The sequence below is a fragment of the Populus trichocarpa genome, chromosome 2 (genome assembly GCF_000002775.5).
Source record: "Populus trichocarpa isolate Nisqually-1 chromosome 2, P.trichocarpa_v4.1, whole genome shotgun sequence".
Classification (NCBI taxonomy): domain Eukaryota; kingdom Viridiplantae; phylum Streptophyta; class Magnoliopsida; order Malpighiales; family Salicaceae; genus Populus; species Populus trichocarpa.
The window spans coordinates 8,042,384-8,158,893 of NC_037286.2; the positions used below are offsets into that span (position 1 = coordinate 8,042,384).

A 116,510-nucleotide genomic window follows, 5' to 3' on the forward strand; every position below is an offset into this window, starting at 1 on the left:
TTTTTTTTTCAAAGTATTTTCACATCATCTTATATGTCATTTAAGATTACATTCCTTTCTCCATAAATCTTAAAAATGCATGTATATAAGCTTAGTACATCATAGAAATAGTTTTCTTAAATCGTAGTCCTATGATCTTATAAAAACAAAAAGCAGAAAAAAAATTGAAGGATAAAATTAAGATAAATCAATTTTAAAAAGGGATAAAAAAATCAACCCGCATTCACCTTTAAAACCAATATTTCTGGTCATGAACTCAGGGCTAACTTTATAGAAGGCAAACCATAAAAAATAATAATAAAAAAAGATAAAATATAAAAAAAAACATCGGCTTAAAAAAGAGAAACAAATCAAACAAACCCGGACAAACCTCATGAACCTGGTCTAATCTCTAAAACTCGCAACCCATAAAATCTTGGATTCGGGTTCAACCAGGAATTTTAATTCCCAACTAATTTATTTTGAAGGATGAAATTGTAAAAAAAATATTAATAAAAAAACTTGAAAAAGCAAAAAAGATAGTAACAAAAAGAGCAGGGATAAAATTTGATAGAAAAAAAATCCAAGGAGGATGAAATTGTAAAATAAACAAATTAAAAACTGATCCCAAACAAAATAAATAGCAATCAAAAGAATGGTGATCAAATTTGAAAGATTAAATAATCATATGAGATGCATTTGTAATTGATACATTATTTATAGATTAAAAAATGACAACGGGTTAAATTAAAAAATAATTCTAATTTTATAGATTATTTAAAATTAAAAAATAGTAATAAAAAAAACATGGACCGAATATGAAGGAGAAATAAATTGCAGAGGCCGGTCTAAATTCTTGAAGGGGTTGGCACTAAATTCGAGATGAAAATAAAAACAGCATCGACACCAAACCCGAGGTGCTTTAGGAGCTTGCGTCACCCAATTTCATCGAGGGCACCAAGACCTTCCAAATATCATCTCAGAAGACGGCGTTTGATAATCGGATGGCACCGTACGCACCTCCCGAATGGCACGAGAGTTGTCCATATGTTGGTGTGCAGGTTGTTTTTTTAATAATATTTAATATATATCAATTACAATAATATTGTTAAGTAATTTTCAGATTTACAAGCAAAACCAATGTGAAATGATTAAAAAAAAAATATTTGTTAGAGAGTTATGTTGGTTGTCTTTAAGTGCATCCAAGTAATCATTGTATTTTGAAAAAAAAATAAAATGATCAAAATACTCTTAAGTAATAGGCATTATATTATTTTATGACAGGGTTATATTAGTAATTTTATTGTACAATAAAAGATGAAATGACTAATATAATTATATATAATTTATAAAAAATAATTGTATCATGAAAATTATCTTGTTTATAGTTTCTAATTCAAAGCTTTTATGGCTTAGTTACTGTAATTTTATCATTACATATTACAATGATTAATATTGAGAGTTTGGTGTACAATAATGATTTTCTTAGGGAAGTTAGTTTTTTTTTAATATAAAAAAAGAAATTTATTTGACCATCAATCAACCCCTTGTTTTTTGTTTTCCCTGAATTTTGTCAACAATTGGCATGCCATGTTCATTGGGAAATGTTCTTGAAATCATGGTAAGGTAGATTTTGGTTTTATGTTTTTGCGTTTTTAAATGGAAAAGATTTTTTAAACTCACAAGCATTTAAACCCTATAAAGACACATAAATTTGAGAATTTCTGGTTTTTAGATTCAAATTTCTGAATAATTTCTCAAGAACCAAACATTGAGAAGCCCCTCCCGGTGTTAAAATTGAGAATTTTCAATATGAAAGTCTCGGTTTCAAGATTTTTGGGTATAGTCACAAGAGAGAGCTCAAGCTATGTAGGAGGATAGGATAGAGGCATCATCCTATGGGAGGGAGGGAGGGCATTAACACCCTGAGGCCTTTTCCCCGTTTTATTACAACTGTCAAGATGGTAGCTGGGATCCTAATCATTTGGATCTGAGATGGCCCAGCCAGATTCTAGTAATTACGACCCTACCAGCATGTCCTGCTATGATTGGAGCTGGGATCTAGGATGGTGATTCATTCCCTTGAGCTCTGATGCGTTCACTCTATGGCCCTATATCATACTGCCTAAGAAAATTCGTGAGCCTTTAACTCTGGCTGATGGGTTTTTTTTTTTTTTTTTTGTGAGGTTTAATTTAATTTATTAAAATGTGATATTGGAAGGTTTGTGAAAGAACACGTTCATTTCTCATTAAATAGGAATGGAGCAAGTTGCAGTAGTGATTGTGTGGTAGTTTCGATATTAATGTAATTATCCAAAGCCCCCACCACAGCTGAACACGAGTAAAATCACCCACCACAAATCCCTTTGACAAGACATAGCTATGTTACTTGTTTGGAAGCAAAGTTTAAACAGTATTTTTAAAAAATTTAAATTTTATTTTATTTAAAATTATATATATATATGTTTACATCGTTTTATTATATTAATATAAAAAATATATTATTTTAATATATTTTAAAACAAAAAATATTTTAAAAAATAATTATTATCATCTAAAAAACAACCGTTATCAATTTAATTCATATCCATCCATATTTTGTCGGGGTCATTGAATTTAAACAATGGATCAGAACTAATTAAATGGTACCACACTAGGACATCCTAGAATGGAGAGGCTACTTAGGCCTACATTTTGCCCCTTTTCAGACCAGGGAAATCAATAAAACTCCCTCCTCCCTATAATGTGTTGTCATAATCTTCTCGGAGTTAAGGAAAAAAACCGGGGCCAAAGTCCATAGCCTATCATCATCAATTGGGTTCGGTTTCATGGGGTCATTGAGAAGCAATTCTCTCCTTCGCTAACTAGGTGGCTATAGGCAATTATGAATAGCACATAAAGCATGCAAATAGGTATAATACTATAAACTATCGTACCTCCATTGATACTTTGACAGTGATTTGATTCACTAATAGCTTCACTTTGTTGTTATCCAATGTTCTCTCTCTCTCTCTCTTTATTGACATATCTCCTAAGGGTACTTTTTTTGGGTTGCGTCTCCATTCTACAAATGGCTCAACAAAATCAGAAATTGGTGGTCAATTATTTTTGCTACATGGAGCACAGCGTTCTATTTTTTTTTTCTTTTTTTTTTTCTTCTGGGGGTGGAACTCTCTACCTTGTTGAAGATGCCCTAGATACAAAGAACAAGCCATGTGGATATGTTCGGTTGACTAAAGCTTAATTTTAATGCTAAACCTGCTCTCGTGTATCTCAGCTAAACGACTCGTTGATCCTTCAAGCCAAGGGGAGACGGGATGATTTGCATGTGTTGTGTCCTTGTATACCTTTGCATTAAGAATTTATGCATCGAATCCATAGCTAAGATCGAGGGCTTGAAGCTCAGCCAAGTTCAATGTCATTTAAACAGAAGCGGAACATGCCCTTAACAGCAACTGCTTGCATGATTGATTGCGTATCGATTATCTTAGTCATTTGTTGAAAATGATCATTCATTAGGGTCAAGGCACCCATTATGGAAGTGGATGGTGGGAATTAAAAAATCATGATTAGACCAAGAATTTCTCTAACCAATCTCTTTATCAGAACTTTAATTGCAACCAACATTGCTAACCACTCCACTCCCTAGCTACACGCTGAATACTTTATGCCATGTAGAATAATATATTATACATCTGCCTAACTACTAATACATGCCACTCAGTGAAGAGAAGTTGTCTTCGTTTCTGGATAACTTTGCCATCCTTCTGCTTCTAAATTTGCAAACATAATTGCAGAAGGATGGTGTGTTTTAACTCTTTCAGATAAGTAATTCAAGTAATGGGCTCTGCATTTGGAGCCAGGCGATGGGTTTTGAACAGATAAATGTCGTCGTCATTGATACGGGCAAATCTGCACCTCATGAATGATAGGATTTTTATTTTAGTGTCTCGGTGTCACTTCGCTAATGGAACTGTTCTTCAAAGTAAATGTTTCTAAGAGAAAATTTTGATCCGATGAATGCATATCCGTGTTTGAGATATTTGCAGGTCATGGGTTTCGATCAGAAAATGCCCATACTGATCTGATGTCATGAAGTCTCGAAAATCCAGGTAGTTTAGAAATATAGCTTTCAAGTTGGATAGTTGAATAATTAGTTAATTAATCCTAACAATCTCATTAATTCTTCCTACCTTTAATAATGATTAATAGCTTATATTTGATGTTCAATAAGTCAAGATAGTTTATGGTTAACACTTATAAAAGATCCTCTCTGACAAAGATAGAAAATACTCGATATATCTTTATTAGGGTATGTTTGTATTCTAAAAAATTTATACCCGTAAAATTTTATTTATCCAATAATTTTTTTGGTAAAGATAATTCATCAATATAAAAGGATACACACCAGTTAAACATATAATATTTCCTTCCAAGTAAGAGTTTGGTGATATGCCATAAGATGCATGCACAATGTTAAATGAAGAGAAGTTAAGAGATCACTAGACACTGCTCAAATCACCAGCATGTTGCCCTAAGATTCATCTGTCGATTTTAAGAAAAATCAAAACGTTTCTGATATTATCATCAATGTCACCAAGTGGTTCACACGTGACATACCCAGTTGAAAAGAGAGCACTTGTCACCATATTATGACCCTAAGATCAAATTATAGATGATTAGAGATTTGATCCAACTAGTTTAATCAGTATCGAGTCTAATGGTGACTTATGACTTGTACTAACTGCAGAGTGATTGAGAAGGCTACTACTTTATCAGAAGACAAAAGCGAAGTCTGTGCGAGGTGAATAAATGTCAAAAGACTCGTATTATAATAGAATATTATCCACATTATCTTCTAAATGCAAACAATAAGGGTAGGGTCCTACCTTAAAGGATGTTGAAATTAACATTGTTTATGATAGACTAGCATTCAGTGAACCAGATACACTTTCAGGTTTCATGTTATGATCTTGGATGACCAGGTACTTCTTGAGATTGAAAAGGAAAGGTGGTGCTGTTGCTCTTCTGGTGCTAATAATGCATCCCACTCTAGATAAAAATAAAATGTTGACAATGTTACTCAAGCAATGAAAAGAAGTGGAGCACAAAGATTCCCAGCTATAATTAGTCGTGTTACTTGATTATAGTAGATTTTTAACCTGATTAGTTCCCCTGTAGAGAGGATAAAGTAACAGATTCTTCGAAGAGTTGAGTTGCTTTCTAAGCTTTTAATGTTTTCGTCTCTGCACTTTAGGAAAATGGATTTTATGTCTCATCTCAACTTTCTTCCAAGGAAGAGGGCATCACTGGGAACAAAAGTTGCAGCAGAGGTCTGACTGCCATTTAAATTTCCAGGCATTGCAGTCAGACTGTAGAAAGCTTCATGCACGAGTAGACCTAGCACTTGCCTAAAGGAGAATTGAACTATGAGCGATTTCAGTTTTGCATGTCAAGTAGAAATAGGCAGACTAGCACCTACTACCAGAGTTTGAAGCCCGAATCGGAATTCATGTTTCTGCGACTGGTCAAGGCTTTCCACAAGACAAGGTTGTCGGGTTAATTACCCAGTTTGTTCAAAGCTGTTAAGGAAGATTTTTTAGAGTCGAAGATGGTGAGATATATATGTAAAACATCTCCCTGATAATTTGGCACTGATGTTAGAATATCTTAGACTCCCTTACGATCATCCTTTACAATTTCTATGGAGTGAATTATTGTCTCAATTAGCAACTGACACGCGTTACTTGCCCAATTCCCCATCAAACAGCCTAAATGTAATTCTGTTCAAGCAGCCATTTCACTTGATTTGAGAGGAGAGCGTGCCTCTGGGAAAAGGCTACTTTTTCCATGAATTTAGACGGACAAGGCTACTAATTCTGTTCAACTATTATTGGATCTTGTCGAATTCTGTTTCATCCCATCACTTCCAATCCTCGGTACAACTTCTCTCCATGAACATGAAGACTATGAAATTATTTTGGGAATCTTTTTGTACTGCCGTTGTAGCTGAATTCACTACACAGATATTAGATTTGGCTTTATCTGGATCTTCATTTTCAGCGTCACCTTCATAGGCTTGTTCATCTATCATGAGGGTAGACAAGGAAACCATGCAAGCAACTAGTTTTCTCAGTAGGTTAAGGTCAGTAACTTCCATGCACCAACACTCTTCCTATTCTACGAGCTAGTTTTGTACATGCCCAGTAAAATGTGGCACCAGCCCCTTTACTCAGGTCAATGACTTGCATCTCGTGCTCCCTACCATCCAATGCCTCTTCGCTATTCTTGCTGTCACACATGCATTATTCTGATCAAAAACATCAATAATGCAGCCCTGTCAACTGACAATCACATGCCTACAACGAGTAGTCTCCGACAAACGTATCTACAGGACAGACAATATCTCATTTGTTTATCCACACTACTAATGAAACCCACCACTTAAATTATATTTGACATCATCACAAGGGTGTGATTTCCTCCCCCATCATCTCCAACAATTAGAGAACCTTGTGAAAAGATAATCATTCCTCTAGCACACTAAATTCTTGCTTTCCAGTGCGTTGATAAGAATGACAGAGAATATCACTCAGGCAGCTATTAACGAATATAAAAGCAAACTCGGTGGACAGATTACTTGGATAAGGTCTTTTACCATACTCCATTCAACACAAACAGACAGTAGAGATTGACAAATCCAGTTCAAATAAAATTAAAAAAAAAAGATCAACAAACAATGCACTTTACAAACTAAAGTCCTGTACGAAACAGGAAACGATCCAGATTCTTGACGCATAGAATTGCAGTTGCACTCCCAAATGCAAGTCTTTGGAGATTTATAATTTTAACAGACTAAACAGATATTATAATTTTCTTGAAACAGAAACATAAACGTACTAAGATAAAAACCGCAGGTACTCGTGATCTTTCTACCCTTTCCAGCACCTTATCATCCCTTGCACCCCCACCTGAAACCTGACTCGTGCTCCCCTTACTAATTTCCCAAATTCAACACTCAAAGGCTGCTGGATGGATAGCAACAATCATGCGAACAGCTGGCTAATTCCTGTTTTTGCATTTCTCCATGGCCCTTGGGGCTGCAATAAAAATAAACACTTGTATGCAATTAGCTTGAGAAAAGAAATTTTATACGACATAATTGGTAGGGATTAACACTCAAGTCCTTAACAAGAATCACAGCAAATTACAAGCAAGCATAAAATTAGGCTCAGCCGGCACAAAAGCTAGGATCCACTTAAAAAACTTTGGTTCACAAAAACATTTTAGGGCATCTAAAAAATGAATCGGGTGGGTTTGTATAGCACAATTTCAGAATATTTAAAAAGTAAAATTCGTACATGTAAAGCACAAAATCTGTTTCTGACATTTTACATATAAACCAGCATAGTATAAAGCAAAAAATGATCTTCAAAGGTTGATAAAAGGTGCATAAGCAATCACAATTTTAAAAGTTATTAATAATATTGATTTCAGAAATATGGATAACATTGTGAGCTGAGACCAACAGCTAGTATTTGTGCTACCAATGTAATAAAATTCCTTGTGGTCAACAGTTCCCCTTTTTAACGGGGCTCCAAGTCTTAATTTTCTAGCATTAATTTCAACATACTTTCAGCATAACATTTAATGCAGAAATTACAAGGTCAAAATCGATGTTAATAATGAGTCATGTCTGACCCCTTGCACTCACCCCACCAAAACAGCAAGTACATACAGATACATGTTCATCCAAAATAACAAAGGAAGATCAGACAACCTAAACCTTTTCATCTCATGTCCTAGATATACCAAGATTCTAGATGCAAAACACAAAGACCAGACTGTATTGTTGAATTACATCCACAACAAAACATAAGGATCTATAGAATCATAAGACGAGCCCAGTATTACAACTTTTCCACCAATATCTGTGTTTTGTCCTCTTTTGTTTCATGTTGGGCGACTTTCTACTAGGTGAGATTTGAAAAAACAAAATTCATCAGAGAAGTATTTTTTGAAGCACACTTGATTTGTCTAGGACAAGTTCTACTGTCACAAATCATGAATGGCTAATATAATTCTCAAGACATACATTTCAATGGTTCTCATACACTCTATTAGTCAGAACAGTAGTAAAATTGGCTTGAGATACATAACAAACGCACCTAGGCCAATGGCATCAGAGCTCTTCATGATCCTCAGCCTCTTGCATGTTTCAATAAACATCCTGAACAGGTAGATAGACAGAATTAGAATGCAGGTTTATCACGCAACTTACATTAAGAATATTTCTTGCTATTACATGATCATGAATTGTGTTTGTTAATATTGCTTGGCAGATGAACACTGAAAGAAGTTATATTCTAATTTCATCCTTTAATATATGATCCAGTCAAATTTTTGCAAATATAAAGAGAAGTTCAAATGAAACCACAGTTTATGACCATGAATGTAGATCAAGGAAGATCGGTTCATGTCAATTCGCAATCTTTACTCACTCAAGTTCCCAGTTGTTCCCTGATTTAATTTCAAAATTGAAGTACAACAGGGACATGGCAAAGGTATAAACAGTTTTGACCAAGGTCAATATCACAACTAGGCAAAAAAATTGCATTAACCCTCATGCAAGTGTCATCATGGTGGGGGCAGGGGCGGGGTAGTTTGGGTGGCTATACAGAATAGAGTTTCTGTTTCCTTGCACTAAATCCCAGCTACTTCCTAGAGCTATTAAATATGAAAGATCAGTTCATTCTTGTTCATATAAAAATAATATGGTTAGCAATGGCTAAAGATTTCAGATATTATTGAAGTCAACAACTAGAACCAATTTCGATTTAGGCAAACAAGCAAAACCGGTCAGCACTTACTCCCAGGGAACATCGCCAACAAGCATCCAGTCTCCGTCTTTATCCTCATAAGTGAGAACATATTCTGAGCCATGCAGCAGATCCTTCAGCTTGCTCTCGCTCAGCATCTCCCTTCCTGGAGCTCCATGGGATCCATATTGGCCTGACATCATAACAAAGTAGCAGTAACTCGATCCATAAACAAACATAACACGTGTCCACTGTAAAATACTAGTTCAACACTTAATATAATAACAATGTCCACCAACCACATTCCACATATCAAATCAAAAATTTTATTTTGGCTCACCTATGGTGAAACAGCTGAACATCTTCTCGAGGGCAGAAGACAATTCCTGATATGCAGAGTAGTTTCTCAAATCCACTTTTCTAAGATAAGGAGCACCATCCATGCTGACTTTGATAAATAAAGCACCTGGCCCTGCTTTACCATCAACTTCTTCTGTGTTCTTTGAGGTGGTGGCAAGGGAATTCTTCCTAAATGATTTGATGGGTGGCCAACCCACAACTTGTGCCCTGCCAAAAGAAGGGATACCAGAGATCATTCTCAATGTCTTGCAGTTAATCTTAAGACTTGACACAAAAACACTTCATACTTTGGAGCAGGTGCACTGCTGTTGTTTGCGGAGCTGTTACGAAGTGGTCTGGTCTCGTTTGCCGCATGAGGTCTCTCTTGTCCTGCCTTTGGGGCTACTATCTCTTTCACTTTAGCTTGTTGAACTCCAAGGTTCTCCAACATGCCAGGTTTCAATCCCATGTTCGGTGAGGGCCTGGGTGAGAGCATTGCATTTACCTCCGAATTTGACAGAAACTTGCTCTGCACCACAGATGAATACTTTTCAAGTTAGAAGCATGAGTAAATATCATTCTATTCCCTTCAGTAAATAAAAAGGCAGTTTTTTTCACCTCTGAAAACTCATCCATGGCATCAGAGAACACTCTCTTGTTACCCGAAACAACATTTTTCTGTGTTGAGGAGTAGTGACCATCATTTGAGGGATGCAAAGGGAAGAAGGGCTTCTCATCAAGTAATGCCGAGCTCAACAGGGAAAGCTCATGATTTCTTTCTGGAGACTGGGACCCAGGAAGCCCAAGCCGCAATTCAGTAGCCTTCAGATTTAAACTAGTCTTTCTTTCATCAGATGCTGCAGAGACTGCCGAGCTGTCCACGGAAGAACAATCGGACAAACCCATGTAGTTACGCTCTTTCAATTCCAAACCATTCAGGCATGCACTTTCTGCTGAGGCCGGAGAAGCCAGTAGAGTGACATTACTATGACCCTCCTCCTCCACAACACCAAGTAGTGGTGGAGACATCAGAATTGAGAATAAAAACACTCGGAATTCTTTTTGTTACCTGCTCAGTTTCACAGCACAAAAACTTCATTAACAAACACCAATGTTTGGATATTCATCAAACAAAATCATATCGGCGAAAACAAAACCTCAAATCTCTTTAAATAGAGAAGTAAATAGCAAAAAATTCATCAACCGCTGGCTGCCTGCCCTCAGGAAGCAAACAATATAACAAGCACATGGTGGTTGATTAATACTGAAATTTCCCTAATTCAATCAAGCATCCGTTGGAAGATAAATTATTCTTGGGCAAAGGGCCATACTAAAAGCAATGAGCACAAATAAAATCACACAATTTGCAAAGATAAAATAAAACCAGGCGTGATGCTTATGGTCAAAGAAATTTTAGCTACTTTCTAAAACGCATCAAGATCTAAACACAAAGATTTTAAAAAATAAAAATTGCGAAAGCAAGTATCCAATAACACTAGAAATCTTAATAAATGTAAAAAAATATATTAAAAACTAAACTTGAATTAATTAATTAGCAGCAGAAGTAAAAACACCTTCCTGAGTTTAAAACGAGCTAAAATAAAATAAAAGTAAAAACACCTTCCTGAGTCAAAACGAGCTAAAATAAAATAAAAATAAACTTACAGCATGTTATGAACGGGATAAAAAAAAGAGGCTGCATAACCATTTACAACTGCAGAGATCTAATCTGAACGTTAATGAATAGGCCATTTTCCGACTGAATAATTTACTGAAGGAAAAAGATGAGGAATAAAACACATTTTGAACTTGAAATAACTGCAGTCAAGTAAAAGTAGATGCATGCTTAATAAACCACGCCTCGAATAACTCGCTGTTTTTTTTTTAAGAGAACAAAAAGGAAAGATATATCTTGTTTGGATGCCGAGAAAGTATGAAAAAAAATAGAAACAAAAATTTTAAGCTGCCGAGCGAGACAGTCTCCATGCAACTATTGAGCTGAAAAACCTACTCTTGACATGGGTTTTCCCAGTACGGAAACTAAAAACAGCAAAGAGATTGCAGCATTTGTTTCAGTAACAAACAAACAGTGTCCAGCAAAAGCCAGAAGGCAGAAAGATGAAAGCGCAAAAATAAGAGAAAAAAAGAAAAAAGGTGTGCAAATTAAAAAAATAATAATCAGAAACAGATCAAGAAAGGGCACTGAGTAACTTGTTTACCTGTGACTTAGATTTGTGGATTTGTAGCTGGAGAAGAGAAGTGAAGATTTCAATTGTGAGGGTTTTGTTTCTGTTTTAGAAGCAGAGAGAGAGAGGGAGTTTGGAAAGAGAAGTAGAGGAGAGAGAGATAGCCAGAGAGAGAGAGCTAAGGATCCTCCATTTTGGCACAAAGTAACAAAAGCTTATTTGCTGTCTGGTGTGAAACTCTATGCATTAAAATAAGAACCTTTTTGTTTCTTTATTTTTATTTTTATTAAAAGCAAAAACCTTTTTTTAGAAAACAAAAAAAACACCCTTCCTTTTGTTACTCTTTTTATATTTTTTTCGCCTTTCTTTCTTTCTTTTTTTTTATTGGATGATAACAATGTTTGTCTATTTATTTATTTATCTGTTCATAAATGTAATAATCGGCCGAATAATAATGAATGAGAGAGAATCGTGTATTTTAATTTTAGTGGCTGGTGATTGGAGATGGTTGAATGGAAGCCGTTGATCCGCTCGAGGGTGGATTTGGTATTTCACTGTGAGTGGATGGAAGCTTTTTTAGAGTGTTTGGGAGTGTGGTTGTGGTTGCTTTTCAAAATACTTTTCGTTCAGAAAAGTGTGCCAATAATATTTTTTTATTTTTTAAAAATTATTTTTGAGATTTGCACATCAAAATGATTTGAAAATATCAAAAACATATTATTTTAAAGCAAAAAAAAAAATTAAAATTTTTTCAGAAGCATTTTTGAAAAGCACTTCCAAACATGTCCAAATTTGTGCCCACTTTGATTGAAGTAAGATTAAACTTGTTTTTTTGTAAAAAATTTTCAAAAAATTATTTTAAAATAATTTTTTTTATAATTTTGATGTGTTGAAATTAAAAATAAATTTTAAAAATAAAAAAATATTATTTTAATATATTAAAAAAAATTAAAAAACAAAATGTTATGCTTACAGATAGCCCTGGAATGATGGATTAAGCAAGTGTTCCGCCTTTGGCAACCATTTTCCATTTGGCTGATGGGAGAAAGGTGAAAATTGCAATTCATCAATACAATTCAGGCTATGTTTGTTTTTCAGAAATTATTTTTTAAAAAATTATTTTTAAAATTTTCTTGTGTTTGTTTGTCATTAAAAAAGTTGGACAACAAAAAACACTTTCCAGTCAAAAAAATTTAGTTTGGTTTTCAGGAAAGTGTTTTCCTGAAAAATTTGGGCGGAAAACACTTTTCGAAAATTGTGAAAATTTTAGAAATGTCATATTATTTGCTGATTATATCAAATTTGATCCTCAAACTTTTGATTGCTATATATGTATTTTGTTTTGAATATTTATTTTTCAATTTCATATCTTAAAATTTAATTTTTATATTAACTTTGGTCCTTATTTTTATAATTGTTATTTGCTTTTCCCTTATCATTTTTTTATTGAAATTTTTTATCTATCAAATTTGGTCCTCATTCTTTTGATTGTTACTTGTTTTATTTGAAATAATTTATGAAATGTTGATTATTATTATTTTAATTTCTTCATCTTTTATTTTTTTATTTTTTAGATTTGATCTCTATTATTTTGATTATTATTTATTTTATTTGAGATAATTTATAAAATTATATTTTTTTAATTTCATTCTCATTCAACCTTTTAATTTGTAAGATTTATTCCTCATTATTTTAATAAACTTGAGAAAAATAAAACATTGATAAGTTATTTTACAGCTCATTTTCCACAACATAACCAAACACTAAAAAATATTTTCCAACTTATTTTCCATTACACTACCAAACATTATAAAATAATTTATTTTCCCCGAATTCACTTTCCAAAAGCAAACTACTTTCCAGCAAACAAACGAGGTTAGTTGTCATCTTTTTACCTTCTGGTGCCAAATGACTCGTACTATTGTGTTTTGACGCATCGATTGAAATTTAAGAAGGATATATTTAACAAATAAGGCAAATGGGCGCTATAAAATAGGTTTTTTTTTTTTTACAATTGATACACAGCGGGCAGTTTTATTTTTACATTAAAAAATTGAAAAAAATGTTAGAAAGTAAAAAAAGTCGATGCACGATGGCGAAATGTTTTTAAAATATTTAAAATAAAAATATTAAGATATCGAGATATTAAAGTAATGCGGGTCAATTATGGTTAATATATTAAACCCACAATATAGAATATAAGATGGTGATAAAACCATAGAGCTCGTACAAAAAAAAAAAATTAAAGTCAAATCACAACGAACCAAATATTAAAGTTCGAAATCAAATAAAAACATAGAATAAAAAAAACGATTAAAAATAAGTGACTCTAGTAAACTTACATCAATGATAGGCACAACAACGCGGGCTGAGGCAAATATTTTTGGATGCATGAAGAAAATGTTAAGGAGATGCTAGGATAATATTCCAAAATAACATGAAATAAACAAAAGATAAGTTCAGTTATTTTAATAGTATAAAAAAACAACCCTAATTTAATAGCATAAATAACAAAATAAAAAACTCAAGTAAACTTTTAAATTTGAGTTAATATTCCAAGATCACAGTCTGTAAAATATTGTACCCGTGCTTAATCAAGAAGGTCATTTCTCAATCAATTTAATGTTGAAGGATAAAATTATAAAATAAATAATATTACAACGTATGAAATATTATATATGGGTTTAACATGTTTTTTTGTTTCAATTATCATTTGATTGAATAAAAAATATTTTTAATAAACAAAATTTAGTTAACATAACCGGTTAAATGACCTATATTGTGAGATTAAATACATTGATATATACTTGTTTTTTTTATTTTTCTAGTTTTATTTTTAGTTGTTATTAATAATGTTATTTATTAGCCTACATAATTCTTGATTTATTTGATTATATGTATGTATAAAATTTTCAATTTTATAAACTTAAAAAAAAATTTAACTACAAAAAAATATATCAAAAAAATTTACATGTATTTTTTTTAATAAAAAATAAAAATATCTTAATAGAGCTCGTATAACGTAAACTACACCACAATCTTTTTTTTTTTTCAAAATAAAATTTGTTTTGTTTATAGGTTTTACGCGCCCTCTCTGTTATTTTTTTTTTATGAGGGAGAGAGTTTTTATGTCCTCTATGCCCAGGTCTTACCATATGTTGATTTTTCTGATATGAAACTATTCATCGCATCACCTTAAATAATTTTTTTTTCCGACTCCATTTGTATCAAATATTTTTTTTCTTTTTTTCTTTCAATTTTTATCATGCCATTTCTATCAAAATCAGGTTCGTTTGAGATTTACTATTTTTGCTGGAATTCTCGCTGTTTTTGTTTTTGTTTTTTTTTATAAAAAAATTAATTGCTTGTTGGTTGTTACAGTATCATATCGTATACAAATAATAAAGCACGCGCATATAATGCCACTAAAATCTTGCATATTTACAATAAAACCTAGAATCACAGGATCGATTATATGCTGTTGGTGAGAATGGACAAATGGATTTGATTCTGATATGCTTTTTAAATTTGAAAATACAAATTAATTTGTTTTTCATTAATGGAATTTACTTGAATGGGCTACTTTCCCGTGTGCTGTTGTGGCAGTGTAGTTAAATCTGGCTTGCCTCGGACTGTTACACCTGGAAACTCATGATTTAGGTTGAGTTTTAAATTAAATTACGAGGAACTTGATTCATCATGACCTGGGTGAGTCTCCCAGTAATCTCGTTAAATTTGGTTTATTTTTCTTTTTATTCAAAACAGCATTATGAACATTTCTTTTTAATACTAAAATAATATTTATTTTAGATAAACTCAGGTTAATAATGATTTACTCACCTAGCAACGATCTTAGCCATGTGCTTGGACAAAATTTAAAACTTCTATTTTTTAATTTTTTAATTTAATTATTTGATAATAAAAAAAACATTTATATCAAAGATAACAAATAAAAAAGTTAAAAAAAAACAGTGTAGTGATTTTTCTTAAAATGATAAAATAATTATTTTACTAATTTAATCCACAAGATTTTGTCTTCCTGTGGGTGTAATATTGTGATGGAGGGTGCTGTTTAAAAATGATTTTTTCTTAAAAATATATTAAAATAATTTATTTTTTAATCTGTCTTCTATATAAATATATTAAAATCATAAAAAAATATTAAAAAATATCAATTCAATGTATTTTCAAGCCAACTGCACTTTTAAAATACACCTAATGCCTGTTTGGTAATATGTTTTTAATTGCTCTTGAGTACATTTTAAAAGTATATTTACCTTGAAAAATCATGAAATTAATGGTTTTAGTGCTTTTAATAATTTTAATGTACTAATATAAAAAATAATAATAAAACACTTTAATTTACTTACAAGTAAAATATAATTTTAAAAATTATTATACATCAAAATACTAAATACATAATAAAACGCAGTTCCATTCATAAAAATAAACGTTATCTCAGAATGCCGTGAAAAACTGGTATCTTTTATGTTTCTGGCAATATCACCACCCTCTCATAATTGCTCACTATTTATTTATTTATTTATTTATTTTTGGGTACAATTGCAAACTCCCGGTAATTATTTGCAAGACATTGAAAGGTTGTTCACAGATTTGATTTACGGTGAAAAATCATAAAGACAACGGGGCATTGCCAATCATGTCACCTACAGCAGGTACCAAATTTGATGTCTCTCAAGATCGTCCTTCCCGGTGGCAAATTTGTCTTTTGACAGTAATCTTATCGATCACAACTAACCAGGACGTGTCCAAATCACAGCCCCTCAGTGTCGTTTTCCCAACTTTTTAGCTTAAAGATAATCCGATAAGACTCACAAATGTCTTAAACTTTTTGGGCAATTGATTCCTCTATTCTCATGTGAAATGTGGATACCCGCATAAAGACCACCTTACCCCCAATCATATCTTGGTTTGACTTTATCCAGGTGCAAATGGGCAAATACTATTACACAATCATGATACTGTGTATCATGATTATTTTTATGTTTTAATTTTTTTTTAAATAAGTTTTTTTTTTAATTCAATTAATATTTTTTATTATTTTCATATTATTTTGATTTACTAATATCAAAAATATTTTTTTAAAAATAAAAAAAAATATTATTTTAATACATTTTTGAATAAGAAACATTTTAAAAAATAATTACTACCGCAACTGTAAAAATTCTACAAATAACTATAAAAAACATGGAAAAACACCTCACCTTCAACTACATTTGTTAATATATATATATATATATATATATATATGTTTATTTAATTATTTATTTATTACGGTGGGCTGGTTTATATTTTGCCTCCACCTTGTATTTAGAAATATTTGAGTATTTTACATATATTTTTTCTAAAAATAATTTTTTAAAAATTTTAGTTAAAAAAATAATTTTTTTCTTTAAAATTGCAACAACAAAAATTATCATAATATAAAATACACATTAACTCATCTTAACAACACCGAAATGTTAAGTACAAATTGATACATAAATTTACAAATAACCTCTCCACTTCATCTACACAAGTGATAACAATTGGATCCTACCAGCACGATATATAATATCGTTATATATCATAAAAAATAAATTACTACTTGATTATGTTAATTACTATTTGATTAAAAATATTAATATATAATTAATTAAAATATTTTATTTTTGTTAAAAAACCGTTTTTGACACCCTTCGGAGGGGTAAAGATGGGAATAAAAAGGGAGGGAGTAGAGTGTATGCTACGTAGAAAGAGGACGCATTTAGTGGAGGAGTGAGGCTGAGAGGGGACAGGGAAAAACAGGGTGAAGCGAAATGATGTGTTGGGGGACAAGAAAGCGGCTTTTAATTTTGGCTTGCCGGCTACTGAAGGCGACATATAACCTCCTCCACCATTTTCTCTTCACCAGTCGGACCTAGCTTCGCGTGATTTTCACGTTCCAATTGCTGATTCAATTTCTGCCCCTCGTGTTCTGTGTTCGCCATTGTTTATTAAGTACCGCAGTTCAATCCCTAAAATTAAAGTATTTTAATGACAATTTCTTGGAAAGACAAAAAAAAAAAAAAACCACACCCCCTTTTATCTTCTTCCTTTTTTTCCAAGACGTCCCTGGATTTTTTTTTTAATATTGAGATTAAGTTTGCTTCCATTTAAAATCATCATAAAAATTAAAACAATTGTACGAACGGTTGCTTTAAAATCATCACTGGTTTAAATTATTATTGTTTAGGAAAAATCATTTTATTAAGACAGATAAGATACGGTAGTGTTCAGTATTATAATAATAATAATTTTTTTAAAATGTTTTTTTATATTAAAATAATAATTTTTTATTTTATAAATTTATTTTTGATATTAATCATCAAAACAACCTAAAAAAATTAAAATAAAAAAATTATTTTTAAAAATAAACAATATTACAAACACCATTTAAGTTGTTTTTTTAATTAATATGTTTAAAACAGTTAAAATTGATTGATTATGTCAGCACTGTCACGAAGTCTTTTCTAGGTGGACTTAATAAGATAAACGATAAGGAGAGGATTAAATCCACTGATAATCCTAACTGGTGACACTTCATGGCTCATGCCATGTATACAGTAGCAGATAGTATCCTAATTAGTGAATAAATGTTTTTTTATTATTATTTTAAATTAATATATTTTTGATATTTTTATTTTATTTTAATATATTAATATAAAAAATATTATTTTAATATATTTCTAAATAAAAAAACATTACCAATTATTATTGCATCTATGCACTCCATATGAAAGACCATTTCTGATATCGAGGGTGTTTAATAGTGTGTTTGTGGTTGTTTTTTAAAGTGCTTTTTACTCGGAAATATATCAAAATAATATATTTTTTATTTTTTAAAAATTATTTTTAATATCAATACATTAAAATAATTAAAAAACACTAAAATTATATTAATTTTATATAAAAAAATTAAGATAACACGGTGTGCACCCGTTCCCGGACGGTGCCGTCATGGCGATGCTGGATAAGAGCGGTGCAAAATAGACAAACCACTATACCATAAGCCATCCAGGTCAATCAACAGGTGACAAAACAAACGTGATTCGTAATGTGAGATTTAATCAGTTGACATTATACAGAACCTCTTCTTATCTACAACGACTACAATACCACGATTTTATATACTGGGCGGGCCCATCACTATCTTTTTACAGGTACTCGTTTTTATTGAAAACAAAGTGATTGACTTGAAACTTGAAAGGTTACTAGAACAGAGTTTCTTCAAGGTCTAAACCAGAATAAAAAAATAAACAAAACACGACCCGCTGTTACTGTTGGTTCTGTCTGTAAATATTGCGCAATGCATTATTCATCCTCCAATGCTTTTTTTTTTAACTGGAACTTTATTTCTTTGCTGTTTCATACTTTCACTTGATGTTTGCAACAATTTATGTGTAATAATTATCTTTGATTTGTGTTTTATCATATTTTTGAGGTCTTTGAGAGTGTTTCCTCTGTTAATTAACCATCCATTTCATGAGAAAGAGTTTTGATTTGTTGCCGCCGAAAAATCTAAAGAACTAGAATTGAGATTAAGAAAAAAAAACATTTCAATTTTACTTTTCAATCAGTTTGATTCATGCAATTTCAATTTCTTTATATTTCTTCATATTCATATTGTTCGAGGATTTCATGTTTAAGTTTTAAAATTTATTTTGTTTGCATTTTAATCCCCGTGAGTCGTGTAAGGAAAGAAAAAATTGATAAAAAAAAAACTAAGAAAACAATTATCCATTCTTATATTATCGTTTAATTGTTTTTTTAAATAAAATTTATTATGAATAAAATAATTAAAATATTATCCAATTTTATCATATTTTTAGATAAGATTATATTTTTATAATGTTATTAACAATTAATTTTTGAATTATAAAAAATGCTCATAAACCTTAATTAAAAATAAATTATCTATTTTATTTTTTTATTGTAATCTTTTACATATTTTTTCATATTAATTATTTTTTTTATTTTTTTTATTTTATCATGTACAAATTATAGGATCGTGATTTTTTTTTCTATTGAATCTTGTTTTTTGTTTTAATCATGATGAGTTTTTGTATTAAAAAACAATAATTATCATTAAATAATTGTTTTTTCAAAATAAAAGGAAATAGATAAACAAGAAAAGAAAATTTTGATTAAAGAGATTCATTTTCCCCTCATTAATCCAAATGATTGAGATTTTTATGAATATTTATTTTAAATAGTCTTTGATTTTTTATTTTAAAAAAATGCTATCAGTAAAAAGTATATTTTAAAATAAAAATTAACAATTTATATAATAAAATATATTTTTTATTAGCCTACAACACTAAAGGAATTAGGGTTTTTTAATGGTATTTTTACTATTCACATTAACAATAAAAAATCTTAATATACTTTTTAAAATCATTTTATGACAAAACCAAGTCGCAACTTAGTTTGTCAATACGTGAGAGAAACATGATGTCACAAGTTTGAGAGTTAGGGAGCACTCTTATTTTCTAGAACGTGACCTGTCATTTTTTTAAAGAAAATAAGTGGTGACCGAAAAATAAAACAGGGCCAAGCGCGCGGGGCTTGCCCTTTGCCGACCTTTTCTTTTATGTTTTTTTTTTAACACTCCAAAAGATTTTTCTGTATTCACTTACTATTTAGTTTTAATATATTTTTTTGAATACCATTATAAATTTTTATTTGAATTTTAATATATATATATAATTATTATGCATTTATTATGAAAATAATAATACTAATAATAAATTATTTTTAAAAATTTTATTGAAATTTATTTTTATTAAAATATTAAAATAAATTTAAAATATGATTTCATCACATATATTTATTATGTTTTTAGCTTCCAATCACACAAAATATAAATATACTATTTTATTTTTTAAAAACTTGCTTTAATGATTATATTTTTTTAATAAGATATGACTAAGATAAATAAAAGATATACCAGTATTTGATAAAAATATTATTTTTATAAAAGAAATTCATAAAAGCTTAAAACCAAGTTAAAAAACAATGCTAATTTTTTTTTCAAGAAGTCGAAATTAACATAGACACAAACAATTAGTTTAGAACTAAAATGATTACATTTCTTATAAATATTTATTTTTATTATAACAGAACTAAATAAAAATCGATTTTAAAAACTGATCAAGATCTGGAGGACGTAATAATTATGTCTGAATGCGAATGGAAAATAGTAGAACACGCGCGTTGATTTTCATTATGAAAGGAGAAGTTCACCCGCAGTGCTGATATATATATATATATATATATATATATCTATCTTTTGAAGGAGGGAGATTTTAAGAAACCCATCATTAACTGCAGCCACCTTTGCACGCTTTGCCCTTAAACCATGTATACATGCATTATTCAAAGAGCAGCACTTTGTTCATGTTTGATTTGGCATCATCATCATCATCATCATCTTCTTCCTCCTCCGTTTTTCACTCTCCTCTGCCCACGTCACTCAAACGCCATTATCATATGCAAGCATGTATATGGGCCACCCATTGAAACCTTCTGGGCCTCCATTTCCATTATAATGAACCATTCACTCATTCGTCCAGATTTGATCTGAGATCATAATTAAAAAGGGCTCAAGAATGTGCTATAAACTATTAAGAACTTGAGCTGAACAAACAATGGCGCTGGAAAAAAAAATGAGAAAAGAAAATTCAGCTTTGAAAAGCAACCGTGATACTCCTAAATACAATCTAAGTACACCAATATAGATTGAATCAATGACCTGAAAATTACTAGAAATTACCACCGTTGCCATTGTTAGCGTTACTCTATAAATCATGGTAAAATGTACTCCATGAAAACAGATAGTGCGGGATGCTGTCACCGCTTCGGGCTCCATTACGTAAGTCCTCTTGGCTTTTAAGGTAAAAACTCTATCTGTAGCATCAAGTACTCGTCAAGTGAACTTGCATTTCAGCAGGTTACAATTTTCAAGTCAAAAGTGGGCCATGGTGACCTTTAAAACTTGAGAGAGACCACCACGATGTTGGGCCTTTTTTCAAGTCTTGCGGGCCTCAATTTTCAAGACCATATACATAGTCAATGGTCAAATACTGGAACTTCACGTGCGGTCTCGCCATGATTGCCAAGGAGGGCAAGATTGCCATCACATTAAATGCTTCTTTCTTGATAAATTCTTCTTTAATTTAGCTTGGTTTTTTCAATGAAAACCTGACACTCTAACAACAAAGCATGTGAAGGATAGACCAAAATAATGTAGAGTCGAATGTGACATGCCTGGCTAGAAACGATAAAGCGAGCGATGAGTTATGTAGAGGTCTCTGTCATCCGAGCATGCACACGAGTGAATTATGAGATCCTGAAAACTACGTTGTAAATTATTAGTATTGTTGTGTAGTTCTACCACAACTTTGACGGACTTTATAGCAGGAGACGTTTTCTTTTTGCGAGTTTCAACGCATGGTGGTTGCAATTTGAACATTGAAATTGAATATTTTGAAAGGCAGTTCATCATCCATCACGAGCTTTCTCTCTTTTGCTCGAACTTCCCGTATATGTACAGCAGGAATTCGTGGTCGAACCAGCTTTGGATGCTTGTTTCTGTACGGCTGAGATAGATGCCAAAATTCCCAGTCAATCCCTTTGATGCCACTGTCAAACCCTAATATGACACTGTCGCATTTTGCACGACACGCTTGGTAAGAAAGGTCTGTCCACCGAACGATGAAGGGTTCGGTCTTGGTGAAACAAAGCCGCTCCAAGATAAAAATAGGAAAAGAAAACATGATGTGAATATGTCTTGAACTGAAACACATTTTCAAGACTTATTTATAGTCCATTTCCTGCCCGAAACCCAAAGTTACACAATTACAAGGCAAGCCAAGTGCAAATGCTAAACTCTGTTTGGTTTATAGTTCGAACTGAATTTGCGTCTTTTGGGCAGGAAATGGACTTTGAGCTCTAGCTCAACCCCGCTCCGATCTGAGTTTGGGCGTGTTCAGTTAATTAGAACGTAACTGGCCTCGGTGAGTGTACTTAGTTGCGTGGTTGAATTGTTTTTTAACATAAAAATTGATGTTTAGCTATCATAAATGTGTAAAAAAAAAAGGGCTTAATTTAAGTCATAGACCTGATTAGATTTAGTAAACTGGTTTTATTATTAGATGAAAAAAATACCACAGTGGATAGATCATATTAAAAAAAAAAGTAATTAGAATAACTTGATAAAAAAATATATTTAAAAAAAACAAACAAAATATCTCAATTTATAATCTATTAGGTATGGAAAAACTTTGAAATTCAATTCTCAATTAATCACATATTGAAAGACGACATTGAAAAAAAAATTATAAAAAAAATATTTAAAAAATAACAATTAAAAGAATGAGGATAAAAATTAAAAAAATAAAATAAATTTTATATTTAATATTTGAAGAGTGCAATTGAAAAAATTAATTTAGTAAAAGAACAAAAAAATACAAAATAATGAAGATCAAACTTCTACAAGATGTTTAGAAATCAAAAGAATAACGATTGAAGTTGAAATACCACCAACAAAGAGGGTTAAACTGTAGTTTCTTGAGGAGCAGAGAGAAAAGACGGGAAAAAAAGAGAGAGAAAGAAAGGCCTTTCAGCAATAAACTAGATAACTATCAGAAACACGCTCTGCACCGACAAGTAAAAGGCATAAAAACACTTTTAATGACACAATGCAATGGCATTCTAGTCATATCATTGTGCTTTATATATGTTTATTATTTTATACGCATGTTGAAATGACAAGGTGTCCTTCATCTAACATGATAATTGCGTGAAATCATTGTAAAAATACAAAAATATCCCTTGACTTTAGTTTAACTTTTTTATTCCAATGGTACTTTAGTCGTTTCATTATGCAATTGAAATGGAAAAAGACTTGTTTTCCCTCCAATTAATTTGATAATAACTAATGGACCTTGTAAACAGACTAAAATACCCTTTATTAACAGTGTTAAGTTTTTTTAGTGAATCGATAAAACCATTAAATCACTGTTTCAGTGAATATTGATTTTACTCATAAGTTAAAGTAAAAATGCCCTCCTAATAAGCTTTTGTTAATTTGCAAAAATTTAACTAGAACTTTAAATTGGTTAAATATCAATGTAAATTATTAATTTTTTTTTTGTTTTAGTCTTTTTGAGTCATGTTGTCATGATTTTATGTGTTATGTTTTATTTTTGCATTGTATGATCTTACATATGTATTGTGACAAAAATAACTCTCACATTACATTAAATATTCACATTACCATATGCAATTATAGGGTGAAATAAAAAAAAATAAGAACATGGACTAATATTAAAAAAAAAACCCTTTTCTTTCATTCATATTTCAATCATAAAATCTGATGTATTTTGCATTTCAATTCCTAGTTGTCGAGGAAAGAGAGAAAAAGTCATTAAAAAAAAGATGATAGAGAAAACTTTCAAGTGATCAAATTTTAACAGCATTAACTATGATTTTAATGTTTATAAATTCATTTGTAATACAATTACTCAATAAAGGCAATTTCTACCTTCACCGATGCAAAAAAATAAAATAAAATATACCAGTGTTCCAAATATTTGTTTGATTTAATTTTAAGTGTCTATAAAAATTAATTGTGTTTCGTTATTTGAAATGAGTTTTGAAGGTTCATAATTTTTTTTTTCATGTTTTGATTGGAAAAAGGTTAAAATTATAATTTTTGGGATAAAAAAACTGAGATTTTGATTTTTTTCATCCATCTCCAATGATCAAAAAGTGTTGCATTAGTAGACAGGTCATTGGCCTAAACAGACCATGCATCGTTGACTATCTTTAAAATAAGATTTTTTAGGCTTGGGCTCTAAAATTGACTTGCACCTGGGCCATCTTAACAGCACACATGGGCAATAATTACAACAATTTGTAAAAATTATTTTATCATGCCATGTTTTTAAAGAAAAGTTTAGTTCTTTACAGTAATATTTTCCTTTTATTATTATTATTATATATATGAAACTAATAATTCACAAGTTTTTTTTTTAAAAATTACACGAATATTCAATGAGAACACACACACTATTAATAACTTTTTGTATTCGTTTTTTATTTTTTATACAATCATATAAAAATAATTAAAATATTTTTTATCGGTTTAAAATCTTTTTACAACTCATGATAATTTTTATTTATTTATAAAACCGCACTTCTGATAAAAAAAAACATATTTCCACTAAAACTTAATTAAAATAAACGAATAACAAAAGAGAGGTTTTGGTTAAAAAATATATTTTTTTTTTCAAAAATTTAAAAACATACCTGCGGCATCACTCACTTTAACTCTAAAAATATTATAATAAATAGAAAGATATCCCAATAAATGACATGTTGTCTACTCAAGTGGAGTGGACAACATCTCATCCTTTCTATTTATGAAAGAAGGACATATCTTTCACTCTTTCTTTTTGAAAAAAATATAAGAAAATCAGGCGTCCAATCCTAACTTTCTAGGCCCAATCACCTGGATTTCCTCTTTTATAAGGCTGGTTGGCCTAGCCAACTCGACATGACAACACCGAGCCTTTTTTTTTTTAAAGAATTTTTTTTTCATTAATATCCTCTCTCCCTCTCTATTTATCTTTTTTCTTTTTTTCTTTTTGTGGTGGAGACAGTTACTTTGTGCACTCGCTGAGCGAGCGTTCATGAATGCTGCAGAGCAGATCCCAAAAGACTGGCTAAAGAACTGCCTCCTGGTACTGGATTCAATGTGATTATTCAGCCCACAGCCATGCATTCTGAGAAGGGAACTGCGGCTCATGTGTTCATAGTTCTGGAGATGCTTTGCCTACTTTCCCATGTAACCTGGAATGTACTCCGAGTTGAAATTCTTTTGTGGATGAAGTATTCCTCGTTTACCCAATTAAAGCCTTCAAAGTTTGAGGAGACAACTTAAGAGCAGCTAGACTTGTTAGAAAGGTAGCGATCTATAGATTTTTTTTTTCACGATTTTATCTCAACCATAAAACAAGCCTGCAGAGAATTTGAAGTTTTAGTAGGCGATTGTTTTGTTGATCATGCTAAGTATTAATTTTTTTTTGGGTAAAATTATCATCCAAAAACTAAAAATAAAAATGGAATTCACTATAGTAATTTTAACATTGTTTTATTTTTCTATCACATTAATAATTAACTTAAGATATATATTTTTATTAATACATATAATTTTTGTTTTATTTTATTACATGTAAATATCAACTTTTTAATTTATAGTTATATTTTTGTATTTGATGTTACTATACCTACATATTTATTTTTTTGAATTAAAAAATATTATCCAACTCATTACATAACATGACAAGTCGAATAAAGGTATTAACACCTTTTATTTTTATATTTATTGGTTGACAAATGGTTGTCGATTAATTAATTAAATACATGCTGTCCTTTAGACATTCCATTACCTAGAGCGCACGATGGAAGGGATTAGATATGCGTGGGCCTTCTATCTCCTCTGGATTCCCATTGCTCGTTAAAGCCAGGCCCGTACACAAGTTTAAGAGAAACCAGAGTGCATTCATTGCAAACTGGAGAATCTATCAGCACAAAGAACGTGGAGGAAAGCATGGATTTTGCTCAAAATATGAATGGTGCTACTTCTAGTTGGTAAAATAAAGGTGCCAAGATACCATTCTCGCTCTTGCTTGGTTCGACTTTACTCTTCCTTAAAAAACTGAGAGCTTTATCATCTCCCAAAAGCATCACTGAAAAGAGAACTTGGGGCTTAAAAAAAAAGTCCAGAAATTCTGTTCATTCTTTATCGTTGATTCAACTAACAATTTGCTAATCATAATTGAAAATGATCTTAATATAATTACAAACCAACACCTAATTTATGCTAATTCATCATTGGGCAACCTGCACGTCTCATATTTTTTGAGTTCTTTTGTTCTAGTTCAAAATCTTTGTAACCTTTGTAGCATTGATTTGCCAATTTACTCTTTTCAATCCAAAAGTAAAAACCATCTCGAAAACATGTCAGCACTTGTTAGTGCATGATTTCAAGTAAGAGGAATAGCCAAAAAATAAGAAATTTGAACTAATTAATTGATACATCCTAGTCTGTCTATTATACACACACACACAAAATGATCGCGCAGTACTGTGAAGTCATTAATCAGTAAAAAGGTACTGGAAAAGAAGGTGGCTTCTGAATTTGCACTGTTATCTTCTCAGTTCGCGGAGGCTCACATGGACATGCCATTGCTATAAACTTTGGAACTTGATCCCCTGGCATCAAAACTGGAAGGCTCTGGCCTTGATTTCTCTTCAACTTCTGTTTGAATGTTCAAATACATACATGAGCACTTCAGTACTTCAAAATTAAGCAACGATATGATCATGTTATCATCAAAAGAAACCTGAGATTTCCTTTTCTCCTTGTCAAAAAATAATATTCTCATCAATTAATCAACACCCCAAAAAAAAAGATGATGTTATTAGATCCCCTGAGATGCTTTACATATATGGGAAGATAAGATCATGTACAAGAATTCCCCTTGTTTAGTTTTTAATCTTGTCTCTTCTTTTTCTTTTCTATCTCTTTCCTTCCACAGAAATTAAATATAAAAAATTAATTCAAGAAAAAAACATCGACATGCGAGAGAGAAAGAGAGATATACCACATGAGGGGGTGAAGATTTCTGGGGCAAATGTTCTACATCTTCTTCGATGTGGGAATGATTGTCCTCGCTTGAAACTCCAAGTAGGGAAAGTACCTTTTCCCAGTGGAGGCAGCAACTGAACAGGCCACTCATGATAAACAACATAAACAATAGAAGAACTAAACCTACCGGGAACCCTAGTGATGGTCGATTTGTATCTCCCTCCTCCATTGATGATTTTTGCTAAATCTCTATTTTTTATCTTCTCATGCAAGAGAACTAGAAGGGCATAACAATAGGGGCACTGAGGTTGGTGGTGCCAATTTATGGAGATCTGAGTTGTTCATCTAGTGGGTTTGGGTACATTTTTGGTACACCCTTCAGTACGGAAGTGGAGGGTCCTACATTGCTTGGCTATTCCAAGTTGTTGTCTCTATTTATTGCTTCTTTACACAGAAATTTCAAGAAAGAAAGAGAGGCGCGGGGCCGCTTGCTAAGTGCAGAGTGTTAATCTATATAATTAGCAGAAGCAGAGCAGCAGCAGCAGCGGAAGAGAGGGATGAGGATTGAAATGTTGTCACTATCTATCTGTAGATATCTCGTTTACAAAAAAAATAGCTTTATATGAGAAATCAAGAGAACTATGTATATATCTCATTTTTAAAATATTTAGCTTAATATTTTTAAATTGTTTTGATAAGTTATTATTAAAAATAAATTTTAAAAAATAAAATATATTATTTAATTATATTAAAAAAAAAAAACAACCTTTATTATATTTAAGCGCTGTTAAAACGAAAAAGACAACCTTGAAAAAAACCTTCAATCGACGATTTTCAGACAATGGATCAATAATCTTACAGAGCTGGGTTGCTTAATTGATTGAAAAGGGCCAGGCAAAGTTACGTATCATAAGGAATTCAGACCCAGATGCCATGTGCTCGGTGGTGTCCTTCGCTTTCAGATTTGAAATTTGCGTTAAGTTTTAGTAGGCTGCGTGAATGGAAAACATTAGAAAAATAAGAAACAGTGCCGCTCGTTTCACATCACCAGAAGGGGCGGTAGAAATGTACGGGTTCATGACCACAAATGGATCTGGGTGGAACACACCCAATCAATCAATTTTCCTCTGCCATCCTTCTGCTTACGTGTAAAACAGTTTGTGACCTAACCGCACTGTACTTTTACATGCCCTACCACCAGCTACCAGCTACATGGTTAGGTGTTGCAAAATTCTTCAAGTACTCCTGATATGCTGTGACTTCTGTGAACCTGGGGTGGGGTTACTGTCTCTTTTCTGCTCTTATCTTGTCATGAAATTATAATATTAAAAAATAATATAGATAATATTTTAAAATTTTATTCTATAATTTTAAATTTTAAATTGAATTAATTATTTAATATAATATTAAAATCTTGATGATAAATAGTCACGAGTTTGAATTTTATTATTCTTATTTATTTAATAAAAATTAAATATAAAATAATATAAGTCTGTTTAAATTTTAAGTTTAAAGAGCTTTCACTTGAAGAGATTTGTTAAAAAATAATATATATTATATCATAATATCTTCCTTAATAATTTAAATTTTTAAATTAAATTATTTCGTTAATATATAAATATGACTATAAAGCTCTTTCAAGGGACTGAATCTTACAGCCACCTCTCGAATCATGTATTATTATTACAAGGTGGTGACCCAGTGGTAAGAGTTTGGGACCAAGAGGTTTGCTCTCTCTGTGGTCTCAGGTTCGAGCCCTGTGGTTGCTCATATGATGGCCACTAGAGGCTTACATGGTCATTAACTTCAGGGTCATTGGGATTAGTCGAGGTGCGCGCAAACTGGCCCGAACACCCACATTAAAAAAAAAAAAAAAGAGAGTGGTAAGATTACCTTGTACATAAGCATGATCTTCCCCGAGGAATTGCAAGGCCCAGACAGTTATGTTTGAGTTCTCGTGGTTAAATTATAACTTTTAGGATTGATATAACTGTGTAAGTTAGAAAATAATATAAATTATATTTTGAAATTTTATTTAATAGATTAAGTTATTGGATTAAGATGATTGTTTGATATAATATCAGAGTCTTGATGACCAAACAATCACGAATTTAAATTTCACCATCCCTATTTATGTGATAAAAATTAATTATAAATTAGCGTGAACCTATACAAGTTTCAACTTCATTTAAGAAATATATTACAAAATAATATAAATTATATCTTAGAATCTCACTTAATAGTTATTTACCTTATGAATCCACATAATCATATACGTGGAGTTAATCTCGCCAACATGATTTTTTAGTCTTGGATCATCTTTAGGAGCATTAATGGTCTGCCACTGGTTGATTTCGGATAGGAGATGGTGCAGTTTGCTTCGTGCTTTTTATCTCAAAAGATTCACGATGATCATAATTCCTAATCTTATTTAATAACTGATCCTTTGAATATCAATAGTCTTTTGCAAATATTAGGTCTTAGTCAATTCCAGCATCGTATATCCATCAACAAGCGGCTGCTGATTCCACTTTCAACTCAAAGTGGGAAGTGCTATGATTAATAACCTAACACAGATTTAAAATATTGCCGGTGGAAAGATCCAATGGATGTCAGTTGGTTTGGATCTTCTACAGGTACTATAACGCCATGTACTCCGAATTCTTTTTGACACAGATATTGCTCTCTGACAAAATAAAGACAAACCCACAGTTTATAGCACGATTGTTCTCATTTGCATTTTTTAAATGCACGTATGTAAACTCTCCAATGGTTTCCAATTTAACAATGAGTACATCAAAAAAAAAAATATATATAAGATTAATAGTTGTGATGAAAAGACTTTCGTTTCATTTTAAATTTTTTATTTAATATTATATTGAATTTAATAATAGAAAAATTCGTTCTCTTTTTTCTTTTCTAACAAATAATAGATATATAAAAAAAAAGATTCAAAATATCTTTCATGTTTTGACATGTGAAAAGGCTTATTCTCGAGTTTTATCTTCATCTGAAGATAATTCTTTGTATAGATGTAGGGGCGAGCGGATACTAAGGTGGAATAGACCCGCTAATATACCCAATATTCCTGTTGCAATATGATGAGAGGCTATTCCTTCCGGAACAAAAGGATCAAAACCTTCCACACCCCAGGCTTGATTTATAGATTATAAGAGTTTTTAAAATTTTTGAGCCACGAGTGAGAAACTTTAAGGCTTTTTGGTAATAATTAATGATATCTTATTAATTATATATTGGATCTATTTTTTTAAAAAAAATACATACAAATATGATAAAAAAATTATGTGCCATGGATTTTATTTTCTCTTTTTTTATGTATATCTTTTTTAAATTAATTAAAAAAATATCTAATATAATGTTACTGATTATTTTTTTGAATACTATAAACATTTTTATCACTCCCATATGATTGGGTTTGACTAGAAACCCAACTGTTTGGTTATGATTAAAAAAGAACTGTTACATCGTATAGACATCCGATTTTTCCCTTGCTTTTACTGTTTTGGCACACAAAACAGTACACAATTTTAAACCATTCATAAAATATTCCTATGCTATTACAGGCAAGAAGAGCAGACCTAGGATCTGCAAGCATGAATGTTTTGTGCCCATCAAAGGCATGTCGTGAGAGACTTTCCACTAGGTGATGGTCTAAATGCTGCAATTAATTCAGAGAGTGATGAGGAGGAAAAGGAGGATCCAGTCGAGCCATCCACTTGGAGTGACCTAACCGGTTTCTAACTTTCTAGGCTGTGTTTCATCTTCTGGTGCAACCATTTCATACATCTATTTCATGCGCTTTATTGACATTTGAACTTATGGATTTAATGCTTGATTATGTAATATGGTGTATTTATAGCCTCCCTTTTTAATATGCTAAAGTAAGAGAAAAATATGATTGTGATGTGTCCTAACCTAATTTTTAAATCTAAAAAAAAATTAACAAAAAAATAAATGAATAAAAATTAATTTAAGAATTGGTTTAAGAGAACACAAATTAAAAATTTAAAGGTTAATAAGGATTGAATTATAAACGTGAGAGTCAATTGATAAAAACTTAAAAGTATTAATAAGTTTGAGAACTTAATTAAACTTTAGTTTAGTTCAATTAATGAATCAGGAGCTTAATTGAAACATTGATAAATTTAAGGATTTCTAGGGAGCTGGGGCTTGAAGGCCCAGGGCTCTAGGCCTGTAATTAATTTAATTAATGAAATCAGGAGTTTAATTTAAAAAATATCAAAGTTTGGAGCTGATGTGGATCAAATTTGCAAGAAGTTAAAGTACAAGGACCAAAGTGAATAGCCGGTGATACTATAGGTAGTTTAATTGACTTTTCCAGGGGTAATTTTAAAAAAATTAAAAGTTGAAGAGTTAGCTAAGGATTAAATTGAATAAATCAGAAACCAATGACTTTTTTTTTGTAAATAACGCTAAAATACAGGATTCTAATTGCAATTGATGCAGGGGCAAACTTAAAAAAAGTAGGTTTTCCATGAATAAGGGTCCAATTGCAAAACATCAGACATTCAGGGGGGCAATTGAAATTCGCCATATCAGTTAATGAACGAAACGGCACCGTTTCAAAGAACACTATTCATTTTCTTCGTCTCATCAGGCCAGGAAGAAAAGCGGACGCCTCGCCTGCCAGCTCGCCCCCACGATGCGTCGCCGGCCGGTACTCCTACAATAAAAGTCCTACAAGGTCGCCTCATTATCTAGAGGCGACCGCATGGCATCCTCTGGCTTTATAAAAGCCAGAGGAAGGGCCACGAACATCGAGAAGGGAAAAAAAAAAGAACCAGAAGAGAGAGACGAAAGAGAAGGAACAAACACGAGAACAGGAGACCAGAAACCAGAGGACAGAGAGAACGGAAAAGCAAAAAAAACTGAGGGACGAACGAGAGGAGAAAACACAGAGAAGATACAGAGAGGGGAGAGAACACGAAAAAAACCAGTAGAAAGAGAAGGGGACGAAGAGGAAAACACAGAAAATAAAAAGAACAGAAAAGAAATACGACAGGGCAGAAGAAGAGAGGTGGGAATTTCAGAATCCCAGCAAAAGCCCGCAGCGTCTTCGTCCAGAACGTCCCACAGGTAAGACTTCTTTCTTCCCCCGCTCTCAATTCAATTCACTTGGCACTGTTACCTTGAATTTTAATTAACCATCTCTTGTAGCAAGCGTGCGTGAACATTTCACGCACGCCTGCTGACCATGGCCAGCAGGGTCACTGGCTTGGGCCAGTGACCGGGCTGGGCCGCTGAGTCTAACCTAGCCCGAACGGGCTGAGCTGGACCCAGCCCAAAAAAAGAGAATAGGAAATATTGAGGCCGGGCGTCCCACGACTTCCATCAACAGTTTCTCAGTTCGTTGCCGTTTCCTTCGCCGCCATAACAAGCTATTGAGGCGTGGAGGAAACCACCAACAACAGTCCAGCAATGGCAGGACTGTTGGTGTCCCAATCCAACCAAAACACGGAGTCTCAAGTTCTATGTCCACATGAAGATCAGTGTCCGGGGGAAGATAAGGATCAGTTTTGCGCAAGAAAAGCCTATAAAAGGCAGAGGACGCAACGAATCCAGAGGAAGAAGAGAGAACAAAAAAAAACAGAGGAAGAAGAAAGCGAAATAGAAAAGAGACTGAGAGAGAAGTGACTAGAGGAGCAGGAACGGAGAGAACAAAAGGAAGCCAAAGACAGAGGCTTCACCCGCGACAAGCGCCTGCCGATTCTTCGTCCAAGACGTCCGCGAAAAAAACCAGGTAAGCACTCTTTCCCTCCTGGCAAATTTAATTCACTCTTTGGTGTAGCAAGCGTGCGTGAACTGCAGAGACAGAATCAACAGGTTACTGGTCTGAACCAGTAACCGGGACGGGCTGGCTGGATCTGGCCCAGCCTGTATGGCTGGGCTAGACCATGCTCAGTAAAAAAAGAGTGGGCTGGATCTGGGTCTCAGGCCAGCCAGCTCAAATTGCTGTTTGCTAAGGGTGTGTTCGGCAAAACATATCCTTATGTTTTTTCTATGTATTTTATTTTTTTTTTATTTTGATATTTGACTAAATGAGTCTCTTTTATATATTAGAAAATTCCAGAAATACTTGAAGATCTTCGTTGATTTATTTGTGGGCCCTTCGCGCTTCGTTTTATTTTTTTCTTTGTATTTTGTACTTTTCTACTAAATGCTCAACTTATGGATCATTACTGTTAAATGCAAATTCGTTGTGCAATTTTTTTTCATCTAAAAAGAACAAATAATAGAAAAAAGGGTAAACAAAAAAATTGGCACAGAAAAATTATTTCTTCTTCATTAAAAATTCTAATTTTTATGAACTTATTCACTGACGTCAGAGTTAGGAATATCGCATATTTTTTGAGTTTGTGCAATATTTACCAACATCAAAGTTAGAAATATTCGCAGGAACTGTTCACTAACGCCAAAGTCAGAAACATGATAGGAAGAATAATAAATAAAAAAAACAAATTCTTAGCTATTTTAGACAAAACGAACAATACAGTCTGCCTCAGGTAGGACGCTTAACGGGTGATAGCATCTTCGCTTTCGTGTAACTAATCCCGTACTATAAAATAAGATTTCTAGTGACCTAATACTAGATGACGACTCATTAAACTAGACATTTCCTCCAAAAAAATAAGATGTTAGATACTGTTCTTTTTCCAATCAATAAATTTTAATTGGTCGCCGCAATATCCGGATGTAACAATTCTTATTAACAAAACCTGATTATGCATTGAAAAACATTGTAGGCATAGACTCATTTGTAGTGTTCACTAGAACAGTGCAATAATGTCTTTTCCCTTCCTTAAAATATCAAATGCCCTAATGTTTGAGGTATTTATGTTTTTTCAGAGGACCCATGAGTCATTAAAAAATTAATCGAGAGTATATATATATTATTTAAGTATAGTAAAACAACCAAAATGTCATTGGACTTGTAATTTTTTTTTACCCTTGGTTGACTTTTTTGATTTGTAGTGAGATCAACATCTGCTTAAATGTTAGGCCTGTGCTTCATTTCACTTGACCTGGTTTTCTTATTAAATTTCCTCATTGTAGTGGTTTCAGAAAAATAGAGGTAAGACAAAGTCACAGGCAAAAGCTAAATTAGCATTTGGAGAATTGGCATACAAGATAGCCTCCCTTCATACAAATCATTAGATTTCACCAAATCTCCATGTTCTCTTTCAAGAAAAAATGGAACACTTAATTTCACTCACGGGATAGGCAATAATATTTTGCAATTTTATTCTTAAGAAAATAATTATCTTCGTTTCATTTTGCTTATTGTCAAGATTGATGGTTTTCGAAATCACGCCTTTATTTTTTTAGTCACACTATCTTCATTTTTTTTGGCACAATTACTTTTATTATTTTATTTTCTTAATTGTTAAGATTTTTTAGATGTTGATTATTTTCAAAAGAGTTCAACATACAGTCCAATAAAAACAGACATGATATTTTATCTAATAGTTGTATTAAACTAAAGTTTGACCAGATTGAGAAAGATTAAAGTTGTGAAGGGCTCAAGAGGCAGCGAAAATAACCCAATCATAGAAGCTAGATCATTAAGAGTAAGAAATGATAGCAATGTCAAATAGTTTGGAACATCTAATTTGGCTAGTGGGAGACACAAAAAGGGGATCACGAAGAGTAGAAGAACATGTTTAAAGAGTTACTTTAGAGCACGCCTAACCCCAAACCTATTTATAAAGATCCACCTAGACAACCATTTTCTATGTGGAGGGTGTTGGTAAAGACGAGGTTTATAGGGATCATGGGGGTTTGGCAGATCATGACAAATCACCACATCACAAGAGATAACAAATGAACAAATTCTAGATAAAAGTAAAAACCCATACCATCAATTGATATATGAACATAAGAAAGTTTCTTGATTGGATCATTGAATGTGATAGGGTTATAAAATATGTGAGTATTATAGAAAAGAAGATGACAAAAACTTGTCTTGTTTAAGCTAGAGAGAGGAAAGACAACCTATTATGTCATGGATATATATGTGAGGTAGATAATTCAGAAAAAGGTTCATTCCTTCTGATTACAAACAATATTTATTTAAACGGTATCAAGGTTGATCGTAAAGAAATAAATCCATCAACAAATAAAACACCAAGTTTCAAAGGCTAGCATAACATAATTGACTTCAGGAGATGAATATAGTAGGTAGTGAGATTTTTTAGGGGGATAAAGCTAGCAATCCGAGAAAGGATGTGAGTACATATGCTATTTACACTTACCGAGGCAAGTAATATAACATTAAAGGTCGAGATACTAATGAAAAAAAAAGGCTGCCAATAGTGAAAGATTCAATTCTTTTAGGATGTTGTAGAGCAAAGTGAGTAAATTTAGTGTTATTGACAAGGAAAAAGACAATTTAAACTTCGTAGCAACCTCTTACTAGATAAGATGTTGGTAAAGGTAACAAAACTCTAAAGGGACAACTTGAAGTCACTAAACATGTTGAAAAACCAAAACACATAAAGGATGAGATTTGAGGAACAAATTAAAGTTAGTGAATATATTGAGATTAAACCAGTAGATAAAAAGTCTTAACAATTTGTTAATTGCTCAAGAGATTGAAATTGATGTCAAAGAGGATTGAAGTGTGGATGTGTCATCCAAATCAAACATATTCTTAAGAGGTTGGATCAATCTCCTAAAATTACCAATACAAATACTAGTTAAGACATTGTTGTTAAGGATGCCCATACACATAAATTAAAGTTGCCATCATCTTAAAAGATGTTTAAATATAACCTTGACATTTTGATTTTTAAGAAGTTTTGCGTAGATTAATAAAAAATATATAAAAATATATTTGCTAAAATAGTATTTAAGATATTGGGAGTGAGCTATCTCGTGCATAAATTGATAACAACACTATATTAGAAGTATCTATTTTTTGGGATGAAAGAGTTAATTTTTTTACAGTTAAATCAAGGATGAATTTTTCACAAGGGGATGGGACATTGTCTTCATTATTCTTGGAAAAACTATTTTTATTATGTTACTTTCTTAATTGTCAAGATTTTCTAGGTTTTGAGAAGTTTCGAACAAGTTCAGTGCGTAGTTTAATATAAATAAGTATAATTTTTTATTTGATTGTTGGATCGAATTTAAATTTAAACAGATTATTCTAAAGACCTAACTATATAGGGGCAATTAGTTTACAACTATTTTTGTTTTCAGGTCTAAATTAGTCTCGTAAGCTATTGTTTCATAATTTTATTTATTTGTCTTCTTGTGCTTTTTAATTCTTTTTTTTATGTAGTTTTATAATTTAAATTTAATCGGGATTTTTTTTTTGTATTTAAACAAACTAGAAGAGAATTGATGGTACGAAGGCCTTTAAGAATACATCAAAGTTTTGTTTGTAATTTTCTTTACAATAAAGGGAATTAATCTTAATGCTTGAAAACTCTAGTTTTTTTCTCTAATGTAAAAAACTTTAGGAATCGATAAACTCTATCACCGCTAAATGTGGTGTCTGAGAGTCATGTAAAAACTGTACGTCACACTAGAAAACAATGTTTTTATTTTTATTTGTTTGCCCCCTAAAGATTCTTAAAGGTCCGAAATTACGTCGTTATCTCTTGCAACATGTAAAGTTTCAGCCTGGCTTTGGAAAAGGCACCACTGCAGCATCCAATAGGGGAGCAAAGTATGGTTGGAGATCTTGACCATTGGTTTCTTAGGACTAAAGAGACCCCTTTCTTATGTGTCCTCTAGCAAGGAAAGATCTCCATTAACAAAAGATAAGCTTTATATTGTTACTTCAATATAGCGACTAGTCACCAATGAAACTCACCTGGTTCTTTATGGAATGCACATGGTTCGACATGGTGTCCAGGACAAGCCTACAGTGTCTAGTTCATGAGATTTATGATATGCATGTCAGGTTGAATCATCTTTTTCAATCCTGAACATGATCTAATAAACCAAGAATACAGATATGTAAGAGGTACATGTATTTATTGCTCTTTGCATGGAAATATCCCAGCATCTTCCTTCTTCTGTTGGGAATTGTCTCAGTTTCTTCTTGCTGCGAGGGACTTTATGCAGCACAGAGATTCATCATTGGGGCTTCACTGAAAAAGTCGGGCCATTTCCCGGGTCATTTCAAAGAATCTTCAACAGTTAAAGTCGGCACAGCGAGTCCATGGCCATGTTTGGGGTCAATCAGATATATATCCCTCATGAGAGCATAAACCAGCTAAAAGTATGGGAGGACAAGACAAACTGATTTTACGAAATAGGAGAAAAGGCAAGTTTATTATATTGTCAGAATCTATTTTATATGGCAATGGCACATCAATAAGCTTTATGATGGCCTACTAATTGCATAATTTAGTTCCATTTGTAGATGGTCCTCTTTTTTGGTGCACTTTGGAGATAAAGTTTAAGCTTCCACAACACACATTTGAATTTAATCAAACTGTCTTTATAAATGAGTTTGATTGCAATGTGTCTTATCAGCTATTGGTGATGAAAATGTAGAATCTTAGAGTCGGTTGTCTTGGCCTATACTTCCTCCCCGAATTGGTTACAGGTACCCGAGAAATCTGCTCAGCAATACTAATCAAGATCCCTTTGGATTTTATTCTATTCTTGTTCTATCTCTGTAATCTACAAACTACCAAGTATAACATGCTGATAAAGTTGGGAACAGATTACTTCAGTGCACATGCTGTTCTCTAATTGTAACATCTGAATTCTGTTTTGAATGATAAATTCTGAAAATCCTGGAAATTATCCTAGCTTGCATACGAGTCTTCTGTTTTATCTAAGATGGAAAGTTGTTAGTTAATATTCTAGCACTAGATAAGTAATCAAGTAGGGTTACAGGCATGTTTGGAAAAAACAAGGCAAAAAGATTGCAATCATCTTATACTTTGTGTTGGAAAATCCCATTTCCAAGTGATTGCTTCATCCTAAATTCATTCACAGAAGATTCGGGGGGCGGCAACTGCATATTCCATACATTATTAGCAAACACTCACAGTGATACGTTATATCACTATAACTGCTGGGAAATTCCACATCCACAAAATAGAAATCGGCAAGAAGAAATCCTTACTTGCGTAAGCTTCCAATTACTGATAAGCTCTGAATCCCACACACACACACACACAACACACACACAAAAGAGAGAGAAAAGAAATAACAATCTCATGATATTAAAGCAATTGGATTAATAAAGATCTCACATTGAAGTAGATAATGCATAGCTCTGATGAGCAGACGCAACTTATTTTAAAAAGTGAAGTTAACAACTCCCTCACTTGAAATCCTCTTCGAAATAAAAGAGATTTGAAAATGTCTCTTAAAAGACTTCACTGCAATTTCCTCCTTTTTCTACTCCTTTACTGTCTACAGGCATCTCCCTCCATATCCTGCATTTTTAAACAAGGCCTGTTTTATGTGTTCAGAACTTATTAGTGTTCTCTGCTCCAATTCCTGTTATCATCACAAGAAAGAATACAAATTAGCTACTTCTTAATCTTACAAAAGAAGAATTAACCCATATAGCAACGAATTGAATTTGTACCTCTGAGCAAGAAGCTTGCATTGTAAAGTCATTGAAACAACTAATCACACACTGCTGAATCTCAAGGCCTAATGTTTCTAATGTTGTTACTGATGATAGCAATAACCCTGGCTTTGTTGCACAGCAAATATCAATCCTTGTATCCTCATTTCTTCTTTCCACTTCAAACTGCAAGGCAAATATTGAAAGAAATGTCTGTTCAGCGATGCTCAGCCTTTTATTGGGAGTCTTATACATGGATTAGTGCAGGCCGCAGAGTGCATACCTTCGGTGAATTTCTCACAACAATTTCATTAGGTTTTGTGTCCTTGAAAATGCTAATCATCTTCAACTCCTCTGAACCCACTTCAATCTCTTGTTGCAAGCTGTTGATTCTCTCCAATAGTTCCTTCATATAATCTATTGTGTCTCCAAGTATTGATGTTCTGTCCATCTATTGAAAAATTGCATTGAAACAACCAAATTAGCCTTTAAATGAACATGAATTTTTCACACAGTCACTAATTGAATCAATCTTTACCTTGCTGATTTTAGGAACAATTGATCTTAGCATTGAAAGCCGGTCATTTAACCTCTTTCTTCGCCTTCTCTCGGCCATTAGGTTCTTTGATGGTTGCCCCTCCATCTTCTTGCCTCTAATCTTTCTTTCTGGACAGATACCAGCATTGAAAGCCGACACCTCCGGCGACTGAATGGGCTCAACTTTGCAAGTACCCTGCATCTGCAAATTCTGTTGATCATTAGCAAGCAGACCCAGCTCCTCATCTTCCATCATGGACATTGGAGTATCGTCTTGAACAGGAAATGGTGGTGTGTCAAGCGTGTTATAGGAAGAATCGGTGAATTGTGGGGCTGAAGAGAACTCATCTGTGAACTGTGGTGCTGAGAACTCATCACCAAATGGGCAGAAGACTTCATTAAAGTAGTAGTTGTTGAAGTCTTGTTTAAGAGGAGATGAAATTAATCCTTCAGGACAGAAAGAAGTTTGTGGGAGTGTAGCTGGGATTTCTTCAAAGCAACCATGGTTAAAGCTACCAGAGAAAAGCTCATTCATTTCTGATGGATAATTTGGAGTGGGTTGCCAAGATTCCCTACTTAGAGCTATTAACTCCTCTAAGAAATCATGTCCATTAATTTCCATTGCTCTAACAACAATAATTCTCTCTCTCTCTCTCTCTCTGTCTATCTTGGGAAATGATAAATACCTTGATAATGTGAAGCTTGATCAAGTTGGAGTGTGTGTGTATATATACAAGTAAATGTTTTATACAAGATTAAAATATGGATTATGGCATGTACTATGTTGTATTTATTAGCACTAAGAGCCTAAGATTAAAATGGAATCTGCTTTTTCCTTCTCTCTCACTCTATAGGGGTGATTTTATGTCTTTTTCACCGAAATCTCAAATCAAACAAACTAAATATTAAATTTTTGTTGTCCTGAAAGCTTTGACCCGCCATGTCCGTCTGAACCGAAAAGGATGGAGTAAACGTCACAAACCAGCTGACAGGTTCTTTGTATGTTTGAGCTTATGTAATACTATTATTTGGCCATGAATACAACAGAAACCCTTGTCCCTCTCCCTCTCCCTCTCCCTCTCCCTGAAAAAATTGCTAAGCTGGGTCCCATCCCCTGTGCCTCAGGCTCTAGAATTTTGGGTTAGCTCACAATTTCAATGGGGGTAGGCTGGCAGGCCCCCTTTTCTTTAATTTTGCTTCTTCCCTTTTCCACTGTTCCTAGACTTGGAAGTTTTGCGTCTAATAAATTATTCAATTTATGAAATCTGAAGTAGTTTTATATTAGAAAGACGATGGCTTGTATACCGAAATCATTCTTATAACACCTATGAGCTGAATTTACTATGAGGCAGGCCATGAGGAGTATGGAAAACATATTCGTGTTACTTGATCAGAATTCATACCCTGAATAAAATAATGCAACTTAACATTACTTAAAAGGCCCCTTTTTGGCTGATGTATATGACCTTAGCGAATACAAGAATATGCAGACATTATTATTAGTAATAACATTTTCAAAGTTTGTTTTGGCATTATCGATCTGATCAACGAGCACTGGCATTCCCCGTTAGGGGCATTTGTGCATGCAGCTGGGTTCTTCACTCTTGTCCATAATCAATAGAGGTCTCGTGCCCCTATCCTAGCTACTTGATTTTCCAAGATGACAAAAATGCTTCTCATCATTGTTATTTACTATTATTCCTGTTGTTTGTATTCTCGTTTTTTCCGATGGTTAGTAATATAGAAAATGATCAATTAATTAGCTCTATGATTCGCTTCTGAAGGCAAATGGCCACTCATGTATGAGGCTAGAGCTAGAATTATCCAAAGTGAAGGTACAGGTTGACTTCTCGGTAATTATAATGATAAGGGATACTTCCATTTTCTTTGTTTGAAATGAAACAGATTATAGGTTTATTTGGAAGAAAATGAGTCTTTTTATGACTCTTTCTCATACAAGCACGAATTGATCATTACCTACAATGGACAGTGATGAAGCCTCTGTTTCGGGCTTCAAAAGATTAACAGGTCCTTTTCTGGCAGGTTGATAGGTTTGAAATCTACATAACAAAGTCTGACACTAGCCCGCTCGGGTCTTGAGTGAGTACGCATTAAAAAATACAAGTCTTTTACTGGTGCTGATGGATAAGCATAGCTAGCAATGATAATTGGAAATATCTGCAAAATAAGTTTTTTTTAAGTCTCATAATTCATATGTTAAGAATAAGATTAATCCGTTTGATAATTAATTAATTTTTTATTACAAGCAATCTAATCTATTATTTCTAGTTAAGGTGTTTGATGACTTGATATGAAAAGTCTATGTGGTTGGAAGTTGATAGCAAATAATGCATGGTAGGCCAATATGATTGGTACTTGCAAAAAGCTCATTTTGATGGATATAAGAACTCTTCGATGCATAAGCTAATAGCTTTATAAAGAGATAAAATATAATGATATTTTAGAGAGATAGACTTTAAAAATATATATGCTGAAAGTAATAAGAATGAAAAGATTGTGAACCTTAAGTTTGAAGGATTCATGGTGTATTTATAACCCATGAATTTTGTCATTTTGTGGAGAGAAGGGGCTGGAATATAATTTTATCTTTGTGATATTTTGAGTTGTATTCTACTCAAAATAATATGTATTGAATCAAATAAAATATTAAAGGACTCACCTGGGGTTGTGAAAAAAATTGTCAAGGGAGTATTAGGTTCAACCAAAGTGCTTAAAGTGAAAAACGGGTCTAAATGTGATGTCTGAACCCAATCATATTGGGCTCAGGCGTGGTAACCCAAGTTCACATGGGAGTTGGGGTGCACGCCTAACACCAGCTAGGTAACATGCCCAACAAGGCTAGGGGTGTCAAGTTCAGCATGTTGGGTGTATGCTCGACATGGGCTCAAACTACCATGCCTGAGTTTGGGTTTTTTTTTTTGGGTTTTGGGTTCGTTAAATTTAGATCCATCATTTGTGGAGTAGAACTCTTCAATACTTAAATTAATAATCATTTATAAGAGAAATACACGAGGGAACAATATGTAATCAATGTAGCCATCAGAAAAATCACCCTTCTTTAATACTCTTCTTTTGAGGTTTATGTACACATCTTCCTCCGCCTTCCTGCATTGGGATAAGGGTAAATAATGAAAAGATTTCATGCTCTATTCTAGGAATAATCATGTAAGATGATTTTCTTAATCTTGAAAGTTTACGATATTATGTATAAAAATGCGTGATTGGTGGATGAGGCTTGGGCAAAACGTGCCTTAAAGTCGTCAAATAGGCCCCACTTTGGTGAGGTCCTCGAGCATCTAACAAAAAATGGTAGCCATGCAAGGACTTAGAATTATGCAGGGGCTTAGAGTTCTTAGACAGGATGATCTATGAGCATAAAGATACTAAACTCAACTTTAAGGGACTTGTCTAAAATGAATCATTTAGAAGATTATATCGATAGGCTAAACGAACTTCTTAGAAAGGGATCTCGTGCAGGATCTAACTTGAGGTCGAGCGAGGAGTGTTCTTAGACTCATTCAGTAGAATCCTCAACCCCAAGTTTGTGTGCAAGGATATGGGGCTTATTTAAGCCCAACATCACACTCATGGGTTTAAAATTGTTAAGCTAAGGCATGTTAGTTGCCTCTCCAAATATTTATGATTGAAACGACTTGAAGACTTAAGTACTGATGTTTGGTTCCTGGTTTCTAGGTCTTGTTTCTTCATATTCCTATATGTGGATATGACATAACACATGAAAAAAAATCAAAGAGACATAACAAGAGCATGTGAATAAAAGGCTAAAGCCTAAGTCATTTTAAAATTTAAAATTATCTAAGAAGAAAATGCCACGTGTTTGGTTTATGATGTGTGGGTGAAAAGACATATAGCCCCTTATTAACGAGGGTTAAACCAATATAAGTCCTAAAACAATTTTCTTTCATCATTTTTATAAGTATAATTTATTTTTTCTTTTTGTCTAAGTTTCAAGATATGGATAATGCAATCACACTACTAAAAAAACACCATAAAAAATTATCTAGTTCTAATTGAAATTGAAACTTGGGACGTGTTTGATTAGCGAAGACTATATTTAAGGCATTAGTATTCATTTATCATGCTAGTAATACGTCCGAGCATTCGTGATAGGGTTAAAAAATTCTTGTCATTTCTTTGAGATCTTATGGTGTGTAAGAAATTATTGATCGTAGTAGACCAACATATGGGTTCGAGGCTTTCATAAGCAGAGGAACCTAGGAACATCTAGATCTAAGTTGAGGAGTTTAGGAACGTCTAGATCTAGGCTTATAATGGTTGAAACAAAGGTTAACAGGCTCTTTAAATGAGAGCTTAAAGAGATTGTGAAATAGATAAGGGGACCTCAAAAACTAGGAACTAAAACTTTGTTATGGTTAGGTAGTTAGAGAATCAACTAGAGGAGACTACAAGCCAATACTCGATAAGAGAAGGGGTATGTAACTTAAATCCTCTTATTACAGTGAGGATTTGTAGACAAAACTAAGAGTGCCTTGAAATGAGGGTAAGAGATAACAAGTTTTTTTACATGTGTTTAAGTTTTGGTATAAGTGTTTCCTTTATAGCCTCACAAGTAGATTATTCCTTAAGTATTACATCTGCATAAGCTAACTACATCTAAATAGATGAGTCACACTAACTGTATTTGAGAAACTTATAAGGCATAAAAGAGATAAGCTATCTTGGAATGTGTTAAGGTATTACTATTCCTTGTTGGGGTGTGTTAATGAGGCTCGAGGTCTTACTGCATTGTAGACAAAACACACACGCACACATATAAAATAAAATAGATGAGTGTTTTATCATACTTCCACCTTTTATTCATCATCTCATATTTACCTGTTCATGTCACTATTTATAGCTATTTTTTTTCTTTTTAAGTCCATGGAATTTTTATTGTTTTGCCCCTCGGTCATTCAAATTAATTTCTTTCTCATTTCATCCTTTTAAGTTATGCTGGCATGGTTTAATGTATTGGGATCTATTTTAATTTATTTTCTCCTGCTTATTCGATATATCATATAATATTTCAAAGTCAGCTAAAGATGTATTTTACAAAATAAAATTCAATTTTGTAGGTAAATTTTTTTTGAAAGAACAAAGGACAAAAAAATAACACCAATAATAAAAACATAACTATTTTTTGGTTTAACAATTCATATGTCTGAATATCATAGTAGTTTTAAATTATACATATTAGATTAGGTATTTTCATTTTGATCTAAAATTTCATTTTTATCACGTTTCAATTCCTATATGTGTAGGGATTAAAATGAGAGATGAAATATTTGAACGACCACTCATATTCCAATCACAAAAAAAGCTCATGTTGGTGTCAATGAGTTTGTCTTAGAGAGTGAGTTCAACTGAGGTGGTTCTAAAAAAAAAATAAACCGGGACCCATAAATTTATTTTGATTTGGTTTAATTTTGAGTTTTTAAACTGATTAGAAAGTGTTTAATGTTGAAAATGTCATTATTAGAGTTTCTAGGAAGTTTTACATGTATTTTTTTTGTGAAAGCATAAAAAAATAGGCTTTTAAGGTCCAAAAACACACATTCTAGTTATTTGGTCATCGAAGGTGATGAGAAACTATACTAAAAGATAACATGTTGTTTTTCCAGATGGATGATGTGTCGTACATTATATTAAAAAATTGAGTGAATGATATTCTCCCTTTTTTCTTGAAAATAAATGCAAATGAAAAGTCATTTGTCGTATAAAAAATAATATTGTTGTCAACGTAGCTTGAACATGTGACCTTTGGCTAATTAAAAACACGCGTTTGACAATTAAATTACAGGACAAAAATGTTATAAAATGATTAACAAAATATATTAACCTAGTTCATTGTTTATATGAATAGTTAAATTAACTCCACGACATATATATAGTATGATATTTCATAATAGATAATAGAACCAAAACATCAATTAAATTTCTTGGTTGTAAACATGTTTGAAAAATGTATTTGAGCTTGCTTTTCTATTGCTAGACAAGGCTTCATGTTCGTCAACTCGATGTCAAGTAAATCAAACACATGAGGTTCACTTTATTTATTAAAGATGTTTGAGATTGTGATGTAAAATATTTTTTAATATAGTTTTTCGTTTAAAAATAAATTAAAATATTTTTTTTTATGATTTGTTTTATTTTTAATATTAATATATCAAAACCATCTAAATATACTAAAAAATTATTTAAATATCTTTCCATTTGAAAAATATTTTTAAAAATTATCTAAAAAAAAAAGTAAAGAAAATAGAAGTTGTGCTAGGGATGGGGGGAGCTGGGGTAGAGGTAAAGACTAAAGCACCTTCGCATGATGAAAACAAGAAATTATGATCAAGGCTGGGATAATTAGGACTTGGGAGAATCTGAATATATTTCTTTATTAGCGGCCTAGTGGTCATTCGACGTACCAAATGATTAAACGTGGAAGATGACTATTGATAACTTCATTTATAAAGAAAAGTTACATTGAAAACTTAGCCATACTCATGAAAAGGCAATTTCCTCTCTTCCGAATAGATTCTGCTTTAGGAGCAGTTTTCAGACCGAGTCACTTGTTCGTGTGGAACTTCGACATGGTCAATGGCTCAAATCAGGAAGAAGAGAATCGATCAGCAAAGTTCAAACTTCGAGGACAACATTGCATTATTGGGCCTCGAGAATGTGAACGAGAGTTGTGCCTTTCACAAGTGGCTTATGCAAACCCTCCACGCGTCCTCTGTACGGAAATACCAGCTTTAGATGTCGGGTCGGTTTGTCAATCAAACCAAAACAAACGGCGTGCAATCGCAAAACCGGAAAATGAGAGCTAATAACCTCAGGCTCGGGATTAGATGGCTGATTGAGAGTTTCGACAGAGATTTTTCTCGGAGTATTTTTTTTTAAAATTTATTTTTAATATTATCATATTAAAATATAAAAAAAAACACAAAAAAAAAATTAAACTAAAAAATGTAACTTACGGGAGTGTTATACACCATCTAAATCTCAGATTCCTTTGAATCCTCCCAATGAAAAAAAATATTTCACAGGTCATCGGTCTGTATATTATAGCAAAATGAAAATTGCACAGCAATTGACACAAAGAATTCGTGTCCAATATATACTGCCTTCAATTAATTCGTCAGGCCTTGGAACTCTCAACATTCTGCATATTTCGACAGTTTTACCGAGGAGCAAATGTTCCCTTGTCTTTTGTTTCAATGAAAGGAAAGAAAACGAGAAATAACAGGGGTTGTTCTGTCTTTTACTCTTGCATGGCTTGCACGAATCAATACGGCACCGCAGACCTCACGTACCTCACTGGAAATGTACATGGATCATGGCGAAACAAACATGACCCTTGCCTTATTGTTACATACAGTAGTGTTTTTTTATATACTTTTTTCGTAAATGACGATTGAAGCTCTTCAGATTGCTTTTCAGAAATACCATTTAATGCTTGTCAAGTTTTGAAGCTCCCCCCCCTCAAAGAAACTCAATGGGTCAGAGGCTGCATAATAGAGGGTGGTGGTGGGTGCCCTCCCAATCCCAAATCCTCACCCATTACCCCTTTCGGAATTTGAACCTAAGTTCCATTTGAATAAAATACCAAATTTAAGCATGATATTAATTAAAATAGTGAATTTCAGCGGTAATCAAGTGTAAGTTTCCTAACTCGCGGTATGCATTCATTAGGTTTAAAAAACGAAAATGAAAATTAACAAAATCATGAAAGGATCTGAATAAATTATTATAATCATAATAATCACAAACACTATTTACTGAAATAGAGTTTTATGTTTTCTTTTTTTTTTCCTTTCAATTTCATACTTTAACAACAAAAACCTTTTTTTATTTTTTTTACAATTTTATCCTTCAATATTTAATTGTTTTAAAAATTAAACTTTTTTTTATTTGCTTTCTATAAGTTTGTACTGATCTGATGGTCTAAGTAGCGAGTTTAGCAGGTTGACTTTGTTTATATTTTTTTGTTCTTTTTTAATTGAATGTTTGTTTAATTGGGCTTCATATTTTTTTCAATTTGCTTTTTATAGGTTATCCTAATCTCATGACTCGGATTGCAGGTTTGACAGGTGTACCCAAGTTAACTCATTTTATTTTTTTGGATCTTTTTTAAATTGAATATTTCTTTTTTTAATTTTACCCTCCAACAACTCAATCTTTTTCCTTTTTATTTAATTCTTTTTTAATTTTATAATTCAATATTAGGTTGTTTAGAAATTGAGCTTCGTATTTTTTCTCAATTTACTTTCTTTTGAATTATTCTAATCTCATGACCCAAAACGTGGGTTTAACAAGTTAGCCTAGGTTGACTTAGATTCTTTTTTTTTTTTGTCTTTTTTTAATTATTTATTTTTTACTTCATCTTTCAACATTATCTTGGTTGAAAACTGGACTTTCTAATTTTTTTTTATTTTTTTTATAACGTTATCTTAATCTCATGACCCGGGTTGCGAGTTTGACAGGTTAACTCAGGTTGACTAAGATAATTTTTTTTTAATTTAATATTTTTTCAATTTTATCCTTTAATATTGGTTTGATTTTGAATTAAACTTTATAGCTTATTTTGATTTACTTTCTATAGGATTATTAATATCTTATGATCTTGGTTGCAGATTTGACAGGTTAACCCGGGTCGATCCAATATGTCATCGTCTTAATATTTTTAAAAGATATTATCCAATATGTCATTATCAATATTTAAAAAAGATATCATCCAATATGCATTATACTATGGGTTCATGATTAATTGTTTTTATTAGAAAACAAGTTAAAAACACTTAAATATTTATTTACATTAAAAAAATTGATCTGACCCACAACATATTGTGGGCTAATAATCTAATAAATTCCAAATTTCACAGATAAGGGAGTACCAAGGTTATAATAGATTCATGCCCAAACTGTATTTGAAAGACTGTGTTTTTATGGCAGTTTCTGCGTTTTGAATAGACCACACAAATCAAGTATTTGGTTACCATTTCAACCATAATTTTAGAGTGTGGAACCTTGTAAAATTAGAGGTCGAACCACAGGTTCACGTGAAGCAAAAGATTTTTGATTTTATTGATTTCCAACCACAATTATTCATCTCTCTCCACCGATAACTTTTGTAAAAAAAAAAAAAGGAACAATTGTTACAATGAATGACCAAAATACCCCAATCGTCCTCCCAAACAACCTCATCTTTTGTAACCTTGAGGGATATATGGTGATATTTGCTTTATTGCTTTGCTTCTCTGGTGTTATAAGATTGAAATCCTAAGGTCACACCTCTATTTATTCTTTCCAAAAGGAAATCATTACCAAAAAATAAGTGAGCAAACTTTTGAATGGTAGAAATTACCTTCATCTTCTTTCAATAACCATAATATCCTTTCATCATATGCTTGGTTTTTCCCTTTTTCTAATCTGTTTTCACAAACCACTATCATTTACATTAATAGATCTTGGTAAGCTAACCTTGATAATTTATTACGCTCATTTTCACTTTTTACATTTCAGATGTTATATCATTGTTTCTCATGCTAAAATCATCACCTTCATCTTTGTTATGTTTAAACTTTTGATTTTGTGTCATTGCATGAATGAAAGTTATTCCTTGTTAATTATTATGGTACAATAAAAAGAAGAATAACTTAGATAGTGAATATAAACAATAGACGAGGGATTGCTAGTTGGGTAATCCAATCTTTTTCTTATAAAACCCTCAATTAAAAACTATATTTTGAATGGAATCAATTATGTGATGTTGCTAATTGCATAGATCACATATGTTTTCAGCCTTTTTTTATCCTAGACTTCATTCTCTTACAATTATATTTTTAGATTTTCAGGTAATCTATGTTGTTTTTAAACCATCTTGAATTCAAAACTATATGTTCGATGAAATTTATTGGAACTTGCTAATTATTTTATCTTTGATCACCATTGTGATCAACCTTATGTTATTGCCTTCTTTCACGTTTGAGTGATAAGTTATAAGGTGATTGTGGTTCACAAAAAATAAGGTTGTTTCCTTTTTATATTTATCTTATTATACCAAAATATGTAAATAGAAAACAAACATTGCTAAGGTTTGTTTACCTTAGACTTTATTTTTTTACAATTATTTTCCTTATTGAGGCAATTGATACAAGTAGATGTAGGTATTGATTGTTTCAATCTTAAATGCTTGTTTATTTTTAATTTCAAAAAACATTTCCTTGATTTTTAGTGGCAGTTATACTTGTGTTTCACACAACATTTGTTTGCTTGTTAATAGACCTTTTGACAACTATTTTTAACAACATCCCTTAGCTTCTCATTGGAAGTTTTACTAGTTTTTCTTCTTATTATTTACGGTGCAATATGTATGTTGTTTTTAGTATGATGTTTTTTATGCAGCATTCTGTTTTGAGATACAGAAACAAGTAAGTAACACTTTAGTTTTTTGAGTTATAGTTGGCATCACATTCATTGCATTGCATAACTTTTTTTGTTCATTGCTGGTCAAAGTTATGTCTTAAAGTTATGTTGTGCAAGTCAATACTGTGTTTGGAATGATGCGACAATTTAATTGGTAAAGTTCAATGTTGCTTAGTGCTAATGTAATAATCTATGTATACCTAATCGTTTTCTTTACTAGAAGAATCATGCTCCTCTTCCTCTGTATTTTATGGTGGATTAAATGAGTTTGACATATGAGATGGTAAAGATCATTTGATCCGGAACATTACTATTTCTAAAAGGGTTAAAGCATCTATGTTAGTTGAATTATATAACGTTTTCTATTACCAAAATCTCCCCAGGAGTGGAATTAACAACATAATTCTAAAAGTTGAATGTTGGATCTTTAAACATCATATATTTACATTATCAAATGTTTTGGACATGGATACTAACAATGAATCAATTTTTGTACACTGAAGTATTATCAATGTGTTTTTATACTTTAGACATCATTAAACAGTTGATATGTTTAGGAATCAAATTTTGAGTTTCCTTTTTTGTTATTAGATATATGAGTGTGTGTGTGTGTGTGTGTTTGTTTGTTCCTTTAGTATATTTTACTTGCATCAAGTGTCCTTTATATAATGTGGTATTGTGGTAGGTGTAAATAAATTATTTTTACATCAAAGTTCATTTGATAAAAAAAATTATTTTTCATTGTAGATATAGACGCACGATGGTCTAATGATCTATTTGATTAGAATTATGATAATGTAATGAATCGTGTTATTGATTATGTTAAGTATGGTGGTGGTGGCGGTGACGATAATAATGATGGTGATTATGATGATGACAACACACATGATGATAATGACGACAACAAAAAAAATGATGTCGATGAAGAAGGTGATGGTGAGTTATTTTGGCTTTGAGAGTTTAATTGTCGTAAATTAGTATTATACACAGTTGGAGCTCTTGTTATATACTATAATAATTACATTTATAAATAACCTTGTATGGTTTCTTGCAACACATGAATGCGATGATTGAATGAAATTATACATAGGAATTGAAAATATTATGTTAATATATCTAGGATTAATGCAACAACATTTCAAAGTCTACCCAATAAAGGTTAAAAACATCAAGATGGATGAGTGTTATTGAGAAAGTTGGCATGTTTCTTTATACATTAGCATTAGGTACTTCAAATAGGGAAGTTTATGAGAGATTTTAACATTCCAAGAAATATTCAATCGTGTTCATTTTTCAATACATTGTGAAATAGAATGTATATTTGGAGTGTGGAAGAAAATGTGGAGAATTTTGCAGAATATGCCTACATTTCCTTACAAAACACAAGTTCAAATTGTAGTGGCATTCATGGCACTACATAAATATATTAGAAGGAAGTCGCAGGAAAATGTGGTATTTATAAAATTTAATCTTCATCCCAATTTTGTTTTTGAGGATATTTTAATCGATGTGGTTCCACGTTCACAAACCCATGAAAACAAAAAACCTTTGCCTATGATTATATTCATGATGAGATTGTAGCAAGTTTAATGGGACAATAAAACTAGTATTGTAATTCATATGACTGTTTTACAATGTATTCATAATTCAATACACATTAATGAATTTGCAAAATAAAAAAATTAATATTTGTTTTTTTGGCCATTTTATTAACAATATTAATTTCAACTACAATTTTAATCAAACACCTTTGACATGTTTTTTATTAAACAACAAATTCAATCATAGTTTTAATAAAAAAAAATATTTTAATCAAATTAACTACAACTAAAAATAATGTTTTAAAATTTATTGTTTCTCAAACGACAACCATAAAAATTACTGCAATTCTAAACACATTCAAAATTGCGTTTTGGAAACTACTCGCAATCTGAGGTGATAAAAAAAAATCTTGAACAATATTATTATTCAGTATGTAATTTTTTGTTTTATTATTATCAACTAAACATACCTTGCGTGGTATGTTTTATTAACTTCAATTAAATCTTCAAATTAATTTCAATCTTTAAAATATCAATTATTCATGTATTTTTCTCTTCAAAGAAAAAGAAGATGACTACACAAGAAAACGAAAGGCTATGTCTAAATATTTGTGAATTTATTTATTTTTAAAATAAAATCGATTAAAAAAATTACTTTCTTCTTGTAAACTTACAATTACACCCGGTGGATATTACAAATTTTAAGAAAACAATAATACAATAAATCACAAAAACTATATTTTTTGAGATACAAGAAGTAATATTAGACTTTACAATAAACAATGTAGAGAGAATAAATTGTTTAGACATTTACCAACGAAGTGTTAATATAGTGGTTAAGATAGCATTATACATTTATTGGGAGAGGCAACCACAAACTTCGAATGGGACTAGTCCAACTCTTTAAAAAGAATATAGGGATACCTAGGTCAATGATAAAAAGGATTGTTCAGTAATTTACTAAATAGCTAATAAGTGATTTTCAATAAAATTATTGATGATTATCCAAAAACAAAAAAAAAAAGCAATGGAGAGAGAATAACATTATCAAAAAAGAAAAGCTTGTTTTCTTTATTTTAATACAATGTTATCCAATAACTTTTATTAGGAATTTTGATTTAATCTAGGTTTATATGTTTTTATTAACATTTTATGATTTAAGTGTTAATTGATACAATTAGTTATTTTTATTGAGATTTTAGTTGATAAGTTTATTTACTTTGAAGCGATATCGAGTAGTAATATGAGATTTATTTTTTTAAAAAAAAAACGTAGAAGATATATGAGATATGCTAGTGACTCTATTTCATCTGTGTGTCCCTGCTATGAAAAGGTTCTAGTCCTTTGAAAATCCTCCTTCGTAAGGAAAAAAAATGTAGTAATTTAATTATTAAGGATTTCAACTAGACAGGACCAGAAATTTAAAGAAACCCTCATTTTGTAACTCAAAATTAATATAAAAAATAATAATTACGCAACAAATCAAATCAACAAAACATTTAAAGAATCAAGATAATTTTTTTTCTATTTTCTTTCTGCCAAGAATCAAATACCGACGGTGATGGGGTATCCCCTCACCGATATTATGAACGTTGGACCAGTTTTACACGTATTAGACGACAAATCTACAGATCATAATAGACGATCAATGTGCACCAGAAGCTAAATAGAAGAACGGCAATTTTTTTTTTTATGGGATTTGGCAAATAATTTTTAGATGACATGACTCACAACCACGAGAACCTCAAGCACAGTTTTGCAAATGGTGGTAAGAGAAAACTGCGGGCTGTTTCTCCCCACCTCCCCGACACAAAGCGGTTTAGAAACGGTGGTTTTCCTTCTCTTTCTCTCTCCCTCTCTTAATACAACTTGACAGCCCACAATATCATCATTAGGGTTATAGTTTTCTACCTAGAACCCACTCTTCCGCTCACCATAAATTTGTCTGCTTGTGTTTTGTTTGCTAGTACAATCAATGGTAGCTAGCTAGAGGGGTCCATTGTAGTATTGTATCAGAGGGTACGTTGCTACAGCACTGCTGTATGCTGCGGCTGGAAGAGTAGAGGTCGTCTTTTTTGAAATTTTAAGGGCAGGGGGGCTTTTAGAGGTGGCCGTCTGTAAGAGAAATAATAAAATTGAGGCCACTGCTTCAAGAAGTACTTCTCCTTCCACGGTAAAGATGATCTTTGGTATTTCGCTTCTTGCATGTTATGCGTACCTCTTTAATTTGCTAGACGAAATCTAAAATCAGAAAATAAAGAGACAGAAAAAGACATGCCTCACGGGTCTTCTTTGTGAGAGATCGAGGGAAGGGAACCCAAAAATATCATACACTCGTTATGAGGAGTTCTAACTTCCATCTCGGCAAATGCCATAACATAAAATACCCTCGTTTAAAGGAGTGTTCTGATTTACATGAATTTAATTTCTTTTTTTTTTTCTTAAAAAAAAGAGCATGAAAAAAACAAAATGCGGTCTGTTCCATCTCTGACAACAGAATGTTAAAGTAGATACATATAAGGTAATTGTATATATTTTAGAGCATTTCTTATAGGAGAAAACAGCCTTGATAATTATAATCGTGTGCTGATTTATTTTGCTTTTATTTATGACGATGGATCTTTCATGTTTTGTCTCTTTTTTTCTTCACAAATTCGTAGGAATAATGAGAACGGTGGTAATATTTGATCTATTACTACTTATTGGCCATGGTTCTTTCTTTCTTACTTTTCTGGATATTAATTATTATTTGAGAATGAGTTTAATCGGGCGTGATTTTGATGCTTCACAGCTAGTTCTTACTCGCTCGCTACGTTATGTTCATATTGTAAGTAGTTGACAATGTGGGATTGTTAGAGTTTGTTCATTGCACCACTGGTTTCGAACTGTACACTTGCTTGTCTGGTGGGATACTTACCTGGCTTGCTATGAGGTCAGAATTTTTTTTTGCCGGAATTGGCTTTCGCAGGGAGCAGGCTATTGTTGACTGATCGATAGATAAACTGATTTTAAGTCATGAATAGGAGGAGCGCACGGAGACATGGGCGGTAGGGCAAAATAAAAAATTACATGGTCTTTCAAAGATCAGCTTTCCTGGTGCGGCGGTTGATGATATGACAAGGGATTCTTGGCATTGCTAGAACCATAAATATAATTAATCCCACTTGTTAAAGAGAGTAAATTAAAGCTATTTAAATCTAGAATACACAGCTTGAAATTCTAGCCAAGCATGCACTGGGTGATGGATTATGAAAATCACTGCCAAGTGATCTAGTGGTTGGATTGCAAGGTGCAGAAGGTTTTGTTGTGGATCAAGCCCCATTTATTACGAAAAGATTGCCTCTTGAAACACCATGGCTATTATTAAGGCGTGCATCTTTTCTTTTTCTTTTTTTTACCAATAAGATACTCTTAATATTGGTTGTTTCCGGTGGTTCATATTTATTTTTTAAAATTAAAATCTTGAGTTAAAATCTTGTATATAGAATATATTATTGCTGAAAAAAACTTTATCTTTAACTCTACCGGACCAGTCGGGATTTAATATGCTTCTGGATACCAGAGTTTAGACAAAAAAAAAAAAAATAAATTTATTTATAGCGGGTACAAAATATAAATCATTTATATTTGAGCTAATATATATATTTATAGATTCCATCATAAATTAATTTATTATAATGTAGGAGGCTAATGAACACCAACCAAATTAACTAAACCTGCAAAAATAACACAAGTGATCATTTGCGAAATATAAGATCCATATTTGGTCTCTAGGAATGTCTTCGCTAATTAATGTTGAATTACTAAATTGGCTCGAAGAACTAACTAGCTAGTTGTCATTTGAAAGACTGATTAGTTGGAATCCTACTGGATTTAATTTAATTAACCCCACTAGTCGACATGCAAGCCATTGTTTAGTGCATTAAAATTCTTAAAAAGGACATGCATTATCGCGAACGGTGATATTGTGCACTCCCTCGCAAACAAATATATGTAGGATCGATGAAGGGTTAATTTAAGCAGGCTGGTTGGTTGGTTGATATCGTTCCATTATCACACTGACTATTGACCTCAAAATCTGCTTAAACTCAACAAAATAATGATGGGTCCCCAAGCACTTCCATGCCTATCGCGTGACTAGAGTATAGGCAGCAACGTCGCCACGGTATATGCTCTCGAGGCCACGACTAGCTAGGAATTGCGTACGCCACCCACAAATCCAACTTAGAGATATTAATTATAGTTCTCAAAACTAAAAACTTGCACAACTCAACTTATTTATAATTTTATATTTCTTGGACCCCTCCATTATGATCATGCATCTGCCTTTCTACGCTACAAAAATGTATCAAAGCTCTGTGATTTCATCCCCGAACAAAAATGGTAATTAAATGGATACGTAACGTACGAGAATCAAGGTATATATGTTGTCCTTGAAGTTGACAATATTATTTTCTTTGATTAGATCTGGCACCGAATCTAATATTTTCACTTCATTCTTTAGTTTCTCGTAAAGCTCGGCCACGGTCTCCTCGAATTAAGATATATCAGTGTAGCTATAACCACAACCATTTTGATCGATAATATAAAAACAGTATATTCATAATCTTTTGAAAATTCGTGTCTGCACTATGAAATTTATATGAAATACAGCGGTTGCTTGCTTGGTAGTCAAACTACAACATCATCTAGCATTTGTCTCTTACAGAGATTTGAGAACTGAGAAAACATGACGTTCAAACAGCTTTCAAACTAACTTAAGCTTAAACAGCTCGAAGATTCTCTAGCTTCTTCTCGTTAATTTTTATTTTATATACAGAAGAAGATACTAGCAATCCAAATAAAATTAAGATGGTTTAATTTGACCAAGAGATTATCCCAAGAAAAAAAAAACAGAGAGAGATGGTCTTCGAGAGAATGCCGTATCCAAAAGAAACCAACTCATAGCAAAGAAGCCTTAGCATTGTCATGTCTCAAAGATGCTTCCAAGCACAGGTATAATTAATACGCTTATATATATAAAGGCATGGGAATAATATATGAAGAAATAACGGGTTTAAAACATTATTAATGCGAGTTAGTTTAGATTTTAGATTAAGCGATGATTCGATATAATTTCCTCCCTCTCAAGTCTTATGTAAGATTTTCAATATGCATCATTGCCTAAGGGTTAACCTAGCTATAGTGGTTGAAAAGTATATATGGCTAGAGATTTGGTTGCCGTCCATTATATTCAAGAAACTAGCTACTGACAAATTATGAAGAGATTAGTGGAGAGCAGGTTTTTTGAGTTAGTGGCTAGTTGGCATTCTTTAATCTTAAGTAATCGCTAGCTGAAGTCCAATGTTATTGGACGTGGAATTAATGCTCTTATAATTCCTACCATGAAAAATATTTGGTGGCCATTTGCAGTGGAGGGCAAGGTGGTGAACTGCACTTAATTCCTACCAATCCTCTTGTATCAGACAAAGTCTTTTTTGTATGTGTTTGCTAATTGACCAGAGTTGTCTAAAACTTTTGTGAACACTAATCATTGTCTCTTACCAGTGCATGCTGTGTCCTGATCGTAAAAGAAACAAAGGTTATCGGGGCCTTGGATCACAACTCTCTCGCACGTACTAACCTTGTAAGCCACCACTGCTCACTGCCCTCCTTTGCAAGGAACTTGGAGACGTTTTACCTACCACATGCCCTCTCATGTGAAAATCGAAATAGGACGCCCCTGGGTCGCAGCGCCTGGGCTGGGCTACAAGTCTTTATCGTCAGAAAGATAAAGGGGTAGATTTATTTGGATTTGGGCCTCGTTAACAAGTTATTCGGTTGAGTCCAAACTGAAACTTGATGCCAGCCCTGTAGTTCAAGGCCGCCGGAAAATTATATCAAGGACAATGCTAAAAAGCCCGACAAAAATCACTGAAACATGATTTCAATAGATTTTGGTGTTCAAGTGTAGGTGTTTTATGGACTTCAAAAAACTATGTTTTTTGGGTATTTTTTTTATGGTATCAAATCATCCAAAATCTCCTAATAACAATTAGTATAATGTACTTTCAGAGCATCATGTTGATGATCCATTGCACAAGATGTTCGGCTCTCTCATGGGGTCTTGGCAACATTATCCAAAAATTAACGCCATATTAAGCCATAGCTAGTGCATGTGAAAAGAGCCCAAGTAGTTCACTCAAATTGGAGCGTGTGTCATATGACGATGGTCCAATACCGGGTGCCAAGCTCTGAACAATCGACCCTCGTTCATCTCGCATAAGTCCAATTGTTAGGATAAAGTGTATGGGCCTTTAATTAAACGCAAGGTGGGCTTCGACCCATCATCCATATGATTTGAGTTCCAAGATTTTTGCCACCTAGTGCTAACCGACTGAATGGCCATAACGAGCAATTGGACCAGGGCAAAACACAAATATCCCCTTCACCACCATATCGAACCTTTTGGGGGTTTATGGATCTTCCATTCTAAATCCCCTTTTTTCTTTTTTAAAAAAGTCTTTTGCTTTCGGACCTTTTTCTTCTTGTAAACGCAAAAATCCCAGAAAAGGTCGGTTTATAGCTGATATTTTAATTAAGTTTGAGAGTATAGTGGTTGGTTTTTAAAATATATTTTTTATATTTTTTAAAAATTATTTTTAACATAAACAGCAGCTTGATAGTTGACAAGTGGAAAAAATGTCTGGTTCAACACGATGATGACCTTTCAAGATCCAATATGCGTTCAAGGCATACAAAACACGGCACGTGCTAAGGATATTACTAAAAGAAGCCCCAGAAACGTACCAATTTCACGCTATTCCACACACTGAATCAATTGAAGCACTATGTCCATTCTATATAACACCCCTCTAATGCCTTTGCCATCACCGACGCTGCCTCTTTCTTTGAACAACAATCTCTCATTTACTGCTATTTCCTTCTCCATTTCAAAGCCTACACGTAACCTAAGACCACCACTACAACGTCACCCCTCTTCTCATCCTTCTTCTTTACCACGTTGTTTCTCTTCTCTGTCAGGTACAAATCAATCTCCATAAACCTAGCTCTTATTAAGCCCAGTTTTGCTCTTGGATTCCCCAATATTTCTTTTTTATATAAAAAATTAATTGAACAACTGCTTTTTGGCATGGATATTCTGTTTATATGTAGATTTTCTATGGACACGATTCGATCCGATTCGCATGTTTTGCTTATTTATTTTACCTGTATGCTTGCAGAAATGGATGGCACAGTTGGTCAATGTCTTTACCCACTACACCGCACTAAAACAATTCACCTGGTTTGTTTTTCGTGTATTTTGATGACGCGCTTATCCATACCTTTTTGTGTTTAAGAATCTGCACCATTCTGGTTATTATTGGGTTACATGAATGCATACAGGTTAGGCACGCACAAGGGATTCACAACGTAGAAGGAGAAAAGGACCATAATGCTTATATGTCTGAAGAACTCTTTGATGCGCACCTTACCCCTCTAGGCTGGCGGCAGGTAATCGCCAATTCAATGAGCCTTGACTTGTCCCTTTACGTTGCTTTTCATATATGCTCTTGTTTTAAGCATCGTTTTTAAACAGAGCAAGGCTTGATTTTGTGCATCTAAATAGGTTGATAATCTGCGCAAGCACGTTTATGAATTTGGGATCAATAAGAAGATTGAATTGGTCATTGTTTCCCCTTTGTTAAGGTATTAAATTCCTGCCAAATCCTTTATTGCGGTTAATTCAGCTTTTTTCTTTGTGTCTCGTAGCATGTGGCACTTTGTTATTAGAATTAAATGCTGCAACACAAGCTGGAAGATGAATAAATGAAAACATTTTATAGCGCGTGGCAGTATTCAATATGATTGATTATGTAAAGGTATTTGAGTTAGCTTTGAGTATACCGTTTTTGATATCAAGGAATAAGTAATAGATGGATTGGATTTAGCATTCCCTTACACTGACTGGAATGAATGAAAACATAATTTAAGATAATGTAGAGTTTCCTGTATTGCTGAATTTGGAATATCATGTTTTCTGAAGAAATTATGTCACATTCGATGATGAAAATTAGGAGGTTTTGCATGTTTCAGTTCTCCAAAATCTTTGTCATAGATTATGACACTGGATACTTTTACTAGGACTATGCAAACAGCAGTCGGAGTATTTGGTGGGGAAGGGTACACGGATGGTATAAATGCCCCTCCATTGATGGTGGAAAATGCAGGGAAAAGTAACCATCCTGCAATTTCATGTTTACACTCTCCTCCATTTATTGCAGTTGAGCTTTGTCGAGAACATTTGGTAAGCCTTACAACACCTGGCATATCATAACTGTGTGGAATGTGGATACAAGACTTGCTTTTCTAAGCTTGTACTGTTAAATAGATGAATTAAAGAATGAGAATCAAAAGATAAAACATGGTATTGATGGGATTTTCATCGTAAAGAGTAATGCCATTCGTTTAGTTTTATAGTTTTTTTTATGTTTCTTTTAACTTGAATGGTAAGCTGTTTACCTTGAAAATTCTATTGTGTTTCAACAACAGGGAGTTCATCCATGTGATAGGAGAAGAAGCATCAGTGAGTACCGGTCCATATTTCCAGCAATTGATTTTTCATTGGCAAGTATTTACTCTTATTATCTTCTATGCAGACATGCAGTTATGAGTTATGCTTATATTTTGACTATTTTCCTTGGTTTCCAGTCTCATACTTAGGCTAATAGGAAGCACTTTATTTTGTATAGATTGAAAGTGATGAAGACATTTTGTGGAGGGCTGATATCAGAGAGAAGGATGAAGAAGTTGCAGCCAGGGGACAGAAGTTCTTGAAATGGTAACCTTGTTTATGTTGTTTTTGTGCATTGTGTTCTTTTACCAACCTAAGAACTGAAAGTTTATATGGCCAAAATGGATTGCATTTCAGAATTTGGATTCACTACTTCACCCATCTTTTGCTAAAACTCTTTTTTTCCCTATCAATGTGATTTGAAATGATCATTCAAGTAAAATCTTTGGCAGTTGCTTTTTCTTTTTTTTTAACACAGGAATAATTGTTTGATTTTGTTCTCTAACAAGTGCTTATAATTACAACTGCTGATAAGAAGAACTGGTAAGAGTTTAATTCCCCAAATTCATTAACATAATAACATAAGTTTTTCATGTGGTTATTCCTTTATTTCCACATTTTTGCTCACTGAAAATTCCTAAATCAGATATTAGGCACATCATAGGGAATAGCTGTTGGCCAATGTAGGTCTACATTGCTGACAACATTCTTTCTCTATCCAGGTTGTGGACTCGAAAAGAGAAGGAGATTGCAGTTGTTTCCCACAGTGGATTCTTATATCATACATTAAGTGCTTTTGGAAATTATTGTTATCCATCTGTGAAGAGTGAAATATGCATGCAGTAAGTGTTGGTTCATTTTGGGAAAACAATCTTACGTACATGCTAGAGGAATCTGACCACTCACTAGTAATGTTTGTTTGATCCCTTTTTCCATAAATGAGTCAAATTGGTTTCAATTGTAAAGGTGGAAAAATCAGGTTTCTGCACTGTTTAGCTTCTCATGTCTCCTTTCCATCTCTAGTTGTATGTCTCAGAATAATTGTCAGCGGGGTAAGGGGTAAGGGACGGGGGTTGAGGTTTAATTAGCAACAGCTATGAAATTTGGGCTGCCACTGTTAAAGTTTTGGTAGATTCATTGAATAGTGATCTCCACATTTCTTGCTCTGGCTCTTCGGATTAAACTGATATTTGTATTTGCAGCTTTGCGAATTGTGAGCTTCGTTCAGTGGTCCTTGTTGATAGAGGGTGAGTATCTTGTGTAAAGCTAGACTACTTTTCAGCTGATGCAATGATGCAAAAAACACTGATTATTTTCTTTCCCGTTGCAGTATGATAGGATCAGATACAGCAATAACTAATTATCCTGGAAAAAAACCTCAAGGGCTTGACCTTCCAAGTGATTTGGCGGAAGAGATTAATCCGTCTTAAGTAATAGTCTGTTCTGGTGAGATGAATCAGTATTGAGTTGCTGAGTCCATCAAAAGAAATTGGAGGTACTTCATCCCTACAAAACGAACTAGAGAGTTCAATTTTTGTGAGCTTGCTAGCTCTGATTGAAAAATTCCAGATATTTTTTTTGTGTTCAAGTAGGTGTCATCCCCATGCATTTTAGCTTAGTGTACGCATATGAACGGAACTATTTTTAATGAATGATTGCTAGTCTTCATGTAATAACTATCATTGTATTTTCTGAACGTGCTAAATGATTAATAAAGGATACTAAACTCGTCAAATTATTAATTGTCTTTTTTAGATCCTTCCTCCCAGCTCTTTTTTTTTTTAATTTTTCTTTCGGGTTTTGATGTCAATTGCTCTGGAGTTGATTTTAGCGTGCTAGACTATATTAAACAAAAAAAACAAAAAAATGAGACTCCTAAGTAAATTACTTAGCCCTATTCAGTAACATTGTGGATTACACAATGATTTGTCTTGTCTATTGGTTTTTTTTGTCATTTAACTTTGTGTTGATTTGTGATTACTTGGTGCTTTGTATTTTTACTCTTGCACATGAAGATCTTGCAATGTTGATAAAATATTTTTTTGCTTGGTTAATGCTAGGATTGGTAAAATAAAATTTAATTTTGTAGATTATAAACAATTAAAGGTTTAGGACTGAATCCGAATCTTTAACAAATATTCAGTCCTTTTTTTTTCTACCATCAAGGGTTGATTTGCACGGCAGAGAAAACTTTAGATTTATTTTTTCCAATCACACAACTTTTTTTTATTGATCCTTTAACATTGCTTTTATTTGGGATTGAATTTAATGGTTTGTTTTGGTTGCTGATCTTAGAATATTGTAGAAAATTTAGTTGATCTAAAAATTAAGATTTAAAGGACCAAATTTGAAACTAAAATACATGTGAGGACTGAAGTGAATAGGCAGGCGCACACACCAGCATGTGAGTGAAGCCATCGCGCTAAGTGCAACTTCTTTCGGCCACCAAATCTAGCCTTCCATGATGGATTTGAAATTACATGGTTCGATCTGAAACTTTAGTTTTCTTTCATTTTAGTTCTTGAGTTTGAGAAATGAGACGGAGTTGTCAAATTACAACGAATAAGAGGGGTTCCATTTATGTTTATTTTTTATTTATATTGTCCAAAATAATAGATAAAGTTTTAAAATCTTGTCTTGATTGGGATGTTGATTTTTTAACCAATAAAATGATAATTCATTACCAAAAATAGTTTTTGTTTTAGGTTTTTATGGTGCTATTAAGGGTTTTGCTCGGGAAAAAATGGGTCAAAATAAGTTTTTTATCCCTAGGGGCGTCTACCTGACTTTCCAACCACCTCTAGTGGTTGAAATTCAAGTCATCAGACAATATATCACATGCTAATTTTTTTTTTTAAATGAGGTGGGGCATATGACAAAAAAAAAAATTATCAGACCCAAGCATGTGAACTACCCTAAGCTTGCCCAGGCTTTTTTTTAGGAGACACTAGGTTGATTGGGCTCGCATGCATAAGCTTTTATTTTATTTTATTTGTTTCTTTCATCTTTATTTATTTTTCTGATTTTATTTAATTTTATTCTTTAATATTTTATTTATTTTAAATTGGGATAAATAATGTTTTTTGATTTGATATTTATGCGTATATTACGATTTCAAATAAACACTTTGGTATTTAATATATGTTCAATTTCATGAACGATTATTTTTTTGTGATTAAACCAAATTGAGTCTATCACCCGAATCCTGTATTATATAATTAAATAAAAAATAATCAAAAAAATTAAATATGTTAGAGTTTATGATTCAAGTTATGAGTTTGGTGAGTTAGATCACAAAACCTGAATCAATCTAAAATGTTAGTCTTAGTGTTTTTTTAAAAAAATATATCGTACTGGAATTTTGGTTTATTTTTTTAGTTCAAATTTTTTTAAATACAGATAAACATTCTTTTTTTGTTTAATTTTTTTTTTTACAGGTTCAGCCATTAAAATTAGCAGAATTTTTTTTTTAGTTAAAAAAATGGTGTGGTTCGTAGCGTAGTTCAGAATTTAAGACCCATCATTTATCAAAAATGGGATTTCCTTGATTTTTTAAGTTTATCTTTATATTTGGATTTTTTTATTCTGTTGCCGCTATTTGTTTTTAAAGAAAAATAAATAAAATTAGGCCCTGGGCTTGATTCTATTTTTAAATGTATGGCGTGGAGATGGATATGGGCTCGTGGTCTATGTATTTATTATTTAGGATTTGATGTCGATGGACTTTTAAAACTTACATTTTATTTTTGTGGCTTGTTATATGGATACGAGGCCTAACAATAAATAAAAAATAATTATCACGAAGAAATTACTATGCAACAAAGATTAAGAATGCTATTCATTGTAATAATATAATTATAATTTTTTTAAAAAAATTATTGAACTAGTAATTGAGAATAAGATTGTTTTTTCACCATGACATAATTATCTTTAGCATATTATATAGGGTTAGATTTATCATTTTCTTATTTTGAACAATAAGATTACTACTTTAATTTTAGAATAAAAAAATATAATATCTTTCACTCAGGAGTGTTTTAGTACTTTTATTTTTTGTAAATAGTATAATTACTTTGATATCTTTAGAGATAAAAAAAATATATAACTCTCTTACAAGAATTTCTTGATCATTTTACACTGGTTTATTGTAAACTTGAAGGTTGGTCGGGGGTGTTATTGTGATTTGACATATATTAAATATTATTTATAAGAAAAACTTGTTGGCGCGTATAACGCAGACGCCAACATGTGGATGCCCCCCACGTTGTTTAGGCAACACATGTAGGGTTGTTCAGCCACCAAATACCACCTTTCAGGATGATGTTTGGAAGATCCTGGTGCCCTCTACATAATGATGTGACGCTTTGCATGTATTAGAAACGTCTCTGGCTTGACACCAACATCCATTTCTTTTTTCTTTTCCTTATTCTGCTTGAATTTTGCTTCTTTTTTTTCCCCTTATTTCCCTTGAATTTTGTGTTAGCCCCTTCAAAACTTTAGACCAACCCTTTCAAATTTTTTTCTTCATATTTGGTCCCTATCATTTTGATTACTATTTTTTTTTTATTTTAGAACAAGCTATCACATTACAAATATTTTTCAACTTCACCGTTATCATTTTTTAATCTATAAACAGTCTATCAAATTATAAATGTTTTTTAATTTCACCCCCTTACTATTTTTTAACATATAAATAATCTATAAAATTATAAATGTTTTTCAATTTCACCCTATGATTTTTTTTATTCTTTTAGATTTGGTACTCATTTTTTTAATTGCTATTTATTTTGTTTATGATCATTTTTAAATTTATTTTTTTCTTTAAATGTCATCCTCGGTTTTTTTCTATCAAATTTTATCCTTATTTTTTTTGTTGTTGTTTGTTTTTTTCTTTTGCCAATTTTTTTATTAAGATTTTTCTCTGATTTTATTTTTCAAAATTAAATTGGTTGATAATTAAACTTGTTGATTGAATTCGAGTCCAAAATTTTACAGGTCATGAGTTTTAGAGATTAGACTAAATTTAAAATGTTCGTCCGAGTTTACTTGGTTTTCTTTTCTTTAAGCTGATGTTTTCTTATTTCTTATTCTTTGTTTTTTTGAGTTTTTCTTTGTTAATTTTTGTGATTCGCCTTCTGTTTGATTACCTTGGGTTCATGACTAAAATTATCGATTTCGAAGGTTAATGTGTGTTTACTTTTTTTTTAATTGATTCATTTCAATCTCAATGTTCAAGTTTCTTTTCTGCTTTTTTTTTTTTATATAAGATCATCTCAATCTTATACCCATAATTTGCGGGGTTTTCAAGTTCACACGATTTAATAGGTTTTTGTTTTTGCAATTTGACCCTAAAATATTTAGTTATTTAATTATATAGATAGACTTATGTCTGATTCTTTTTTACTTTTTATTTTTATTTATTTTTTTGTTAGTTTATTTATTATTATTGTATTTTTCTTTTATATTATTTAAATTACTAATTACATCAAAGACTTGAATTGTTTTTATCCTAATATTTTTTTACATTAAAAAGAAATTTTATCTTACCACTAAGTGCGGATAATTTTACCCTATTCACTTTTTGGGTATGGACCATTAATTTAAAAATAGGATTCAAGCCCAAAGTTATTTTTTAAAATTGGACTCCAATAGGCAATACGCATGTAAGTGAGAGATTGGATTATATTTTAATTTTTCAAATCATCTCATCTAGGATTGTATTAAAAATACTTAATAATCAACTCGCAGATTAGAATAGAAAAACAAATTGTAAATTAGATTGTATAATAATTTTTTTAGGTTACGTATAAATGGTAATCTCATAAAGGACACAATTAGGATGATCGTGGTTTTTTTAGTTGTGTGTAAGCTCTTGGTGCTAGTGATATTTTCTTCCTCTTTTTTTTTAAATTTTCATCTTAAAAAAAATTATATATATTCGTAATAATAATTTTTTTAAAAGTATTTTTTATTCAAAAATTTATTAAAATATTCTATTTTTTTATTTTTTAAAATTTATTTTTAATATTAACTTATCAAAATAATTTTAAAATAAAAAATAATTAACACGCTTCAGCTGGTGACGACAAGCCTAAAAACTACAATTATCTTTATAGTCTTGTCTTCATCTGGTTCGAGCAACAGAGGAATACTGACAAAAAAGCTCATAAGAATTTTGAACTTTTGTGGAAGGAACAGGCTTAAATTAACACGCTTCGGCCCCACAATTATGCTAGTAGTCATCATGCAAATACCAAGTTCAATGCATATGTTAAGTAATCACGGAAAAAAGCTCATAAGAGTTTTGAGCTTTCGTGGAAGGAACATGCTTGAATTAACACGTTTCAGTTCCATCCCCTGAGTTGTTTCCTTTTTTAGATGCATGCTTTATTTTTATATCCCATGATGTTCCAGGGACTGTGCCCTTGTGAAGAAGATTGGTGCTGCAAGCCTGCAACCGCGCTTGAAGTCTAAGCAACTGGAATTCCATATGCTTTTGCTCCATGCATTGCGGCAAACTAAGCAATTAATTTCAATTCCAGAATTGTTATGAGTCCAACTTTCCCTTGATCTTATCTGCCATTTTTTGATCAAGCAAAAACAAATTCTTAAGCTCGATCTCCTAATGAAGTCTATATTTTGCCCTTTTTTGACTCCATAGAGAGACAAGGTTGCAGCTTGTGACAAGGTTATAGCTTGTGCCATGCACACTCTCCGATTATACTATAGACAAAAAACAAATTACTCTGACCATGTAATAGATCTACCACGATGAACATCGACAGTTTATGAAAAACGTTCCAAAGCAAACTCTTCATGGTTCTTGCATAAGCTTCCAAGGCATAAACACTTGGAAAGATAGCACTTTCAAGTTGATGCGTCACACTGGACTCGACAAAATAAAATAAAAAATTATATCAAGCCTTTGCATATCAAAGGTTCCGTGATTTTGTTGGCAGAGAGAGGAAGGAGGGTGGTTGTAATTTTTTAGGGTTGACTGTTATTTCATTGCAGAGATGCTTCACACTGTTAAATCACCAGGGAAAAGAGCATATGCGTGTGGTGTTTTTTATTTTTATTTTCCTCTCTCGAGAAACCCATTCAGATAATTGGGGGGGGGGGGGGGGGGGGGGGGGGGGGGGGAGTCATCTCACGTGAACGGTTAGCCTGGCTTTACTCGAAAGTCACGGGAAGAGATATTATTACCGACCTGATGATCACGTGTTAAAATAGTCTTGGACTGGGTCTATGAAAAGGATTTCTGGCTTAAGAACTGCTCACTCCAAAACCAGAAGGAAAAAAAACCTGCATATCGAGGATAATATCTGTGCTAGACCTCCTGCTGTCCTACGACATCCAGGATTGTGTTTAATATCAATCCTCTTTTTTTTTTCTTTTTTTTGTTCAAGGCCAAACACTAAGTTCCAGGATTGTGTTTCGAGTTTTAACCTGCCATGGATGCCAATCCAGCTCTATTTCTGTACCCACTAGAGCATTCTAAAATCCTCCATCTGGTAATTTGCACAAGAGTTTTTCTTTTTCTATGCTCTCTATATGTCTCAAGATCGCTTTCCTCAATTTTATGTGTCCATCCAGGTGAGGCATGCACAAGGAATCCACAACGTAGCAGGGGAGAAAGATCATAATGCCCTGTTATCTCCTGAATATTTTGATGCCCATCTGTCTCCTTTGGGCTGGCAACAGGTATGTAATTGATGGCCATTTCATTTCATTTCGTGATCTAAAACAAATCCGTAATGCTCTTCATATCTTCTCGAGTTTCTATTCAAAGAAATCAATATCTGAATCTCGCCTTCATTTCTCCTGCTTTATCAGACGGCACATCTGACTTTCTGGTATTGTAACAGGCGGGCAATCTTAGGAAGCAAATTTATGCATCTGGACACCTTGAGAGGATTGATTTAGTCATCACTTCTCCTTTGTGCAGGTGCTTAATAAATTATACAGCTTGAATTTCGTCAGTTGCTTTGCTGCGTGTTCAATTTATTGCTTAGATATTATATCAATGAGTTTCTTTTTAGGGCCCTGCAAACCGCCATACAAGTCTTTGGTAGCGAAGGCCAGATAAATGGATCAAAGGAGGCAAATATAGACAATAGTGGGATATCAAGTCTCAAATGCCCACCAATTGTAGCATCTGAACTTTGTCGAGAACGTTTGGTAAATATGCCTCAATGTCTAGATTAAAGTTGCTGGATTTTGGAATATTTGTAGCTCATAAAGTTGTTAACATTTCTTTTCACTTCAGGGAGTTCATCCATGTGACAAGAGGAGAACCATTAGCGAGAATCGGTCTCGTTTTCCTACAATTGATTTTTCATTGGTATGTACTTAATAACCCGTCTAGCATTAACACAAGGATTGTAAGCACCTTTTTATTAGTGCCAGTTTCTTAAACTGTTCAATTTTTAGATAGAAAGTGATGAAGACATCTTGTGGAAGACTGATGCTAGGGAGACCGATGAGGAAATTGCAGCCAGGGGCTTGAAGTTTATGAACTGGTAGGTGTTTGCATCTTTTGATCCTCAAAGCAACGACATGTTAGCTTAAATAAAAATAAATACAAATTGAGAGCAGTCATGCAATTGTGAAAATAGTATTTCAGATTTTGCCGTTGGCTTATAGTAGTATTATAAAAAGACTGACAGGCAATCTGTCACTTGTTCAGGCTGTGGACACGGCCAGAGAAAGAAATTGCAATAGTTACTCACCATAGATTCTTGCAGCACACATTGAATGCTTTGGGAAATGATTTTCATCCATCAGTGAAAAACAAGATGTGCAAAAAGTGAGTAGCAACTATTTTTCAGTACTTTTCTTACACTACAAACTCTTTTTTTCTTTTTTTCAAAAACTAACAATGTATAAATAGTCTTATGACTGCTTACTCGTAACATGTTTGTTTAGATTCGAGAACTGTGAACTTCGTTCAATGATCATTGCTGATAAAGAATAGGTAAGCATGGTGTGTTTCGAAGATATTAAAATACCTGTTCCTGTTCCTATTCCATGTGCTCCTCTTTTTCCCTGCGGCATTATTTCAAGGCATGACCTCCCAAGTGAACCTGAAAAGGATAAGCTTTCAGGAGGGGATTGTTCAGTCAGTCAGCCTGTGTTAGAGTATCAGAGATGCTCCTCAATGATCTCCGTGTATGAAATGCTTGATCGACGGGACTAGAAGAATATGCTCCTGTGCATATGTTATTTGCATAAAGTTTATCCTGTATAACATATCAAGTATCGACATATGCTTGGTGGTTGTGTGGATATTTCTCTTTATGGATTTGGGGTGGATCATATCTTGTTGAAGAGGGGGGTGGATGGCATTGGGCCTCTTGACCCCTCACTAGCTTGCTTGAATTTTGGATTTGTTAACTCTAATCTATTGTGCTGGGTTGCAACAGAGTACCCTCGTGGTTGAGCTGACCAAAAAACAAAACAGAATGAATGTTTAATAACTCTTTCAAAACCATGATTTAAAAAACTTAGGTTTTGATAAAGCTGAGATTTGATGTTTTTTTAAAACCAAACAAAGCCAGAGTATGTTTATGAAAATTAGGTGGGATTCGGTCGAATTATCTACATCACATTAGATTTTTTTCTTTCCTGTTACATAACATGAGTTATTCAAAATTTGAAATTGAATCAATTGCAATTTTCACCAACATACATAATTATGTAAGAAGATTCAACAGAATATCACACAATACACACAGGAAATTGTTAACACCCTTATCAATACAAGCATTGCTTCCAAACCCACACTTCACTTTCCGCTTTCTCTTCTAATAACAAAATTGCTGCAGTTCTTAGTAAGGCTTGTGCGGGGCCAGATCGAACTTCACTTTTAAAATGCAAAACCAGAACAAATAATGAACAACAAATCAAAAAATTGAGTTTCTGTTATCCTATTTCTATACCATGTGATTTATACCAAAAAATTCACCCGGACACTATTTTTGCCTTGCAAGCACAAACCCAACCAAGATTGCAAAGAGAAGGAGGCAAACAGCAGCTAAGACATTGAAATTAAATGGCTGATTAGATTGCCGGCTACTTTCCACACTCACGTCGACTTGTCTACTCTTCTCTAAAGAAGAAACAGGTGCGAAATGGTTAGGAACTGCAACATCCCAGAAAGATTCAGTGTTTAGTGATGGAGCTTCAACTTCTGGTTGGAGATACGTCGAGGGATCAGTTGGAGCTTCCATGGACATCAACTCAACGCAATGTTCTTTTAAAACCTAATAGAGCAAGATTAAACTCAAAACGACTTAGTTGATGAAAGCTTTCAGTATAAAAATGTTCAACTGTAGTGTTTGATGTATTTTGCTCAAAAAACCACATGAACATACCTCAACTGTCTCAGATGGTTGCAGGTAGTCACATATGAATGTACCAGCCAACCAGGGAACAAAGACTCTTCGAGGAAATGAAAGAAAGCATGTTCTCCTGCATTGAATTGTACAATAGCAAATGTTATGAGCATGGCAATTCATGTTTCAGAAACAAACTGCATCAAATTTCAAAGAGATGCTTCAGATAGATTCTCTATGCTAAGCCTGATATCAAGGGGCAAAAAGAATAACAAAAGAGGAACCACACCCTCAGCAATTGAAAACCAAACACCCCCCACAGTGCATATGATCTAGATAGCCATTAATGTGAGTAACAAAGGAGACCCATGAGGGGCTCGTGCTGGCCCTGCCTTCATGGACAATTGAGATTGTACCATTACTTGGTTGTACCATGTGGCAGAAAGCTTGCATTTCACGTAACAAAAATTTCAGACAGACAAGTCAACATGTGTAAATGACAGTTAGATGATAAAACATCTCCAATCTACTTTAAAACAATAACAAATCAAATACAAATTTTCAGACTCATGGCCATGCTCTCATCATCTGCTCAAAAAGACTACTAACATTACAGCTCACACACCTCAAAGAGTTCAAGACAAGTCTTGAAACAGGTTTCTCAGGCAGTTTTTCTACCCTTGAATCCTTGCCATCGATGTCAATAGGATCTGGATCTTCATCTGCTTCATCACAGATGATATCAAGTCTACTTTGAAGACTCCTGATGATATCATCCTGAGAATAATAAAAAATTTCCCATAATTACACAGGTCAAAAACAATAACCATGAAAAGGGAATAGAAAATCTGAAAGAGAGAATCAACCATAAAGCATCTTGAGAGAGAGAGAGAAGCAAAGGTTTCATTCTTTTATTCCAAAATGATAAAGCAGCAGAAAAAAACGAGATTCATGCATTGCCATTCTGCAGGCACCATGACAAACAGATTTTCTAAAACAGAATGCCTGTCTGATCTTTATCTTGTATTTCAGCATTTATCCTCTGCTCTTCTTAAATTGCCTCTTTTCTTTCTGTACTTGAAATTCAATTCTAAAATTGTCATTAATGAATGCTGGCTGCTATTTAATGCACGGATATGTGTGCATTATGTGCCAATTGGTCCTAGGTGAAGCTTACAGCTTGCAACGGCATTAAAAGTCCATCAAATCAATGACATGTTTAGTAAGAAAAAATGGCCCACCAATAATCATTTTATATCAGTAAATAGGCAGAGTTTTGGATAAAAAGTGGAGAGACATACAGAATGCCTTATATAGTGTCAAGGAACAAATCCTGGTCAAAAAATCAAAATCAGAGGATACTTGAAATTTCATCGATATATAGATCGACATTCCAGGAGTACACATTCTAGTTTGGAAGATGGGCATGTAGCAACCTCTGTGAGGTAAGAAGCAAGAAAAGAACAGAGGCGGTCACTTAGAATACACCACTTGAAGTGGCAAGAAAAAATGGCCCGCCAATAATCATTTCATATCAGTAAATAGGCAGAGTTTTGCATGAAAAGTGGACACACACACAGAACATCTTATATACAGTGTCAAGGAACAAACCCCCCACGCCATTTTGACTGTATTAAAGAAGTACCAATGGCATAAATGTAAATTTATGTTGAACTATAGCAATTTCTACACTCTGTTAGTAAAATTCCAAAATGCAGTAGACATGATCAGAACACATGAATCAAACATAAAAAAATTATCATGAATCATCATCATCATCAATCTGGTATAGACATTCCCTCAAGATACTAAAAACAAAAGTAAATTTTTATAGAATAGAAGTACCTTTATATCAGCAACAGCCTGCATCACTGGTTCCTTTGAGTTTGAGTATGCATAAGAGCACACAGATCCACCAAAGACAAGAACACCAGCAACATCCTTCTGGCTGCTTGCTTTAGCAAATTAAAAAAAAATCATCAAATGATTGAAACGATATGTTCAAGCTACCATATCAGCACTTAGTACAATTGTGCCTAATATTTAAAGCTTTCCAACACACCTTCAACCAAAGAATTCTTTGTGAATGGTAGGAGCAATTCAACTTCATGCGTACCATCAGTTGTGCATAGCTCTTCGCCAACAACCTAAAATCATATAAACATAGGCAGCTATGACAAGAAAAATGGACCATTGGAACAAATGTTTAGGAATAATAATGCTCCTAAAGTGAAGCCACAGTCCATACAAATTGTCTATTCCAAGCCAACAAAGCAACAGTATGCTTTAACTCAAAATGATGTGCCCAATTGGGATCCATTAATCACTAAATTGTTATGAAGCATGAGTTTCATGAAATCAGGCACGTCTCAAGGTATCACCATGGAGATGCAGGTGTAGGTATTTATCAACTAACTTCCAGATCTTAATAACCAAACCATCCTGTTAATAGAATCATTTTCCATCCAATATCCTCAAGCATCATCATGTCACTTTTTAAAATTTTTACTCTGGGTTTCACATTAAATGAATAAATCTATGATAAGAAACTGCAAGTCCTTGATTTGCTTCATAAATTAATGACTTTAAGGTCTGCAGTTTCATTCCAAGAGAGATAAAGTCACAGTGCAGCTTACCAAATTCCCATCAATCATAGCCTTTGCATCCATTAGCTCTTTAGCATGCACAGAAATTACATGACGAAGAATTGAACTCAATGCTTGGGCATTTGATGCACTCTCATGAGTTACAGGCAATCTGGGAAATATAGCTTCATTCATGAGTCACAAGGATCACAAGATATCTATATTCCAGCACCAAATAGAACTGTTGTTTGGATCCACAAACAGAGCACACATATGAAAACCATTGAAGATACCTGAGTTTGAAGTTGTATGTACACCTAAATGCCTGAAGGGAACTTAAGACCCTTCCCATTTTAAAATCACATGGCCGTATACTACTTGAAGTGATATTCGAAGACAGCACACAATTCCGGCACGTCCACCTACAAAAATCAACTCATTAGTCCATATGAACAACAAAAACAACGCCTGCATCAAAATGACAGATACTTGGTAATAGAAATAAGAGTTTCAATTAAACGGTGACAGTAGCGATGAAATACCTCCTTGGACTATAACATATATGAATCAGCAATCTCTCATCCCAATCAGTTTCAGTAACTGGTGCAGCTTCTGCAACTCCCTTCACTGTCTGTAAAAGCTATACCATCAACAGAAATCCTATCAGCTCAATTTTCACAGAACTAAGTAAAATTAAAACAAACTAAGACAGGAAATATAGTCAAATTACAAGGGGCAAGAATTACCTGGAAAAGTGTTATAGTTGAATTCTTGAAAGCACTATCACTAACCCAAACATAAACACCAATAACCTTCATGCCACCCACTAACATTCTTGAAACCTTTGACATTAACGACAAAAAATTTTTTCACCAAATCGAACCCACAATAACAAACCACATAAGATAAATAAAATTTATAGAAGTAGAATGGACCTGACGGGCATGTTCAGCGACCCAATCCGAATCGATGTTCAAGGCAGAAGAATCAACGGCGGGTTGTGATTTAGATTTGAAACCCTTTCTCTTGTTGTCATCTTTGGTGGTTTCGAGGAGTGAACAGGCTGATTCTCCTGCATCGTTTGGTGGGGTGGGGACCAAATCGAAAATGAAGCCACGATCTAATTTGGAGCTAAGTTTTCCTATCACCAAACCCACCTGACGAGAAGAAAAAAAAAAGTTCGATATCAAGAATTGGAGCACGTAGTTGTTGTTTTGCATGTGTGGATATGAAGATTTAGAGAGAGACCTGAGAGGTGAGACCGGATTGGCTGAGGCGATCCTCGGCTGAAGTTAGTTGGGTTTCGTCTCCGATCACTGCTTTCACCATAGCTATGCTTCCACTCAAATCCACAAACCAAGATTTCTTTCTTCCAGAATTGAATTGAATTGAAACTGCCCTTTTCTTGCTCTCCCTTAATGGGATTCATGAGTTGTGGACTCCACGACTTTTGAGAACGTGGTGACTGAAATAATTTTTCTCTTTTTGGGCCTCTTGCAAATGATTGTTACAACATAGCCCAGCCCGATACGTGGGTCTGCCCCCATTGGTTAGTTCCATTTGCCAGAGGAAATTTCCGGTTTTAAAATTTTATAGGTATTTTTATTAGTTTTTTTTTTTAAATAAAAACACGAGGGGCATGGTCTGATGTACGTAGGGCATGTGCGTTCATTTATTAGGGGAAATAAAGGAAATAGTAGATTTATTAAGGAAATTGCATGGAATTCTTATAAAGAAAAATAAAATAAAAATAAAAAATGAAAATGAAACGCTTGCCTGGCTCCTTGGAGATCAATGGACATTTAATTATGTTGCGGGATATCATTTCTAGCCCAATTAAACCATTATTCCTTTTTAGAGGTTTTTTCGTGCTTATCTATTTTAGCTGACCAACTCGTTCTTGTAAAAAAATAAATATTTTATTTTTAAGAAAATGAAACGTTTGCCCAGCTCCGAGATCAATGACCATTATTATCATCCTGTTTTTCTTCAACTTTTCATTTTATAATTAATTTATATTTATTTTAGATTATTATGCTTGTGAAAAAGACTTGTTTTCTTTCTGAAAAAGCATGCATTGTTATTTTCTTAAGAACAATTTCACTGTTTCACTAACATTATTTTTTACACTGATCAAAAGTTTATTTGAAAACGTGGTTGTGATTATTTTTCAAAGTACTTTTTATACCGAAATGTATTAAAATGATGTTTTTTTTATTTTTTTTAAATTATTTTTGAAATCAGCACATCAAACAATTCAAAACACACAAAAAAATTAGTTTTTAACAAAAAAAATTTAAATTTTTAAATAACACGGTGCAATGTTCTTCAAGTTATGATATGAAAAGAAATTATTATAATTTTTTTAATGTTGAAGTAACATTTTTTATATGGAAAGTATTTGAGATGTAAATCTTATTATATTTAACAACATAACTCTAATCATAGAACGAACCATTAATAATAAAAAATCAATCGTCAAATGTTACATTATTAAGTAAAACTTTTTAGTAAAAATTTAAGTATCCACAACATTATTCTTCAATTTTATCATGAATAATGCTAAAAATTATCAACAAAAAAGAAAAGAATCTAAGAAGAAATTATAAAATATAAATTTAAAATATTTTTTAAGAGGGTGCTTTATTTTGTAATTTTTTTAACTTAAATTTGAATATCAGCATTCAATGAAAATTATTTTTTTGACCGCATAAAATCAATAAAAAAAATTATTTTTAATCCTAGTTTAAGATAAAGCTGTCATGAGAACATTAAAAAAAAATTAAAAAAAAATAGTGGGCCCATCATATGGTACATTAAAAAAAAGGGTTTCTTTTCCTATGACATGAATTTTATTTTTTGTTAATTGTATGAGATTATATTAGTAATTTTAATTTTTATAGTAAACTTATTAATTTAATACTTGAATAAAATAATTTAATATTGACTACTTGGTGAAATTTTATATTTTAAATTTTTTTAGAATTGTATAATTACTTTGATATTTTTACAGACAAAACCAACAAAAACTCTATTTTAAGGGGTTTTTTTTGTTATTTTATATTGTTTTTATTATAAATTTCAAAGGTATTCAGAAGCATTGTCATAAATTATATTATTACATATAATTAAAATAACTTGTTGACATCACGCGTCAACGTGTGGACAACCCCTGCATCATTCGAGCGATTTGTAAGGGGCCGTTTGACAACCAAAAACCACTTTCCAGGACAACATTTGAAAGTTCTCGACATTCTCGACCTAATCATGCAATGCATGTTCCAAGATTCACGGTGATTTGGTGTCAACAACAATTTCTTGTTTCCTTTTTCTCCCTCTCCCACCTAGATTGTCATGCAAACCCTTTCAAAATCCAAGAACAACCTTTTAATTCATCGATTCTTCGTATTTGGTATATTTTCTTTTTATTGCAATTCTTTTTATCTTAAATAATTTATAAAATTGGTATGCCTTTTCAATCTAATTCCTCTTAATTTTTTTATTTTTCAAATTTGGTCTCTATTTTCTTATTGCTATTTTTTTTTGTCTTGAATTATTTTTTAAATTGATTTTATTTTATAGTTTCACCCTTCTTTGTTCCTTTTCCTGTCAAATTTAATTCTTATTTTTTGGATTGCTGATATATTTTTCTTTAACAGGTTCTTAGAATTAATGTTTTTAAATTGGTTCATAATAAACTTCTTGATTGGACTCGAATCTAGAGTTTCACGAGCTGTGAGTTTTTAAGATTTGACCGGGTTTGGGATGCTTGCCTGAGTTTTTTTTTCTTTGTCCAAACTAATTATTTATTTCAAATTCATCATTCAACATTTATGTATTGAAAATTAATCTTCATGTTTTTTTTTACTTTCCTTTTGGGTGGTTTTTTTTTCTTTATTTTTTTATTTCTACAAGGTTATCTCAATCATATGTCCACTATTACATAGTTTGTAAGTTAACCCAATCTAATTGGATTTTTTTAATTTTAATTTAACCTTTAAATATTGAGTTTTTCAAATTATAGATAGGATCATGTTGTTTTTTTTCTTGTTATATTTTTTATTTTACTTGTTATTGTTATGTTTTTTTATTTATATTATTTAAATTATCAATTATGTGTGACTTGAATCTCAAATTTTTTTTCTCAATTTTTTTTTTTCACAACAAAAAAAATATTTGACCGGGGAAGTACTGGCCACATATCTACCATGAACTTTTAAGGTTAGCGTGCTTATCATTGCATCTCATGTCAAGATCATAATATATAATTAGCTCATGATATTTTTACATATTAATATTTAACATTTTTCAATTATGACACATTAAAATGACACATACTTTTGAAAAACAAAAAAACAAGCAAACACCAGATCGTAAAAGAATCAATAAGATAATCAATGAAAAACTGAAACAAAGAATAACGATATTATTCCATTAAAAAAAAACACACAATGTGCACCACCGCATTTTAATCCTTAAAACACTTTCCCTTCCTTAGGCATGGTTTGTTTTCACAGTGTTAAAGTGTTTTTGAAGAAATTTTTTTTTTAAATAATTTTTTTTATATTTTTAAATTATATATTAATATTAAAAATAAAATTTTAAAAATAAAAAAAATATTATTTTAATATATTTTTAAAATGAATATTTTAAAAAATAACCACTCAGCTCCCGCCGTTTTATTACCTGGAATCCTGTTTTTACATGTTTTCTCCCCTCCCGAACTAACACATTTTCATCCATCTTCCTCCCCTTCAAATCCTTCAAAACCTTCAAAACCCTAACCCTGAGACACAACAATGGAGACTTTCTCTCACTCTTCTTACCCAGACTCCCGCGAAACCGAAGACATTCATTCATCAGACGACCCGCTGTCAACCTACAAAGTCAAATTAATGTGTAGTGATGGTGGGAAAATCCAACCAAGACTCCACGATAACCAACTCGCTTACATCGGAGACGACACGAAAATCCTATCCGTCGATCACGGTATCAAGTTTTCTGGGATGGTGCATAAACTCGCGTCTCTTTGTGGTGGGGCCACTGATATCTTTTTTAAGTATCAACTTCCTGGTGAAGATGTTGATGCTTTGAATTCCGTTACAAATGACGAGGATCTTGAGCACATGATGATTGAATTCGACCGGTTGCACCGGGCTTCCGCTAAGGCCGCGAAGTTACGGTTATTTCTGTTTAGTTTGAAAAGTTTCGTTCCGAGTGAAGTGAAATCGGAGAGGCAGTTGTTTGTGGATGCTTTAGATTCTGTAAGTGTGCAGAGTCTAGAATCTTCTTTACCATCCGCCAAGGCGGCTGTTTCAGCGGAGAATCCGGATTTTGTTCGAACTGGATAATAATACGGTTGTTCCAGGAACAAAATTTGTGGATACTCCACCTTCGCAGCCTACTGTGCCGGAGGTTGTTGTGAAAGATGTTTCTGCTGGCTCGGAATGTGGATCAGAGGATAGGAATTTGATTGGAGATGCCTCTGAGGCGTTTAAACAACAGACTCTGGATTTGAAGAGACTGCACATTGCTGGTAATAACTAGCAACGGAAATCTGACGAGGCCAGCTCTAGAGGTTTCCTTGGTGAACATTATGCACAGAAACTTCCGGAGAAAATGACTCCGGTGCCGCCTGCTCCAGTTCCGGTTGGAGCTGTAATTCCAGCCGTAAACTTACACGAAGGGCATGTGAGTTCAAATGGTTATCCCATGACTTATGTTGGAATTGAGCAGCCAGTTTATTTACTTCAAGCACCAGCATTGAGACCGGTTACTGGACAAGTTGGTAAAGGTTATTATGGAGTGCAGAGAGTTGTGCAGGAGGTTTACAGTCATGTCCAGCAACCGGCGGCTGGCTCAATTCAACTACAAAAGACGACGAAAGCTGGTGGATTGGTGCAGCCAAAAGTCGGAGTGGCTGAGCGAGGGTATCTGCAGGCTGGTTAAGATAGTGCAGGGAGACAGGTGTATTATACAACTCCGTATCAGGCAGCTCCAGGGGCAACCATTGGAGCTGTAGACTGTAGGCAAGGTGGCGGTGTGGTGAATCAGGATGGAGAGGTTGCTAATGGTAATGTTACGACTCCGCAGAATTAATGTGTGTGATTTTGGGTTAGAAATGATTGATTGGTTGGATTCATTAGTTTATTAATTTTTTTATTTTATTTTAATATGGTTTAGATCGAATGTGAAAATACCAAATCTTTGGAACTGTTTTTGAGAGGGTTGTCTGGCACCGTTTATTTATAATTAAATTTGCATTCAGTGGTAGAAATTAACATTTTCCTCTTGCACAAAATCTTTGGCACTTGGCAGATGGAAGATTCAGCATTTCTTCTCATAGCTGCAGAAGCAACTTGTTGTTTTGGCAGGACCTGGCCCCAAGTCCTATCGCCCCCTCTGGTATTGAAAGGAAGAACATCCAGTAATAATAGAGAGATCCTTAATTGAGAAGCAAAAGATAATTAAATAAGCGCAGTGCGTTATTATTATATATAGATCACCAGAATTAAGTACATTACTTGTCTATATGGTTTATGTTAATTTCGGTGCTTGAAGTGAAATGATATCATGTATCAAGTGCCTATTTTGGATCCAGCTAATGTGTCCTTAGGTAGAGGCGGCAGCTGCATTTTGACCAGCAATCACTAGGATAATTTACTGCTGATCTTGGCCGCAACTGCTACCGTGGCATGAGCCACATCCTCCACAACCACCATGACATGAGCCACACCCACCACAATGAGGGCTGTTTGCTGCATCCCCTTGGAATATAGAACTGGCAGTCTGGGAACCACACCCTCCACAACCACCATGACATGAGCCACATCCACCACAATGAGCGCTCTTTGCTTCATCCTCTAGGATTAAATGACTGGCAGAGTCTGAACCAACAAGGCCAAGTAAGTTGGAGCAATATGTTCCACTGTTTATTATTGCTTTGGATCCATTACTGTGGTTTTCTTCACCTGTGACATTCTTAACAACTCCAGTGCCTTTTCCACCCATCACCTCAACTTGAGCCACAACACCACAATCACATTCATCACCAGATTTGTAGGGTTCTTGGGTTGTTGCTTTCGCAGTATCTTCTATGTCCTGAATTTGGTTGGTTGTTTTGTCTTCCTTAGAGCTTGTATTTGCATATTGCTTTGAATCAGTGTCCATTTCTTTTGCACTCTCTCCATCGGTATTGAATTGTCCATTGCTCTCATTCCTCGGAGTATCGGAGAGTAGAAAAGCTAATAAAATCCCGGGAAATCCAAGCCATTCTTCATTCACCTGGTCACAAAACTATTAAAAATAATACAATTCTAGTGACGAATGATGCTCGATGATTTGACACCTTCTGTACCTTGAGAGAGGCAGACTTCAAATCAAACAGCGCCACGGCTTTTCCATGAGGATATTCTGCAGAAAATTTGACAGCTGTCATGAAATTTTGTTCGCTTTTATGCTTCTCACATTTGATTTCATACTCCAGTTTCCTACCAGGAAAAACGATCACCTGAAGCCACAAAACACTAGAGGTTAGCTAGCTGCATCGAAAATTACATGTAAGATGATCATAGTATATATATAAAAAAAATGTTGAGGAAAAAATTGCTTAAATTTCCATATGATTATACAGGAGGATTGCATCCGCAATTGTCCAAGCACGTAATGTTAAGGCATGGGAGAATAGGTCCTCACCTTATGGCTACCAGTGAGCTCAAAGATCCGACTAGCATCAGTAATTATTTGATGAGGTTGCAACCACCAGCTGGAATTCATCAAAGACCATCCTGTTCCAGCAAACTCTGCGAGAACAAGTCTTTCGCCGGAGCTGGTCATGCCGATCACTTCCTTTTTGTCTTTGGCCTCCGCTTTCTTTGAATATCTGATGAAAAAACAAATGTCATTGAATGCAGAGCTTCGGTATGGTCAAATATGCACCAAGTTATAAGCACCTCATCTGGAGGTTGATGATCCTGTTGCCACCCTCATCCACAACGCATGTCCAAGTTTCATCTTGTTGAAAACTTCCAGAGAGGGGAAAGAAACAAGATGTTGTGGATGGACGAGTCTGGACCATGTGCAGCAATGATGGTGCCTGTACTGGAGGAGTGAAAGAGAGAGCAATCCAGAGATTGACTGGCTTGGAACCTACAATTCCAGAATTTGGCACCAATTCAAACCATTTTTCAATTGACAAAGGAGAACCTGTTTTCATGAGGTCATGTAGAGAGATTAATGCTGTCCCCAATATTTTCTCAGGCCTTGCAATATGTGAAACAGAGGATGGATAGGACACAAGTTTGAAGATGAGCTCTCCTGTGGGTTCACATCGGAAAACAGCGACATCTTTCTTCCCTGCCTTGGACAAGATACTCATTCTCCTGCCATTGAAATACAAATCTGGCTGTTTCTTACTAAGTATTACGGAAAGGCCTCCGTTATGCTCAGCTGGTAAGTCTCTAACCTCCACAATTTCCACCATAACCTGAATGAATTATGTCATATCAGCACTTGTGCTTGGTATATGGGTGTTTAGTGGGGCAATAATCTGAAAGCAAAGTGAGAAAGGATATTTGTGACTACCTCAATCAGCTTTTTCTTTGGAAGCTGAATGATACTTTGATATTGATTGGAAGCAGTATCATTCTTGTTTGAAGTGTCTAGTTCACCCAAACTGATTTTGAGAGGAGATGGAGCATCGCTTCTATGCATAGCTCCTGCCTTCCAGTATCTTGAACCGAATGTTTCCTCCCACTGCTTAGTGGTCCCAGAAAACCCAGTATCCAGCCTTTTACCTTTACTTCTATCAGAATCAGTGTCATCATGCTCTAGCACCCTGCCTATTATTGCCACCAGATCTTTACAGTAAGAAACAGGATGTAGTTGATGAGAATGCCAGATGAGGTCAACGTCATAAGTTGGAACACTGAAATGCCTGATGGACCTCTCCTGGTTTCTCTTGATTAAATACAGAAATCCCTTGTATCTAGCTACAGCTTCTTCAAGAAAGGTATCATTTTTCATATGGGGACTTGATACCTGTCAATGAAGTCAAAGTTGGTTCGTTGAGCTTGTGTCAAACCCAGACATTTCAATACAGAATGACTAAGTTAGTTCTCCAATTTTTATATTTTTTTTACACATCTCTTTCTTGTTAAATGAAAATCACAGAATTTGAACTATCAAGCAGAACATTCATCTCCTGGAAGCTGATCCAAAACCTAGTGAATCACAGTTTTTGTGTAAAAACTTCCATTATGTTAACAGACTGTCATCCAACTCTTACAAAATATTTAAAAATTAGATTACCTGTAACAATCCAGTCGTATGTAGATGTTACAAACATGAATATTTGGCACCTTTGGATTTCTTTTTTTATTACCTGATAATAGAAAGAACTCTGCCTTTTGACAGCTGAAACTAGATCATATTCTGTGCTTTTTTGGGCTCCTAGAATAGCTTCCCCAACACCCTCCACTAACTGGGTGCTTGGATTCAGTTCATATTGTTCCGTAGGATAGGTTCTATTCCAGAATTCTTCAGTTTGCTTCTTACAAACTGCCTGAGTGGAAGATACAACATTCCAGGTACCGAGAATCCTCCCATAAAGTTCCTTACAGTCATTCCTGTAGCACACCTGAAAAACTAAACCTGATAAAAACCACTATGTTCTCAAGAAGTACACGATTCTTTTAAAAAAAATGCTGCTTTTTTAAAACAAATTTTAGTCAAGAGGACTACCGGATTGAGCCTGTGACAATGCCAGATCCATTCACAATCAAGCGGGGCAACCAAAGGGCTTTTTGTAACGGGAGACTTAGCATGCTTGGCTAACAAAGGAAGCCAACAGTACTTGTACCTGGCATTAGTGCAGTAAGAAAGTTGATAAAAAAAATTGAATTAAAATTACGGAGTTTAGGTTGTGGGTTTGTATTGCTGAGAACTTGAAGGGCGAGATTTCCTGCAGGAGTTCATCACATAACATCAACCTCTGCAAGGTGTTACACGGCAATACCTGTGAATGGCCCGGTCCAAGGAAGGGCCATCATAGAGGTACCGATGCCTATCAACCTCTGCAAGGAATCGCAACTGCTTTTTAGCTGCAGCTACAAGGTCTACATTTGTTGCAATCTTCTGTGCTTTAGCCCACTCCAATTCTTGCTGCTTCTCCATTCTTCACTTAACTAAACACTGCAAGAGAAAACAACTCTGCTTCAAACCACCTTCAAAATCTTTTTTCGAAAGAGAAAATAATTATGGACCGAAAGACATTGATTTTTCAAAGCCTTTGCTTTGTTAAACTGTAGAGTCTAAAGACAAAACTTTGGTTGGGGAAGAAAGAGCAGACTTTTGTGACGAAATTTCATGTTTTACATTGAAACTTCACCTGAGAAATCGTATGCCAGATACTTCAAACAGTTCCTTACTTTAAATTTCCCTCTTCGTCCTATGTGCTTGTCTTCAGGATTTAGTTCATATTTATACAGTCTAAATGCGGGTATTGAAATTACCTATCCATCTTGGATACGTTATATCCTCCAAGTCTAGTTTGTATTTTTGATAAATGGAAATTATATGTGTCACGTCCAAGACATGTTCCTGGGAATGGGACTTGATTTCCGGGAACTCAAATCGAGTGAGCCATGAAGGTTCCTTCAAAGGTTAAATTTCCTCAGTTTGGACTTTCATGGCTTGCATGCCAAGGCCCTCATTCTTGATGCTGAATTATGCCTTCACAGTTAACAGCTTCAGCGACGATAGAGTTAGGCTTGTGGGCTATGTTGTGGGATAATATTATTTGGGCTTTCTTTGACTGGGTGGTCCATGTTTTCCCTTTGCAAAGCGTATGTGGGTCTCCTGTGAGGCCGTGACCCATACGTCAGCTATATTTCTTGATTTGTTTTGTGCCTGAAAAGGGCAAGAAAAAACATCAGCCTTTTAAGATCGGAGTAGAAAATAAAAATTAAACATGAGCTTTTATTATAGAATATTTCTGCAGTATCCTTGCACAAACCATAGAGGCAAGCGGGGCATCATCCCTCTCGGAAGCAACTAGAGCTGAAATGGAGCAGTTGAGTGGAAAACAGGGTGGCTCCATTTCTCCTATGGAGGCTGAGGAGACATACAACCTTTTCTTTTTGGCAAGAAACACACGCCCAGAATTCCCTCACTCGATAATTATGCAGCCTAATCACCATTCCGTGAAAATATATTCAAAGCAACCTCTCCTATCGTCACTATCTTTTTTATTCCTGGTTTGTAGCGGATAAAGACTTTTGTTAAAGAAATCCAGGATAGACAAGTATACCCTCTTCCAGATCCACCCTTCCCAGTTCGAGCTCTTCTTTTACATGGGACACTGTTGTGATGTTTGTCAAGTGTTGTTACAGATAATTAATTCCTTTTGGACGGAGCATAACTAATTCACGAACTGATTCCTTGTTTTCTTAGTGATGTTCAGACAAGAACCAGATGGAGTATCACACTCTTGATGATCGTGACAAAAATCAAATAATCAACTGAACTTGGTCTGATTTTTCAAAGTCAATTGTCTGGTTTTGAAAGATACAGCTCCACAAACACATCACACCTGGCCATGCTACATGGTGGCGTGTGTTTTGAGGAACTTTGTGCACCGTTTAAAACAATGGATCCTGCTTGAAAACTGTTGGAGGATTTTATTATTACAGAACCTTATGAAGGAAGAGTGGTGATAAGACACACCAGATCTTTTTTTTTTTTTGTGTGTGTTTGTGCATCTGCACCCATTTCTTACCAAGAATAAATAAAATAAAATTTATTCGTATAAAACCTAAAAAATAAATTATAGAAGAATTAAAATACTCTTTTCAAAACTTTAAATACATAAAAAATAATTAAAAAATAATCTTTATTTAAAAAAATGCTATAAAAACAATCTAAAAAAAATAAAAAAGAATGAATATTAATTTAAATATACATTAAAAAAATACATATTAAAAATGTATCAAATGAAAAATTAAATTATATATAAAAAAGAGATTAGACGCTGGTAGATGTATTATAAATTACATAAAAAAATATAAATAAATTAAATGTAAAATGATAAATATTTTAATTTTGTGAAGCGCAAAATTGCCATTTGTACATTGATTTATAACATTGTATAATTAGTAATGCCCAAAAATTAATTATGACTCATTTGTGTTAAGCACGTGGGATGATGGAGACAACTTCTATTATATTCAAATTACTTTACTAAGTGATATTAAGAGATTTGTTTTTTCTGTGGTTTCAAGTTTAAGTCATAGTCATGTGGTTGCTTATATGATGGTTATTGGAGACTTACATGGTTGTTAATTTCAGAGCCTGTGAGATTAGTTGAGGTACATGCAAGCTGGCCCAAACACCCATGTTAAACTAAAAAAAAAAAATCCTTAACTAAGTGCCACAAAAATAAATAATAAAAATAAAAACCACCAAAGTTGATGCGCGATCCGTAACAAATTAAGAAATTAGATGACGACCGCATGAGGAATAATGGTCAATTTGCGCACAATCATCTTGCAGATTTCAAATCCTGTACCCTTTGGTGCAGTTTTATCATCATTAACAAGGAGGATCATGGCACTTGTTGACTGCTGATGACTTGGTCTTCATTGTAATTGCAGTAAAATAATAGTTTTTTTTATGTTGGTCTTTATTTTTTAAAATCATTTTCAATATTAATATATTAAAACAGTTGAAAATATAAAAAAATAACTTAAAGTAAAAAAATAATTTTATTTTTAAATACTTTTAAAATACAAAATCAAACTGTGGTTTCGTTGACAAATGCCACGGTATCCGCTTGTCCAAATCCCCAATTCATCTCTCTCTCCAAAAGTCACCAGAAATCTTGAAGAAAAACCGTATCGATTCAGTCACAAATAGACAAAACTGTAATTCAACAAGTAATCATAACTAAGGATTAACCATTAATATTTGATTAAGATAATAGGGCAGCCAAAATCATGATAACAGAAAGGAAAAATCCAAGAACTAATGGGAAGGTGTCACGAATCAAGGAAGAAGATATTACTAGCAGCCACTAAAAGAGAGGTCGTTTGTCGACCAGAAACCCCGGCCCCATGGATGTCTCGTCGGCTTACCGGAGGTCTCCCCACTCTTTCCAAATCAAAAGCTTGATATAAAACAACCCCACCTCCTAATTTCTCATGATCGCCTAACATTAATTATCACAGTAAATTTCAGTTTCGAAACCTTAAAAGACAAGATTTGAGGTCTCCCAACCCCTTCGTCTCTCTACTTTTCACTCTTTCTCTGGCCTTAAAATTCTCAAGACAGCCAGTTTTTTAACTATCTTTACTGAATTCAAAGTTCGGACAGATTATTTTATTTGTAGGGTACCTGGATTTTTTTTTAAAAGTAAAATAAATCTCCAGGTTTCAAAAAAACTTATTAATATTATCATTAAATTTCAAAATATAATTAGTTTTTAAAAAAATTCATCAAAATAATATTTTTATCGTGTTTATCATATATTTCTAACTAAAATATATATTTTTTGTTTTAAAAAATATTTTATTATTGCTAAAGTAAATTAACTAACCATCTTTATATAAAAAAATTAATTTAAAATTAAAAAAATTAAAAATTTTTAAATATCACGATTCGTCTCAAATATACTCTTAACAATAATACTTTTTAAAAATATTTTTTATTTAAGAATATATTAAAACAATCTTCTTTTAGATTTATTTTTATTTTTAATATTAATACTTTAAAATTATTAAAAACAATAAAAAAATATAAATTTAATATTTTTTAAAGATAAATATATTCTTAAGAGACATCCAGCAGAATTGAAAACGCAAATACCAAACAAGCAATTTAATAGTAGCTTAGGGTTACCTTCTACATGCCAGTTACTTGTGTTTTTTAAATCTATAAAGCGAGAAAGCTTCTTCTCCCCGTAACACTTGATAGCTTTTCCTTGTTGAAAATTAGGACCTCGCTTTTTAAAGAGAAGAGAGGACTGCTTTCAAATGCAAGAAGAAGAGATTTCGAACTAAGAAAGAGATTAACTGGTAGCAGAGAAAGAGAGAGAGAGAGAGAGAGAGAGAGATTAACACGATGGTGGCAATTAGGAAAGTAGGGAAGTACGAGGTAGGAAGGACTATAGGAGAAGGAACCTTTGCCAAGGTAAAGTTCGCGCAAAACACGGAGACTGGTGAAAGTGTAGCCATGAAAATTCTCGATCGAAGTACCATCATCAAACATAAGATGGTCGATCAGGTTAGCAAGTTAACCTCTTTTTGTTTGTCTGGGTTTGAATTAGATTACAAGAAAGCACAGTAATCTGGCAAAAGAAGAGAAATCTCAGTTTGAATTGATGGGTGCTCGATAGATTGGACAGGAAAAGAATCAATGGAAGGGTTTTTAATAGCCAAATAAGTTGTCAAAAAAGAAGAAGAAGAAAAGAAATGAAGGAAGGAAGGATCCTATCTTTGAAATGGCTAAATTGACAAGTCATCAGCTTTATGTTCTTAATTTTATGATCTCATGCCAGAGGAATCATCACTTCACGGCTTGTAAACAAAGAAACTAGCTAGTTAGTTTAGTGGCAAGTGTATGGATTGGATTCTGGAAAAACAATGTCTCCTTTAACAATATTATGGATTTCAAACATGTGAATGAGTGGAATTGCTTTCCCCGCCGCTTATTGGATTTGAACCCTCTCTTTCACTCACCCAGGTTGATCCAGTGACCTGCAACATACTAGCTAGAAATGACTTTGCTTTGATACATAGTAGTATATCATGTGATCCAATCATAAACCCCTTCAACAGGGAGCATCTGAGCTGAAGTTTTCTGGTTTGAGGCAAATGCTTGGATTTTGTTGTCTTCCATATTATGATGTTTTGAATATTGGTAGCTTTCTTTTGGCTAAAATTCATCATATCTTGTATTCCTATAATTTAAAACACTTTAGGTTGTTACACAACCGCTTCTATCTTCCTCACAATATCTTTCTTTTTTTCCCGCAGATAAAACGGGAGATATCTATAATGAAGCTTGTTCGACATCCTTATGTCGTGCGCCTGCATGAGGCATGGAGTATTAAATTTTTATTTTTTAAGGATATTATGTCTTGTAGGACTGTGTGGTTTGTATTTTTTCCGTTGCCAATTGTTCTTCCTCCTAACTCCTACCATTTTATGTTAGGTTTTAGCAAGCCGAACAAAGATTTATATAATATTGGAATTCATTACAGGTGGTGAATTGTTTGATAAAATTGTGAGTAGTCAAAATTCAAATCCAACACTCAAGATGGATAGGCATTTTGTAGTCTTGACATAATATTCCCAGCTCAACACTAATACATGATTCTTGTTAACCATGATTATGTAGGTGCATCATGGACGACTTAGTGAGGCTGAAGCTAGGAGATACTTTCAACAGCTTATTGATGGTGTGGATTATTGCCACAGTAAGGGAGTCTACCACAGAGATTTAAAGGTGTTGTTTTGCTGACATCCAGAAAGCTGCTGTTCAGTTTCTTTTTTGCTGGGATCTCATAGTTCATGTTATTACAGCCTGAAAATCTTTTACTCGATTCACAAGGAAACTTGAAGATTTCTGATTTTGGTCTGAGTGCACTGCCTGAACAAGTAAGATCCTCATTGAGAGTTCTTGTTGTTACTATTTTAGATCATCAGACTTGAAGGAATTAACAACACAATGGTTGCTATTTTGGCAATTCTTGTGTGTGTAGGGAGCTAGCTTGTTGCGGACAACATGTGGAACTCCTAACTATGTAGCACCAGAGGTAACTATGATAGTGTTAGCTTCTAGCTTGAATGAAAAATTAAATCCAAGCATGCTTCTGTAAGTTTTCATTTTCTGGTCTAGGTACTCAGTCACAAGGGTTATGATGGTGCTATCGCAGATGTGTGGTCCTGTGGAGTCATCCTTTATGTTCTGATGGCAGGATATCTTCCATTTGATGAGCTTGATCTCACCACATTATATAGCAAGGCATGAACTTATATCACATGCACTTACTTGGGATTATTGGTAAATTTTATTGTGTTTTCTTAATTATGAGGATTGTTTTGTCTTTGTTGCCATTTTTTCTTGGATTGGGACTTCATTTTACCTCCAAGTAATTATGTAAGTAATTAAGGAAAGAACTCTGGAATAAAGTATCTTTGGATGTTTTGCAATCCTTTAATGGCAGGGCACTATTGATTCTTTCTCTTATGTTAGACTCTTAGTAGGTCTTAGTGAGGCTTAAGTTTTGAACTAGCAAACTAAACAAATCAAGTAGGTACTTTCAGTTTGCATCATCTAATCTTGAAATCCTGTAAAGAGCTCTACTCTTAACAAAAAATATTATATAGTACAACATATATATCTGAAAATCAAAACTTTTAGCTAAATCTCTTCCATGTTTATCGTCATCCTTCAATCTTGTCAAACTGCACTTCTCAGCATATATTAGTATTGTTCATCATGTTATTCTTTTCTTATGATCTTATTGATTTTTTCAAATGCTTTCAATAGATTGACAGAGCAGAATTTTCTTGCCCATCTTGGTTTCCAGTGGGAGCTAAATCTTTGATTCATAGAATTTTGGACCCGAAGCCTGAAACAGTAAGTATTGGCTATGTTACAAGACATTGCTCTAGGTTGCAGACTGTGGTCAATTACAGAAAACTTAAAATTAGTATAATATGTTGCAAGCCAACTTGAAAATTTATTAGAAGTAATGAAATAGATCCCCACTTAAGGAAAAAATGTTTCAACATCAAACTGAACTGGACTTGTCCTTATTTTTCTTTGTTTTATTTTCATCTGAAAACTGAACTCAATTTCTAATTATGCAGTTGATAGAGATGAGTTTTGCATGATTCACTAGTTCAGAAGTTTTTTTTTAAAAAAAATCTAGTGACATGCACATATGCTGTGCCATTTGTATGATAATCTAGTGCTCCTAATCTCTTGTAAAGGTTATGTTCAGTGCCTTTATTGGGCATATCATCTCCATCATATTTTGCTGATAATAGTGTCCAAGTGTTTAATTTAATTTAGTGTCTTAAGTTAGTTAATTTGCTTTGGTGTTTCTGACTCCATGCAGCGTATTACAGTTGAACAGATTAGGAATGACGAGTGGTTCAAGAAAGGTTATGTTCCTATCAAACCTGTTGAGTATGAAGATGTGAACCTTGATGATGTAAATGCAGTTTTTGATGATCCCGAGGTTGGTCCAGATGCTAAATGCTGTTCCATAATTTAAGAATCTTGAAACTTGAAAGCTTTTCAGTTTGATGCTTTTGGCTTTATTTACTGCTCTGAGTGTTCGATCATTGATTTATATTTTAACAAGAAGACAACTGTTTGCCAGCATAACAAATTTTAACAAGACATTTCACCTTCAACTTGGAGGTAGTTTCATGCTTACTGATGTCACCCTCTAGCCCTCAGTTTTGGTTTCACTGCACATGCATGCTCTAATTTCTGGTGGTCAAATTCTCTAGAAGTCACTTGAATTGGGCATTCCCTTTCTTTACCAATAAACATGCTGCTCTAACCCCTTGTAACTATGGTTGCCATCCAGAATAAATCAATTTGGTCGTATATTTAAGATGTGTTTCCTTTAATTGGAAGTGGCTTTGTCTTCTCTCTCCTATTCGCATTCTTGATGAGATGGTTTGCTGTAGGAGCAAAGGGCTGATGAACAACACGGGAATGAGGAGATGAGTCCCTTGATTCTTAATGCATTCGACTTAATAATTTTATCTCAAGGCTTGAATCTTGCAGCCCTATTTGACCGTGGGCAGGTATGGATCATCAAATGTGCTATATTTGAACAGCATGATTTATCACTTCTCGGCACATTATGAGATCCAATTATTTTCTCAAAACTATTATTGTAAAGATCTTCGCCTCCCATCCAGCATATCAGTATCATAGATTATATGTTTTGTATCATCTCACCATTTCCCGCTCTTGTATACAGTTTAAAGTATGTAGGCTCTAAAGATTTAGGAGGGTCTAATTTCTGTTTCCATTAGGACTCTCTGAAGCATCAGACACGCTTTGTTTCAAAGAAGCCAGCAACTGTTGTATTATCAAGCATGGAAGTTGTTGCACAATCAATGGGTTTTAAGACTCATATTCGCAATTTTAAGGTAGACAGCATAGGTTCTTATAACTGTACTTTTTTCTTTTGCTCCCCCCTAATGGTCGTAATAAATGAATTAATATGTTGGTACAGTTATGTAGCAGTATTAGACTTTGCCAAATTCTAGAATTTCTATATTCAATCTAAGCAGAGATGCTGTGTTACTTTTCAGATGAGAGTGGAAGGTCTTTCAGCTGATAAGGCTGGTCATTTCTCAGTTATTCTGGAAGTAGGCTCTCAGCTCCAATTCTGCTGTACATTTTTCAGCTGCTTCCATATCTCAGTCTACTAACTACTAATCACAATTTATTGTTAATTTTCTGGTTGAAGGTATTTGAAATCGCTCCAACATTTTTAATGGTAGATATCCAGAGAGCTGCTGGAGATGCCGCTGAATACCTCAAGGTTGTTTAGAGATTAATCTATCCAGTTTGCATCTATTTGCATTTAGTGCTGCGATGGTAGTCGCAAGTCAGATTGCCTTGAGAAAACTTTCTTGAAAACGGTCTCTCGCTTCCTTTAAACTGCTAGTATAAAAGGATGTGCTTCTTTCGTGCAGTTCTACAAGAATTTCTGCAGCAATCTTGAGGATATCATCTGGAAACCATCCACCGAGTCGAGCAAATCTAGAATGACCAAGTCAAAGAGCAAAAGGCGCTGATTTCATTTCCTGGATCATCATCATGTTGCAGTACCAGTGTTTTGATGCATGCTGCTGATTATGCATAACTGTACTGACATCTCTCGGTGATGTGGTCTTAGCTTACATAACCCTTCCTTTTATGTCATCTAACACCTCCACCTCTCCCATGTTCCGGAAGGGTAGAAAATATGTGTTTTTGTTTTTGTTTTTTCTTTATGATTTACTGTGTGTATCTTTGTTCACTTGAGTTCCACCATTGTAATGCTGTTTTGTAGCCATAACATGTAACATTTATATATATATGTATGTTAAAAGGATGAATTGATAATGAAGTTTTCAGTGAGAATGTTCAACTTTTGAATATTAAAGATAATTTAATCCCACGGCATAATCTAAGATTTGTATCCGTCTCAAGTGAATAAAAAAAGGGCCTCTGTTTCGAATCAAATGTCCTCGCACTTCTGTTTACAGCAAGAGCTCAAGAAGCCTTCCATGTCAGAGTAGCATAACTCTTCCTAGCCAGCATACATGAAACGAATTTTCATGAAATTCCCAACAGTTGGAGAAAAAAAATTAGCAGGTAATCCTACTCAACCATATGGAAATGTCAGAAGAGCATGGGAATCTGCACATAAACATTGTCCATTAACCAACTTATGAAGCCGCTTTCTGTTTTTAAAGATGATTTCTTTACAAGTCAGTGATGAGACAACCTCCATAAAATCATGGCAATCCTTGCACATAGTGGTACTTTTGATGACCCGTGCAGGTGCACAACGGGCGTATTCAATAACCCATATGCTACTCCTAACTTCTCACTGGTAAACAGCAGAAGAGAATGTCTTCTCTCCGGCTTCCTCTTCCTCGTCGTCAATTACCTCCATATTTTCTACCAGCTTGTAACCGAGATTCTTTGCTTTGTCAGCCAAATCATTCAAGAGTTTGCAGCTCTGAGTTGTGGGGCCAGTTTTTTTTTTTTTTTAAAGATTGAACCTCTCCCTTAATGCTGATCCTACTCCAGTTCTTTAACTTACCGATTTTCTCCTCATTCATCAATTTTCTCAAATATAGAAACATCGTCCCACCTCTCTGCAGAGATGTACATATCTAGCAACATGACATAAGTTTCAGTATTTTTGGGCTTGAGTTTGAGTAACAATTCAGCGGCATAAAAACCCAGTTCTGCATTCCCATGCTTCGTACACCCTGCAATTAAGAGCAACCTTATGAACTCGTTTGGCTCTACATCCATTCTCTTGATGATATCAAAAGCTTCATCTAGCCAACCCAGCCTCACAAACATGCCAACCAAGTATCCATAATGGACCATTACAGGCTTAATTTTGTATTCCTTTTGCATCATCTCGAAATATTCATTTGCTTCGTCGACCATTCCAGCATGGCTACAAGCAGCCAGAACGCCCACGCAAGGAATCTGGTTTGGTCTGAATCTAGCTAGCCTCATGTATTCAAAAAGCTGCACCCAGCTGTGCGAAACTTGTGATCATATACTAGTCCAGGATATCAAAGTTCTTTTAGAGATCTCCAGAAAAGCTTTTCTTGTCCTCTCAATGCTCCCAAACTTACCGTACATAACCACAAGTGCAGTTCCAGCAACTACATCTGATAAAAACTACCCATTTCATAGTCTGGGCATGTATTTGTTCCCCCTGCTCTAAGGCTGCCAACCTACTGCATGCTGTTAAGATACTCGACAAGGTGAATAGATCAGGTTTCCTGCCGGAGAGATTCAACATCAAATACATGCTGAGTGCTGTGCTGAAAAATTATCCTTTGCAGGATCCATTGCATGTGCATGACCTGCAATCATTGTATTCCACGTAATCAAGTTCTTGTATTCCATTCCATCAAACAAATTCTTCGCCTCATCAATGCATCCACATTTAAGGTAAAAATACATGAGAGAATTTGAGATGCGTGCAGGTTTGATTCATGGCCAAGTATAGTGCTCGATGAATGAACCTGCACCCTCAGATCCAAAGATTATATTGTGCTGCACAAGCTTAACACACTAGTTAGCGTCGGTTCGACATTCTCAAGAAGCATTTCAATGAAAAGTCTTAATTCCTGCTCTGCCATTGTCACCACAAGCCCATAGAATCATAGTCCAGGAAATTACATCCTTTTCTCCTGTCTCGCGAAATGCTTTGACCGAAGATTCCAAGCTTGCCAAATTCTGAGTACAAACAACAAAGAGCATTTCCAATACTGGAGTCATGACTGATCCGGTATTTAATGAATGAAGGCATGGAACTGTCTCCCCAATGCAATAGACTTCAAAGAAGAACAGGCATTCAAAGCAATTGATAGAGTGAAATTTGAAGGAAAAGAACGTCTCCCAAAACCGCAACAGCCACCTTAGGTTGTGAATTTTGAACATAACCAGTGATTAAAGTTATCCACACGACAACATTACTTCTAGGCAAATTATCAAAAACTTTTCTAGCATTTACCATCACCCCACATTTAGCATAAACATTAACAAGAAACGACATCACAAAAAACTATTGATGGGTTCCAGTCTCTATCATGTGGGCTTGAACACTTTCAGTCTCTGGGACTGAAACCTTGTCCATGCAATGTTGTAAACGAGGAACAAAATAAGGAATAAATTTGTTTGCACTCTTTTCATCAACGAGAGCGCTTCGCGAAACTCCAAAGGCTTAAATGGTTCAAAGTTTGCATCCAATCGGGAGTTTATAGAACTTCTGTGAAACGAAATGTTGGGGCTCTAAGATTTACAGATGCAACTCAGTGTCAGAAAAGAGTGAAAATAGGAAAGCCAAAGCCAAGTATTTGGTCTGTAACTAAAACACATCCAAACCACATTTTCAAGAACATTATTAATTTAGCTCTTAATGAAAAGCAAGTAAAAATTATTTCCATTCAACAACAGTACAGCAAAGAATTGAAGACACGGAAAGATGTTGTTTGACATACATACATAAATACGGGCTCTGTTTCTTTTGATTAAGTACAACTAAGGAAGAGAGAGTTTGAATATTTCCACCCTGCACACGGAGAATACCGAAAACCAGGAAGAAGAAGTTTAGAGAAAAAATCAGCAATGAAAACACTTTGAAGCAACATAACACAACCATTAGAGAAAAAAGAGCCATGCTAACTAAATACTTAATGAATTAGATTTTTTTTATAAAATAAAATAAATGGTAGATTTCTTCTTAGATTCTCTCCTTCGACAATGATGGCACGACTTCTCTTCGACCAAACCATCTATTGCCCTACCAGACACTTAATGAGTGAAATTTCCTAATATTAGGCTCCCTAGGATATTCTCGAATTTTTTTTTTCCGTTTGATGCCGACGATTTGAATTGTTTGTGGGGTTTTATTACTAATAAGAATTAGCTTATTGGAGCTAGGCCATCGCTCATATGAATGGTTGTGGGTATTCACAGATCATGTTTCTAGTATATCTACAACTAATATCCAAATAAATATACATACCCTATTTATTATTCTTCTAGAATATCAATTAATTGGATTTTAAAAACTCATTATCCGAATAATATTTATTATTTAACATAAAATAATACACATATATAAATTTTTATGTATTTTGAGATACGTATACATGCATTAAATAATGAAATTATAGATATTATATGTATACATGTCTATAATGTTAATATTATAGAATGTATATATTATAATAAAAGAGAAGGGTATAAATGCTTGCATATATATGTATGATTATTCGCATTTGTAACACAAAACGTTCATTCCTCTCATGTTTTGTTTCTGCATCTTCTCGGTGTTGCGCGACCAAATAAACAACAATAATTTCATCTTGAATTAGTAGAGGGAAGTCCAACAAGATCCTTTGATTTAAAACGCATTCATCTCTTCTTTGCTCACTTTGAAATTAAAAACACGGCGGGTTCAGGCAATCGATATATCTGCAGAGAGAAATTGAAGGCAACGATGAAGATGTAGAATCTCGATGTAATTGATAATGTTGATGTCAAATATACTATTAGAATGTGACATTGTTTGAAGACATTGGGAGATAAAACGACACATAGACATGCCTATCAACTTTCATGCATTCGTTGAAATTTAGATCTGCGTGGTATACATGACTTCTGTTGGAGCATCGTGACCATGTACGAGGAAAGCGGTTTACAATGCCTTTATTCAAGCAGTCATGACCATTCTTGACATATGGTTTCAAGAATCCACACACCTTGCACCATTAGAGCCTTCTCAGTCCTTGTATTTCATTGTTTCCTTCTCAAATCCAACTGTAGGGAATTGCTTTGCATACTCTTCAACATCATGACGGAGCCTTGCAATCTCAGATTGATGTCCATCTGACTTCATGGCTGCTACAAAATCCTTCAACTTCATTCCTGAATTTGCAGCATCATAAGTCGCTATCAGCGTATAACCATGGAGTATATGACTCTGGACCATGCATTATATCATTAAAAAAAAACAATTTGAATTTGAGAGAGGATAGTAAAGGACCTTGTGCATCTGCCTTGATCTTCAAGGCCAACTTCACAGCAGCATCAAAGAACTCAGCTACTTTCACAAAATCTCTCTCAATAAAACCCCTTGAAGTGAGAGCAGGGGTTCCTGGAGCACCAAAAAGCAAGGGGTTCTAAGAAAATTGAAGCACATAATCAACAATCAGTAACTACAAGATGGACGAACACATGAGGAACACCTTACCCATACGAATTCCACCAGGAACCATGGCAGATACATCTCCAGGAACAGTGTTTTTATTAGCTGCAATGTGGACTAATTCCAGAACCTTTTCAACTCTTGATCCATCAATACCCTGTCAAACAAAATTTCAAAATAAAGTATTGATTCGCTTTTTTATGCTAAAAATGGTTTCTAGCCGAGCCCATGCAAAAGGAATCCAGACCGATTTCAACTACGTTTCTTAAGTTCGGAAAATTATAATTCTTCCAAGGCATTTGAAGTTTTTGATTTCATGGCATCAATATTCTTGTCAGAATCAGGATTCAAAAATTTCTTCATCCATTCCTTTTTTATAAGAAAAAAAAAACCCTCCCTGCAGAAAGGTTTATCTGAGAGTGTTTCTATATCAAATCATTAAGCTTCACAGGCAACATTTTTCCTAAATTTACTGATGGTTTCAGACGAAATTCTCTCGAGTTAAACATGGAAACTTGTCGTAGGGATGTGTCCAACATGCATAAGCATCACCATAGTTGTAATATGAATTCCCTGTTTAAAATACACAATTACGAGGTACATTATTTAATCAGATAAAGAAATCCGTTCCTCATACCTTGTTTCTTAAATTCACCAGGACTAGATGGTTCTCAGTGCCACCAGATACCAGTTCATAGCCCTTCTCTATCAAGCTCTGCAAATACAGTAGATTACTATTGCTAAATCACTCTGATAAGATGAGATACAGCTAGCACTTGTTTTAAAAATAAGCACAGCTATGGCCAATCTGCACCAATGAAACGTTAAGAACTCTTCATGGTACCTGAGCAAATTTTGAACAGTTGCTGAGAACTTGCTCTTGGTAGGCCTTGTACTCTGGAGTTCTCGCCTAGAATCAATGATTTTCAAGGGTTCAAATCATCAGGAAGCCTGGCCAAAATGATTCTAGGAATTTCTAGATGCAATCATGCATCATTTTAACTAGTAAAGTAGTCATAGGGAGTGATCTGTGGGGAGCTGACCTGCTTTAGTGCAACCGCTAAACCAGATATGGTATGATTGTGAGGACCACCTTGAAGTCCAGGAAAGACTGCCTGATTGATTTTGTCTTCATAGTCATACATCACCTGTGGGATGAAACTCAATTATTAGTTTATATACTGTAGGTGTTCTATTTTGGCACTTCTATGTTCAGTAATGAAAGACTTGAAAAGATGATTGCATGCAAACAGGAAGAGCCAAGTTGAATGATTAATTAATCTATTTTAAGTTGATCATAATAGTCATCCTCCCCTCTTATTTGAAATCTGGACTTACTTCTTTCCCTTGTTTGTTAATTTCTTTCACCCCCTTCCTGAAGAAGATCATAGCCCCCCGTGGACCTCGAAGTGACTTGTGTGTGGTGGTTGTAACGACATCTGCATATTCGAAAGGAGATGGAATAACACCTGCTGCAACAAGCCCACTGATGTGTGCCATATCAGCCAACAAAACTGCCTTTTGCTTGTCACAGACCTGCCAATCCATCAGAACTGAAAATCTCAATGTTTAGGGGCAATAAATCCTAATCCTAATCTCCAAACAGTAAGTATGATAGAAGTTTAAATGATATGTAACAACAACAATTGCAGTTGTGCCATCCACTTTAGGGGAGTTTACCTTACGGATACGTGCATAGTCATAAAGGCGAGCATAAGCACTTGCACCAGCAACTATAAGTTTTGGTCTAAAGAGTGTGGCACTTTTCTCCAGCTGCAAGCATTTTAATATTCATAAGTCAATCCCTTAAAGAACGAATTGAAATTTCACTTTTCTTAATGCAAAAAATAGAGAAATTAAAAGAATGCAGCAAACTCCTAACCAACATAAGAAGCCCAACTAATCAACTACAGACAAATAACTTTCAAGTCTTGTTTTGATGTTACAATTCTTACAACTAGAAAAACTAAAACAGTAACCATTTTGAATTTTACAACATTGTCAATTCCTGAAGTCAACATTTTGAGTCTCCTGCAAAACACTAAATCTAGTGCTTGAAATTATAGTCCTGAAAGAAATTTTCGACCCTCTAACCATCTTAGTAATATGTGAGCACTGAAAGCATGTTTTAAGTGATGGGTTGGGGTAAACCTAAAACTCAAACACTATGCTCAACAAACTGCAGAACATTTGTTGAAAGAACAGGAAGTAATTTTTTAAATAATCTACAATGACTGTATTGTTTCATTTATATATGACAATTAAGCAGTTTTGCTAATTATTTATAGCAAGTAAAAGATATAAAAAATGACAGTAGCCATGCATTCTTTTCCCGAGAACAAGCTCGTCACATTAATAAATCATGAATAAATATGCAAACAACCCCAACTAACACAAGTAGCACTCCAGTGTTAGAATTCATATCTATTGAAGTGAGAACTTCCTCAAAGATAAGGAAAAAAAGGGCACCTGATCATAGTCCACATAGCCTGTACTCTCATTCAATCTGTATGGCATTGTCTCAAAAAATATGGATACAGCAGATATCTTCTTTGTGTCAGTCTGCAAGATGGCGAAGAGAATAATAGGATAATTCACATCATGGTTTATGAGTCAACAATTCTAATTATAATTCCACATAAAAATAGCAGAAACGCTTCAAATAACCAGAACAAACCAAAATTCTAAATGCAAGATGGTGCCATAGTTTGTACAAAACAATGATAGCAATTGAATCAGTTTAGAACTGCCAATGCCATGTTTTTTGGGTGAATTTTAAAGGACACCATTTAAACATTGAAAGACAACAGAAAAATCTTCAAAGTAAGAGCAGGAAAAGTTACAAGAACTTCAGTAAATAGTCTAAGTTATGCTATAAGCACCTGATAACCATGTGAAAGATGCCCACCATGTGGCAGATCAAGTGCCATGATTCTCTCATGAGGTTTCAGCAGTGCCGTGTAAACTTGAAAGTTAGCAGGGGATCCAGATAGTGACTGCACGTTGACTGCAATAAATAAGGCATGTGTTGTCTTTAACAAAGCGCTTACAATGAAGATTGCATCACATAATTAAATATGATAACAGGGAAGAATGTAAAAATCCAAATATACACAAATTTAAAACATTCTTTCTGTTCGTTTCAGTTTAGCATAAATATCCCTTTTACAACCAGTAAAGTGGGTGTTAGCTATACATCATAATACGCCTAGCAGCAAGAAAATGATAAAAAAGGCATGCATGGTGAATTAACTTCAATCAGAAGAAAACCTGGGCATTTTGCCACCCATACCTGCCTGGATGTTGTGAGTGCAATGAATTTCACTTTATGCTAGCAACTAAACAACGACAGTATTTCCTACTTACTTCACCCCTTTTTATGGGGCTTTCTTCTCTCCTGATTTTCCTAATCGTTTTTTTTGGTGAAATTAACCAATTTCTATATTATTTTGCCAGACACCAGAAAAGTTTCCAAGAAATCCACTCGTTGCACCCATTAAAACTTCAAAATATAACGCTTGAGCAGCCATCGCATTTTATTTAGATTTTCCTACTATGCCAAGCTAAGGAAATGCCTTATCATACAGTCTAAAGCACCAGACCAGAATGTATAAAGATGTTCGGGTGTTCAAAATAATATATAAAGGACAACAAGAAGGATAAAATATATGAACAAATAGTCAGTGAAACTTCATCTTGCAATGTCAAAATATAAAAATATGAACCATTTCACTTACCTCCCCATTTTTGAGGATCCAACCCAAAAGCTTCTAATGCACGCTTCTGACATAACGTCTCAGCCATGTCAATGTACCTAATCGGAAAAAACCTCAAACATTAAATAACGTAGGCACATTTCTCTAACAAAGCAAGGTAGCCACACGAAACGAACAACGATTCCAGATATGGAAATGGAACAACAACAACATGAAGTTGATTGATCCGATTATTCACATACTCATTTCCTCCATAATATCTAGCCCCCGGGTACCCTTCACTGTATTTATTGGTCATAACCGAACCAACCGCTTGCATCACCGACACCGACGTGAAATTCTCTGAAGGAATGAGTTCCAATCCCTACAAAATGACATGAATATCCCCAATCATTACCTAGCAGTGTAAAATCAATTAAGAAGCTAACAAGATTATTTTACCTTCCATTGCCTTGCTTTCTCGAGTTCGATGATGTCAGCAATTTCCGGATCGATTTCCTCTAACGGAGCATTCAATTGCTTTATCCACTGAAATTATTATTATTACTATTATTATTACTATCAATTAACAAGAACAATAGGAGATCCGGTTAAACCGAGATCTCAAGAGAAAATGATGGCTTACATTGGCGCGAGCTTTGTCTTCGTCGGGCAGAGCTTTATGAGGCAAAGAAGACTGTCGAAAATCAAATCGAAATGAATCAGACGGAAAGAAAAAGAAATGAGTCTTGTCCAATTAAGCCATGGCGCGAAACAAAACAATAGATACCATGTTGTAATAGAGAGAACCGCCATTGAGGTAAGGTTTGATTGGGTTCCTGAGGGAGGAAGAGAGCCTGCGAAGAGCAATGGCCATTGCTATAATTGTTATGTTTTTCTATTAGGGGACGCTCTGTCACCGCTGCTAGTGTTGCGATTTCTATTTCAATTCTATTAGAGGCGATTTTCTTTTTCTTTTTTTTTTTAATTTTTTTTTTTTTGGGTTGGTGAGAGTGCGGTTGGTGATGACTGATGACTTAGAATCTGTTTTATTTTTTAATGTAGGAAAAATACAAAAAATGCCGGGAGGGGTCGTCCTCCCAGATCTAGGAATCTCTGTGGCTTAAGCATTTCGCTGGGAGTTCAAATAACCTGTCATTTAAAATACTGGCCGACGTGTTGTTCCCATGTGATTTTGCATGTCGTTTTAGAAGGCAGACCCTGACTCATCCCTGGCTTCATTTCCAAAATTATCTGCTACTTAGCTGTTAAAAATTAAAATTAAAATGAGTCAAACTTTTCACAAATTCAGTATGATTTCTTACAAATTAACTTAATTTATTAATAAGGTTTTGACTCAAGAGAAAGTCCTGAATATGTTTATTTAGAAATAATTTTTACTTTAAATCAAGATTTTATTATACAAGACTTAGAATTAAAACTTTGAAAAAATAAAAAAAAATTAATTTTTAACTTATTAATACAATATTTCTTCATCTTAAAAAATAAATTTTAAGTCATTTTTACCAAATATATTTTTACTTAATAAAATTAGTTTAACTCCTTTTGTCTTAAAACATTTATAAAAAAAATAACTTTAAAATTATGACTTAAAGTTAAAAGCTATAATTCAAAGTTACTAGCTTCATATTTATTTTTTTTCTTGATGAATAATTGAAAATCTATTAAACAGAAAGAAATAATAAAAAATCTGATACGAGAAAAACAAGTCAAATGAGATTGTATACGTTCCGTCCCGTTTTTTAGTGGATAAATAGTTGAAAATCTAATAAATAGACAAGCAAAATATTGTGGGGAAGAGAGTAGTTATTATCTACGTAAAAGTGCCATATTATATATTATTAGGACCGTTACGCAGGCAATTAGCTTCCTAAACATTTATCAAAGACTAATTCCTTGCTTATCAAACCAACTTCTTATCTAATTACCGTCCAGGTGGCAACTCTCCCTACCGGACGGTTTTTAGCTAATGTCCTGCCTAAAACCAAGTTTAACATTCCTGGTTTAGAGAACAGAGAGCTCTCACCGAATCCTTTGAATGACAATTACCTTACAAAAAAACAGTCAAGGATATGAATGAAGTAATGAACTAAGGTGAGTGGGGTCGTCTCACCTATAAATAGTTCTAATGGCTTTTCAATGGATTATAATAATTGACAATATACTTCCCACGATTATAATAGTTGATCAATTAATGTCTTGATTAATACAAGTTTAATAAGACCATAACAATTTGATCTAAGAGTAAAGTTATATTTATAAAACTAAATGCCGAGTAAAAGCATGTTTTAATAACTTGTGTTATAGTGTGTTTTTTTAAAATTATTTTAAGTCGTTATTTTATTATTTTCAATGCAAAATATATATATATATATATATATATAGAAATGAAATTCTTGTCTAGTTATATATGTTCACGCTCCTAACACCAACGTGATTAGTAATTGTTACTGACAGAAGAGAATAATTTAAAAGTAGAAGAGGTGAAAAAGAAATAAATTCTCTTAATGGACAAAGAAAGCTCCGTTTATACAACCTACAGCTAAAGCAATTAAAAGTTACAAAAAAATTAAAAAAAAAAAGAAAAAGATGTTGAAATAGCCAAACCACTAGCTAGAGTAGAGTTGAGTTGAGTTGAGTTGAGTGAACGACTCCTCCAGGGGCAGGGGCAGGGGCTTTAGAAGTAAATGCATAGCACGCCAATTCTGTTGGAAACAGAACCTGACGTGCCAAAACAAACTCCCCCCTTCCCTGGATCCGCTCCAGATAGAAAACTACCTCTCCCTCTCACTCTCGGATACCTTCGCCTACCAATGGGTTCTCTTGAAATAGAAGGAAAACCCCAAAACCCGAACATGAACGAAAATATTGAAGAAGACGACGGCGTGTCTCCCATTGAGGAGGTCCGTCTAACTGTTCCAACACGCGACGATCATACCCTTCCAGTATGGACCTTTCGGATGTGGTTCCTTGGAATAGCCTCATGCATTATTCTATCTTTTCTGAACACTTTCTTTTCCTACCGGACCGAACCTCTCACAATATCTATGATATCGGTACAGGTTGTGACTCTCCCTATTGGTCGCTTCATGGCCAAAACCTTGCCTACTGCCAAGTTCAGGGTTCCTGGATTTGGTGGTCGCGAGTTTTCCCTTAATCCTGGGCCTTTTAATGTTAAAGAGCATGTGCTCATTTCCATTTTTGCTAATGTGGGGAGCTCAACTGCCTATGCCGTTGGTATTATCGATATAATTATGGCTTTCTATAAAAGGAAGATATCGTTTTTGGCTAGTTGGATTCTTGTTTTAACTACTCAGGTAATTTATTTATTTATTATTTTATTTTTGTGTATGGTTGTGGCTGAGATGTGTTGTTTTTGCAATGTGAATGATATGAAGATGCTGGGGTATGGATGGGCTGGGATCATGAGGAAGTATGTAGTGGATCCAGCAGAGATGTGGTGGCCGCTTAGTCTTATGCAAGTTTCTCTCTTCAGGTAATATTATGTCCTGGTGATCATTTTTTTCTCTAGGAATTATCAAGGGTGAGATTAGGAACATGATTGCCCATGTTTGCCTTCTCTACTTTAGAGAATTCCATTATTTAAAGTGGGGGTGGCTAAATGAGCCTTTTCTATATTATTTATCATCAATCAGGACCACGACAATGGCAATGAAAAAGAAAAGGAAACTAACGAGTGCCCTGCATTCAAATCCAAGCTGACTGGAGGAAAATTGCATCCCTCTTTTCTTTTCTTTTTTTGGCTGTATAAAAAAATGTATAAGCTCGTTACAATGTACAGAGAAAAAATATTTAAGCTCATCACGATGGAGTTGTTCTCTGAACTTACAAAATTTAGCATTGTTCTGGTATCACTGTATAGCACTGCTGTTAACATTAAAGCTGAAAAAGGAGCAATTACCCATCGATACTAGTTGTTCATGCTCTGCCTCTTTAAGCTCCTCAATTTCAATTCTTGAAACAGGATTAAATCTTAGTCATTGCCTATTGCTATTACCTTACATTTTGCAGGGCTCTGCATGAGAAAGATAACAGCCGCATGTCACGAGGGAAATTCTTCTTGATCGCTCTAATCTGTAGCTTCTCATGGTATGTGTTTCCTGGATACCTTTTCCCGGCTATTGGAACCATTTCGTGGGTGTGCTGGGCATTCCCTAAGTCAGTGACAGCCCAGCAGCTTGGCTCAGGAATGAGAGGACTTGGTATTGGAGCTTTCGGGCTTGACTGGTCTGTCATAGCCTCGTTCATTGGCAGCCCACTTATCACCCCGTTCTTTGCCGCTGTCAATGTCCTTGTGGGATATGCTGCATTTATGTACGTAATATTGCCAATAGCATACTGGCGTTTTAATCTCTACAATGCGAAGACGTTTCCAATTTTCTCCTCACATTTATTTGACACTAAAGGACACGTGTATAACGTATCTGCCATAGTTGACAACAACTTTGAGCTAGATGTGGCCGCATTTCAGAGGCAAGGAAACATAAATTTGAGTGTGTTCTTTTCGCTGACGTATGGGATTGGTTTTGCTGCCATTATGTCCACCCTCACGCATGTGCTCGTGTTTAATGGAAAGTAAGTAAAGGATTTAGTGCCTTGATTAGGGTTGCCAGAATTGCAGTCATTAGATATTTACTGGGATATGATTTGATTGACTATTCCAACAGGGAAATATGGCAACAGTTTCGAGCTTCATACAAGGGAAAGATGGATGTTCACACAAGATTAATGAAGAGGTATGAGGACATTCCTGGCTGGTGGTTCCACCTGACGCTAGTGCTGTCTTTTTTACTTTCTCTCGTACTGTGCATTGTAATGAAAGACCAAGTCCAAATGCCGTGGTGGGCGCTCATCTTTGCGTCAGGCCTTGCTTTGATTTTTACGCTTCCAGTTAGTGTCATAACTGCCACAACAAATCAGGTACTCATCTTTACTCTTTTAATAAATACCCCTTTTTTCTCACTTCTCAGGATAATTGCATTATTAGGATACCAATTTTACATTTTTCCTGCATGCTTCTAAATTCAAATATGAAGGCAATTTAATTTCGTGCTGTTTACTCATTTGATAACTAACATCATTGCTGTTATTCCCCTTCTATTGCCAGACACCAGGGTTAAACATCATCACAGAGTACATTATGGGTCTAATTTACCCTGGTAGACCAATAGCCAACGTCTGCTTCAAAACCTATGGGTATATAAGCATGACTCAAGCTGTTTCCTTTCTCAGCGATTTCAAGCTAGGTCACTACATGAAGATTCCACCAAGATCTATGTTTGTAGTGCAGGTATCTCTTATGCTTGACTGTTTATAGGTTGACTTATCGTATTTTTCCAAATAGTATCTTGTCTTGACTCTTTCATGTATGCCTGTTCGCTGCTTCTATAAAGTGCATAGGTACTCTAATAAATGGAACACTGAACACTGCAGTGGCATGGTGGCTGCTGACTGGCATTGAGAACATATGCCAGGACGAGCTACTCCCTCCAAACAGTCCATGGACATGTCCTGGCGATCGAGTTTTCTATGATGCATCTGTCATTTGGGGTTTGATTGGACCTGCTCGAATCTTTGGTCGACTTGGAAACTACACAGCACTAAATTGGTTCTTCCTTGGAGGAGTGCTAGGACCTGTTCTCGTATGGGGGCTACACAGACTTTTCCCCAAGCAGAAATGGATTAAATTAATTAATCTTCCTGTACTTTTGGGATCAACAGCTGCAATGCCACCAGCTACAACAGTAAACTTCAATTGCTGGATTGTGGTTGCAATAACTTTCAACTACTTCATCTTTAAGTTCCACAAGGTTTGGTGGCAGAGGTACAACTATGTTCTTTCTGCTGCCTTGGATGCTGGTTTGGCTTTCATGGGAGTTCTTTTGTACTTCAGTCTGACAATGAAGGAGATCAGCCTAAACTGGTGGGGTGCTGCTGGCGAGCACTGTCCCCTTGCTACCTGCCCAACTGCCAAAGGTGTTATTGTTGATGGGTGTCCTGTTTATTAGTTCAGTTAAGTTGTTACTCCAAGCTGCTTCGTTTGAAAGGTCAAGAAAAAAAAAAGGACGAATAAAGTTTTTCAGGTTTGGAAGTGTTGGCCATGTTTAAGAAAATCTTGGTCATGGCTTGACAAACTTAGGAGGGTTCACCAATTGTACTTATGCTAAGGTGAACGCTTATTGAGCATGTTGACTTCTTAGATTTATTAGAGATTAGCAAATCAATTTTTTTTTTTTTTTGGTTCTTTGCTTCTATCCTCCTTGCCAGGCATTGCATAAGCTAGCTGGATAGTTGAAGATTTTGTATCAAACTGCAGCCAGGCGGACAGACGGATACATGACTCCACCTTTTCCAAGTTCCTTCTAAAATCTCAATTTAGGCCAAGCAGCCCAACGACTAATTAACGGGTCCGAGGTAGACTATGCATAGGAGAACAGTCGGGATTCCTCTCTTTCTTGGTCTTTACAGGATCGATTTGGTGAGGACAGGCCCATCCCAGAGTTCGAATTCAACTTCAGCCATTAACCTAAGCTTAGTCTGGGAAGAACATTTCCATTACCGATTTGAATATGAAAACCAGAACTGATGTCTATTTATCCCGACAGCTTACAAAAATAAATGGAAATCTCTGAACGAAATTTCCACACAAAATAAATCAATATCATCGCTTTTTTTTAGCATGAAAAGGCAATAACTTTGAATGCAGAGATGTTAAGAGTCCAAAAACTTGAAGGCATATTCGTTAATTGGCATCATCTCCGTTTCCTTCAAATATAAAAAATCTGTATCCAAACCATGTACTACGTTATATCAATGCAGACGGATACTCTAATGAAATATGAAATATGAAGGTTAGTTGTATAATGCTATTTTCTTTACTGAATAAAAAAGAGTTTAAAGCATCGTACAAGAAGAACTAGGCTTGTTCAGCATAATACCAGTACACCAACTTTCTCGGAAGAAATTCTGTCAACCAGCGCTCTGTCTTTTATCTTCTTCAAGTGATCTTGATGGAGGTGGAGCAAACCTTGAAGAGAACCCGAGATATTCACCATCCTCGATATCATCATTGTCCCAGCTACCATCGTCAAAATTTTGAGCATAGCTTAAGGGGGAGTACCTAAAACGCCCTCCAGCTGGGACTTTTGGTTTTCTATTGTTTCTCGTGAGAGTTGCTGTTAAATTGCAACCTATAGCACTTCTCTTCTGTCCTGGAGACGTTGTGGTGTTGCTGGTTATTCTTCTTTTAGTCCATGGAAACTTCAGGTACTTGAGACGACCCCAACATGACAGCGGCCCTTCTTCTTCTATATTTCTAGGAGACAAAGTTCTCTCCATCAGTGCAGCTTTTCTTCCTTCGAAACGACGATGAAATTACTATTATTCTTTTTGAACGATTGTGGGCTCTGTTCTCTTGTCTGTACGTGCCTTTCCCTCTCTCCACTTTTTTTGTAGGGATTTTGTGTGTGTGGTGGAGAAGATTTCACAAGATCATGTGAACAAGTTTCCTTTTGTTTTTAAGGGAAAAAGAGGAAGCAATAGCATAAAGAAGGGAAGGGTTGATGTTGGAGGATCAAGAAACGATCTGTCAATATGACTTGATTTCTAGTTATAAATTTCTGAGAACCTGTGCAGGAAGAAGCTATATATAGCATGGGCAAAAATTCGCAGGACGAATTAAATGAAATCTACCAGCTTATGTATTGTAGGTTATAATTGGCAGTTATTCCTGACAATTTCCCTATCTACTGCCTCTGTGCTTAAACTTGTGAACCGTAATTCTCTGAAGATTTATATTTTCAACAGGGAATCGTATCATGACATGCCTAGCAGTGCTACCTGAAGAGTATCTAGTACTGATCTGATCATATCACAGTTAATAACTTGATTAATTGAAACGAATCAAGGCTAATAATTATTAAGATGGTATTAGATATTGTGGTTTAATTATATTTAAAAAAATATTAATTTTTTTAGTATTTTTAAATCGTTTGTACTAATATTATAATGAATTTTTTAAAAATACAATAAATATATTATTTTAATATATTTTTAAATTAAAATTACTTTTAAAAAAATATCTATAATACTTCCAAATAAACTTTAACTTGTCATTAACTTTCTTTCAAACTTGGGCTCTTGGAGTTCTAGTCCACTCTCAATATTTTTTTTTTCTTCTTATTATTGCTAATCTTACTTTTTATATTTTTACCAAATTAACTTCAAGTAAATTTAGCATAGTTATAAGAAATGACTTTTTACTTTTAAGTATATTTTTTTTCATAAATGAATTATATAATGAATTAAACAATTTATTTTTTGAAGAAGAGAGTATAACTTAGGATTTTAAGAATTTAGAGTTTGTTTGGTATGATTTATAAGAAACTAATTTTAACTTTGAATTATAATTTAAAAGTTGTTTTCATAAATAACTTATGTCAAAAATAGGTTAAAATAACTTCAATTATAGAAATATATTTTGTAAAAATGGATCAAATCAACTCTCTGAGAACAAAAATAGATAATATAAGTTGGAATCCAAAAATTAAGTTTTAATCTTAACTCAATTTTCTTATAAACTTTTGATTTAAGTCTGGTCAGAAATATCTTATGACTTTTTTGTGGTAAAAAAAATGTAAAAGTTATACCAAACATTAAATTTTAATTTATTTTATAACAAACTTTTGGCTTCGAGTCAGAAGTTTTTTCTAATGATTTTTTTAATCAAAAGTTAAAAATGGTTGATGTAAGATTATTTTTTGTTTTTGGAACTCCGTTTGTGCAGGCCACGAGATTGTTCGATGGAGCAGGAATATCGGAAGCTTAAGTAAAGAAATATTCAGGATGCATTACTGAAATCACTTGCCCTAACAATTCTGCTCCTTTCAATTCTTGTTATTATCTTGCTTCTTCTTTTCTTTTTTTTTTTTTTTCTGGTGATTATCTTTTTATGTGGGATTCAGACGGCATATACAACTACAGTACACATCAGGCTCGTCCTCTTACCAGGCACCTGTCCTACTACCCACCATTGGTTCCTCTCCACTTTGTTTTTGTTTTTAAAAATCTCTTTTTCCCCTTTCCATCCTGCTGAAGGACCACTTTATTCCATATTTTATCATGATGGCTCTGGTTGTTCTTGAGCGTACCAGGGATGTCCAGGATCATAAGATGTGCGAGTAACCTTATGGAAAGATCCATTTTCGTAACAAAGAGTGCCAGAAGCTGTTTGAAGTCAAATGCACTGTTGCTGAATACTTGCAAACAGCAAGGCGATAAGAATGGGCAAAAATTCCCAACCATCTTCAATGGCCACGGAGAGCACCAACGAAAGGCAAATATCTAATTCCCCGTTGCATAATGACTTTACCTTTGCAAACAATGTCAATGGTCCGGGAAGCGTATGGTCCAAAGATTTTTCATGCTCGAATGTTTCAAAAGGAAGTAACATTACGGTTTTACAGGAGAGGCAAAAACCACAAAATCATGTCAAAAAGCAAAATGATCATGCAGCAGGAGATTTGTCGGTATAACTCTATATGAAAGCTGATGGCAGCATGATCAGTTTGAACAATCATGCAAGCCCATTGTTGAACTTCAATCGTGTACGAAGTTCAATCGTGATGCATTCATAATCACCACAATCGCAGTTTTTTCTGGAACTTTTTTTCCAGAGCTCATCACTCCTCTATCTCCAAACAAAAGGAGAGAGATGCATCTCACAAGTTAATACTATGAAAAACACCATCATATTAATAAAAGATTTCAAGTGCAAGATGAAGAAGAGAGCAAGCTCGAATAAGTATTACTTGCAGCTCAAACAAGGATAGACTGAGCATTCATCAGAATCATGGAGCACACCCAAGACCAAATGAACTGGGGGACAAGGGCTACACAGACTAACAAAACTGAACTTGAATTTGCTTATTGTGAATTGCAAATTCAAGCAAGAGATGAGCTCCTGAAAATAATTAATTGAGAAAGAGCGAGGCTCGTGAAATCAAGGTAACATTAGAGACCAGTAATCCAGTGCAACAGATGACACAAATTGCAAGCTACAGCCTGACTACCACCTGTTCTGCTGAGCTTTTCTTGACAACTCCTCTTGAGCACAGCTCGTTTAACAACTCCAAAGCCTCCTTAGCTAAACCTTCATTAGCTATGCCTTCAATGAGAATGGTGTATGAAACTTCAGTGGGTTTACATCCCTTAGATATCATATAAGCCAGGAAGTCAATTGCACGATCAGTCTGTTGAGCCTTGCAAAGTCCAAACATGATAGAGTTGTAGGTGAAAGCATTGGGTTTGACCCCAAATCCTTCCACATCATGAAAAAACTTGATTGCTTCTTCAACCTTTCCTTCTCTACTAAGCCCAGCAATAAGTGAGGAATAGGTGATGACATCAGGCTTCAAACCCTTTCCACGCATCTCATGCAGTAGTTCTACAGCTTGATCTGTTTTCCCCACCTTTGAGAGCCCATCAATCACAGTATTGTAGGTGATTAAAACAGGTGAGCACCCTTTACTACTTAGCTGATTAAGTAGCTCAACTGCAGCATCAACCTTCCCATCTTTACATAAAGCTGTGAGCATAGTATTATAGGTCACAATATCAGGATAACAGCCTCTAGACACCATTATCTCCAAATACTGAATTGCCCTGTCCATCTTCTTTTCTTTGCAAAAGCCATGGAGCAATGGATTGTAGCTCAAGGAATTTGGAGTGCATCCATGCGTTGGCATCTTCTCCAATATGTCAATTGCTCGACCTAGTAAACCCTTACGGCACAAGAAATTAATTAAGATATTGAAAGTAACAACACTTGGAGAACAACCCTTACGAACCATTTCAGTCAGTAGTTTCTCTGCATCCATCCACCTGCCTGTGCTACACATGCTACGCAAAATAATATTATGAGTAATGACATTAGGCTGGGATCCATATGATGGCATGCTGTTTAAGAACTTGATAGCTTCGTCCAATCTCCCTTCCTTGCACATCCCATTGACAAGAACATTATATGTAACCACATCCGGTTTGCATCCTCTGCTTCCCATCTCATCTAAGAGCTTCATGGCCTGTCCAACCCCACTTTCTGCACAAGTCGCCTCAATCAGTATAGTGTATGTAATCACATCTGGATAACACTCCTTTTCCAGCTGTCGATCAAGAACTTCCATTGCTTGCTTCAACTTCCCACTATCACACAAGGTACGCAAGATCGTATTATATGTAACAACATCTGGGGCAACACTCATCCGGTCCAAAACCCTTAAAGCATTATCAATCTCTCCCGCCTTGCAATACCCACTAATCAATACATTATAAGTTATAACATCTGGAACCGCTCCAGAATCCTCTATTATCTCCATGATCCGAGTCGCCTTCCTAGTCTTTCCAATCTTACAAAATCCTCGAATTAGGCTCGTGGAAGCAATTATATCCGGAATCTCCCCACGATAGACCATGTTTTCAAGAAACCTAAAACCCTCTTCTAATTCCCCATTTCTGACCAATTTACGAAGATGATTATTGCTCTCAAATTCCTCAATAGAACTCGAAGAAACATGTCCATTTCCCATATGCCCGTTTAGAGGCTTGTCGAGATTTTGCAATTTACCATTGGAACGAAAAGTTTCGACTCCCGAAACGGCAAAAACCCTACTCTTCCTTAACTTTCTAAACCCCACATGGACTTTCCTGCTTGAACCATCATTACCCCTAATTCTAGCTCCAGCAAAGCTACTTCTTCTAGTGGTGTATCTATTGAAGTACTGAAATGAGCGAAGCCCTTCATGGGTATGACTTGTAGGTACTATCAAATCCATAACCTGAACTACTAGTATAGAACAACCAATAAAACTCAAAAACTCATGCTACGAACAAAACAAGTTCGAGAACCCAGATGAAAATGAACTTTATACAGTGCTTTCAAAGGTTGAGGCGAATTTGGAATGAGACGATAAGGAGCTTACCGCGAGAGTTACAATGTTTTTGGTGAGAAGGTTTTGTGTCCGCCGCTTCTTGCTGCTTATCCAGTTTGTGTCTGCTTCCGGGTTCCGCATGCGAATATGTGTGTGAAAGATGGAAAATGTTTTTCGTCGGCTAATTAGGCCTGGAATTTATTTAGGTGGATTGGGATAAAAGAAAAAGGGTTCCGGATTTTCAAGGGTCCAATGAAAAAGGATGGCAGGCCTGCGGGTTACAGCCCGTCAATTTAACGTGTTTTTCTTCTTCGGTTTAACGGCATTTCTCCTAGTCCATGAGGAATTGCATCTTTGGCACATGTAACCCAATGATTCTGATTAAGGCAATCGGGTCCTCAAGGTTTTGGCTCGGAGAATCGGCCCTTCCATCCAAACCCGTTAACTTGAAACATCAAATTTGAATTAAAGTAGTTTGTAGGACACTTGTCAATATTTTATTGGTTAATTTTGAGGTGACAATTGATAATTGAGTGAAATGTGCTTGCATACAATGAATTCAAAGCGAGCACATGACAAATAAATATCGGTCCACGTTAATAACTTACATTACAAAGTATTAAAAAATAACATAATTTCATTAATAAGCACTTGAATTACTATTTTTGAAAGACACGTTATATATTCAAAGAAAATCAACACTAGAAAAATAAAAAAATAATGATAGAAAAAGAAGAAAAAAAAATTAATGTTTAAAGTTAAAGTTATAAAGAGTAGAACGTAATCCTCACATGAAGTATTAAAAAAAGAGACAGGGATGGGAGATAGGGGAATAAGCACTTGATTAAACATAAAAGGGTGGATTTTTTTTTCTTTTCTTTTCTAATAACTCAAATTAATCATATTCCTTTATCATTCAATCCAATCAACACAATTCCACAAAATACACTTGATAAACATCTCAATTATCCATAACACTATTTCTATATGCATTGGTTTAAAGTCCTAATTAACCATGGTATGATTAACATCTTCTATTAATTTATAAAATTAAACTTTTACCCATTAATTATTCATGTTTATCATTGTTAATCATCCACAATTCGAACACCCTAATATAAAAATCATTATCAATATTTCACCCTACACAAAACCTCACAAAGTAAGCAATTTAGGCGAGTTTATTACCTTCCTATATAAAGAAAATGAAGGGTTAAAAGCATAGAAAACCCACCTATTTCACTTTTCTTTCTTCCTTATTTTTCTCCTCCAATGTCGTGACCTCCTAGGAAGAATTCCTTTTTGTTCTTCAATTTTACTTGCCCAATCTTCTTCTAACACCCATTGATCAATTAATTTATCTCTCTTTTATGTCTATGGGAAGATTTTTTTTCAAGGTTTTTTTCATAATTTTTCATTTCTTTCTCTTCCCTCGTTTGGCCGACCACCATGGCCTTAGAAATGTTAATTATTCTATTTATTTTATCAAATTTTCACTTATTACATTATTGACCCAAGTTCCTGTTAATTGAACATTACCCTCGCAAGTTTCCTTTCATTTAATTCAAAATTAACTTTGCTAGTCAAATTAATTTTCACTTCTCTATTATTATTTATTTTAGTATTTTTATTCGGGGTTTGCAATCTCTCTAATATTTATAACACTTAGGTTTATATTAGATTTCACAATTATCAACATCATCTTAATATGAGATCTAAATCAATATGATATTGACATTTCAAAACAAGTGGGTTTCTATATGTTTCTGGCATTTTCAACTTTGATATCCCTCATAAATTAGATATTTGATATATCTTTCATGTAAATATCATCTACATTTTGGTTCTAAAATGCATTGCAGCTGCACATAAATTTTAGTTGAACGATGAACCTTATAATACAATGAATTCTTAAAATGTCATTGTTTAACTACAACAATACATTCATATTTGTCAATGAATATTTGTTCAGTCTCTAACTCATTACCCGATAAGCATGAATGCCTATGACTCATAACCTAGTCATTTGTATCCGTGTTGGGTATGTCTCCTCACAACCTTGAATTCAAGAGTATGAGGGGTCACAAATTAATTTAATGGCTTAACTATCTCAAAATCCTCATCTTACCTTCTTCCTCAGCTCTATTAATGTGATGGTCATCTTCATTCATACTTGATTCAAATTCTTCATAATAATATGAAGCAGTATTTATACTCAGCCGAGGTTCTATATCAACAATTTATTATGTCAACATTTGGTTCTTTTCATTGCCACCTAACATAGATGGACCAACTGCCTATAATGTTTTATATGGTTCTTTAAATGTTATTTGGAATCCGAGTCAACTCCATACTAGATGACTTTCCTCGTATATGTGTATTATTGAAGTAGAACTCTTGCATATTCATTCCACTAATGCTTGCAAACCCAAATATTGAATTCACACTCCAACCGTTATGAATGGGTATACCGACATAACAAGATAGACTAACCCTGATTTGCCTCATCCTTCAAGTAATCTCAACTTTAATTTCCAACATATTCCAGCCAAGTCAATCATATAATATTCTAGATAAATTGATAAGAGACATATCTAATATAGCAATTAAGAACTCAATACTTTCTCCATTATAAGTGTTACCATTGTTGTTGTTAATAATAGTACCACCATATGAGCATAATATTAAGATAATGCTAGACATTTTGTTAAACACCACAACAAAACTCAAACCTAAATTATCAATATTGTATGGTTAATCAAGGCACATAATTTATCAACAAAACCTTAGTGATAGTATAATCAATGAAAACCTTTAAATAAAAATATTATAACAAATTTATCAACCCAGTTAATGTATTTCATAGCCAAATAACATATTTTATATCTAACTTAACCAAACCCCTAATTTAACCTAAAAACCCTAATTATAACCTTAATTAACATTCAAAAACAACATAGAATAATTGATTTTCTTTAAAAACAACAGAATTAACAACTCAAATCAATATATCTTATAGTTAGTTAAAAATCTCTAATTCTAAACCCTAATATTTTTTAAATCAACAATTAACAAAAATTATATCAAATTGATAAAGGGTAAATATGTAACACACATCTGAGTATTAAATATGAATAGTGGTGGTGACTGGTGGTGGCGATAACTATCGAATCTTGGTAAGAGACCTGCAAGTGGAGAGAAAGACACCTAACTTACGATGGAAAGTGAGGTGGGTGGTCTCACAGTGGATTTAAAAGTGTTTTAAGGTCGAGGGAGAGAGAAATGGTTATCGACAATGGTGGGTGTGGGTGATGACTATAGGGAGAGAGAAAGAAAATAAGGAGCAAGATAGAAGGAAACTGAGGCTAAGGGTTTAAAATTGTTTGAAGTATTTTTTTTTGGGTTGTGGTATTTTACTATTTTTTTACTGTAAAAAAAACATTATTCATACTCTTGCATTTCACTTTGGACCTACTCGATCATTTTTTATTTTCATTTTAGTCCTTGAACTTTATTTTTAACTAATTGCATCTTTTGGGGGCTAAATTGAAGCCTAATTGCTTTAAATTTGTTGAGCAAGGACAAGATTAAAAGAAATGGGGCAGAAGTGAAAAACACAAGGGAGAAGGAGGGCGGTTTAAAAAATGGCATAAAAAGTTCACTCTAGTCCTCATTCTTTTCACATTATAAAGTTCCGGTCCTTTGATTTTTAAAAAACTTAATTTTAGTTCAAAACTTTATTTTTCTTATTTTTTTAGTCTATAATTTGAGTGAGGAGAGATAAAGTCTATTTTGGTGTTAATAAGTTTCATGTAATGAGGGGAGTTTATTCTAGGTGTTCTTAGCCCTTCAATCTACCTTATATGGTAGATTTGATCTCAACATATTTTTATAGTTTTGGGTTGATTTTAGTTTTTTTGGGGTTTTTAGGCCATATATGGGTTTGAAGCCATGTACAGACTTTTTGTTTGAAATTTGGGAAAATACAAGTGACACGTCTCATGTGTTTACTTCTTTCAAAAAATTTTAGGGTAAATGAAATGTTGTTTGTCCCATTACCAAATAAAAATATAAGGGCACACATGCACGGGCATGCCCTTTCAAAATTGGTCAAGTTTAACAACACCTAACTTTTTTTTTCTTTTTTTTCTATTGATACCTTTTTTAATATTTATTTTTTTAAAATAATTTTTTAATTTATATTTAAATTAATATCTATTTTCTCTGATTTTTTAACTGTTTATTTAATATTTTTTTAAATTCATGTACATGACTCACCCTTGCCTTTTCAAAAAAATATATGATAATACGTCCCATTAAACTAGCGAAATTTAAATTTTATGGGCAAAATAAGTCAAACTCAAAATTTTAGCCCTCTAAAAAACTATTTCTAGTTTTTTTTGTTTCATTGGTTTTTTTTTATTCTTTTTTTTACCTTTTGATTTCATCTTTAAGTGTTGGATTCTTATTGAATTTTCTTATTTTTGTTTTTTAGTTTTTATAATTTTTATGATGTTTTTTTAATAAAATAAAATATATTTTTAGTTTTATTTAGTTTACCAATACACTTATTTCTTTTTCTGATTAGGAGGTATTCTTTATGTGTAACTTAAATTTTTTTTTCTCTTTAATTTTATTAAATCACTTTTTTTATGCATGATTTTTTTTATCGTTGTTTTATTAAATAAAACATTTGTTCTAATAAACAATGTTATTAAATGCAATCGAATCTATGATAT

At 33.7% G+C, this 116,510-nt stretch overlaps 12 protein-coding genes, 1 long non-coding RNA gene and 1 pseudogene across 19 annotated transcripts; 6 read left to right on the plus strand and 8 right to left on the minus strand.

The window, feature by feature from the left end:
* Positions 1 to 6,619: 6,619 nt before the first annotated feature.
* On the minus strand, positions 6,620 to 11,761 carry LOC7461832 (auxin-responsive protein IAA9). Of its 2 annotated transcripts, XM_002302315.4 has the most exons (7): positions 11,357 to 11,761; positions 9,756 to 10,206; positions 9,446 to 9,666; positions 9,139 to 9,365; positions 8,850 to 8,991; positions 8,148 to 8,209; positions 6,620 to 7,079 (listed from the first exon to the last, which is right to left on the minus strand). In XM_002302315.4, exons 2-7 carry the CDS (start codon positions 10,164 to 10,166, stop codon positions 7,042 to 7,044), a joined length of 1,101 nt encoding a protein of 366 aa, XP_002302351.1. In that variant the 5' UTR covers positions 10,167 to 10,206; positions 11,357 to 11,761; the 3' UTR covers positions 6,620 to 7,041. The 2 variants fall into 2 exon arrangements, with proteins under 2 accessions (XP_002302351.1, XP_052306501.1); XM_052450541.1 differs by lacking the exon at positions 6,620 to 7,079 and having other exon boundaries at positions 7,613 to 8,209; positions 11,357 to 11,550.
* Positions 11,762 to 26,318: 14,557 nt separating this feature from the next.
* Positions 26,319 to 27,605, minus strand: LOC18096256 (uncharacterized protein At5g65660). Its single transcript, XM_006386380.3, has 2 exons — positions 27,037 to 27,605; positions 26,319 to 26,690 (listed from the first exon to the last, which is right to left on the minus strand). Exons 1-2 carry the CDS (start codon positions 27,247 to 27,249, stop codon positions 26,532 to 26,534), a joined length of 372 nt encoding a protein of 123 aa, XP_006386442.1. The 5' UTR covers positions 27,250 to 27,605; the 3' UTR covers positions 26,319 to 26,531.
* A 4,033-nt stretch (positions 27,606 to 31,638) lies between these two features.
* Positions 31,639 to 37,884, plus strand: LOC112326470 (uncharacterized). Its single transcript, XR_002980046.2, has 2 exons — positions 31,639 to 32,802; positions 36,686 to 37,884. It is a non-coding gene; the product is annotated as an uncharacterized LOC112326470 (long non-coding RNA).
* A 350-nt stretch (positions 37,885 to 38,234) lies between these two features.
* On the minus strand, positions 38,235 to 39,885 carry LOC7461834 (transcription factor bHLH93). The gene is made up of 4 exons (XM_002302317.4): positions 39,146 to 39,885; positions 38,891 to 39,058; positions 38,626 to 38,793; positions 38,235 to 38,534 (listed from the first exon to the last, which is right to left on the minus strand). The coding sequence occupies exons 1-4, from the start codon at positions 39,764 to 39,766 to the stop codon at positions 38,448 to 38,450; spliced, it is 1,044 nt and encodes a 347-aa protein (XP_002302353.1). The 5' UTR covers positions 39,767 to 39,885; the 3' UTR covers positions 38,235 to 38,447.
* An 18,054-nt stretch (positions 39,886 to 57,939) lies between these two features.
* LOC7461835 (phosphoglycerate mutase-like protein 1) lies at positions 57,940 to 61,442 on the plus strand. Of its 2 annotated transcripts, XM_006386382.3 has the most exons (10): positions 57,940 to 58,169; positions 58,370 to 58,431; positions 58,533 to 58,640; positions 58,756 to 58,835; positions 59,271 to 59,433; positions 59,679 to 59,753; positions 59,879 to 59,967; positions 60,423 to 60,542; positions 60,903 to 60,947; positions 61,031 to 61,442. In XM_006386382.3, exons 1-10 carry the CDS (start codon positions 57,977 to 57,979, stop codon positions 61,128 to 61,130), a joined length of 1,035 nt encoding a protein of 344 aa, XP_006386444.2. In that variant the 5' UTR covers positions 57,940 to 57,976; the 3' UTR covers positions 61,131 to 61,442. The 2 variants fall into 2 exon arrangements, with proteins under 2 accessions (XP_006386444.2, XP_024450221.2); XM_024594453.2 differs by lacking the exons at positions 57,940 to 58,169; positions 58,370 to 58,431 and having other exon boundaries at positions 58,622 to 58,640; positions 59,223 to 59,433.
* A 5,490-nt stretch (positions 61,443 to 66,932) lies between these two features.
* Positions 66,933 to 69,124, plus strand: LOC7467212 (phosphoglycerate mutase-like protein 1). The gene is made up of 9 exons (XM_024595878.2): positions 66,933 to 67,089; positions 67,136 to 67,214; positions 67,297 to 67,404; positions 67,569 to 67,648; positions 67,743 to 67,881; positions 67,970 to 68,044; positions 68,134 to 68,222; positions 68,390 to 68,509; positions 68,629 to 69,124. Exons 2-9 carry the CDS (start codon positions 67,155 to 67,157, stop codon positions 68,675 to 68,677), a joined length of 720 nt encoding a protein of 239 aa, XP_024451646.1. The 5' UTR covers positions 66,933 to 67,089; positions 67,136 to 67,154; the 3' UTR covers positions 68,678 to 69,124.
* A 220-nt stretch (positions 69,125 to 69,344) lies between these two features.
* On the minus strand, positions 69,345 to 74,073 carry LOC7467213 (uncharacterized). Its single transcript, XM_024595877.2, has 11 exons — positions 73,871 to 74,073; positions 73,558 to 73,779; positions 73,369 to 73,464; positions 73,165 to 73,262; positions 72,916 to 73,044; positions 72,674 to 72,794; positions 72,100 to 72,184; positions 71,883 to 71,992; positions 70,663 to 70,814; positions 70,077 to 70,173; positions 69,345 to 69,965 (listed from the first exon to the last, which is right to left on the minus strand). The coding sequence occupies exons 1-11, from the start codon at positions 73,949 to 73,951 to the stop codon at positions 69,675 to 69,677; spliced, it is 1,482 nt and encodes a 493-aa protein (XP_024451645.1). The 5' UTR covers positions 73,952 to 74,073; the 3' UTR covers positions 69,345 to 69,674.
* Positions 74,074 to 77,419: 3,346 nt separating this feature from the next.
* On the plus strand, positions 77,420 to 78,967 carry LOC7461836 (uncharacterized). Its single transcript, XM_024594156.2, has one exon. It carries the CDS (start codon positions 77,422 to 77,424, stop codon positions 77,971 to 77,973), a length of 552 nt encoding a protein of 183 aa, XP_024449924.2. The 5' UTR covers positions 77,420 to 77,421; the 3' UTR covers positions 77,974 to 78,967.
* A 119-nt stretch (positions 78,968 to 79,086) lies between these two features.
* LOC7467214 (glycine-rich domain-containing protein 2) lies at positions 79,087 to 83,171 on the minus strand. 2 transcript variants are annotated; one of them, XM_002302319.4, is made up of 9 exons: positions 83,010 to 83,171; positions 82,638 to 82,813; positions 82,364 to 82,481; positions 82,005 to 82,259; positions 81,206 to 81,661; positions 80,575 to 81,107; positions 80,318 to 80,504; positions 79,980 to 80,132; positions 79,087 to 79,906 (listed from the first exon to the last, which is right to left on the minus strand). In XM_002302319.4, exons 2-9 carry the CDS (start codon positions 82,793 to 82,795, stop codon positions 79,283 to 79,285), a joined length of 2,484 nt encoding a protein of 827 aa, XP_002302355.1. In that variant the 5' UTR covers positions 82,796 to 82,813; positions 83,010 to 83,171; the 3' UTR covers positions 79,087 to 79,282. The 2 variants fall into 2 exon arrangements, with proteins under 2 accessions (XP_002302355.1, XP_024449921.1); XM_024594153.2 differs by having other exon boundaries at positions 82,997 to 83,017.
* A 3,303-nt stretch (positions 83,172 to 86,474) lies between these two features.
* Positions 86,475 to 91,787, plus strand: LOC7461837 (CBL-interacting serine/threonine-protein kinase 8). Of its 2 annotated transcripts, none has more exons than XM_002301073.4 (14): positions 86,475 to 86,899; positions 87,652 to 87,714; positions 87,830 to 87,901; positions 88,016 to 88,123; positions 88,201 to 88,275; positions 88,380 to 88,433; positions 88,517 to 88,642; positions 89,171 to 89,260; positions 89,745 to 89,867; positions 90,328 to 90,447; positions 90,682 to 90,798; positions 90,964 to 91,020; positions 91,122 to 91,196; positions 91,351 to 91,787. In XM_002301073.4, exons 1-14 carry the CDS (start codon positions 86,738 to 86,740, stop codon positions 91,450 to 91,452), a joined length of 1,344 nt encoding a protein of 447 aa, XP_002301109.2. In that variant the 5' UTR covers positions 86,475 to 86,737; the 3' UTR covers positions 91,453 to 91,787. The 2 variants fall into 2 exon arrangements, with proteins under 2 accessions (XP_002301109.2, XP_024449923.1); XM_024594155.2 differs by lacking the exon at positions 86,475 to 86,899 and adding an exon at positions 86,991 to 87,535.
* A 131-nt stretch (positions 91,788 to 91,918) lies between these two features.
* On the minus strand, positions 91,919 to 94,284 carry LOC112326431 (pentatricopeptide repeat-containing protein At4g21065-like; annotated as a pseudogene).
* Positions 94,285 to 95,095: 811 nt separating this feature from the next.
* Positions 95,096 to 100,761, minus strand: LOC7461838 (serine hydroxymethyltransferase, mitochondrial). 2 transcript variants are annotated; one of them, XM_002302321.4, is made up of 16 exons: positions 100,593 to 100,761; positions 100,449 to 100,499; positions 100,265 to 100,351; positions 100,066 to 100,187; positions 99,845 to 99,921; positions 98,990 to 99,114; positions 98,577 to 98,669; positions 97,788 to 97,880; positions 97,446 to 97,643; positions 97,151 to 97,255; positions 96,952 to 97,017; positions 96,745 to 96,822; positions 96,153 to 96,264; positions 95,946 to 96,056; positions 95,662 to 95,827; positions 95,096 to 95,374 (listed from the first exon to the last, which is right to left on the minus strand). In XM_002302321.4, the coding sequence occupies exons 1-15, from the start codon at positions 100,677 to 100,679 to the stop codon at positions 95,682 to 95,684; spliced, it is 1,551 nt and encodes a 516-aa protein (XP_002302357.1). In that variant the 5' UTR covers positions 100,680 to 100,761; the 3' UTR covers positions 95,096 to 95,374; positions 95,662 to 95,681. The 2 variants fall into 2 exon arrangements, with proteins under 2 accessions (XP_002302357.1, XP_006386454.1); XM_006386392.3 differs by lacking the exon at positions 95,096 to 95,374 and having other exon boundaries at positions 95,407 to 95,827.
* Positions 100,762 to 102,463: 1,702 nt separating this feature from the next.
* On the plus strand, positions 102,464 to 106,441 carry LOC7461839 (oligopeptide transporter 2). Of its 2 annotated transcripts, XR_002980215.2 has the most exons (7): positions 102,464 to 103,140; positions 103,222 to 103,319; positions 103,856 to 104,419; positions 104,512 to 104,764; positions 104,952 to 105,134; positions 105,238 to 106,012; positions 106,112 to 106,441. XR_002980215.2 is itself a non-coding variant. In XM_002301074.3 (6 exons), the coding sequence occupies exons 1-6, from the start codon at positions 102,511 to 102,513 to the stop codon at positions 105,850 to 105,852; spliced, it is 2,343 nt and encodes a 780-aa protein (XP_002301110.3). In that variant the 5' UTR covers positions 102,464 to 102,510; the 3' UTR covers positions 105,853 to 106,076. The 2 variants fall into 2 exon arrangements, 1 of the variants encoding a protein (XP_002301110.3); XM_002301074.3 differs by lacking the exon at positions 106,112 to 106,441 and having other exon boundaries at positions 105,238 to 106,076.
* Positions 106,442 to 109,574: 3,133 nt separating this feature from the next.
* LOC7461840 (pentatricopeptide repeat-containing protein At1g09900) lies at positions 109,575 to 111,946 on the minus strand. Its single transcript, XM_052450695.1, has one exon. It carries the CDS (start codon positions 111,673 to 111,675, stop codon positions 109,900 to 109,902), a length of 1,776 nt encoding a protein of 591 aa, XP_052306655.1. The 5' UTR covers positions 111,676 to 111,946; the 3' UTR covers positions 109,575 to 109,899.
* Between the last annotated feature and the right edge of the window lie 4,564 nt (positions 111,947 to 116,510).

Coding starts and splice junctions, on each gene's coding strand:
- LOC7461832 (XM_052450541.1), bottom strand. CDS start 10,166: ATGTCTCCACCACTACTTGGTGTTGTGGAGGAGGAGGGTCATAGTAAT. Junction 9,667..9,755: donor CCATGGATGAGTTTTCAGAG/GTGAAAAAAACT, acceptor TCTGTGGTGCAG/AGCAAGTTTCTGTCAAATTC. Junction 8,992..9,138: donor GTTCAGCTGTTTCACCATAG/GTGAGCCAAAAT, acceptor TTATGATGTCAG/GCCAATATGGATCCCATGGA.
- LOC18096256 (XM_006386380.3), bottom strand. CDS start 27,249: ATGGAGGAGGGAGATACAAATCGACCATCACTAGGGTTCCCGGTAGGT. Junction 26,691..27,036: donor AATCTTCACCCCCTCATGTG/GTATATCTCTCT, acceptor ACATTCAAACAG/AAGTTGAAGAGAAATCAAGG.
- LOC7461834 (XM_002302317.4), bottom strand. CDS start 39,766: ATGGAAATTAATGGACATGATTTCTTAGAGGAGTTAATAGCTCTAAGT. Junction 39,059..39,145: donor TTGTTCCTAAAATCAGCAAG/GTAAAGATTGAT, acceptor ATTTTTCAATAG/ATGGACAGAACATCAATACT. Junction 38,535..38,625: donor TGCAAGCTTCTTGCTCAGAG/GTACAAATTCAA, acceptor TGATGATAACAG/GAATTGGAGCAGAGAACACT.
- LOC7461835 (XM_006386382.3), top strand. CDS start 57,977: ATGTCCATTCTATATAACACCCCTCTAATGCCTTTGCCATCACCGACG. Junction 58,836..59,270: donor ATTGTTTCCCCTTTGTTAAG/GTATTAAATTCC, acceptor TACTTTTACTAG/GACTATGCAAACAGCAGTCG. Junction 60,543..60,902: donor AAGAGTGAAATATGCATGCA/GTAAGTGTTGGT, acceptor TTGTATTTGCAG/CTTTGCGAATTGTGAGCTTC.
- LOC7467212 (XM_024595878.2), top strand. CDS start 67,155: ATGGATGCCAATCCAGCTCTATTTCTGTACCCACTAGAGCATTCTAAA. Junction 67,649..67,742: donor ATCACTTCTCCTTTGTGCAG/GTGCTTAATAAA, acceptor GTTTCTTTTTAG/GGCCCTGCAAACCGCCATAC. Junction 68,510..68,628: donor AAAAACAAGATGTGCAAAAA/GTGAGTAGCAAC, acceptor ATGTTTGTTTAG/ATTCGAGAACTGTGAACTTC.
- LOC7467213 (XM_024595877.2), bottom strand. CDS start 73,951: ATGGTGAAAGCAGTGATCGGAGACGAAACCCAACTAACTTCAGCCGAG. Junction 73,045..73,164: donor ATATGTTATAGTCCAAGGAG/GTATTTCATCGC, acceptor TGATTTTTGTAG/GTGGACGTGCCGGAATTGTG. Junction 71,993..72,099: donor AAAGAATTCTTTGGTTGAAG/GTGTGTTGGAAA, acceptor AATTTGCTAAAG/CAAGCAGCCAGAAGGATGTT.
- LOC7461836 (XM_024594156.2), top strand. CDS start 77,422: ATGGAGACTTTCTCTCACTCTTCTTACCCAGACTCCCGCGAAACCGAA.
- LOC7467214 (XM_002302319.4), bottom strand. CDS start 82,795: ATGGAGAAGCAGCAAGAATTGGAGTGGGCTAAAGCACAGAAGATTGCA. Junction 81,662..82,004: donor AGAGTTCTTTCTATTATCAG/GTAATAAAAAAA, acceptor CTTCATTGACAG/GTATCAAGTCCCCATATGAA. Junction 80,133..80,317: donor AGCTCACTGGTAGCCATAAG/GTGAGGACCTAT, acceptor TTGTGGCTTCAG/GTGATCGTTTTTCCTGGTAG.
- LOC7461837 (XM_002301073.4), top strand. CDS start 86,738: ATGGTGGCAATTAGGAAAGTAGGGAAGTACGAGGTAGGAAGGACTATA. Junction 88,276..88,379: donor TGAGTGCACTGCCTGAACAA/GTAAGATCCTCA, acceptor TTGTGTGTGTAG/GGAGCTAGCTTGTTGCGGAC. Junction 89,261..89,744: donor TGGACCCGAAGCCTGAAACA/GTAAGTATTGGC, acceptor GACTCCATGCAG/CGTATTACAGTTGAACAGAT.
- LOC7461838 (XM_002302321.4), bottom strand. CDS start 100,679: ATGGCCATTGCTCTTCGCAGGCTCTCTTCCTCCCTCAGGAACCCAATC. Junction 99,115..99,844: donor GGATCCTCAAAAATGGGGAG/GTAAGTGAAATG, acceptor TATTTATTGCAG/TCAACGTGCAGTCACTATCT. Junction 97,881..98,576: donor GCTATGTGGACTATGATCAG/GTGCCCTTTTTT, acceptor AAATGCTTGCAG/CTGGAGAAAAGTGCCACACT.
- LOC7461839 (XM_002301074.3), top strand. CDS start 102,511: ATGCATAGCACGCCAATTCTGTTGGAAACAGAACCTGACGTGCCAAAA. Junction 103,320..103,855: donor ATGCAAGTTTCTCTCTTCAG/GTAATATTATGT, acceptor TACATTTTGCAG/GGCTCTGCATGAGAAAGATA. Junction 104,420..104,511: donor GTGCTCGTGTTTAATGGAAA/GTAAGTAAAGGA, acceptor CTATTCCAACAG/GGAAATATGGCAACAGTTTC.
- LOC7461840 (XM_052450695.1), bottom strand. CDS start 111,675: ATGGATTTGATAGTACCTACAAGTCATACCCATGAAGGGCTTCGCTCA.